This window comes from Lissotriton vulgaris, chromosome 12 (genome assembly GCF_964263255.1).
Source record: "Lissotriton vulgaris chromosome 12, aLisVul1.2, whole genome shotgun sequence".
In the NCBI taxonomy this organism is placed as follows: Eukaryota; Metazoa; Chordata; class Amphibia; order Caudata; family Salamandridae; genus Lissotriton; species Lissotriton vulgaris.
In genome coordinates, this window is record NC_141700.1 from 522,889,015 (window position 1) to 523,033,193 (window position 144,179).

Below are 144,179 nucleotides of genomic sequence, written 5' to 3' on the forward strand. Positions count from 1 at the left end.
CCGATCCTGGACACCGACAAGAGTCCTTTGTCTTGACGGTGAACGTCGCTGTTTCGACATTGGCGGAGACCGCTGTCTCGACGTCGAACGCCTTCGTAGTATTGTCGACCGAGTCAACTGCCTCGACGTCGACCGTCTTCGAGATGCCCTCGACGTAAACTTCTGCCTCGATGCCGACCGTCTTGTCGTCGTCGGAGTCTTCTGTCTCAACGAGGAGTGTCTCTGCGCTGACAGTGATAGAAATCTCTGTCTTGACGTTGAACGTCTGTGCGTCGAAGTCTGGTTTCTCGAAGTTGATCTTCTGTGGGATGAAACCGACGGAGTACTCTGCTTCAACGCCGGAGACGGCGTTTTATGCCTCGTTGTTGATGATCTATGTACAGATCTTAACGGAGACTTGTGCCTCAACGTCGACCGCTCAAGAATGTGCGGAGATGGAGTGTTCTGTCTTGATGTCGAACGTTTGGCCAAAGCTGACGGAGACCTGTTCCTCAACGTTGATCGTCGCCTGGTTGCCGTCAACGGAGGTTCTTTTACGTAACTCATTGTCAAAGTCATCGTCTTCGATCTTGGAGATGAACGATGCAAGTGCACCGCTGAAGACTTCGACGACAACTTCTGCTTCTTCGCCGGCTGACGATTTGACGCCGATCCCGACGCCAAAGGTGAACAGATTGGTGTCTTGCTCCTCGACGTCGATCGTGGTCTCTTTTTCTTCTGCCTCACAGGAGACCTATCTCTTTCAGAGAGTCCATATGACCAAATTCTCTATCCTTAAGAGTTCTTCTGGACAGTTTTTAACAATGTGGACAGTTCTCTGGAGAGTGAGAGTCAGGGAGGCAGAGGATACACACATAATGTGTGTCAGTCTTGGCCTTATTCTTGCCACAGGAGGGGCAACGGTCAAAAAGTGAAGGCATTCTGACAGAAATAAAAACACTTTCTGCCAAAGAAAAGGTAACACTTCACTTCAAAGACAAGAAGACGTCAAGTGAAAAGTAGAAAACCTCAAAAAATTTAGATAATTTTGACAAAAAAGTCAAAAAGGATAGAGCTGTGGAATCCAGGGTCCTGACTAAAGGAGCTGAAAAGAAAAACCAACCTAACTGTCAGGAGCCGGAAAGGACAACTGAACTGTCACCCCTGAGGCATGATGGGAAGCTAGGGGTCATGGCTGCCTTAAAGGCACAGTGGCAGTTTTTTTTAATTGCTTTCATTTTCTATGCTTTTGGCTTACAATGCAGCCTATAGGCTAACAATGCCTGTTTTTCTTCAGTTTTCATGAGTTGTACTCATTAACAGGAGTTCAAGTAATACTTGCCCTACTGTCGTTCATTTATCCATTATGTGTTTGCACAAGTATTTGTCATATTATTGCATTGTTTAGCCTCCTATAAGGGGGCTGCATTGATATGAGGAAAAATGATATATATATATATATTTTTTTTTAAGACAAGATGCACAAGTTACTACTTGTGTAACGATATATCTGTAAGAGACATTAGTTAGTGATAGATTCCTTACCTTAGGATATCCCCAGGCGTCAGACTGGATCCGGAAACTTTTGCGTAGCAATACCCCTGCGCCTCGGTAGGCGTCGTCCGCGGCTCCGCGTCCGTCGTCGGCGTCGTTAGCGCCGGAATGACGTAGTTGGAGTACTTAGACGCCGCCCATGTGCGCTGACATCAGTTCTGATACACAGCTTTTCCGCACCAGATACACAGAGCCATGATAGAACCAACACTGGTGCCATGAAACTAGGGCCCTGAAAGGGGATGGCCTTAACCCTAGATATCGGTTCGTTGAACGGGGAGGATGGGTGAGTCGGTAAGGAATCTATCACTAACTAATGTCTCTTACAGATATATCGTTACACAAGTAGTAACTTGTGCATCTGAAAAAGACACGTTAGTGATAGATTCCTTACCTTAGAATAGATACCCCAGCAATACCAACCCCGGTGATGGGTCTGCGAACCAATAATCACACCAGAAAGTCCTGGAGGACGGAACGGCCAAAGAAGCCATCCCTCCAGACTTGGCTGTCCAGGCAGTAGTGTCTTGCAAACGTGTGCAGCGAGGCCCACGTAGCTGTCTGGAAAATGTCCTGCAAGGGCACTCTTCGGTCCAGGGCAGTTGTAGTCGTCGTGGCCCGAGTAGAATGAGCCCGCAATCCAGCAGGGGGCTCCTTTTTGGCCATGGAGTAACATGCCTGGATACACAAGATGATCCACCGCGAGATGGTCCTCTTGTGCACCGCCTTTGCCTTCTTAGCGCCCACGTAACCAACAAAGAGTTGGTCATCCACCCGGAACTGGCGTGTGCGATCTAGATAATAAGAGAGCGCACTTTTTGGGTCCAGACGGTGGAGCCTCTCTTCCTCTTTCGAAGGATGCGGAGGCGGAAAAAAGGTGGGCAAGGTAATGGACTGCCCGATGTGGAAGGCCGTGACAACGTTGGGCAGGAAAGAGGGTTTCGCCCGCAACACAACCTAGTCCGGATGGACAGAGAGGAAAGGAGGTGTAGAAGAAAGAGCCTGGAGCTCACTCACTCTCCTGGCAGAGGTGATGGCCACCAGGAAAGCAGTCTTCAAAGTAAGAAGACGGAGAGGACAGTTATGGAGCACCTCAAAGGAAGCACACATTAGGTAAGTAAGTACAAGATTCAAGTCCCACTGGGGCATCACGAAAGGAACAGGAGGGAACATGTGTGTGATGCCCTTCAAAAACCTATTTACAATGGGGGACTTGAATAAGGAAGACTGATCAGGTAGCCGTAAGAAGGCGGAAAGGGGCGAAAGGTACTCCTTGAGAGTGCCCAGAGCAGAGTCCTGCTGGGCAAGAGAAAGAAGAAAGAGGAGACCCTCAGAAAGGGGTGCAGAGAGTGGGTCCACAGCCTTTGCTGTGCACCATGCCACAAATCTGTTCCACCTGCAGGCGTATACCGACTTTGTGGAGGGACGCCTGGCTGCCAGAATGATATCACAGACTTCGGGAGGCAAGTCAAATGGCCTCAACTGCCGCCGCTCAATCTCCAAGCTTGTAGGTGGAGACTGGACAGGTTTGGGTGCAGGACTGTCCCCTGCTGCTGCGACAGAAGGTCCTCCCGAAGAGGCAGACGAATCGGGGGATCGACTGACATGCTGAGTAGCTCAGGATACCAGTATCTTCGTGCCCAGTCCGGAGCCAAAAGAATAACCTGGGCCCGGTCACGCCTGATCTTCTTCAGCACTCTGGGCAGAAGTGGTATAGGCGGAAAGGCGTACAATAGACAGCAACTCCACTCGCGACGGAAAGCGTCTCCGAGCGAGTGCCGCTTGGAAATTCCAACGCGCGCAGAACTGATGACATTGCGCGTTCTCTTCTGTGGCAAATAGATCTAACCAAGGCTCTCCCCATTGCTGAAAGAGTCCTTGCGCCACATCCGAGTTCAGACGCCATTCGTGATCCATCATGCACCGACGGCTGAGTTTGTCCGCCCTGGCATTCAGAGAGCCTGTCAGGTGTTGAACCACCAGGGTCACGCCCTGATGTTCCAGCCACTGCCAGAGACGCAGAGCCTCCTGGCATAGGGTCCACGACCCCACCCCGCCCTGTTTGTTGCAGTACCACATGGCGGTGGTGTTGTCCGTGAACACCTGCACTACACTCCCCCGGACAGAGGGGAGGAATGCCTTCAGTACTAGTCGGATCGCCCGCAGCTCCAAAAGGTTGATATGGAGCCGGGACTCCGCCGGAGACCAGAGGCCTATGATCTCCGCCTCTCCCATGTGGCCTCCCCAGCCCTGGAGGGAGGCGTCCGTCACAACCACGTGCTCCGGGTGGGGTAGGGAGAGGGATCTGCCATTGACGCATTCGCGGTCCGTGAGCCACCACTGCAGCTTTTTCGCAGTGCCCTCCGAGATCAAGACATGATCGGACAAGTTGCCCTGATGCTGGGCCCACTGAAACTTCAGGTCCCACTGCAGAGCCCGCATCTGCCACCGGCCGTGATGCACCAGAAGAATGCAGGAGGCCATCAGCCCCAGAAGCCGCAGTGTCAACCTGACCGAGACTCGGGATAAAGGCTGAAAGATTGGAATCAGAGCCTGTAAATCCCAAACCCGCTGTTCGGGTGGGTAACCCCGAAACTGCGCCGAGTCGAGAACCGCTCCGATGAAGAGGAGCTTCTGAGAAGGACACAGGTGCGATTTCAGCACGTTGATAGAGAACCCCAGCAAGTGCAGGAGGTCGGCCGTAGTCTGGAGGTGGCTGATGACGGTCTGGGGCGAGCCCGCCTTCAACAACCAGTCGTCGAGGTAGGGGAAGACTGACACCCCTAACCTGCGCAGATGAGCTGCGACCACCGCCATCACCTTCGTGAACACCCGTGGGGCGCTGGTAAGGCCGAAGGGGAGCACTGTAAACTGAAAGTGCTCGTGGCCTACCGTGAACCGCAGGTAATGCCGGTGGGCCGGCAGGACGGGGATGTGAAAATAAGCGTCCTGCAAGTCCAATGCTACCAGCCAGTCTTCAGGGTCCAGGGCAGCTAAGACCTGAGCCAAAGTCAGCATCTTGAACTTCTCCTTCCGGAGGAAGCCGTTGACATTCCGTAGGTCCAAGATAGGGCGTAGGCCCCCTTTGCCCTTCTTGGGTACCAGAAAGTAGTGGGAGTAACAACCACACCCTACTTCTGGCCCAGGAACGCGCCTGATGGCCCACTTGGCCAAGAGGGCCGTGACTTGCTCTTGCAGAGGTTGCAAGTGATCCCCCTACACGCGGTGGAATTGCGGTGGCATGGCTGGAGGGGTCGCCTCGAAGGTGAGGGAGTAGCCCCTTCGGACGATCTGCAGCACCCACCTGTCCGACATGACAGTGCGCCAGTGAGAGAGGTGATGGCAAACCCTGCATGACACTGGCGTCACATGGGCCCGAAAACTCGGACTAGGAAGGTTTTGAGGCAGGTGCTGCGGAGGGAGGTGTGGACTGGCCTCGCCGTTGTCTCCGACCGCCGCCACAGCGGTTTCCACGGCCGCCACCGCGCTGTTGAACATTCTGCGGTGTGTGGCTGGCAGCACGAGTTGGGGTGCCCCTTCCTTGGCAACGAAAGGAGCGAAAGGCACCCGATTGCTGGCGTGTGGCCGAGAGGCCCAAGGACTTGGCCGTAGCCCTGGAGTCCTTGAAACGCTCAAGCGCATGGTCTGCCTTGTCGCCAAAGAGGCGACGGCCATCGAACGGCATGTCCAGAAGTGTGGCCTGGACATCGGCCGAAAAGTTGGCGGACCTCAACCAGGCGTGGCATCGAACCGCCACTGTCGTTGTCATCGCCCTGCCCAGTGAGTCCGTGGTATCCAGCCCACACCGGATGGAATATCTCAGCCCACCACAAGGGTTTGGGCGAGTTTAGCCCGGACCTCCTCCGGACATTGTGGCAGCACGTCCGCGACCAGGACCCACAGGGTGTGGGTGTAGCGGCCCAAGAGACAGGCGGTATTGACAGACCGCAGCCCTAAGCTTAGGGACGAGAACACTTTCTTCCCGAACTGTTCATATCTCTTGGATTCCCGATCGGGCGGAGCCGACGGGAATGCGGTCTGGGAAGTGGAGGCCTGGATAACCAGGCTCTCGGGGGTGGGATGGGTGGACAAAAAGGGGCCGGGCGGTAGCGTCTGGCCACGTTCCTATCCACAGGCGGACCTGTGGCGGGCTTGGACCAAGTGCCCACAAGAACGTCACACAAGGCCTCATTGAACGGCAGCAGAGGCTCGCTGGAGCTTGTCTGCGGTTTGAGGACCTGTGAGGAGGTTAGTCCTCACAGCCGCGAAGGGGAGCTCAAGGTTTAAGGCCTTGGCCGCCCTCGTCAACACAACACTGTAAGTAGATCCCTCCTCCGTAGCCACGGTTGGAGGGGAGACAAATCCAGTGTCTGGCGAAGTGTCAATACCACTGGCCTCCCCAAGCTCATATGTCCAGTCCTGTTGAGACTGGCACTCCAGTGCCAGAGGGTCCTCAGACTCCTCCCAGTCTCCCTCGTCACCCGTCTCCTGTAAAACAGGATTAACAGACGGGCCTCCTCATGGAAATAAAAATCTCCAAAGGCCGTCGGAAGCGGCGCCCAGCGGCCAGAGTCGGACCAAAGGGAACATTAGGGACGGCGTCCACAGTGTGCGCCGGGGCGACCCCTGTGGGGCCGGCTCCGGTGAGGTCAACCGGCGACGACCCGGATCCGGAAGCGGATCTGGTGAGGTCCTGCGGCGCCGGGACCGAAGTCGCCGGCGGCGTCGGGCCGAAGCACCCAACGGCGTCAGGCCGAAGCACCCGACCCGCTAGGGCCTCCAGTGGGGACCGTTGTATCAGGCTCGGCTCCACACTTCCTCGGGGCTGTGATGAGAGTCCGATCCCGGCCCTACCGAACGACCTCAGAGTCCAATAGTGTAAACACTGAACTACTAAGAGAGTGCAGCAGGTCGCGGGAAAGGAAGGGGACAGCGGGGAGGGAGATCTGCAACGACAAAGAACAAGATATTAAAGCACCCTATCTCCCTATACTACAACAATGTGCTCTAATCTCTCTTAACCCAATGCCTCCCCTACGTGTCACCAGTCAATACCTGTAAAGAAAAATACACAATGATCAAATCCAATGGAGACAGGGGATTGTTGTGGTGTGAAGAACTGGGCCCAACTGTGAAAACAAAACAAACACGATTCAGTCCCTCTACTCCAAGTACTGGTTTGTTGGTTGTCGTTCAAAACATAGGTCACTACACATACCCCAATGTACTGCGTATGTCTCTATCAATTGGCAGCCACACAGTTCCCTTTTCTGACCTTTCCAATACCCCTCCTGTCTCCTGTTAGAACGAGATAGGCAAATTATAAGGAACACTGCACTCCTCAGAATCACTTCCGTAAGACACAGTATGTGAACCACTTCCCACGTGGTTCTCAGAGTTAAAGCTCACTCTGTGATGGGTTTTCAAAGCTTGCGCCCTAAGAAGTACTGCTTGATAGTAATCCGTGAGGGCTTGAGAAGGCGAGGCTCACAAAAGCTCCAGGTGAGTCCTATCGCCACAGTGCAAGCTTTCACTATTTACACTATATACAATTATGATACACCGTGAAAGGCTCAGTTCAGTTCTGCTCAATTATCAGGTCAGTTTCTCTGAGAACAAACGTGCAGCCACCACAGTTTGTAAATGCACATGCAGACACGGAGCCTCCGAGTAACACTGCACCGAGTGCCACTCTAACCAATAGACCGGGTTGTGGGTGTGTAGTTGGGATCGAAGCTACCAACGCCACACACCCCAACGAAAGCAGATTACTCACGATTCTGAAGAACAAGGAATCACCAGACACCTCTTACCGCCTCCAAACGCGGACTCAGGAAACGCGACCGCAAAACGGAATTATCGGCGTTTCACCGCCGTTTGAAAACAACCTTTATTTCCTGGCATGCGTGCGCTTGGAACGCGACGTCAGCGCGGCATGCCGGGAATTGTAGTTTTTGATCCTTTTGGCGGCCCCAGAGCGTTCGGCGGCTTGGAACTTGACACGTTGGGCCCGGAGGCACCACGGAACCCGACTGAGGAGGGAGGGACCTCATGGCCATGAGGTACCGCTCGATCTCCTCCGGCGTCGCGCCGTGCCCAGGGACCCGAAGGTGTGGGGCAGGCGGCGACGCTCCCTCAGAGCCGCGTGGGCGGTGTCGCCCGAGCCCCCGGCCGCATCGTGCGAGCATTGGGGTGGGTCGGAGGAACGATGTCGTCTCTCCGACCTCTCCTGCCTCTTACCTGAGGACTTGGATCCTGACGACCGATGTCCACTCCCGGAGTAGTGATGACTCCGACCCTGCGACCGGTCCCTCGACCTCCCGTGGGACCGGGACCTGGAATGGCGCGGGGCCGACTGCCAGAGCTCGAGTCGCTTGCGGGACCGCTCCCACCTCGGGGAAGGCCATGTAGTCTTACTATGTTCACCAGGAGTAGCTGAGCTAATTGTCCTGCTGTGGGTACTTGGGCACAAGGAATGAAGTGGCCCATTTTGGTCAAAAAGTCCACTACCACGATTATGGCGGTTTTGCCTTGGTCTTTTGGAAGCCCCACAATGAAGTCGACTGAGAACCTCTCCCACGGATTCTCCGGAGTGGGCAGAGGTAGTAACATTCCTTGAGGTCTTTGTCTGTCCGTTTTCATTTGACTGCATGTGACACACTCCGCCACCCAACGAAGCACATCAGGTCTGATGGAAGGCCACCAAAACTGTCTCTGGATTTTTTCCAAGGTCTTGACAAAACCCATGTGACCAGCACACGGAACTTCGTGGCACCAAGAGAACACTGTTCTGCGTAAGACTTCTGTGGGCACCAGGACCTGTTTTCCTCTCATTGGAACGCCGTGTTTTGGTTTCCATTCCGGATGATGTCTGAGCCATATGCGCCACACACAGGTTTGTACTCCCCTCCTGGCACGAGACAAGAAGTCGTCGGTATGAGTTACCCCTATGACTTTTGCAGGTTCAATGATTGACCGAACTGGTTTCTCCGCTGGTATTAAGAGATTCTCTCTCCTTGTAAGTGCATCCGCCTTCCTGTTGTTGGTACCAGGCCTAAAGGTAACCACAAATCGGAACTCTTCGAAGAACATCATCCACCTTAATTGCCTGGGGGACAGGTGTCTCGCAGCCCTTAGAAACTGTAGATTTCGATGATCTGTATAGACTGTGATCTGGTGACGAGCCCCCATTAACCAGTGTCGCCATTCCATAAAGGCATCCCGTATAGCGAGTAGCTCCTTTTCGGCTATGGTGTAGTTTACTTCTGCGGGACTGAGCTTTCTGGACATGTAGGCAATCGGGTGAAGGGTGCCTGTTGATTCTTCTTTTTGGGACAACACTGCCCCTAGGGCTATTTCTGAGGCATCTGCCTCGACTATGAATGGGAAGTCCGGATTGGCGTGTGTCAACACCGGTGCTGAGGAGAATGCTGCCTTGAGCTCATCAAATGCTTGTTGGGCTTTGTCGGTCCATACAAACGGGATGTTTTTCTTCGTAAGCTGCGTGAGGGGTGACACCATTCCTGAGAAACCAGCTATGAATCGCCTGTAGAAGTTGGCAAACCCCAACAGGCTCTGGATTTCTTTAACGTTGTTGGGACGTGGCCAATCCACAATCGCTTGGACTTTTCTCTCGGCCATCACTTGCCCTGACGGAGTAAGCATTACACCCAAAAACTCCACCGTTGTGACGTGGAATTCACACTTGGTGATTTTGCAGAAGAGTTGATGTTTCTTGAGCGCTCGCAGCACTGATTTTACATGTGTGATGTGTTTTTCTGTTGAGTTGGAATAAATGAGAATATCGTCTATATAAACGACCGCATAATGATCCAGGAATTCACGAAGGACCTCGTTCAGAAAAAATTGAAATGCGGCGGGGGCATTGCAGAGCCCAAAGGGCATCACTAAATACTCATATAATCCGTACCGCGTTTTAAAGGCCGTTTTCCACTCATCACCCCGTCTTATGCGAACGAGGTGATAGGCCCCACGCAAATCCAATTTCGTATAGATGTGTGCCGCCCGGACCTGTTCCAGCAGCACCAGGATCAAAGGTAGCGGATATTGATTCTTCACAGTGATTGCATTTAATGCTCTATAGTCTATGCAGCATCTTTTTTCACCATTAGCCTTTGGTATGAAGAACAAGGGGGATGCTGCAGGTGATCTAGACGGTCGGATATATCCTAAAGCCAGGTATTTATCCAGATATTCTCGCAGCGTCTCTGTTTCGGGTAGCGTAAGAGCGTAAATCCTTCCATTGGGGATCTCGGAGCCAGGGATGAGATCAATGCGGCAATCATACGTGCGGTGAGGTGGAAGCACCTCGGCCTCTTTGTCGCTGAACACTGGTCCAAACTCAGCGTAACACGAAGGCAGGGTTACGTCTTTTTCCGCTGCTGTGGCTATTGAATGCATAGACTCTAAGGGTTGTGCCTGCTTCTTATTTGGGGGAAAACAGTGTTCGCGACAATAGGGGGAAAGGAACTGAATTGTTTTGGTAGCCCACCGTATATCAGGATCATGTTTTTGTAGCCATGGGAGACCCAGGATGATCCCATATTGCGGGGCTTCGATGATGTTGAAGATCAGAAGTTCATGGTGTGAATCAGAACAAACTAATTCGTACTCTCTCGTATGATAGGTAATCGGACCTGCTTGGAGTTCATGTCCATCAACAGCGTAGACTGTTTCGGGTCTTTCTTTGGGAACTAGAGTCACTCCCAATCGACGAGCCATAGACCAGTCCATAAAACACCCTGTAGCCCCAGAATCCACCATCACGTGCACCTCATGTTGTTTTTTGTTGATGGTTATGGACATGTTCACAAAGAGGTGGTTTCTCATGTCCACGGAATCCGGGGTGAGTGAAGGGATGACGTGTATGCTTGAGGGATTCCCTTCATTCACCATCAAGCCGTGTAGTTTTCCGACTCCTGTGCGGAAACTCCTGCTACACTCGGGCCTCCCCGCACCTGGTTACCTTTTGGCTTAACTGGGCACTCCCTTACGAAATGGCCTTTCTTCCCACAGTAGAGACACAATCCTTGTTTGCGCCTGTGTTCTCTTTCGCTGGCGGTCAAGGAGGCTCGCACAGCCCCTATCTCCATGGCCTCAGGAGAAGGAGCCGATTTGTCACTGTTACCGGGTTGTTCATAAGGCATCACGGCTCTGTCCTTCTTCTTATGCTCTCCTTTTCTTTCCTTCATGCGATGGTCTAAGCGCAATGTAAGGTCTATTAAAGCAGAACAAGTACGGGGCTGAGGGTCTATCTGGGCTAAGACGTCCTTCATGTCTTCGTTGAGGCCTTGATAGAACAAGGCTGTTCTTTTTGCTTCAGGCCAATCTGTTTCGGCCACGAGTCTCCTGAAATTGTTGAGATAAGTAACAAGGTCAGCTTCCCCCTGTTTCAATTTTAACAACTCTCTGTCTGCCGTGAGGGTCTCTGCCCTCCTGTCAAATGTTTTTTCAAACTCCTCTCTGAAATTATCCCAGTGATATAGGAGTGGGTCATCCCTTTTTACTATTGGAACCGCCCACTGTGCAGCTTCCCCCCCTAAGTATGAGATCAGGAAAGCTACCCTCGCTTGGTGTGTGGAAAACATCTTGGGTTTGCACATAAAGAGCATCTGGACCTGTGTCATGAATACTTGAATCTTTTTTATGTCTCCATAATATCGTTCTGGTGGTGCTAGCGGGATTTGTGCTGGCATTTCCACCACCACAGAAGTGGTAGGGGAAGTGCTACTGGATGCCCCGGTTGTAGTAGTAGGGGTGGGCATTCTATCCAATCTGGCACGCAACTGTGCGTTCTCAGCCCTGGAAGCCGCTACCTCCCTATTGGCAGCTGTTAGCTCCACCTGCACTAAGGCCAAAGCAGCCATGACATCCTCTAAGGTGGTCATGGCGAACTCTCAACACAGCCAAGAGGAGGCAAAATCCTTGGGCCGATAATTCTATCAGGCTCGGCTCCACACTTCCTCGGGGCTGTGATGAGAGTCCGATCCCGGCCCTACCGAACGACCTCAGAGTCCAATAGTGTAAACACTGAACTACTAAGAGAGTGCAGCAGGTCGCGGGAAAGGAAGGGGACAGCGGGGAGGGAGATCTGCAACGACAAAGAACAAGATATTAAAGCACCCTATCTCCCTATACTACAACAATGTGCTCTAATCTCTCTTAACCCAATGCCTCCCCTACGTGTCACCAGTCAATACCTGTAAAGAAAAATAAACAATGATCAAATCCAATGGAGACAGGGGATTGTTGTGGTGTGAAGAACTGGGTCCAACTGTGAAAACAAAACAAACACGATTCAGTCCCTCTACTCCAAGTACTGGTTTGTTGGTTGTCGTTCAAAACATAGGTCACTACACATACCCCAATGTACTGCGTATGTCTCTATCAATGGGCAGCCACACAGTTCCCTTTTCTGACCTTTCCAATACCCCTCCTGTCTCCTGTTAGAATGAGATAAGCAAATTATAAGGAACACTGCACTCCTCAGAATCACTTCCGTAAGACACAGTATGTGAACCACTTCCCACGTGGTTCTCAGAGTTAAAGCTCACTCTGTGATGGGTTTTCAAAGCTTGCGCCCTAAGAAGTACTGCTTGATAGTAATCCGTGAGGGCTTGAGAAGGCGAGGCTCACAAAAGCTCCAGGTGAGTCCTATCGCCACAGTGCAAGCTTTCACTATTTACACTATATACAATTATGATACACCGTGAAAGGCTCAGTTCAGTTCTGCTCAATTATCAGGTCAGTTTCTCTGAGAACAAACGTGCAGCCACCACAGTTTGTAAATGCACATGCAGACACGGAGCCTCCGAGTAACACTGCACCGAGTGCCACTCTAACCAATAGACCGGGTTGTGGGTTTGTAGTTGGGATCGAAGCTACCAACGCCACACACCCCAACGAAAGCAGATTACTCACGATTCTGAAGAACAAGGAATCACCAGACACCTCTTACCGCCTCCAAACGCGGACTCAGGAAACGCGACCGCAAAACGGAATTATCGGCGTTTCACCGCCGTTTGAAAACAACCTTTATTTCCTGGCATGCGTGCGCAGCTCGCGTTTGGAACGCGACGTCAGCGCGGCATGCCGGGAATTGTAGTTTTTGATCCTTTTGGCAGCCCCAGAGCGTTCGGCGGCTTGGAACTTGACACGTTGGGCCCGGAGGCACCACGGAACCCGACTGAGGAGGGAGGGACCTCATGGCCATGAGGTACCGCTCGATCTCCTCCGGCGTCGCGCCGTGCCCAGGGACCCGAAGGTGTGGGGCAGGCGGCGACGCTCCCTCAGAGCCGCGTGGGCGGTGTCGCCCGAACCCCCGGCCGCATCGTGCGAGCGTTGGGGTGGGTCGGAGGAACGATGTCGTCTCTCCGACCTCTCCTGCCTCTTACCTGAGGACTTGGATCCTGACGACCGATGTCCACTCCCGGAGTAGTGATGACTCCGACCCCGCGACCGGTCCCTCGACCTCCCGTGGGACCGGGACCTGGAATGGCGCGGGCCGACTGCCAGAGCTCGAGTCGCTTGCGGGACCGCTCCCACCTAGCTTTAGACGTCAGGGCCCGGCAGTCGGAGCAGGTGCGGTTGTCGTGGTCGAGGCCTAAACACTACAGGCACCGGCGATGGGGGTCCGTAACTGACATCAGTCGGTCGCACTTCGAACAGGGTTTGAACCCGGGCATCCCTACTGGCACCGATAGAGTCGAAGACTCGAGGAAAGAAATGATAAAAAAGATCAAAAAAGTTTAGTCAAAAAATGACTAGGGGTAGAGCTTCTCCGGATCTGCGCTAGCCGGCGCGGAAAAAAGAAGAACTGACGTCAGCGCGCATTAGCGGCGTCTAAGTACTCTGACGACGTCATTCCGGCGCTAACGATGCTGACGACGGACGCGGAGCCACGGACGACGCCTACCGACGCGCAGGGGTATTGCTACGCAAAAATTTCCGGATCCAGTCTAACGCCTGGGGATATTCTAAGGTAAGGAATCTATCACTAACGTGTCTCTTTCAGATGAAAGACTTTGTCTGGAAACCTGAATATTTGTTTATTGCGCTAGATGTATGTGCATTATATACGAGCATTCGCCATCATGATGGGCTAAGGGCTATGCAATACTATTTGGAAAGAAATATGGAAATGACAAATCAGCAACGTGAAATGCTTATTGAAATGGTTACCTTCTGTTTATTAAATAACATATTCATGTTCAACAACCTCCTTTACAAGCAGATTAGAGGTGTAGCGATGGGGGCCAGCTTCTCCCCCAGCTATGCCTGCCTACATATGGGCTGGTGGGAGGAGCTGGCCCTCAAAATCCAATATAAACATGCAATGAAGAATAATGTCAAGGTTTGGCTGTGATTTATCGATGACCTGTTTGTGGTTTGGGAGGGGGGAGAACAGGAAGCAAGTGATTTTGTGAAGGCATTGAATAACAATGAGCTTAATTTGGAGTTCACGGCACCCATAAGTGCCACAGAGATAAGCTTCCTAGATACCAAGATGTATATAGAGAACAACAAAATGGAATCCAAGCTATATCGAAAAGAGACGGCAGGGAACCCGATTTTACATACGAGTAGCTCTCATGCTAGACATTTAATAAATAGCTTCCCTTATGGGGAGATGCTACGTCTGAGGCGGATACATAGCAAAGAACATGATCTAAAAGAAGCCCAGACAGCTAGCAAGATCCGTTTCCTAGACAGGGGATACTCTAGAAAGCTTATTGATAGCGCTATTCTAAAATCCATGAGACACGACAGACACCTGTTACTAACATCCAAAGAAACCAGACTCAAAGCATAAACACCTCAGCTTAGTAATAAAACAACAGCCCCACACAATATCGAGGAGTTCAGATTCATCATCCAATATAGTCAACAGCATCGCAAGATAAGCACAATAATAAACCAGAACTGGCCCATGGTGCTCAGTGATCCTATCATTGGCGGCAGATTGCCCTTCAGGCCATCCATCACGTATAGGAAGGGCCCCTGTATGCGTGATGAACTGGTGAAAACAAGTCCCGAAACCATTGACACAACCAGTTGGCTACAGACCCACAAAGGCTTTTTTAGATGTAAGATCTGTAAAGCGTGACAACAGGGAGAGAACAGATTAACATACACAGCACCATTCAGTAATAAAGCTATAAAAATATCAAAGCTACTAACATGCAAGACTGAATATGCAGTGTACGTTTTAATTTGCCCATGCAACCTACATTATGTAGGTAGCACGAAATTACAAGTGCACAAGCGGATCCTACACACCTTAGGGAAATTAATAACATGGATCATACTTACCCTGTTGCAAGTCATTTTAAAAGCAGCCATGGTTCTAGGAGCAAAGAGCTAAAATAATTTGTAATTGATTGTGTCCCTCCCAGCAGAAGGGGTGGTGATAGGGACCTACGCCTACGCAAATTGGAAACTAGATATATTCTGGAATTGAATTCGAAATACCCATCAGGACTGAATCTAACAGAAGATTGATATACTTGCCTTTAATAATGAACTGTTAAATATTGATAGGCATTTATTATGAAGTACTTATACTACAGGTTTTATGAGACAGACCTATTTATTAATGCAAAGATATTTTATGGTTATATATGTATGAACTTGACAGTTTTTTATGACCAATTAGCCACATGTTTGGGTATTTTACAATGATATTAGTAGTCAATGTGATTGTTTTAACAAACGTGGAATAGCACCTTCGACGCTCATGACGAGCTCAGCTCGTCATGAGGTATACCTCCATACACTCATGACGAGCTGAGCTCGTCATGAACAATGGGGTTCATAGATCCTCAGCGTACAGGGGGAATTGCTATAGCAGCGATGGTGATAGGCTAAAGTATTTATACCAACATAAAGTGTATGTATTTGGGTATCATGGATAAGAAAAACCAGAATCACAAATACCAAACACAATACATATCATTGCGGAATTCGCACAATAGAATCTCACAACATTGGCCATATAGGGTATAAACTTACACCACAATAGATACGAGGGATAGCACGGATTTAGTGAAGCATGAAGGATCGTGAAAATAATGGAAAGATTCCCGAGAGAACACCTACACCACAGAAATACTTAATCATTATACAGAAACAAAGGCTTGACTCCGACCAATTTATATAAGTAAGAAGAGAAGACTATTGAGTGATATAAGGGATCTTATACACAACGACAAAAGATCATAGTTTAAGTCACAGGGGTGATTAGGCACATAACACTTTATTTAATGAACTTTAAGTCCACATAATTTTGAGCATGAACAAGCACTTTAGACATGTAATGAATGAAACACAAAACAGTGAGAAATATAAACATAATAACATGATTTAGTTTGTAGCGTTCTAATCTAGGACCCTGATCGATACTGTGACCTTATGCCCCTATTCGGTTATAAATCCATTTATTCCCTATATTGGCATAACCGTTCAAGTGCAATATTCAGAAACTAGTCTCTGGCCTCACACGAACAGAGCCACATTCCAGAATAGCTTTCTCTGCCACTTCCTTTGCAACCAATTAGTGCAATGACATAGCAGAAGTTACTATCTGAGATTCCTAGATTAACACTCCGAGTTCTTTAACAAGATAAAAACTCAGCAACCTGGAAATCCCCGCTTGCTGTGTTTTGATTAGTAATAGAACTCTAATGAGCACTGATAAACGATCACTTCCTAGTGACATCTTTATTGACGTCTTATGTCCAAAAACTTACGTCAAACAAGGCACCTTTCAGGTATAAATATTACCAACGTTGCCTTAAGCAAACGCTGTCTCGTTGCTGTGCTGAAGCTATCAATGCCATCGCTGTGTTGCTATTGGTTTCGCTGAAGCTGATGCTGCCAGCTATCTCGCTGCTGCTGAAGAAGCTGTCATGCTGATGATACCATAGCTGCTATCGCTACTGCTATCGCTGCTAACTAGCGAACGATGGTGTGGTGAACTTAGGAGCTGAACAGCCGTCCCCTGCAAAGAGCCCAGCAGATGCAAGCTGCCTGCGGACGCTGCCCCTCCTCCTCCTCCTCGACGCGCTGAGAAGAGACGCTGTCTTTCTCCTGCAGAGAAATCCAGCTCCGGCGTTTCTAGTCTACCCTTGCGGGTGACTGGGATATCGAGTCCTGAGGGAGATACCAGACCTCCATCATTCTATTCCAGAGGTATGGTGTTGACTAAACCCTTGAGAGAGAATTCTTGAAGCAAACCTTGGCAAAACCAACTTAACTTAAAGCTACTTACTTACTCCCCTCCCAAGTATTAGGCTTAGGTCAGGTACACTGGGGTAGGCGTAGTTAGAAGCACCAGTTGAGTATTTTAGCCTAATGTATATATGAATGTATATATGTTTTATTCATTTTAAACCATTGTATGGCTAAGAAACCATATCAATGCTTTTACAGTATTATTTCGCAATACTTATCTTACTGTACATACTTTTTATAATAACAAGTCTTGCAATTGTGGCAATTCATTTCTCTTGTACGAGAAGAAAGACTGTTCAATAAATGTTACCTTTTATTGACAACGCCCGTCTCTCTATTCTCTACATATTGTGAAAGTAATCTGCACCAACCTGACTGAGTAAAATAACTGTCTATTGTTTCACACGACCCTAGAGATTGACTCTTGATCTGAGGAGCAAAGTTGTCATGTTGCACGGTTGTTGGAAAACTGAATCCCTTCTTGTCTGTGCCAGGGAAGCTGATCACTTCCTATTCAGTCAAGAAAGTTTCCAGTGACCTCTGAGCTAGTTGGTAACAACCCCAATTAAGTTTAGCATAGTCAGTAGAGGCCTGGAAGATCCGCACTTCTACGTCGATACTACTGTTTAAGTTATTCCAATGCGCAGGGCCTATTGGGAAAATAGGAACTACACTACATGGCGCCCAAACGTTTGGTAAGGCGATAAACTAACGCAAGACGTTAGAGTAACTCAGTCGTGCATTTTTCACACAGACCCCTTTCTCCCGTAAATACTCCAATAGACGTCTGGAGTGGGTGAAAGGTTAAAATCCGCCCGACCTTAGTAGGAAGAGATTCCTATGTAAAGCTCTGGTTTATTCAACGTTGAAGGATACAGTGTTCCAAAATATTGTGCACCTAATCTTTGTCTCCTTGGAGACCTACTCTGCAAAGCCTGCATTTATAAAATGTCAGACTTAGAAAACGGAACCACTGGGGCCGCAGCAGATGCGACTCAGCAGGGTCCCGATGACACGGTACTGGGTGCAATAATCATCCCGGCACATTTAAGAAAATCTATAACTTTAAAACTTATAGAAAACGGACTGACACCACAAGGTGGTACAGTAATTTTCGCGATAGAGGCACACGAATATCGGCAGACAGAGCTATTCTATTCATGGATAAACTTTCCAGCGGCAAACGCTAGAACAAAAGAGTTTCACTATTACAAAATAGAGAAACCTCCGGATGAGTACGCTCTTTTCGAGGAGACTGAAATCCCACTAAACTTCCAAGAGCACCTGCTCTGGTTTAATGGCGCCCTAAAACATAATGCTCATATTACCAGGCTCGGTCCACTAGGTAGACCAGGAGCAACGTGGCCAGTTCTAGCCAGCTACACACCACATCCGGACATTGCAAAAATGTCAAAGGAAGAGCTGTTAGTACAGCTAAAAACATTAATAAAAATACATAGGCAATTAGTCCAATATGTAATGCGGACTGCAACAGTCCAACCAGCTGTTAATGTACCACAGCTGACCCCTCATCAGGGGAACACTAATAAAATGACACCACAGAACATACAGTCATGTCTTGGTAAAACACCCATAAAACGGGAACAAATTCCTTTCTGGTTAGCACAGAAAATCACTCAAATAGAGGCAGTATTTCCGGATACTACCCCTATCGAAAAACACAGAATCTTGACCATCTGCCTTCCTATGGGAATCGCACCACACGTGGAGGACTGCGACACTTGGGGTACAGTCTTTGCTTGCATTGACACAAAAACTATGGCGGTAATACCAGATGTGCTAAAACAGATTCAAAATGAATACGGTCCAGAGCCCGCTTTAACTCTTGGTATGAAATTACTGAAAGACTTCAAGCAGGTCTCGGCTATATTATTAGCCAACATAAAGGGAGAAGCAGCATCTGTGGCGATCCGCCAGAAGTTGAAGGAAACAGATATAACAGATCAGCCAATTGAGCTTGCCAGAATCATAGAAAAGTGCTATGAAGAATTAGGTAGAGACAGCTTGGGTGAGAAACCAGTAAAGCCCCAACTGCTCGAAAATCCTGAAAAATTATTTATTAAAAATAATTTAAACACTCCTAAAAAGAGCTGGGATGGAAATAAACAATCCACTCCCAAGGAAAAAGTTTTCCAGTCCAGAGGAAGGTCTCCTCGACGGAGGGAAAGAACTCCGACTCGAGAACACCAGTCTCCCCAGAGGGAGCCCTCTGAGAAAAGATATAACCTTAGAAATAGGGATAATTTGAAGAAACCTGATAGATATCAAAGTATTGATACACGTCCCTCTCGATCTTTTTCGCAGAAATCGGAAAGAAGAGGACGGTCAGACCCAGGAGAGCACACCAAGTCCAAAGACAAGGAACCTGCTCAGAGTAAAAAATCTCAATTTCCGAAAAAGAAGGTAGCCAGTATTAGAGTAATCAACCATGCCGAGAATACTGAGGACACAGTTGAAAAACGGGGAGTGGGCACAGACAATGTTAGACAGTGCAGCAGAAATCACTATAGCCCGCATGATCTTAATGAGTCATCTGGAGACAGTGGACACGAATGAATACATTCAGGTTGAAACTGCCGACACCAGACTTAGCGAGCCCCATAAAATATACGAAATAACATTGCGTATAGAGGGTGATAAGACTAGGAAAATAAAGGGTCTATTTTGGGATAAGCTCTCAAAAGGCTATGACAGGGGTCTCCAACCTTTTCTGTAGTGAGAGCTACTTCTGACCAGTGAAAATCGTCGTGAGCTACTAAAAGGCCAAGCAACTCGCGCATTTTTTTGAGGGACGCCACACGTCCAGTTTAATTGATTTTGAGCCTTTCTTTTGAGCCCTTACTGTCGTTTGAACAAAAGGGGCCGCACTCCCTCTTTAAAAGTGACAGAAAGATGCAGGTTGTGCTACCTGAAGCAAAAGCTTGTCTTGCTTGGAAGCATTCCTGGAAAGTATAACGAACTACTGCAGGATACAAGCCTATGAACTCCTTTTGTGATCCTCGATCAACTTGTTCACACACTGCAAAAGTTAAACCTCAACATATATTCCTTACCAAATGCGATTTATTAAAGTCTAACTTAGATGTGGTCATTAGTTTAAAAAAAAGAGACTCATTTTAGTAAGAAGAACCTTAATTATTTCTCCTTCACCACATACTCTTTTTTATAAAGTTTTACATGTTATACTTTGCATTGCATTGGTATGGTTTGTTGGGCCTCATTAGAACAATATAAAACCACAAATATAAATTAAATAAATACCATCACCTCCCCGAAGTCGATGTTCCCCATAATGAACATGGTTTTAAAAGTTACTTTTCTGCTCATAACGCGCATTAATGTTGCCCAGCCCCAGTCCCTTTGGTGATCAGGTGAGAATCGTGGGGAGAGGGAAGATGTGACAAGTCACTCTGAAGAATGTGTGGCGTGAGGATATGTTTGAAGGTGCACGGTGATACAGCAGGCCTTAAGCCAGCCTTAAGTTGGAAAAAGTGTCTTCTGGTGAAAAAGTGCCTGGAGGGCAGCGACCTTTAACCCTGAGGAGGTACAGAGGGGTTTGTGGGCGGTGATCTGGGTTAAGTCAGTGGTGAGCGCCAGCAATGAAGAGGCAGATGAATTTGGCAAGATATGGGTAAAACGAGGCTTTGCGTGGGTGGCAGCTGTTCTGCTTTGTTACCCCTAGTAGAGCACTTTTCAGAGAAAACTATGTGGCTTATGAAATGAAACTTATCCTGCATGTCGAGGGAAAAACTTTGCTCGAGAAGAGAGAAGTGGGAAAACTTGCAACCGCCACAAAGTGCGGAGAGCTGGACCTGCGCAGAATTTTGCTAGTGGGAAAAAATTGCAAAAATATATAAGGCTGCAGGTGGGCCTATGGATGTGCAGATTAACATAGTGTGGGACGGGTTCTGTTTCATGCAATATCCATAAAAATTATTCTTTTGATCGAAACAGAATATTACATATTAGAAATGGGACAGCATCACAGAGACTATTTGCAGTAATGTCAGTGAGCTGCTGCTGTGTTAGATATTGAAAACACACGTGACTGTCCCTGAATGTTGGATATGGTCACTCAGCCGATATGCGACTGAAGCAAACATGAAGCAAACATGCACTGTGGCGCCGTGTGAGTAACACTAAAGTCAGGATTCACTTCACTTATGCATGCCCCACAATGGGAACCACGTGAGAGCAAAATCACTCCCCTGCGACACGTGCAGGACAGAGCCCCGCACAGTCAAGCATCGCGTGTCATCACATCGGTGTAACAGAGCGGGGGTCCTTTGTTAGGCCGCATCATCCCGACACTGACACCGGCTAAACTGGGAAAAGGACAACACTCGAGACCACCACAGCCAGTGCTGCCCGCCCAGCGCTCCGTCATGCGTTTCCCCCCACCCGGAGGATTCTTTTTTTTTTTACAAACAATACTGTGCATGCACGTAATTTCAGGTTCATAATTACTGTTGTAAGAGCATAACACCTAGCAGTTAGTAACACAAGATGGTGTGATCTAAAGACCCGAGGGGTGACTGCGGCACGGAGTGAATCGCTAGTTTCGAAGTTTAGAAATCTACAAACACGTGTATAGTTTGGATGACCATGCCTGTGCTCTGTCAGTGACCGGGCCACAGAGAAAAATACATTCCCCATTTTTCAAGAGCCCTCGGCATACCAGCGGCTAAGTATAGAAGGCGCACTTTGCAGCTCTAGTCTAGAGAACAGTGTATTATGGTGTTTACTAGCCAGGCAAGTGCTTACCGTTTGATCTGCTCCTGATAAAATATGTTCCGAACCCAGACAGAACAAGGCAGGCGGTGGGGGTTCGTAGCAGTTCAATACTGCTTGTGCCAGGCTTTACGAAACCTGCTTCTCCGATCCCACCCGCCTGGCGCTTGCTCCGCACACGTGTTGGCTGTGGTGCCAGGCTCTGAAAGGCAGGCTCTGAAAGGCAGGTAGCGAGGTAACCAGTTCAACAACAGCGTCATCATCTTTGCCCCGCCCCGCCCGAGCTGAGCTCAGTTAGGCCAATCTGAGCAGCTGGCTTTGGTGACGTCAGGCAGGGGCTACAAAAAAAGGCCTAAAAACAATAAATGACAATAACAGGCTACCAAATTGAAACGCGAGGCACGAGCTACTCATGGGGGTTAGGCGAGCTACCGGTAGCTCGCGATCGACCGGTTGGAGACCCCTGGGCTATGATATTCTGTTAGCTGAAAAAGATTGGCCCCCAGAGTTTGTCAGGGAGTGCCCTCGTGGCGAAGAAATGATTATGCCTGTCTTCTCGAATCACATTCCGATTCACAAAAAATATACATATGCAAGGAAATGGGCAGTAGCCCAGGTACCGGCATTATATAAAAATCATGTAGGATGGGATGAGGACTCACCTCCTCACAAAATCCAGTTAAAAAGTGAACCAACTGCCCAACGGCAGTATCCCATTAAGCAAGAAGCTAAAAAACAAGTCAGGGAGATCTTAGATCAACTTGAATACCAGGGGGTGATTGAAACATGCACCTCTCAAATGAACAATCCTTTGTTTCCTGTCTCCAAGCCAGACAATTCATATCGTCTAGTTTTGGACTACAGACACCTTAATGTATGTTGCAAAACTTTTGCAGTACAAAACTCGCATAGTGCAGCCCTAATGAATAACATAGTTAGGAAAAAATATAAAATGACATAGACATATCTAATGGTTTCTTTTGTCAAAACATTGCACCAGAAAGCAGATACTTGACCGCTTTCTCAGCATTTGGGTCGCAGAAAATTCTGTCGACTCCCACAGGGGTTCAAGAACAGCCCAGGACTATTCTCAGCTAGGGTAACAGAGTTACTACAAATATATGATGATGAGGCATTATCTTACGTAGATGATATCTATCTCACAGACGACGACTTGGACACTCACTTGACAAGAGTGAACACCATTATACTTGGGTTCGCGGCAGAGGGTTACAAATTCAACTTTAAAAAGTCTCGAATTGCCCATCTGACAGTACTATTTTTAGGATACGAATTATCAAGTGAAGGGAAAAGCCTAGCGGACAACTTCTTAGAGAAGTGCGCTGTACTCCAAGCTCCAAAAACGCTGAAGAATTTACAATCCATACTAGGTTTTCTGAATTTCGGAAGAACATACATTCAAAATTACGCAGAAAGGGTTAAACCTCTCTACGAACTAATTAAACCTTTTTTTTTATACAAATCAATTGGACTCAAAAACACACAGAAATGTTGAAATCAATGCAAACAGACATGTTAGCTAAAATAAAATTAGATACACGTGACAACACACGCGATCTTGTAATCCGAGTCATCCCAGGAGGATGCGGATTCACGTACCTAACCTCTAATGAGGGAGAAAAGGTACCAATTTCAATTAAATCTCACTTGTACACACAAGCAGAAAAAACATTCAGTCACACAGAAAGAACTGTGAAAGCAGTGCAAATTGCATTAGCAAATGAACGAGAACTAGCACATGGTAAAAGGATTAATATCCTCACAGCGGAATCCGCCTTCGAGGCGCTATTCAGCCCAGTAAACCTGCCTACAGTGTCACTGGATCCGAAATGGATACAGTGTATAGATTCTCTAGGAGCAGAAGATGTAAGGTACTATTTCGCCCCGCAATTCGAAGAACTGAATGATTTAGAATATGAAGAAGAATATCCTCTGCCAATCGAACTTCTGCCTCTCCCACAGTACGCCTGTATAATCTATACAGATAGATTTGTACAGCATTTCAACGTAGAGAGCAAATCCTACGATGCAGCCTGTGCGATTGTTAAAGGTCGTTGGCTGTGCGGTAAATTCAGACCGAAAGTAACAAAAACTGAATCAGTAAGAAACTGTTCGGCTCAGAGAGCTGAAATCAGATCTTTAAAGATGGCGCTTGAAAATGCAGAACGTGAATTCCCCACACTTATCGTGTGCGATTCTCATTTATGCGTCAACTCTTACAATAATAAACTGCAGAGCTGGATTGAAAACGATTACAAAGATGACACAGGTGCCACAATAAAGCATAAATTGCTCTGGAAACAGGTAGCTCTTTTACAGAAAGAACTACAAAAGACTCACGTGATACACGCACAGAGTCTTCAACGTGATGGCGTTCACGTTGCAGGGAATTCATTGGCTAACACAGCCACAGCGGAAGCAACTAAACCGGGTTCCGTAGCCACAAAAACGCGTACAGAAAAATACATAGACGGGGAAACCATGCTGGCAGTAAAAACGACCGTAAAAGGCGACTGTGCAGCACTGCCCGTGAACTATCCACTCATTTATGCATACGTAATCGATGCAAACTCTGTTCCTTTTGCTCAAATCTCTGGAGTGGGGGATAGGGTAATTCCAAACACGAACAGGAGAATATTTTTAATAGCAGACGCACACATGGGTTTGGGTCCTAGGCACAGAAAGATCAAGGAATCCCTGACTGAATTACAATCAGTATACTGGTGTCCGGGAATGAGTGTACAACACCAAATATATGCAAACAACTGTGAAAACTGCAATAGGGATCGCAGTAGTGAACCATGCTACCGGCTACCAATCAGAAACAGCGTAACGCTGTCTACACCCCATCCTGCGTCCTATTAATCGTTAAGGCTAAACACACTTAAAAAATGTGGCCTCCAGCGCTCGGCTGACGCTAGAACGGTTATAAAAGATCTGCGAGCCTTTATCGGCACATAGCAATTACCACGTTCCATTCTGACCAGGGTCCTGCTTTCAGCTCTCGAGCTTATAAGGAGGCCATGGCCAGCATGGGAATTGGGTTGCGGTATTCTTGTCCGTCGCACCCCGAAGGGAATAGTGTGGTAGAAAGAAAAAACCGAGACATAGAGCGATCTATAACAGCGAAGGTATTAGATTCAGGCGCTGGGTGGGTCAAACATCTAATAAGTGTCCAGACCAGTCTTAACAATTTGCCAAGAAAATCTCTAAAAGGTTTCAGCCCATACGAACTATTGTTCGGAATTAGAATGAGAATTCAGGACTTAGATAGTCAGGTATCAGTGGTACAAGATAATAAAACAGACTTTGACATCAAAGATCGTTTGGCTGTTTTACAGGAACTGAATGAAACAAGAAAATCCTTAAGCAACATAAAGTTAAAGCAACAGCCAGATACCACTGACGAGGCACCACAAGCAACAGCCCCAGCAAGGCCTGTCTGGATTTCAAAGATTGGGGATCTAGTCAGAGAAAAAATCGCGGTGAAGAAGGAATTTGGGCCTTCTTACAGAAAAGCAGTACCTGTCTTGGCAGTCACCGGAACAAGATCAGTTGTACTACCGCCCCTTGCGAGTAAAAAGGAGAACAGAGTTGTGTCTATCGACCTGGTAAAACCACAAGCATGTGGCCTATAATCAACAGTAGGCCCAGTGGACTCCCGAGAAACAACAGAATACCCAAACTTGCAACAATCCAAGAGGTTCAAACTGAAAGACTAATCACATTCGATCAGCCTGCAGTGCACAGAGAAGGACTATGCAATAATGCCATGGAACTCGTGCCTCTTGAGATACAGATTGAAACAGTTCGTCAAGAAACACCAGTCTACAATAATGTGGAATCAGAAAGTGCTACCGAAAACAAGATTGAAAGAACAATCCCAACAATTGACAGAACTGCCTCTGGTTATTTCATCGACTTCGACAACTTTTCCGAGGATCAAAGTAACCCCGAAGTGATGCCAGAAACAAAAATGACTTTTAAAGAAAATAAAACAGAACTCCTTCAACTAAACAAAGAATTATATCTGGATACACCGTTGATTGAGCATTGGATTATTTCAGGGATATTTATACTCCTACTATGCCTAATTTTAGTTTTAATTTTTGGAAAGTTTATTACAATTGAATGGACACAGCAAGTCAGAACATCAACCTAGTCCTCAAACCACACAGATCATCCCACATGAAGAAAAGAGAACTGTCAACAGTAAATGTCACAGCCATTCCGATACCCGGTGGGGTAGTATGGGAGAAAACTGACTATGAGATCTATGGTCCGGTCGAGATCCTGAAGTATCCTCATCAACTGAAGGTTTCCTTAAGTGACTTTGTAAAACCTAGTACATTCTCTGATGATTGGGACTTTAACAGTATTAATGACATGATGTCTGATTTAGTAATGTCAGCTAGATTCACAGAACATGATTATTTACAAGGTTCGTCTAGTTATGAACAGTTATTCTGTTTTACACATTATGGCGATCATTATTTGCATAAATCTGCACAGCCTAGAAATGTTTTTAAGTATAATCAATGGGAACATTGTGCTACACCACCTAAAAGCAGTTCTAAAACATTCTTTGAGAAATTCAAGTACTTCTCAGGGTTTAACACCAGTGATGCAGAAACGTTTTATTACAAACTGTTAGATAAAACAGGAATGAAAACAATGCTGACAAACACTAAATTAATATATTCAGAAGCATTTTATGAAAAAATGATGACATTTGGTTTTGATTATTGGAAAAATAACATTGAAACAAAAACCATTTGGGGTACGAAAGATTGGCAGGTACAAGGCCTTGAAGCACTATTCAGAACCTGCATGATACCAGAACAAATGATGTTTTTAAATGACACAATTCACCAAACATCCTGTCTTGGCCTAGCTAAGATCAAAGACCTTAACAAACCGTCTATTCCAAAGCCAATACCTGAGAATGCAACAACAGATATTGAGATAGACGTAACTAAAATTTTACATTTTAACAGAACACATCCTGATTGGAAAAAGTGGTTAATCTGGCCTACAGACACAAACAACTGTCAAGATAGATTCCTGAACAAAACACAGGGGTTAAAAATGACCAGACAAGACCCTAGATACTCCCAGAGACAACATCCAGGGATAGTAACAACATACAGTGTAGGGAAACTCTGCCTCGAATGGCTAGGATCATCCACACTGGCTGAAATTAAGCAACACTTGCCTTTACTTAAAGAGGGTGCTGATTTGCGCGATTTTATTATGGGACCACGCAAACAGCGTCAAAAGCGTTTCATAGCGGCCAGCATCTATGCTGCGTACAACGAGGCTTGGAAAGTCACACAAATTGAAACAGCAGAAAAAATACGAGAAATTGATCGTATTAATTTGGAAAAATCACTTTCTGTAGTGGACAATGGGTTAATGACTCTGTCCTCCAGAATATATTCGTTGGACAATATTGTATCTTCTGCCTTTGACATAATAGACAGAGACTTGCTAATGTTACAGCATGGCCAATCTCAATTACGTTCTATTGTACAATTAGGCTGGACGCTGCAAAATCTACGTTCAGGCTATGTGCCTTGGCGTTTAATCAACACAACGTCATTATTTTCCATTTTTAACCTTATTGATAAACAAATCAGCTTGGCACAGAAAGGAGTAGACTATACAATCCTGAGCATCGAAAAACTTGAGAGATTACCATTGACAATGTCAGAAAGTCCTGTCATTGAATGGATAATACGCAGAATTATCACTATTCCGATAACAACTTTCCGATTTAAAAAGTGCCTTGAATACATACCTACTGACCAGTATGAACGATTGGGTAAAGGATATGTTAAGTCAGCATGGAAATTACCATACACACATTCATGCTATAGTGACAGCGACAAAAATGTATTTCTTAGTGGTGAAAACTGTAAACGTTCACTAAGCGGTATACTTTTGTGTCAGGGTATTAATTTACACGGAGCCTGTGAAGGTAATTCTAACAACCTTTCATGCCACCAGCTTGTCACACCTGCAACTCAGATAGAGCCCTTCTTTATGCAACTTTCGAATGGGAGTTACATTCTAAGAACGGATCACAGATGTTGTGGCCTTGTTCCAGGGAAAAGTTATCTCGTAAGCGTAACTTCCATGGTCAAATGCTGTATGCAAGCATTGTTCCCGAGCGGGCCTGGAGACATAGAGACTCCCATCTGGCCTCGTCTGAATTTCTCTTCTATACGAATTGATACTTTAAGCAAAATGAAATCTGTGCTTTTGCAGACAACAGTGCCCATAACGTCATCAAAAGAGACGTATGATCTCCTAGTTGCAAGGACAGCTACGGAGGTTCATGACCTTTTATCAACAAATTGCCCTGTGCATTTCGTAGAAATGTTGAGCCAACTCCTTAACATGTCTAGTGCCACAGGCATCCCAGGCATATTTAAGACGATTTTTACGGGACTGCTAACACCATTTCAAGCAATTCTGGGAATCGTTCCAAATTTTGTCCACTCTGTTTTTGGCGGCATACCCCTATTTTTGGGACTTGTAGCAGGGATTTTATTTTTGACCCTCCTGCTTCGTTATGGCAAGCCACAGCTCAGACATGACTCCTATGGGAATGGAAGAGACAATCCTAGCAATGCGCTATCGGGACAGAATAACTAGAGTCCTTGGATTGGCCAGGCTGAGAGATCTAAACATGACCTGGTTCCTTTCATTCAGACCGATATGGCAATCCTGCATCTTACCTGTACTTCGATGTATGCTATGCGGAGATGAGTGCGTGTTGGACATCTGTCTTTCACTTCCATCAGCAGTACCAATGGATATCGATACTTTGCTAAGTCCGATAACGGCTCACGCATTGTGTTGTCCCCAGCGGCTACCAATCCTGATGACGGCATTCGTTGAGACTCCTGTGCTACGACTAGGTGGTAACAGTGGAGCGAGTGACAAAAGCAACATCACCCAGGTACGACCTTTTGTGAGCATTGCTGATCCCGACTTTGATGACAGCAATCATTCTCACACCTGCCAAGTTACAGCACTATCGAATTTGGTCGAACTGTCACCTGATTTTGTAGACCAATTCTTTGAGAGCCTGTCTGATATGATGTTCTCACCCGAACAGAAACAATAACTTTAGAGAAGCATTCCGACACACAGCGTTCCCATGAACTCTGAATTCGGCTTTCAGTTTTGAACAACAAAAACTGCTAAAAGCGTTGGAACTCTATTTTCCCCGTTCAAGCAATAATTCTTTTGAATTGAACACTTTTTTAATATTCACCCTTTTTCTGGCACAAAACATTCTTTGCTTGAAGTAAAACTATTCATAGAGAACAGAAGCTTCAACTTCTATTTCTAAACACATCTAGAGACATAATAACTTTACACCAGCCTCTAGCACATTTTATTGCAATGCATTTATATGTGATGAAATTATCTCGCCCTTCTTCTGTTTCAGAGATATTTCATGTGTAATTCTTTTTGCATAATCGTTCATTGATTTCATATGCTATAATTTTTGAATGATTTCTATGCTTCAAAAACGTACAGTACCTAAATTTTCACGTATTACAAATACGCCTATTTCAAATGCATATATGTATTTTGGGGTGGGCAATGTTACACATGCATCTTATTGCTCTAGTTTTAGTAATTTGATGGACATGAATTCGTGGAGTGGGTGTAGCGTTCTAATCTAGGACCCTGATCGATACTGTGACCTTATGCCCATATTCGGTTATAAATCCATTTATTCCCTATATTGGCATAACCGTTCAAGTGCAATATTCAGAAACTAGTCTCTGGCCTCACATGAACAGAGCCACATTCCAGAATAGCTTTCTCTGCCACTTCCTTTGCAACCAATTAGTGCAATGACATAGCAGAAGTTACTATCTGAGATTCCTAGATTAACACTCCGAGTTCTTCAACAAGATAAAAACTCAGCAACCTGGAAATCCCCGCTTGCTGTGTTTTGATTAGTAATAGAACTCTAATGAGCACTGATAAACGATCACTTCCTAGTGACATCTTTATTGACGTCTTATGTCCAAAAACTTACGTCAAACAAGGCACCTTTCAGGTATAAATATTACCAACGTTGCCTTAAGCAAACGCTGTCTCGTTGCTGTTCTGAAGCTATCAATGCCATCGCTGTGTTGCTATTGGTTTCGCTGAAGCTGATGCTGCCAGCTATCTCGCTGCTGCTGAAGAAGCTGTCATGCTGATGATACCATAGCTGCTATCGCTACTGCTATCGCTGCTAACTAGCGAACGATGGTGTGGTGAACTTAGGAGCTGAACAGCCGTCCCCTGCAAAGAGCCCAGCAGATGCAAGCTGCCCGCGGACGCTGCCCCTCCTCCTCCTCCTCAACGCGCTGAGAAGAGACGCTGTCTTTCTCCTGCAGAGAAATCCAGCTCCGGCGTTTCTAGTCTACCCTTGCGGGTGACTGGGATATCGAGTCCTGAGGGAGATACCAGACCTCCATCATTCTATTCCAGAGGTATGGTGTTGACTAAACCCTTGAGAGAGAATTCTTGAAGCAAACCTTGGCAAAACCAACTTAACTTAAAGCTACTTACTTACTCCCCTCCCAAGTATTAGGCTTAGGTCAGGTACACTGGGGTAGGCGTAGTTAGAAGCACCAGTTGAGTATTTTAGCCTAATGTATATATGAATGTATATATGTTTTATTCATTTTAAACCATTGTATGGCTAAGAAACCATATCAATGCTTTTACAGTATTATTTCGCAATACTTATCTTACTGTACGTACTTTTTATAATAACAAGTCTTGCAATTGTGGCAATTCATTTCTCTTGTACGAGAAGAAAGACTGTTCAATAAATGTTACCTTTTATTGACAACGCCCGTCTCTCTATTCTCTACATATTGTGAAAGTAATCTGCACCAACCTGACTGAGTAAAATAACTGTCTATTGTTTCACATGACCCTAGAGATTGACTCTTGATCTGAGGAGCAAAGTTGTCATGTTGCACGGTTGTTGGAAAACTGAATCCCTTCTTGTCTGTGCCAGGGAAGCTGATCACTTCCTATTCAGTCAAGAAAGTTTCCAGTGACCTCTGAGCTAGTTGGTAACAACCCCAATTAAGTTTAGCATAGTCAGTAGAGGCCTGGAAGATCCGCACTTCTACGTCGATACTACTGTTTATGTTATTCCAATGCGCAGGGCCTATTGGGAAAATAGGAACTACACTACAAGTTGGCATACATTATACATGAGTGGAAGAAAGAACAAGACAATGTATACTAAATAGGGGTAAACGGTAGGGACATAACCATAGTGTTGTTAAGAATAATGTGTAGGGATTCAACCCGAAAATTACACACACACACATGGATTTACCCATATACCCAAGTCCGAGAAAACAAGAGATTTGATTTGTGTATATATATGAAACTTTTTAAATATATATATGGACGGACATAGCAACTTTTATGAACATTTTTTACTTATGTGATGTATAATATTGCCAATCTACTATGTGTATTTATACAGGTATATTTATATATTTATATGTGTGTATTTCTTTTATGTCTATGCATATTTTGCACATATGACTATGCTTGTAATGCACTTACCACTTTAAATAACATGACAGCACTGACGAACTTTGTCATGTGATCAAGGCTCTGGAGGGAGCCGAAACGCGTCAGGCCGCCGAGCACAAATAAAATATAAATCAGCACGAGCTTGTGGTCCGGACCTGTTTTTGTTGGGCGAGATTCGTTCTTCGCAGGTGTACAAGGATATATATATATTGAGTAACCATTTTCTATGATAATTGCTATTTTGGGACTTTTATCATATGAGATATGCGACATGTCTTTTTGTATCATTAATGTATTTTACAGAATATTAATATGTATTTTACCAGAAAGATTGTGATCGCTCTGTATTAGACGATGATACTAATTGAGTCTGTTTTTTAGCTCTATATGTTGGAGCCCAATCAGAACTTAGCACTAGCACTTTAAATTAATCACTCTCACCGTAGTTCGCTGTCATGTGAGCAGACATGTCTTTTTGTATCATTAATGTATTTTAAAGAATATTAATATGTATTTTACCAGAAAGATTGTGATCGCTCTGTATTAGACGATGATACTAATTGAGTCTGTTTTTTAGCTCTATACGTTGGAGCCCAATCAGAACTTAGCACTAACACTTTAAATTAATCACTCTCACCGTAGTTCGCTGTCATGTGAGCAAGGCACTTGTGTGCCGAAACGTTATGAGGAAGCCGGCAAGCGAATAAAGAAATTTTGAGCACCGCAGAAACTGGTCCGTGCATTGTGTTCCTGGTGCGAGCTAAGACGAGCTGCATCCGCGCAGGGAAAACTTTGGATTTGCTATTTGGATTGGTCTCTTGGATCTGCGCGACCAGACACAAGACCCTTTCCAAACTAAAATTAAATTGAGGTCAACGTCGCTACAAGTGGATCCTCACCGGAGGTTTCTTCGGCGTTTGTGTTCTCTGGGAGGAGAAAGGACGTTTGACCCCCGAATGCCGATTGGATTGAACCGGAAGTAATTGTGTCCTCGCAGAACGGCGTCTGCAGTGTACTGAGAGAGGTCGGAGTCGAGCTAAACACTGCACCCGGGAGAAATAATTCATCGGAACTGAGGCGGAAAGCAACGCGGTATTGTGGCAACACGTTATTTTGTTATAATTTACATTTGTTGTTTTGTCCACACTAAATTAATCGCTTAACAAATATGTCGGCTGACAGCGTGAGGGATAGGGAGGCGAGAGCTACGACTATGTTCTCGGACGAACCCCCTAGTGTTAACATCAACGCACATCACACCTTGAACACACAAGGAGGACCTAACACGGACACACTTAATGGCAAGATTAAAATCCTGGAGAAAAAATCTCGCCAGGAACAAAGTAAATGGTGGGAGGCTAAGTCCCTGCAAAAATACATTGAGGTAAACCGGATACCGAGGGAACTTAGGATATTAACATCGCCCACGTACGAAAACCCCAATCCGGACCTAATGCAAGAATGGGCGGACAGCAATTCAGAGGCATCAAGGCGATTGGTATTGATTCTAATTAAATACGCAGAGATAGATCGAACCAAACTGCTGGATGAGATTGCTATTTTATATGAGGAATTGGAAACCCTGGGTACAGAAGAAGAGAGAACTAAGCTTCTGGCGTAAATGAATGCCCGATTGAAAAAGGAGGAGGAAAAAATTATAACAAGAAAGACTTATAAATTTGCCAGAGATAGGCAGAACTATGACCTAGGGCAAATCTTCATTTTTTCGAGGAAGTATGATGGTATCCGTAAGGCCAGCGGCGGAACCATTGGTAATACTCAAACAAAGACACAGGGCAGACGAAACTACAAACAAATGCAACCCAATACGGAAGAATCAGGGGTATCCGATTTTAGCTCAGGTCCAGGAAGCGATACTGACTCTGAACAAAGGCAAACGAGAGTGGGCAATGTTGGCAAAAAACCATCTCCAAGTGTAGAGATCAGTTTTTTATGCGAAGAGCGCCTCCAAACTTTGAGACCGGGACGAGAAAGTACTACGGAGAAAGTGGAAAAACTATGTCCGCAGGAGGAGGCACAGGGCGAGAAGGCCGGCAGGGTCAAGCAAGCAACGGTCCGCCGAAAAGGAAGGGCAGGGGCCAGTGGCAGAAGAAATAAATAGCCACACCCAACAGACAATTTACTTACTGATATGACCCTTTCAGCCAAAGAGGAAAACATCTTGAGGTTGGGGCTATCTTTTGCTCCAAGAACCAATTTGAACTATGCGGCTACTCGCACCGACTTTTACAAAGCCACTCGCAAACTTAAACTGAAAAAATATCATGTAATGAAAGCCAATGAAATGGAGGTTGAGAAAGAGGCGTTTCAACAGTTAAACAACTGGGAATACTACGAAAAGTAAAAGGTGATGAAGTTAAAAATATGCAACATGAATATCACAAATTGTTGTTGAAATGGAAAGCGGCAACATTTTTGGCTGAACCGGAATATAATTATTTGAAAACTGACTTTCCGGTAATACCATCAATGTATTTCATCCCCAAAGTTCATAAAGACAGTAACAATCCCCCCGGTAGACCTATTATCCCTGCCAGGGGTAGCCTATTGGAAAAAACGTCGGTATATATCGACTATTTTCTGCAAAATTATGTGAAGGGCTTGGACTCTTACGTTAAGGATACAGGGGATTTTTTACTTAAACTTGCCAACATACAGGTTTGTGAGGGAGATTGGCTAATAGCCCTCGACGTTACATCCCTTTATACTAGTATTCGCCATGCGGATGGCATTGCGGCAATACAGTATTACTTAGAGAGGAGAGATTTTGTCTTTCATGAACATAACAGAATGTTGATACAAATGCTTCAGTTTTGCCTTGAACACAATGTTTTTATGTTCAGCAATTTGCTGTTTAGACAATTACAAGGAGTGGCAATGGGGGCCAGTTTCTCTCCAAGCTCCGCGTGTTTGCACATGGGAGCTTGGGAGGAACTGGTCCTCCATACACATTTTGAGCAGGAAATTAGGGATCATGTGATTAGTTGGCATAGATTTATTGATGATCTTTTTGTGGTGTGGAGGGGGAGCAAGGAAGAAGCATTGGAATTTATAGATCATCTGAATGACAATGCTCTCAACATACAATTTACAGGGGAACTTAGTCAGCAACAGGTCCCTTTTTTGGATACCTTAGTTTACGTACACAACAATAAACTTGAAACTAAGTTGTATCGCAAAAAAACAGCTGGGAATACAACACTTTATGCTGACAGTGCACACCCTTGCCACCTCATCATGAGTATACCTTTTGGTGAAATGCTGCAACTTCGTAGACTATGTAGCACTGAGAAGGATTTAGCGGACGCACAGCAGGCCAGCTCCATTAGATTCCGGGATAGGGGCTATTCGCAGAAAGTCATTGATGAAGCTATCCATAAAAGTAAAAATCTAGATCGTCTTCTTTTATTGACAAAACATAACTCTCTGTCAATTATGGAACCAAGTGCTGTGACAATGGATCCTGCTAGTAAACCTAAGACTGAAGCCTTCAGAATTATTACGGGTTTCTCTTCTCAACATCAAGAGGTGAGAAAAATTATTAATAAGAATTGGCCCATAGTTCTGAAGGATAATATTATTGGGAATAAATTGCCCAAGCGATCCTCTATAACATATAGCAGGGCACCCAATATGAGAAGCAGATTGGTGGAAACCGGACCGGAGGTACTCACAAAAACATTGTGGTACCATACAAGAGGAGGTTTCCACAAATGCAAGTCTTGTAAGGCATGCACACATGGGGTGAGCCGTACGAGTTATTAGGATGGATTCAGCCACAGGCAGCATAAAATCACCAAAACATTAACCTGCAAAACTGATTTTGCGATATACATTTTAGAATGTCCTTGCCCACTACAGTATGTGGGTAGTACAAAACTGCCTGTCCACAAGAGAATCCTACAGCACTTGAGGGCCATCACGTCACAGGATAATACTTACCCTGTGGCGCGTCATTTTAGATCCCACCACAACAGCAATAATAAAGAACTAAAATATTTTGTGGTGGATTCTATTATGCCAAGTAGGAGAGGAGGTGACAGAGAGGCAAATCTCAGAAAGTTAGAGACTAGATATATTTTGTAACTCAATAGTAAACAGCCCAATGGATTAAATGTAACAGAGGACCTCTATACTTGTTTGCATTAGAATGAAGAGAATATCAAATATATAACATCTAACAGTTTTTATAACAGTACTATTAGGACCCATGTGTAAGCTATTATTAGTCATGCAATAGAAAAGCTATATGATGGTTTTTAGTATCTTATTTATTTCCTTATTTACGATGGATTTTATTAATTGTAAATAGAGGTTTCAATGTTTATGAGAACTTTTCCGTAAGGTTGTTAGCGAATGAAGGTATTTTGACTCTTTTAACGTATGTTTAAAAAATATCTGGGTCTATCATATGAATTAATAAGAGGATTTTATTTCCCTTCCTCTACAGTACTGTTTACAAACAAGAATGAAAAACAGGAGAATTATGAAATTTTAGAAGCTTGGTCAAGTATATGATGGACCTTCCCTAGATTATTGGCTGCTAAATTTGGATCTACTTCTACCTTTACTTTGAGTTGTTTGGAGTTCTTTGACTCTTGGATTCAAGTGATTTTGGGACTGTTGAATAATTGAATCACTTGGTTGATTTTAGGATGATGTCAATTGAATTGAATTTAATTGTTGACGTTTCTCTATTTAATGCGATCTAGACCATATTAGATACGTGAATCTTTGCATATTAGTTATGTGTACTTTATCAAAGAATGTGTGATGGTCATCCATTTCACCTCGCTGACTGGGCTCAGTCGGTGAGGTGCACTGAGTATTCTGAAGGGTATATGTATTCATTATATGAATTTTGGCACAATGCACTTTTCGTTGAAACACTAAACAGCACTTTTCTTTGAACACTATGTGATGTGGGCTCCACATCAGTGGAATATGATGATATTCTTACTTGAGCAGACATGGAAAAATGTACTTATTTATGGTTAACTGTTTTAGAACATAATTCGACCGCTCTACAGTATGGTGGCCGGAAGGATTTATTTTGGAACTAATGTATTTTACAGTTATTTAGTAACCATTTTTTATGATAATTGCTATTTTGGGACTTTTATCATATGAGATATGCGACATGTCTTTTTGTATCATTAATGTATTTTACAGAATATTAATATGTATTTTACCAGAAAGATTGTGATCGCTCTGTATTAGACGATGATACTAATTGAGTCTGTTTTTTAGCTCTATATGTTGGAGCCCAATCAGAACTTAGCACTAACACTTTAAATTAATCACTCTCACCGTAGTTTGCTGTCATGTGAGCAAGGCACTTGTGTGCCGAAACGTTATGAGGAAGCCGGCAAGCGAATAAAGAAATTTTGAGCACCGCAGAAACTGGTCCGTGCATTGTGTTCCTGGTGCGAGCTAAGACGAGCTGCATCCGCGCAGGGAAAACTTTGGATTTGCTATATATATATATATATATATATATATATATATATATATATATATATATATATATATATATATATATATATATATATATATATATATATATATATATATATATATATATATATATATATATATATCTGTCTCAGTGCTTATGACTATTAATGAGGATCCCCTGGATACCTTTATAATGGTGTGATACGCAACACATTTAATCTCACACAGGTAAGAGACTTTACAGTGTGCATTTTAATCATAGTAACAGTTCTTTGTTGTTTCCTGATCATTTTGGCCATATTCAGCTACTTTGTTAATAACATTTACATTTTTAACTTTTCACTCACCCTCGTGCCAAATCTAGTCAGTATATGTGCGTACTTGAGTAGTAGATGATTGTGCAGTAATATTTGTCTTTTCTGACGTTCACTGTCAGGGTGTACATTGTGTCTAGAGAAAACCTACCAACCCCAGATATTTTTGTAGACTAGACACACAGGGACTCCAGAGTGATGGTTCCCACAAGGTTTTCCTACACAGAAGCCTCTGCAAACCACAAACATGGGCTCAAAACACACATTTCTTTCATATATCTGTGAATCAACGTAAGTGGACTCTGTGAGGAGCCACACAAATTTCTTTCCACGCAGCATTCCCACATGCCTCCCAATAAAAATGGTACGAAGGGGTCCAAGAGGTCATGTGGCAACATCAACATAGGGATAGATGCGGTTTTTGGGCCCAGGATCGGCAGCCACCTAGGGAAACCTACCAAACCCAGGCATTTCTGAAAAGTAGACACTCAGGGGAGTCCAGAGTGGTGTGCCTCACGTGGGTCCCACAAAGTTTTCTGACCCTCAATGCCCTACAAACCTCAAACTGTGCTTGAAATTGCACATTTTGTGATTGCATTTCTGTGATGTGCACTTCCCTAATCAGCAGGAGTCTACAAAATGACTACCACACAGTATTCGACCACTTTTCTCAATAAATTTTTTTGCCCCTCTTGTGTGACTGGAGCTTATGCCCATGGTAGGACCTGATAAAAATAAGGTCAATGGGAGTCCTCGCATAAGGACTCCCATTGACATTGATTTGATCTGCTCCTGTTGCGGGCACTAGGCATGTTATGTTATGTTATGTTAATAATTTCTTATATAGTGCACGTTCATCGGGTGGTTTCTTGGCGCTAGCTTTAGTGTGTACCGGGACCTGGGGCGGCTTACACACGGGCCTGTGTGAACAGCCAAGTTTTTAACATTTTCCTAAAACTCAGGAGGTTGTTGCAAGATCGAATTTCTAAAGGAAGGGAATTCCAGAGTCTAGGAGCCAAGGTTGCAAACCTGCAACCACCCTGTCATTGTAGCTTAAATGACGGAGTGACCAGAAGTTGAAGACTGGTGGAACGAAGAGAGCGGGTGGGGGTGTACCTAGGTAAAAGGCATTTAATTAATTTTGGGCTGCGATCGTGCAGGGACTTGAAAATAATGCAGGCCGTCTTGAATACTGTGCGTTGGGAGATAGGAAGCCAATGGAGTTTTCTCAGCAGGGGTCTGGCGGATTGCCATCATGGTTGCTGATGGATTAATCTAGCCGCTTGGTTCTGGACTAGCTGAAGAAGGAGCTTGCTGAGAAAGAGCGGTAAGCCCAGGTAGATAGAGTTGGCGTAGTCCAGGTGAGAGAGCACCAAGGCTATCACCACCTGAATCAGAGCCGAATGGGTGAGCATGTGACTGATCTTCCTGATCCTGCACAGCTGAAAGAAGCAGGTGGATACCACTGTGCCTATATGGGTTTTCAAGGATAGATCATTGTTAATGGTCACCCCTAGGCTTTTTACTGAGGAAGAGGGAGTAGGGGGAGAACCGAGTTCTGTGGGCCAATAGTGTGGGCCCCAGAAGGTTTGACTGCTGCCATTTAAGATGATCTCGGGCTTACCAGGGTTCAGCTTCAGGTGGTTTTGATCCATCCACTGACGGATGTGGAGCATGGTGCCCTGGAATTGCTAGATAGACTCAGGGGAATTGTCGATCGTAAAGATCAGCTGAAGATCATCAGCATAATTGAAAAGCATAATTGAAAGTGATAGTTTTATTAGCCTTCAGAGACTTAATCAGGGGTAGCAGACGCAGGACGTGGATAATTTAGAGGCGGTGAAAGGGGCCAAGCATACCGCTTGAGTGCTGCCGCTGAGGAAGGACGAAATCCAGCTACGGGCTGGGCCACAGATACCAGCCTGTTCGACACGGTCCATTAAGATGTCATGATCGACCGTGTCGAACGCGGCAGAGAGGTCCAAGAGGACCAAGGCCTGAGGGATTCCCCGATCAGCATTACCTCGCATGGTGTCCAGTACAGCTAAGATTACAGTCTCAGTGGGATGGGCTGGACGCAACCCTGCTTGATGAGGGTCCAGGTGATCAATTTGCTCAATGAAATTAGACAGACAGGTGGCTACAGGAGCTTCAAGGACCTTCGCCAGATACGGAAGCAAAGAGATGGGCCTATAGTTGGTAAGATTCTCTGGGTCCACTCCAGGTTTTTTTAAGAGGGGGACCACAACTGCATCCTTAAAGGCTTTTAGGGACCCTACCCTGAGACAAGGACTCATTCAAAAAGGTCAAGATGGGAACAGGAAAGACCGGAAAGACGTCCTGTAGAATATACGGGGGACAGCAGTCCCTGGGCGAGCCAGATTTTACCCTAGCTAGGAGAACCTGTAAGGATTGAGCATCTATGGTTGGGAAGTGCTGTAGGGTGTGCGAGTTAGACGTCAAGGCCAGGGAGTCCTCCTTGGGACAGGAGCTGGAAATACTGGCCTTAATACTAGCAATTTTATCCAGGAAATAGTTATTCAGGGAGTTGCATAAGTCTTGAGTCACAAGGGGCTTAGGTAGAATTCTTTCTACATTGGATAACTCATTCACTATTGTGAAGATATCCTTCGATTTACTATTAGAGTTTGTGATTCTAGCTGAGAAATAGGAGGATTTGGCTGAAATAATGGCTTGTTTGTAGTCTTTACGGGCGGCTAGGTAGCTGAGTGTCCCTTCCGGAGAGTATGTGAGTCTCCATTTCCTCTCTTTTTGACGTAGATCTAGTTTTTGAGCTCTAAGGTCAGGGGAGAACCATTTCTGGGCTTCAGATCGACTTACGAGTTTAAGTTGTTTGAGAGGAGCATGTTTGTTGCTGGCTGCTAACAGCCAGTCTGAGATGTTAGTTTCAGCAAGATCCACATCAGGGTTAGATGCGGGGATAGAACTCATAAGGCTGTCCAGGGAATCTTGTTGATTAATAGTGCTCCATTTCCTGATCAGACCCCCCATGGTTGCTGGGGTCTTAGTGCTCATGGGAAGTGAGACTACGAATTTTATTAAATGGTGGTCAGACCAGATACATGGTAGTATTATGGGGGTAGAGACCTCAAGATTAGTTGTCCATACCTGGTCCAAAATATGACCTTTGATGTTTGTAGCCGAGGAAATATGGTGGGTGAAATTAAGATTTGAGAGCAATTCCGTCAGCTCAGTGGACTGAGGTCCACCGAGTGCATCATTATGCCAGTAGTTAAGATCGCCTATTAATAATATTTTTGCATATTCTCTAGCCAGCATGGCCAACTGCATAGCCACACAAGTTGGGCAGCATTTTTATTGACAATATATTGTGCATATTTAACTCAGTGGTAGATGGCAATGACTTAACCCCTTCCCTGCTGCCATCGGTCAATGGCCGTCACGAGCACTACCTTCGTAGTGCTGCGCACGTCCATTGGCCGACGCGGCCCAGCCCGCGCAAGCAAAAACGCCCGCACCGCGGCGGAATTACCGCTGCGGTTAACGGGTTAAAAGTGCTATCCATCATCCAGGTGTTGCATTGTGTTATGTTTAGGAAATTGTTATTGGTAGAATATTTAACAATTCTTTTATTGTTAATGAGGTTGTCGTATAGTAAAGAGATGTCTATATCTTCATGTTTTTCCGTACTACTGTTTTTCTCTGGCTATTCTACCTCTCCTGGCTTATTAATAATTTTAGGGTTGGTATGCCAGGGATTTGGCCTGTTGCTTCTTCTAGAACTTAAGGCATAATATTTTAAGTATCATTCCTGTTGACTCTTGTGAGCTGATAATTCCCTCTTTTAAAACCGGTAAAATATTTCTGACTTCTGTTTTAGTGATATTAGGAAGATGATTATGTCACCTGCCATTAAATAATATTTGGTGTATTTCCACTGTGTTTTCTCACTGGTGGGGCTCTTCTTAACATAAGTATACCCTCTATAATTTAGTAAAAACTCCCCTTTTACTGTACAGAGCAGGAGGCACCTTTCTCCCGTGAATGTTGGCGCATGCAGTCTAGAGTGTCTTCAGATGCAGTATTCCTCTAACCCCAAGGCCTCACCATTGTGCTGCAACATTATTTAATTTGAGTCCAGGAATTGCATAACAACTTTCTCTCTTCCAGCTAAACATTTATATTATTCCTAGAGTACTCACCTCTTTTTTGGGGGAGTGTATCATGATTCACTAAAGTCAACTTATACCTTTATGTAAATTTACCATATTTTGCTATTCACAAAAGTATTTTACCAGTAATATCTTTATGGCTGTGGAGTATCCGCACATAAAAAGATAAGGCAGCACAGTCAATTTATGTGCAAAGACTCGGCAGTTGTAAAGATACTGCAAGTAAAATACCTTTGTGAATTGGAAACGATTGTCTACTTATACATGTGAGTCAACCTTTGTGAATCTGGCCATCAAAGGGCAAAGTACATTTTGGGATAAGAGTCACCCACATAATACGCACCTGCCGATCAAAACAAAATACTGATAGAAACAATGTAGATATAAAGGTCACTTTCAGTCTATATCCATAACCCATAAATGGTTGCTCTGCATCCAAAAACAAGGAAACGGTACCAGCAAACAATCCTGCCTCACAGAAGCTGAGTGGTCAGGGTCAGAGTCAGTCTTCTTACATTCTTGAAAAATCCAGTGCTTGAAATCTGGGTGGTTTACTGCGATACTCCAGTCACAGCTCTAAGGATTAGAAAGATCTCTCTTGTTCTGATTTGTGTCACAACCAAAAGTCCCAAAATTACAATGCTGGGAAAATCTCTCCTGGTCTTTTCTACTACCCTCAGAGCCAGCTCAGAGACACCAGGTTTCTGTGCAGCCAGACGTCAGGACTTCAGTCAAAAAGCGAGTTGGGGAAGGGTCACAGAGTCCCTCTTTCAAATTAAGACATGTTCTGATTCACCATAAGCAACTAAGTACTATGTATTGGGAATTACCAAGTCACGATTCCCCTTCCTGGTTTATAATGGTCGAGCAAATACTTAACTACACGGTACAAATATCCCAACAATATGTAGCCATATTGTCTCTCCACTCTCACTTAGCTTATCCACCCAATCTTAGGTTCGCTACTCTTTGGCATCCTGGGGATTAGCTCAGATATCCTGGTTGACGTCTGGTTGTGTTATTGTCTCTTCTGCCCTTTTTCAGGGTATACATACCCACCATGACAGTGGGTCATATCTCACCACACCAGATCTTGCTTTGCATTGTATTTGTATTGCTTTTTCAACATTTATCGTATACATGTAGAAATCACTTCACCTTCTGCCGAGAGTCAGTCAGCTCACCTGTCCATTAGCAGACGCCAGTCCCGAACCCTAATTCCCAATGATGCAGCATCACAGAAAGCACTTCTGTGTCTTATTTTCCTTGTTTTCTCCTTCTTTCTTTTGTAAGGTATTAGAGTTCTTAATACCTCCTGAGAGACTCAAGGACTGCTAGGATTCTCAGTGGATCTATATCTCTGGACGAAGCTTTATTCCAGTGCTCTCGCCGGGTACAAACCTAAGTGATCACACCTTCTTCGAGAACAGCAAGCCTGACTTCTATTTGAGTCCCTTTAGCAGCAATAGGAGGCCAACCACTGGACCCTTTGAAAACAGTTCCAGTCCCTGGGTGCCAGCATGAGTCCTTGTCAGGACGCAATAAATTCTGTTCTCAGAATCCAACATGAGAGATGCACTTTTGCATTTCTCAACAACCCCAACAGTGAGCACATACACAGGAATTTGCAGGGCAGTAATAGAAGTGGGAATGATGGAACGGGCTAAGACAGAAATTACAGACACAACACTCCTTTTGGTCAAGGATGGTTTTGGGGTTTAGCCGATGTCCATACGACAAAGGGATATCCTAAGCAACTTGCAATAAAGGGTTCTATGCATTAGCAGTAATAGTGAACGGATATAACTTACTAACATCCCTGCATAACTAACTCTCTGTACTTCAATGTGAAACTGGTAATTCCTGAAAACTTGACACACAAAGAATGGATACCTCAAATATGTATATATATTAACCAGTGGCGGTCACCACTGGTTAGTTATTGCTAGGACCATGTTCACATGGGAAATGTATTCTTTGGTTTGCTAATAACTTTGGCACCGTTTGACAAATCTTTATAAAACTAAGAAGAAAAAAGTCTTATCGACCTCAGCTTCTTCACTGAAAGTTTTGGGGTGATCCGTCAAGTGGGGGGTTGAGAAGAAGCGGGAGACCCAAAACTCGTTTCCCCATGTAATTTACAATCGGAACATTAAACAGTGACACTGCTAACATGGCTTAACAGGATTACACCAAATTTGGCATAAAACTATATCTTCATCCAGATGGTATGATTTTGGTGAGTTGGTGGAAATCCTTTCAGTAGTTTTGGAGAAGACCCCTAGTGGTTGGTTCTATGGCTGCTTGTGGTCATGATTTTTTTTTAAAAGACTCAAAGACATGTTTATGGTTATGTAGAAAAAAGCTTTCTTTAAAATATTTTGAGATGATAAGTATCAGTGCAATTGCAATGTCTGAATTTATCAAACATACAGTTTTATTATAATTTTTGGTGACTTTATGATTAAGTAAATAGTCCTGCTTTATATTTGTTGACCTGCTCACCTCCTGATAAATCCAAAAGACCTTCCTTATGTATTTTATATATAGAAAAAATGGAGTTGGGTGCCTGCGGGTGGTTGGGGGCATGGCCTTGCCACCACAGGGAGTTGGGCACCCTCAGAGGGTTGAGTTGAGGACAGCTTTCACAGTTGAGGCTTGGGCGCCCGCTCGAAGGGTCAGTATCCAACACCACAGTGTGTGACCGCTGAAGGAGGAGCGCAACCAGGGTGGGGCGCCAACAGGGTGTTGTGGGCAGTTCCTTGCCGGTGTATTGGGTCCCTACGGAGCGGGTTAAACAGTAATAGACATCTGATTTTGCGTTAAAAGAAACCCATAGAAATTCACTTAAAATAACAAAGGTTGAAATGAAGTTAGAGCTAGGAACTGAAATAATATCTTACTTTATATTTTTTTTAAACTTTGAAATTCACAAAAAAGGACGTTATAGTTAGGTGAAAATGTCAGTTAAAACATAACGTTTTAAAGGAATAAAACCACTGGTTATAGTTACCTCAAGTAAATATAACTTGTCCCCTGAAGTAACTATAACTTGCGCCCTTACCATGCACTGCTAATTACCTCACATATTGCATCACTCATGACACATTCTATGACATAATTGATAATATCACTGCAACACCTGAAATAACATCACTGATAACAATGTGGTGTATGCTGGAGGCACAAGGTTTAGTTAGCTGAGATAACTATAACTTATGAATTTCAGAGGTTTTGTTGGTTTAAAACGTTTTGTTTTAACTGACATTATTACCTAACTGAAACGTTTCTTTAACCTTAGTTTTTTAGTGAATTTGTGAGTTTTTCTTTTTAATAATTAAGATAACATTTAAATTCCTACACATAGTCACTTAAACCGCAGTTTTTTTCAATAAATATATACATATATACACATAAATATACATTAGCACTTCTTCCTTTGATTTGATGATTTGATTAGCTTACTCAAGTTTTGTCACTATTACATCTCTTGTGAGAGAAGAGTTATAAGGGCACATGCATCAATGTAAGGTTTTGCGATTCCTTATTTGCGAAAAATAGGGAATCGCAAATAAGGAATCGCAAAACGGGATGCATCAATTTAATCGCATAATTTTTGCGATTTGGTAAAAATCGCAATTTTTACAGAATCCCAAATATTATGCAAATTCAAATTTGCGATTTTGCAATTCCCATTGATTCCTATGGGCCAAAAGGCCATAGGAATCAATGGGAAGGCATTGTCATTTTGCGAATTTTAATTAGCGATTCGCAAAATGTTAATGCATTCCATGGGTGCAGGGGGGGTCCTAAGGACCCCCCCTGCACCCCTGAAATGTATTTTAAAGTGCATTTTACACACACACATGTCCTAAGGACATGTGTGTCTGTAACATGACAGTGTTTAAAATGCTAATTTGAGCATTTTAAAAGTTTTTCGCAAATTACCAGGAGGTTCACCCTCGTGGTAATTTGCACCCCCTAATTGCGAAATCGCATTTTAAAAGCAACCATGCATTGCTTTTAAGGAATCGCAAATTTGCGATTCCTTAAAAGCAATCGCATTTTTGGAATTCGCTAAAAATAGCGATTTTCCAACAAATGTTTGATGCATCTCAAAAACCTATTTAGGAATCGCAAACGGCCGAATTTACCGATTCGCACCGTTTGCACTTCCTAAATAGGTTGATGCATGTGCCCCTATAGGGCACATGCATCAATGTAAGGTTTTGCGATTCCTTATTTGCGAAAAATAGGGAATCGCAAATAAGGAATCGCAAAACGGGATGCATCAATTTAATCGCATAATTTTTGCAATTTGGTAAAAATCGCAATTTTTACCGAATCGCAAATATTATGTGAATTCAAATTTGCGATTTCGCAATTCCCATTGATTCCTATGGGCCAAAAGGCCCATAGGAATCAATGGGAAGGCATTGTCATTTTGCGAATTTTAATTAGCGATTCGCAAAATGTTAATGCATTCCTGCGGTGCAGGGGGGGTCCAAAGGACCCCCCCCCTGCACCCCTGAAATGTATTTTAAAGTGCATGTTACACACACACATGTCCTAAGGACATGTGTGTCTGTAACATGACAGTGTTTAAAATTCTAATTTGAGCATTTTAAAAGTTTTTCGCAAATTACCACTAGGTTCACCCTCGTGGTAATTTGCACCCTCTAATTGCGAAATCGCAATTTTAAAAGCTTTTAAGGAATCGCAAATTTGCGATTCCTTAAAAGCAATCGTATTTTTGGAATTCGCTAAAAATAGCGATTTTCCAACAAATGTTTGATGCATCTCAAAAACCTATTTAGGAATCGCAAACGGCCGAATTTACCGATTCGCACCGTTTGCACTTCCTAAATAGGTTGATGCATGTGCTCCATAATTTCTATTTGAGTAAAATTGCATGGCAACCAACAATGTTACTAGTCTCTTGTTCCCTATACCTATCAATTTGTGTGTTCATACTAGAACTTTAATTCCTTGTGCATGATACTCATATATTGATGTGTAACCTAGTCCAGTCTAATAATCCATCCTGTCCCATTACAAAATAAGACATACTACGATGTAACATACTCAGTTTTAGTCTTCAGATAAAATTTCAGGTAGAGTTCAAATAAATGTTTAAGAAATGTGTCAGATTTCATTTTCATCAACATGACCTTTCAGAAAATGTCTCTGTAATCCCAAAGTTCAGCAATACAAATCCTTAGGAAGAAGTAGGTCTTGGCAAGGAAGTTCAAGATCCATGTAGTGAGGTCCTGGCTTCAGAAATGTTGTAGGATGATTGCCTAGCAAAGATGTGTGGGCCTTGAGGGAAATTAGGCCCAGATTTGTAGAATGGCTGCTGTCTCTCAAGAATATACAAAAATTCATGACTTCCTGGGAACCAAAATTTGTGGTTGGCCACACACAGTGTTCTCCACACATGAGCATCCACAGTCCAGACTTAACCAACACTTTGTGATGACTGCAAGCCTGTCTTTTGCTTTAAAGAAAGAAGTGTGAACGGGTTTGGATTGCGTCTCTCCCATGCTGGAGCCATATAAAGCTGCCCTCCTTCCTGAATGTCATTCAGTATTTTTTCCCCAGCAGTCAGGCAAAATCTTTTCTTCTGGTCCTGGAATGCCCTGAGAAGGTGGTGATGAGGTGCCAGTCATACACTGTGCATTGGCAAGTGATGGGAGAATTCCCTATACCCAGTCCTCGCTCCTTTCTCGCAGAATTGCTATTTCTATTCCAGCACATCTTTTTGCAGTTTACTGCAAATGTTCTCAAACTCTCTCAGCCAAAATTATGCTACATTCCTCGAGTTATAGGAGCATGGTCCCTCCCTCTAGCCACTCCCCTATGGAGATGAGGTTTCCTCCCCTCTATAAATGCTCATATTGATTTCAACTTGCTTTTCTACTAGAGTTCACACAAATCAACTTTCACCATTGAATTGGATTTCTAAAATAAGTGGAAATAACTTCATTGACTGGTTTAGCATTTTCCCAAGTCTATATATTAAAATGCCGCAACTTGACCTACTAACTGCTTTTTGTAACTGAAGGGGTATGAGAGCACACTGCCTCACATTACAGCATAGTTTCCCCCCTTAGCATTTCAGTACAATGCCTGCGCTTACTTGAGTGTTAGCTGTAGTTTTTCAGCAGAGTTGGTGCAGACATTGCTGTACATCTCTAGACACATGTTTCTTAATTGTATCCTTCATCAGGCAACATTAAAAAAACGAATTACACTGGGGTTGCTGAGAACGCTGCCTCAGTCCTCTCAGGTCTCAGTACCTCTCACTGATGCACATGTGCCTCTCCAAAAGATGGTCAGCTTGCTGGCTCAACACAGCCTTTTTAAACACAAGGGGATGAAAGCACACTGCATAACATCACAGCACAGTTAGCCCCTTAGAATTAATGTAAATGCAATACAATGTTTGTGCTAGAGTATTAGCTGTAGTTTTTCACCAGAGTTAGTCCAGACAGTGCTGTTCATCTCTAGACACGTGTTTCTGGATTTTATCCTTCATCAGTAAAGATTTTAAAAAATGAATTACATCAGGAGTTGCTGAGAATGCTGCCACAGTCCTCTCAGGTCTCAGTACTTCCCACTGGCACTGGTCACCTTGCTGGCTCAAGGGAGATGTTTTAAACAGAAGGGAGACAGGACCACACTACCTCACAACACAGCACAGTATGACTCTTTTGCAGAAAGTGATGGAGTATATGACTTGTAAATGGTCACCATTAAGAATTTTAGACAAGCATTTGAAACATTTCCTACAAGTAGCAGAGGAACTAACTATTGAAAATTGTATTTTGTTAAGATATTATTATTTCATATCAAAGGACATCTGGGTACCACTGCTACAAAGAAACTCTTGCGAAGTTATTACTGGTGACCAGGTATGGCTTCCTATGTAAATATATTTGATGATAAATGTGCACAGAGCTGACGAACATTGGAAAACTTGTAAAAATTAAATGCCTTTTGTAGTATTTCATGACGGACCATGGTCCAAAACTGCCACAGATTTTTTAGGCCCATTCAATATTTTGGAATCCAATTGTATCTTGTGGTCCAATCAGATTACTACACCAAATGGATTAATTACGAATTCGTTCCTAATATTACTACAGAGGTAGTTATTGAGTTTTTAAAGAGTTTTTTTTATAGAGAAGGACAACCAAGCATATTGGTCTCAGATAATGGGACACAACTTGTGTCTAATAAAATGACTATTTTTTTAAAACAACTTGGAGTGAAAACAGGAAAAAACACTTTTATATACTCAATCTTCTAATTGGCAAGTAGAACGTGTAAATAGATTCCAAAAAGAAGGTGTACAGTAGGCTGTGGCATCACAAGTATCTGTAAGTGAATTTATTTGTGATAAAGTGTACAGCTGTAATAATATTGTTAATGGAATAACTGCTTCTCCCCTTTTTATTTGATGAGAGGTAGAACTACTGTACACAAGCCTAAATTTGGTAAGATGTATAATTGCATAATTCAAAGATACAGTGTGCTAAAATTGAGGAGTGTGAATTAAATGTTCAGCAAAAAATTGTAGAAAAACAGAGTTTGAACAAATGTTATCATGATGCTGTAAATAGAACTTAAATCAAAGTCGTTGAAAAGGGTGACTGGGTCATTATCAAAAAACCTGTGAAAGTTCAGAAAGGCAAATCTGTATTTACTTCGCCATTTTTAGTTGTGGACCTTTCTAACAGTGCTCTTTTGTTAAAGGATAAGGCGTGGTGGAGCAAAAGTGACGTTAAGTTGAAACCAGGCCAACAAGAACTACTAATGGATAAAGAGTCCAGCAATTCCAGTGGAAGGGATTACTCTTTTGTGGATTTTACAGAGCATGATGGTAATGATGAAAGTAGCTCTACTTGTGATATGTTAAACAAGAGCAACACGGGTGGGAAAGGGAGAGATAATGTGTAAAGTAATGCAAGTGATTATCACTGTGGAGTTTTTGACAACCAAAACTTGAACCTAATGTTCCTTCACTTAATATCAGTGATGCCAGAGTTTTGTCATCTGGCAGGATGTTGAAAATACCTAAGAGGAACATTGTTTCTATGGGGCAGCGGCGCATTTCCTACCAGCTAGGCACCTTACCGGAGCTTTGGGGAAACGTGCTGTGGGTCTCCCTCGCCGTCACAGAAACCATCACGCGTCCGCTGTGAGGGAAGACTACAGCCCCCAGCAAGACACGCCCACTCCCGCTCACATCCGCGCCCGGAGGCGCTTAAGAACCAGTCGCTCCTGCGGTGGAGTGGGGACCATTGTTTCTTTGGGGCAGCGGCGCATTTCCTCCCAACTAGGCACCTTACCGGAGCTACACCGGAGCTTGGGGGAAACTTGCTGTGGGTCTCCCTCGCCGTCGCAGAAACCATCACGCGACTGCTGTGAGGGGAGACTACAGCCCCCAACTCCCCCGCAAGACACGCCCACTCCCGCCCACATCCGCACCCGGAGGCGCTTAAGAACCAGTTGCTCCGCCCGCGTCGCTGGCGTGCGCCGGGCTAAGCCCGGGCAAAGGGCGGGCAGTCTGTGGCAGTCCGGGGCAGACCGAGGCTGGGCTGGGCCACACACTTTGGTCCTGATACCGCATACATCTGCCCCCTTCAAGCTAACTACAGTGAGACTTATATTTTTTATTTTACTGTGGAAATTGTCAAGTTTTATTTATCACACTTGGCCTCAAGTTTGTGTACTGATCCTGGTACTATTATATTTGGATATTCATGATAGTCTTTGTTCTTTTAAATTTATTTTTAAGCATTTAAGGGTTTGTCACTAGATTTGATCATGTCTAAACAAAAACCCGATAAACCCACACCTGTTTTAGCTACTTTAGATAATTACCTAGTGAAAGTTGTCAATAAAATCAATAATGATCGGAGAGCCTCGCTAGGAAGGGGGAGTCCACCTGCTACACACCCAGTCTCCCCCTCCTTCCCCATCGGCTGCACTAGTAAATGATGACAGTACAGAACAAGATACTAGGTTAGTTGTCACGACCGAAGCACAGGTTCACTCTGATTCTCATCCGGATACCCTGGATGTATCGATTGAGGCAATTGAGCACTGTCCACCGGCCCCTAGAGCGGTGAGGGCATGCAGGAAGTTGCAAATTAAGCGTGGGGGAAATCGTAGTAAAAAAAGAGTAGAAACGCCCCAAAAAAGCCCTTAGGTTGCTCCTGTACTATCAGAAAGAATAGGTGCAGCAAAAATTAATCCTGAGCAACTTGACCTTCTAGTCAGAGTTATTGAAACCAAGATGGAAGAGATCATCAAACCCCTAGTGCTTAAATTGGATATTATCTCCCTAGAAGTCAAAAGATTAGAGGGCCTCCTGGAAACACATCTGGCCGCGGCTGAAAGATCTAAGGCTGATACCTTGGGTCCAGATGTAGAGGGTAATGTAACGAGTAAAAACATACCTAACCCATCTAGAGGGAGAATTAGCGCTACCCAAATTGCTACGCCTGATCCAACACCAATTCACTGTCAGAATAAACAGGCTATTGCATCACCAGAGAGTAATTTGGGTTTTAAAGAAGTAAAGAAAAGCTGTTCTATTAATCTCCCTCCTGATTGTGAGCCCTATGTGGTCGTTTTGATCAATGTTCCGCCTAATGAACCACACACCACCCTGACTCACCAGGAATCCCATGAGTCGCTTAAAAACAAAACAGTCTCATGGCTAAATAAGCATTGTGGATTCCCAATTGCCTATTCTGATCAAATATTATCTACCAGAAGGGTAAATTGGATTGGCCCGTCTAGAAAGACCTGTAGGGGTGACTGTGTCATCATTAATTTTAAACATCCCCAACACGTTGCCACAGCCTTGTTAGGAGCAGCCTCCCTAGTATATGATGCGAACAGTGTGTATGTGCGCTCACTTGGCTATTTCTATAGTCACCTCACTGCGGCATCTCCCGATATCAGCAGAAGCAGACCCTTTTTACCTATAGTCCGCCCTGTCTTTGAACTAACCATGCAGAATAGGTTCCAAGCCCTAAGTTCCTTGGACACTAATGACTGACATCCACAGGGTTGTGGATCACCAGCAAGGGCAATTATAAATAGGCAGACAACTGAACCAATTGCCCTGCTTACAGACCCAGAGGAGACCTTGATAGAAGGTCTATTGGCGAACAATGACTGTGGGGATGCATCAATGGTCAATCCTAAGGCGGGGGATGGTATACACACTAGTGTTGCATCAGCTGCTGAAGGTATTACGCATGTTAATGGTATTTCAATTGTTAGTTGGAATATCGCTGGATTAAAATCTAAGGGGAATGTTCTGGGCTGGAAAGACCTTATTAATACCCATGATATTTTATGTTTCCAGGAAACTTGGTGTAGAGAAGATGTAAATTATGAGGGGTTCGTTTCTTATAGTTTGGCGGCTCAAGGTTCTACCTCAGGGAGAGCCAAAGGTGGCCTTTTGATTTTGGTCTCTGTTAAACGCCATATTGTAGTAAAAAGGTACTTGACCGTGGGCACACATGTACAGCTTCTGTGGCTCATCGCGAACCAAGGGCGTAATATACTACTTATTAACTACTACAATAATGTGTTTGCTAACTCAAGGATTGCAGTAGTTAAAGATCTAACGAGTGAAATTGATAATTTCAGCATGGAAACAAATGTTTTATTCGACTTTATCTGGGTGGGCGATTTTTATTTACCGCTGTGTGAACTGTCAACCCAAAAGGTCTGTGGGGTTATCAATAATGGTGGTTCAGAGGACTTGCATTTCAAACATAATAGCTATGGTGATTCATTACATAAGATCATGGGCTGTCATGACCTGGAAATTTTAGATTTTGCCAAAGATGATCTGGGCCTGACTATTTCTACCTTTAAAAATAAGCAGAGCAGCTCAGTAATTGACCATGTCATTGTCTCATCGAATATTACCCCACACTGTGCCCATCCCCCCGGATTGAGGTCTCATCTTTAGGTGACCATAACTGTATAATTTTGGAATGTACTTTGTGGGGGGAAAGCGTTGTGGAAGTGGGTACCACAATCACTAATATGGAGCCACACAGACCTTGTGGCGTAAGAATAAGATGGGTTGGGGAGAATGCTAAAGATTTGCTAAATTCAATTGTTAAAGAAAGTCTGACTGACATTACCCTTATTCTCGAGAATGACACCGACCACGGGAGGGTTTTAACTGCTTTTTCTGATATTAATAAATCCATTGATGCTAGGTTCACTAGACCAAAAAAAACACAATGTAGGAATGGACCGGGTTGGTTTGACCATATGTGTACCAGTCTATTAACTAAGCTTAAACGCGCTCTTGCAAAAAAGCCTAGGGACCCAGGTGAAATCGGTAATTTAAGACTGGCGTATAAGCAAGCACTAAAGAGGAGGAAGGGTGAGATGCAGCAGCAGGCATGGGATTCACTTAATGAAGCTGCAGAGCTATCAAATAACACACTGTTTTGGGCTACAGTTAACTCTGCTTTTCTTAAGGAGGAAAACATCCCTGAGTTAACCTCTAAAGTATCTAGCGGTGACTGGGTCTTGCATTTCTCCCAAATATTTGGTCTGTCTAACACTGTTGATAACTATCCAAGTAGATGGGGCGGAGCTTGCCGGCGTCCATGAAAGACGTGTGAGCGTTGAGCTCCTCGCCTGAGCCCCGTTAAAATCCGTCAAACTTATCCTTTTGGCACCCAACTAGCTCTAAAAGTTGGTGTGAACTTTCAGACTACGCTCCAATCCGGTTGGAGTTCTTTGTCCCGCGGAAAACCGGTGTGGTGGAGCTTTGCTGCTCGGGAGACCTTGCCGGGGCGGACCAGGCTGGCATCCACAGACTTTCCTGCGGGGCTGCCCGAGCTACGTCACGCTACGTGCGGTTCGCCGCACTGAAGAGGGACCGGTGCAACTGATCTGCGGCCAGGCACGGGTGGCTGTGCAGTGCTGATACGAACTGCTCTCCGGTGGCGGTGGGGCAAGCCGGCGTTCGTCTAAGTGGAGACAGAGGTGGCCCGCGTGGAGGTGTTTGCAGCGGTGCTCGCCGCCCGGGACAGTGATCGGCCGATTGCCCTCCCCTTGGGGAGATACCCTGTCGCCCCGCTGCCCACAGACGGGAGCAGGGTTGAAGGTGTGGTGTGGTCCAGAACGGCGGTGGCCCTTTTGTCTGGCTCTTGGATGGTGTGGTGGACGGGGAGTGCTTTCACGGTGGAGGAATCTGGCGGTTGGGCCTACTCGCACTGCCGTGCGGACGGCCGCCATTTTGGGCGCAATTTCTTGCTGCGCAACACACTGCTGTTTGGCGCCACCTGACTGAGCGGCTCCTGTTGGCCCCACTGGCTTCTCCCTGCGGTACACTACAGTTGGCTGTGTGACTCCCACGGATGTCTACTAGGAACGCCATGGGGAAAGGCGACAGGACACAAACCAAACTGTCGTTTGATCAACGTAAGGCGAAGGGGACTGAAGGGCCGGCCCCAGAAACCTCGCTGCGTACTGCCACCTCTGACAGTTCATTGTGTGCAGATATACGCGAAATGCTGGTATCGATGGAAAAAGGCTTACAGGACAGCATGGCGACGATTGGTACTAAACTTGATGCCCTGACATATCGCATGGATCGCATGTCTGAAAGAGTCGATAAGCATGCAGAACGGCTTGACATGGCGGAAAGGCGTCTGACGGAGGCGGAGGATGCACAGTCAGAATGGGATAAGGATCGCAACCAGTTTGGCAGACTCCTACAGGTCATTCAAGACAAGACGGAGGACTTGGAGGCGCGCTCCCGGCGCTCCAACGTTCGCATCACTGGGGTGCCGGAGACCACCAACACTGGCAAAATGGAGTTGTTCCTTGAAAAGTTGCTGTGGGCACTGCTGGGGGACGATGTCTTCTCCCCTATGTTCATCGTTGAAAGAGCTCATCGCACTTTAGGGCCGAAACCACAACCGGGAGACCCTCCGCGGCCGATTATAGCGAAGCTGTTGAACTACCGTGACAGGGATCTAGCGCTTCGTCTGGCCAGAGAAAAAGGAGATCTACAGTATGAGGGTATGAACATTTCCCTATACCCGGATTTCACGGCAAAAGTGCAGGAGGAGAGGAAGCGCTTTGCTCCATACAAAAAGCAATTGAGAGACCTTGGGCTTGACTACGCCATGATGTACCCTGCGAAACTCCATATTAATAGGCAGGGGCATTCGCATTTCTTCACTGATCCTACGGAGCTGAAAAAGTCACTGAAGGAATAGGCTAAGGAACGGCGGAATAGTCCGAGGAGTCAACGGTCCCCCGCTGAGTCCAGCTAGCAAAGTGAGAAATCTAGGCGTCATCTTCGATGCTGGCCTCAATTTTATGGCACATGCGAATAAAACTGCGGCTTCAGCTCATATGAAATTGAGAATGATTAGGAAAATACTACCTTTCCTACCGAACACGGCCGGGAAAACACTGGTCAGCTCACTAGTCCTGTCCTCCTTGGACTATTGTAACGCTCTATTCTTAAATGCCCAAGTCCGAGTGACAAATAAGATGCAATCAATCCAAAATGCAGCCGCACGAATGCTGGCTGGGATCCCCAAGTTCGCACCAGTTACAAACATCATTAGGGATCTCCATTGGCTCCCGATACGCAGCCGTATCAAATTCAAATCGCTGTGTATTGTTTACAAGTCACTCAATAATCAAGGTCCCCACTTTCTCAAACAGAATCTTCTCCATCATGTCCCAACCCGATCTCTTCGTTCCTCTATTCAGAACCTCTTGGCTGTGCCTCGCACTAGAACAGTCACCTGGGGCGACAGGCATTTCCTGGTTGCCGTCCCTAGACTCTGGAACACCCTTCCTGCACATATCCGAGCAAGTCCCTCCCTGTTCACATTCCGCAAACAGCTAAAGACGTGGTTATTTGACCAATAGCCTTGTATATCTTCTTTACCCCAGTTGCTGATCCATCCCTTAATCAGCGCCGAGACGCCCACGGGTATTCGCCGTGCTCTACAAATGTCAATAAATAAATAAATAAATAAAACGAGAGGACGCCGATGCCACCTCTCACATGGAGGAACAGGAGTGAACAGGAATGCGGAGCTGGATTGCCCCATGATGCCTCGCAGGGACGAAGTAGGAATGGAACTACTAATATGACATCTTTGCGGGACAAATGTGGCCTGACGGACATTGGAACTCGAAGGGAGTGTGCAGGCCCACTATGAGACGCTCCCAGGGTGGCACCTTTCCGGTTAATATCTGCACTGATTTGCTTGTTCAAGGGTGATTGTTAGAAGCAAGGTCTACTGAAGACTCGTTTATGCGGAATGTGCCCTCCCACGAGCGGGAGTTCACTTGTTTGACTGCTGGACGAAACCTATCGAGGGTGCCGATTGCTAGCAGGGGGCAGGGTGGAGGAGTAGCTGAGCATTGCATGTCACGGACTAGAGTTGAACTGTTGTCTGGCTGGGAACCTCTGCCCCTGCGCTTTAGGCATTTGGCTCTGTCAAGAGCCACATAAGGGTTTGTCGGGTTGGCTTGTTGTGTGGGGGGAGGATGGGTGGTAGCGGGGTCTGTCTGACCTGGTTGGGGGTGGTCGGCTGTGGGTGGGGGGGTGGGTGTTCTTCTCTGAACAGGTTGGGTATGTTCAACTGGAGCAGTTGGGATGTTTTTTTTAGGCCTACTACGGGAATGTGTCTGCGATCCAATGTGTATGAGTTCACTAAACAGGTCTTATTGGAATGGCGGGCACTGAGGTCTTAGAGTTGGAGGGCGGCCCCAACTCTCTTAGAGTGATAACCTGGAATGTGAGGGGATTGAATGACTACCGTAAACTCCGGAAAGTGCTGAGCTATTTACAAAGACACCGAGTTGACCTTGCACTCCTCCAGGAGATGCACCTTCCTCTCTCCAGCCCTATGCTGACGACCAGAGGCCTTGGAGGCAATTGCGCAGCAGCGGGCTTCACCACGCATGCAAGGGGGGTGATTACGTGGGCTAACCCCAAAGCACAACTGAAGTTACTGCAGCTGATCGTGGACCCGGAGGGTCGTTATCTAATTGCACGCTGTATGGGGAAAGATCACAATTTAATTGTTGTGAATGTCTATTGCCCTAATTATGACACCCCTGCCTTTTACTCCTCTCTAGCAGATTTGTGCAGACAGTATGTGGGTTCCAGGCTGTTGTGGGGGGGTGATTTCAATTTTGTGTTAAGCCCGGATCTGGATTGGTCGGCTGGCGCGGCCCGCTGTCCGGCGGCCTCGGCGCTGCTTATGCAGACTGAAATGATAAAGCTAGATCTGGTGGATGTATGGCGCCATAGACACCCAGGGAGGGGAGGTTACACACATTATTCGGCCTATCATAACATACACACGAGAATTGACTATTGGTTTGCGTCTCACTCGCTACTCAACTCAGTGAAGGGGTGTGTGATTCTGCCCCGTACGCTATCGGACCACTCACCATTACTACCGCTGCTGGAAGCCCCGGCTAGGAGAATTCCCCCGTTCACATGGAGGTTCCCCCCATATTCGCTCCTGGATGAGGTTTTTAGAGGGGAGTTGGCTGGGACATAGATTCATACTTTGAGACCAATATGGGGTCAGTGGATAGTGTTCAGACACTCTGGGACGCATTCAAAGTGTACATCCGAGGTATGACGATGGCTAAACACTCTGGGGTGCTCAGAGCCATTAGGCAGAGGCTGAAACACTTAGAGACACAGCTATCTGAACTGGAACAGCAATCTAGACATGCAGGAAACACTGACACTGAGGAACGGATTAAATCCCTAATAATAGAATTTAACGAGGAAGCAGATAGAGAAATACAGCAAATGGGGAAGTATGCCACGGCACGCACATATGGGGAGAGGGATCGTCCTGGTTCACTCCTGGCTAAACTCATGCGCAACAGCAGGCCGCAGTTGGTGGTTGAGGAGTTAATTACATCCAGTGGTGAGGTGGTCACAGAGGAGGGCAACATACTAGCGGAATTCCAAGCTTACTATACTGAGCTCTACCGATCACGGTCTAGTCAGCTTGAGGAGGAAATAGATGACTATCTTAGTTATATCAATATGCCCTTCCTCGCCAATTTTCAGAGGGAATTTCTTATGATGCCATTTCAGAAGGAAGAGATCTTAGAGGCACTTGAGGGAATGAGATCAGGCAGTGCTCCGGGTGCCGATGGGCTTACGGTGGCCTTCTACAAGGCTTTTCAAGATAAGCTTATTCCGCACTTGATGTCTCTCTTCGACGATATTTGCCAACAGGGTAGTATGCCAAAGTCTAGGAGGGAGGCGCTCCTTATCACAATACCGAAACCGGGGAAAGCCCCCAATGAATGTGGTTCATATAGACCGCTCTCCCTGATAAATGTTGATGCTAAATTATATGCGAAAGTTCAGGCTGAGCGGCTGGCCATACTGGTCCCTGAACTAGTTGCCCCCGAGCAGGCTGGGTTTGTCCCCGCTAGGAATTTGACGTATAATATTTGCACTGTGTTAGGCACCATACAGCATGTTCGGCAGGAAAATAAGGCAGTCGCTATATTCTTGGATATGGAAAAAGCTTTTGATTCGGTGGAATGGCCGTTCATGCTCAGGGTCTTGAGGAAGTATGGACTGGGTGAACCTTTCTTGCAGATGCTGGGGGCCCTAAACTACAAGCCGTCGGCTAGACTGAAACTAGGGAATATGGTCACCGCCCCAATAGCGATCAGTAGGGGCACCAGGCAGGGCTGCCCCCTTTCCCCTCTTTTGTATGCATTGGTAGCGGAGCCACTGGCGTGTGCTATCAGGGAATATCATGGGTTCGAGGGGATTAACTTCCCCATCTACAAGATTGGCATATCTACGTATGCCGATGATACACTGTTGTACATTCGGGAGCCGGTGGAGAACTTGGAGTACCCACTACAGTGGACCACGGACTCCATACGCTATCTTGGGATCCGTTTGCATACTGACCCCGAGATCCTTGTGCGTGAGAACTATGGGGTGGCGTACTCTAAACTTGTGGATGACGTGGAAGTGTGGTGTAGGCTTCCGTTATCACTGATGGGAAGGATAGCGATCATGAAGATGGTGGTCCTCCCCAGGTTCCTCTTCCTCTTTACTAATATCCCGGTGGTGCTGTCTAGGGCCTTTTTCCAGCAGCTCACGCAGACACTCATCAGACTTGCGTGGGGAGGTAAACAACCCAGGGTCCAATGGCAAACTTTAATGCTCCCCTATGACCGAGGGGGACTAGGGGCTCCTGATTTAGAGCGTTACTACAGAATAGCGCAGGCGGCTCATCTTCACACCTGGGTCCATGGGAACCCCGATATCCCGCACATGAAACTGGAACGCCTGTTTGCGGACCCCACTCCTCTCCCGGCTACGATATGCCGCCAAGTTGATCGCAGGACTGGGATCTTGGACTCTATAGCGGCTACGAATCACGCCTGGCATGAGCTGGTCCGCACGCGGGAAAGTGAACTGCTGTATTCACCCCTCATGCGTGTGGAATGGGCGGTGTGGTTGGCCCCGTTGACAGAGAAGGGGGTACTTAAGGCACTAAGTGAACTGGGCATAGATAAGATGGGGGATCTCTTCTTGAATGGCACTGTGAAGACTCTCCAACAGGTACTTCAATCCCAGACCGGGAAGACGCTGTTGCACAGTTTTCAATACCACAGGGTCCGTAGCGCACTACAAGGGTTGCTTGGCCCGGAATTGGCGGAACCCCCGGAGGTGCCGGAACTCACCTATGTTATCAAGACTCCATCATCCAGTAAATTGGTCACAAACCTCAAGAAACTGGGGGACCGACACAAGCAATGCCCGATCTCCAAGGCCAGGCTGCCTTGGCAGAGTGATTTACAGCTGACGATTAAGGATGAGATGTGGCAATACTGCTGCACAAACACCAGAAAGGTGTCGCTCAACAGCAGGCATAGACTGATACATTTCAAATATCTACAGCGTGTCTATTACACCCCGGAAAGGTTGCACAGGTACGGCTTGAGGGGCTCGGCGGAGTGCGAGCGATGCCACCTTCCATCGGCGGACTTTCTTCATATCGCTTGGTCTTGCCCTGGTGTTTATAAATTTTGGCAGGGGGTTTTCTCTGAACTAGGTCTGATGTTGGGAGTAGACATCCCACCATGTCCGGCCCTGGCCCTACTGGGCTATTCCAAGACTCTGCCGGTAGCCGTGAGGCGCCTGGCGGATATTGCACTGCTGACTGCCAAACGCATGGTTGCTATATGTTGGATGAGAGGGCCGATACCAACCAAGAAAAGGTGGGCGGCGGACTACTATACTGCTGCACGCAGTCGGAGACATACAACGAGCTGCTGCCTCCGAAGAATCGGCCCAAGAACTTCTGGGGGTTATATAGGACTTATCTGTGTGCCAAGGATAGTGGGGAGTCGGAACCGGACTCGGAGAGGGAGGAGTTGGGTGAGGTACAGGAGGAGGGGGCAGAGGCTTTGGAGAGGGACACACTACACATTTAGTTATGGCATAGAGGGGAGGTGGTGTTCCGGCCCTCCGGGGCTGTCGCTGGCACTGAGTGGGGTGGACGGAGTCAGGGGGAGCGACACATGAGGCTGGCAGTTGGTGGTCATCACAGTAGGGACACTCTCGCACAAGTGGGTATGTAGGAGCTGTAACTGTAGGGCACAGTGTTAGTCATTAGACTTCCAGGGATAACACAAGTGGGTAGGTAGGCCCATGATCGTGTAGGCTGGCTGTTGGGGGGGTGGGGGGATTAGTTTAGTGGTAGGACTCACTGTACTGTTCCATGGAGAACGCTGATTTTTAGCGTGAGGATTTGTTATGCACAGACGCACTAGCTGAACTGAAGCTGCACAATATAATGCGGTCCTGGGTTGTACTACGAGGCAATTTTATTCCATACTTGCTAGATGGCCGCGCTATGCAGGCATAATACTGTCTTCGTTTACGCCGCCAGGCCCCCGGGATGCTGGCACTGAGGCTGTGTACATTGTTTTTGAGACCTAGAACAGATGCTACCTACTGTTGCCGCCGGCCTCCGGGTTGTGGGCGATGTGTGCTGTGTGTTCATTGAATATGCAATAAAGTACAAATTTATAAAAAATAAAAAAAAACTATCCAAGTAGATGGCCCATTATTGCATTGGACATTAGTGCACAAGAGGTCGAGCTTGGGATCGGTGCGAGTAAGGGGGGCAAAGCCCAGGGACCTGCTGGGGTTCCTATAGATGTTTATAAAGCAGTGTCAGAGTTGTGGAGCCCCATTTTGGCCATTGTTTTTAATGCTGCTGTATGCACTGTGGCACCAAAAACTTGGGGGGAATCCATCAAATCCCGATTTACAAAAAGGGTAATCGATCTGATGCTAGAAATTATCGGCCCATCTCTCTTCTAGACTCCTCAGTTAAGATCATGAGTAGAGTTATGTTGGCTAGAAAAGAAGAGTGGGTGGAGCAAGAGGGTTCCTGGCTGACAGCCAGTTTGGGTTTAGAAAGGGTCGGGGGACACTCGACCAGTGTATTAACCTTGATTTATTGTTAGGCAAATACACTGAAGCTAAAGAGGGCTCATTATATCTCTGCTTTGCAGACCTTAGTAGCCCCTTCGATATGGTAGACCACACTATAATGTGACCGACCCTGTTACAGCTAGGAGCACCAGCGGGAATAATTTTCTTTCTCGCCAGATTGTACGAAAAGCTAGAAACCTGTGTACGCTATGGCTCCAAAGGTGAATGCACCCAAAAATTCAGGGTTAATCAAGGGATAAGGCAGGGCTGCGTATTAGCCCCCCTACTTTTTATACTGTTTATTAATGAAATTGACTCCATTTTAAAAGCCGTAAACGCAGATGCCCCTAAAATTAAAGGTGTCTCAGTACCAGTGTTATTGTATGCTGATGACTCTGTCCTGCTTTCAAGAACACCATGCGGACTACAGTGTCTGATCGATAGATTTTCTAACTTCATTAAGGATAGAAAACTATCTATCAACAAGGGGAAAACACATATGGGGCTAAAAGGAAAACACCCAATGCCTTCTTTATCGAGGGTGAAAAGGTGCTAGAAGTAGATAAATTCTGCTATCTTGGGATAACCTTCTCAAAAAACAAAAAAAATGACTAATGAATTCAATAATATTAGCAACAAAATGGCAAAAAACGCACATGGTGTTTTTAGATTTGCAACAAAAGTTGGTGACAGACGCACAAGGGATATGCTCTACATTTATCAAGCCAGATTTGTCACCATTGCAATGTACGGTGCTGGGGTATGGGGACACACCAGTTCCCACAATTTTCAATTGGAGGAGAATTCCTTTTTAAAAAAAACTTTTATGTTTACCCTCCTCTGCCCCGACCGAGTTGATCCATCGGGGATTGGATATTCATTTTTTAGATGACCTACTATCAATGAGGCCATTGATGTTATGGCTGTCAATATGGCTTCAGGAAGAAAAGGCTTTTAGTAGATCTATTATTGAGGACTGTTTATCCCTGGATAAATCCCGCAGTATCCCATGGTTAAAATATGTTGCTGACTGTTATTCAGAAATATTTAATATTAATGTACTGATTGGCCATAGTGCTGCATCTAAGATATCCAAAGTAGAGCTGAAAACTACATTCCTGGCCCATAAAGCAAGGAAACGGGCCTCAGCATATGGATCTATGTCCACAGTCATGTTTTACTGGAAATACAACTTGAATGAAGGTTTTCCAGGTTACCTTGCCATGGTGACTAGGCCATCCCATAAGCATGTGCTAACCAGGTTGAGGTTCGGCGTGGCACATCACTTAGTGGCCTTGCCAAACCTCAAGAAACATCCAACTGGGCCTTGTCTGTGTGATGGCGTTACCAAACAAAGCACTTTGCACTTTTTATTGATTTGTAAATTGTACATGAATTTTAGATTAGTCTACCTGAAACCCATGTTCATCAAATATGGTGTACGTACTGTTAATCAGGCGATGAATTTACTATTTAATATGGAGTCCGCTGATATTTGCTTTTTTACTGTCTATCAAGGCACGTAAAAGTATGTTATTTTAGGAATGTTGTCTGTATTTTATGACACCTTTTCATATATGTTCTGTATTCTGTAATATCGACATTATACATGTTTTGTGCTTTTATGGTCATTTTTTATGTGCCGAATAAAGCTTCATGAATTGAATTTAATTGAATTGACCTAAGAGATTTGATGATTTTATTTTATATTAATTGTTTTATTTTAAATAAAGAAGGGAGATGTACATAATAGGTTAATGATTTTACATAATATTGCTGTTCACTCACCATTATACTGCGCACATTAACTGGGCTGATTGTACTGTCACCATGAACCAATTGAAACTAGCCTGTACTGTGATGTAATGCATGTAGAATGTTTAAGCAGTATTTATGTAATGTCATATCTTAGAATGTTAGAGTTAGATAAGCTTGTTCTCTGGTGGTAAAGGAGCTTGTTATCTGATGGGTCTTGCTGTTACCTGGGTGTGGGCCTTATATCTATCTATCTATAGATAGATAGATAGATAGATAGATAGATAGATAGATAGATAGATAGATAGATAGATAGATAGATAGATAGATTGATATACACACAACAACAGTTAGCCCACAAAATGGAAGAGGCCACCAGCAGATCATTATTTCATCATTTTAATGGTGGCACCTTGCAAGCATTCAGCTTCGAGGAAACAAGCATCTTTCTGTTCTGGCCAAACGCGTTTCAGGAAGTTCATCCCTTCGTCAGTGGCACATCACGCTGAATAGAAAAACAATGTTCCGCTGTGCACTTATATTTGAAAGAGGTTCCCACTCCAGTGGGCATGGCCTTTTTCAAAGCATTCTAGATCTTGTAGTGACGGCATGTGTTACTCAAGTGAGTCCGTTTTCCTTCTGCATATATTGTTATATTTAAAAACCAAGTGGAGTGATACTGTGTCCACCAAGGTGATTGCCCTGCTTTATAGGTGTCTGCACGAAAGCCGGCACAACTCTGGCGCCAGCTACTGCTTCCCATGTAGCCGATGCAATTACCGCACAGGCACAGGTCCGTTCACAGATGGTGGGCCTCTTCCTACGGCCGGACTTGGCCGCAACATATCCAACAAGAGTTAGCCCACAAAATGGAAGAGGCCACCAGCAGATCATTATTTCGTAATTTTAATGGTGGCACCTTGCAAGCATTCAGCTTCGAGGAAACAAGGACCTTTCTGTTCTGGTCAAACGTGTTTCAGGAAGTTCATCGCTTCATCAGTGGCATATCACGCTGAATAGAAAAACAATGTTCCGCGGTGCACGTATAATTGAATCAAGTTCCCACCCCAGTGGGCGTGGCCTTTTTCAAAGCAGTCTGGATCTAGTAGTGATGGCATGTTATGTTATGTTATGTTATGTTATGTGGTTTTTATTTGGCGCACAGATGCTCCAGCTAAGGAGCGTCCTGGCGCCCGACAAGGCAGCTACACAACACAACTAAAATAAAAACAGCACAAGCAAATGACTAATGGAATAAAAATGTTTTCACGGCGCGACGAAAAGAAAGCAAATCGCTCATAGCGCGAATTGCCGGGGGTAAGGAGTTCCACAAAGCAGCGCCCCGCACTCGAAATGAGCGTCCACCGGCCCTGCTTCGTTTAAAGCGCGGTACCACGGCCAATTCGAGGTCTGCCGATCTTAAGGGTCGTGCTGGGATGTAGTTGGCCATGAGGGTCGTAAGGATCGTTGCCGGGGACCCCTTCAAGATCTTGTAGGCGACGCAGAGGACCTTAAACTGAATCCGCTGTGCCACCGGAAGCCAATGCAGCGCTCGTATGGTGCTGGAGGTAGGACAGAATCTTGGAAGGCCTACCACCGCTCTCGCTGCGGCATTCTGGATCCGTTGCAGGCGCCCGATCTCAGCTACGTTCAACCCGGCCAGCAAGGAACTCGCATAATCCAGCCTGGAGATGACGGTAGCTTGGATCATGAGTTGCCGAGTAGGGGCATCGAAGAACTTTAGCACAGGACGGAGCCCACGCAAGATGCCGAAGCAGCAAGCAGCCGTGCGTTTAGTGTGGCATGCAAACGTAAGGGAAGGGTCCAACCAGACCCCGAGGTTCTTAAGCTCGGCGACTGGGATGGGAGCAGAACCCAACTCCTCCGGCCACCATCTCTCTCCCCACAGTTCCGGTTGTCTACCAAATACCATCACCTCGGTCTTACTAGCGTTTAGCTGGAGACAATTGAACGTCATCCAGCTAGCGACCGCCCTCAGTCCTTGTTGAAACCTGGGAGCGTCGACTTCAGCATCCCCGCTGATCGTGACCGCTAGCTGGGTGTCATCGGCATATGACACCATGGTCATACCCCATTGTTTGACAACCTCAGCTAGCGGCCTTACGTACAGATTGAACAGCGTAGGACTCAGCGAGGAGCCTTGGGGGACGCCCAGGTTCAACGGATGGAATTTTGACTGATAAGGTGGGACGGTCACGCTAAAGGCCCGGTTGGTTAAGAACGACCGGAACCAGTCGAGAGCAGTGCCGGTAACACCAGCCTCCTCTAAACGCTGCAGAAGGATAGGGTGCGAGACGGTGTCAAAGGCAGCGCTTAGATCTAATAGCACCAGCGCTGCCGTTTGTCCCGCGTCAAGCACGGAGCGAAGGTGCTCCACCATATAAAGCAGAGCCGTCTCCGTGCTATGACCTGCCCTAAACCCATTCTGCGTGGCGTCGAGTATATCAGCTCGACGGAGATGTTCCGAGAGAGCGGTATTTACGTGTGCCTCCATCACCTTCGCCGGCCACGGCAAGAGTGAAATAGGCCGATAGCTCTCCGGCTTGCTCCCATCCAGGCTAGGTTTCTTCAGGATCGGACGAACCATGGCTCGCTTCCACTTCAGTGGAACTACGCCAGATGTAAGTGACGCATTGACCAAGGAACAAAGCGGAGAGATGTCATGTGCCGCCAGGTCCTTGAACACTTCAGGGCAAAGTGGATCCTCAGGGGACCCAGACTTCACTCTGCGGGCCAAAGTGCCTAGGCTATCAGAGTTTAGCAAAGGTAGAGAACATAGTCCCTCGGATGGTGGTGGCTTAGAAGATGTAATCGCCGAGGGAACGACCACAGGAAAGGCTCGATAGATAGCATTCACCTTTTCCAGAAAAAACTCTGCCAACTTTTCACAATGCTCCACAGAGCTCTGGTGTGAAGTTGTAACTTTTTTGGCAGTGAGGTCTTTCAATACCTTAAAGATAGCCTTTGCCGGGTTCGAACTGTTCCTGAATTGTGTCGCATAAAAAGCGGCACGAGTTCTACACACCGCCCGATGGTACACCTTGACACCGCCCGATGGTACACCTTGATTACTCAAGTGAGTCCATTTTCCTTCTGCATATATTTTTATAATAAAAAACCAAGTGGAGTGATGCGGTGTCCACCAAGGTGATTGCCCTGCTTTATAGGTGTCTCCACGAAGGCCAGCACAACTCTGGCGCCAGCTACTGCTTCCTATGTAGCCAATACGATTATTGCACTGGCACAGGCCCGTTCACAGTTGGTGGGCCTCTTCCTACGGCCAGACTTGGCTGCAACATATCCAACAACAGTTAGATCAAAAATGGTAGAGGCCACCAGCAGATCATTATTTCGTAATTTTAATGGTGGCACCTTGCAAGCATTCAGCTACGAGGAAACAAGCATCTTTCTGTGCTGGCCAAACGTGTTTCAGGAAGTTCATCCCTTCGTAAGTGGCACATCACGCTGAATAGAAAAACAATGTTCCGCCGTGCACTTATATTTGAAACAAGTTCCCACCCCAGTGGGCGTGGCCTTTTTCAAAGCATTCTAGATCTTGTAGTGACGGCATGAGTTACTCAAGTGAGTCTGTTTTCCTTCTGCATATATTTTTATAATTAAAAACCAAGTGGAGTGATGCGGTGTCCACCAAGGTGATTGCTCTGCTTTATAGGTGTCTCCACGAAAGCCGGCACAAATCTGGCGCCAGCTACTACTTCTCATGTAGCCGATGCAATTACTACCCCAGCACAGGCCCGTTCACAGATGGTGGGCCTCTTCCTACGGCAGGACTTGGCTGCAACATATCCAGCACAGACACCGAAAGGGGCTCTGCAGTCAAGGGGTGGCACTAAAAGAAAAATGCAATCTATGGGTGGACACCCTAAAAAAAAGAAATCTGCCTTGGGTGATAAATCTTTTGGACTTACTGAAGCCCCCCTATTATTACCTCATCCCTGGTTCCTTCTGGGGTGTTAGCAACACTGCAGGCTTCCCTGTCTAATTTACTAGATGTAAAATTGGGCCCTATTACTGAAAGGTTGACCCGGATTGAAGAGCACATATCTCTGCACTCTAGAAACCCCATGCCATCCTCTGCTGGGGGATTAAACATTGACCCTGGACAGAACAGTTCAAGGGCGTCTGGGCCTAGGACCGTTCAAGCACCTAGCCAGCCAATTACTGTGGTGCCCCATTCAATCCACCCATTACCTTTTTCCGAAACCTCTAAGGCAGGGGGATAGGATTGCCGCAGCAGAGCTAAGCAGGGTTATATCTGCCTGTAGCAGCGAAAGCTGACATAGTAATGCCCCTGGCAATCACCCTCAAGCCAGGGATGGGAGTTCAGTGAATAGTGAAGTACAGCGAGTAACTTTACCAGTAATAGACCTCCCACCTGAATCCACCCCCTATGTAGTGGTGCTGGGGAATTTTACATCTCTCCCCCAGGGGGGAAGTGAGGATTATGGGCAACTAAAAAATAAAACACTCCACTGGCTCTCAAATAATACTCTTCTGGGGGCTAGACTGGCCAAAAACATCCTTATGGTCCGCAGGGTTAGCTGGATTGGAAACCTGAGTAAAATAGGCACGGGTGATTGTACCATTATCAATTTTGATATTCCGCATACAGCAGGCAGGATTTTGTTCAGGGATACCTTCAGAGTCCCTAGCAAGCTAGGCTTAGTAATTAGAGCTCTCCCTCTAGGTTACTTTTATAACCCCGAACTTTCAAGAGCAAGACCAGGTAATGATACAATGCCAGCAGCCCATGATGGGTGGTCATATGGCACAAACCCTGAATATATACGACAGCCGGCACCTTTGGCCCATCCTACAGTTTTTCCATTTGTACAGCAAGGGGTAGGTTCCATGTTAAACCTGCACAACAGATTTTCATTACTAACCGGGATGGAGGGCTGTGACTGACTAGCTAATGAGAAGCCAAAAGATCCAAGTGAGTTCCCAATCCTGATGTAAATACTCTGCATCTACAAGAGACAGGGAATAATATTGTAGGTGTAACTGCAGTATTAAATAAGAAACTTTTTATCCTGGAATTTAGCAGGGTTAGCGAGCAAATTTAATGATCGTTATGGGTCAAATTTGTGAGGCAATTTCTTGTTATTAACCTCCAGGAAACCTGGTCAGTAGAATGTGATATCTTCCTGGAAGGGTATAGGGCTTTCTTTGTGGCAGCCACTCCCTCTGCAGGGGGCAGACCTAAGGGGGGACTAGTAACTCCCTGTCAGTTGATTGCCAGTTTCAGGTTATCCCTTCTCCTAGCCCAGGTATACTGCCACTGACAATAAAAATGGCAGCTAATAGCTGGGGATTGATTAACTTTTATAACGCGTTGACTTGTCCATCTGGTGTGAATAATATTCCCACCTTTACTGCCCTTATATATCAATATTATGGCTCCATTCTACACAATTTAATGATTGCTGGGGACCTCAATACCCACCCTTGTGGTAACCCTATGCTTACTAGAGTTTCAGAGTTGGGATGTCCTCTTTTTGCGAGGTTTCATTTTGAACATTCTACACAAGGGGAGGCATTAAATAACCCTTTGAGTGATCTGGCTGGAATTGCTCCATGTCCATCTCTGACACACTTCGGACTTTCCCTGTACCCACCATCAATGGAAGAGGGAGGGGGTCATTTATAGACTATATTTTAATTTCCTCGTCCTTAGAAACGTTTTTCAGTGGCTTTAATATTGAGGACAGTGTATTTTTAGCGATCACAACCCTCTATATGTGTACATGCAGGGACCACTGTTAGCTCGGATCGAAGGAGCAACACCGTCAGGCATGCTTACAGCAACGGATAACTCACGCTGTCTAAAATGGTCACAGATCACGCCAGAACATTTCCTTAGGAAGGTTAGAGAATTGTACACTACTGAGGTAGGTGTGTGTCTGGATGAGGTCTCTTTGCCAAGTGTGGTGATCAATGCTTATACATCTATTGTAAAAAAAAAGTGGTAAAGATCCTAAGCATCCCGGGTGGTAGACCGGCGCAGTACGGTCCGAGATGGTTTGACTCTGCCTGCTCAAAGGCTGCTAAAAAACGTAGGGAATCCTTGTCAGCAAACCCCCGAAACATTGTACAGGTGCGAGCCTGCCGGAAGGAATATAAGGACTGCCTGGCACAAAGGAAAGGAAATATGAAGGAAGAGGCCTGGAAAGAGTTGATAGACTCTAGCACTATGCGGTTCTGGAGCATTGTTAACGGGCCCCTTTTTGATCAGGATACAGTGAGGGCCCTTGGTTCTCACATAACAGTGAGGAATGGGTGCTCCACTTCAAATCCATGTTTGAAAGCTCTATGGAGCCCCCCTCAGAGATTGGTCGTGATGCAAATGCCCCTGTAGTAAACTTTGAATTGGGTGAGGTGGTGGAAGGTATTTTAAGCTTAACAAGCAACAAAGCCCCGGGTCCTGACGGTATCCCTCCTAATATATTCAAGTCAGATCCTTCATTCTGGGCGACCATACTTGTGGCAGTGTTTAATGCAGCCGCAAAATATGGGTGCCCTGAGTCTTGGGCGACCTCCACCATTATCCCTGTTTTCAAGAAGGGGGACCGGAATAGCACATCTTGGTATAGGCCCATATCCCTTCTGGATTCAGTGGTCAAGGTCGTGGGCCGTGTACTCTTGGACAGGTTGTCTAGCTGGGCGGAGGAGCAGACGGCCAGTTTGGTTTCTGTCCTGGGCTTTCCACGGTGGCCCAATGCCTCAATCTCTCACTGATACTGAGTAAATACACAGTTGCTCGCTCAGGTACTGTATATCTTGCCTTCATGGACCTGTCCTCAGGTAGAGAATACCTTAGTCAATTTCCTGGAACATCTGCATAGGTCATCTAAGACTAATGTTAGGTTCTTGCAGGACCTCAGGGTTACCAGGGACCTGGATATTAAAAGGGGAGTTAGACAGGGATGCATAATGGCCCCATTCTTATTCAACCTATATATAAACGATTTGGATAAAGTCTTAAGTAACCTTGAGGTAGACTTCCCACACGTAGGGCGTCGTGGTTTGCCTGCCCTATTGTATGCGGACGATGCCATCCTCATAGCAAGAACGGCACTAGGCCTCCAAACTTTATTGGAGGCTTTTTCTAGCTTTACGTCTGACCGGGATCTGGCTATTAACCATACGAAATCGTATGTTATGCAAGTGGGATTGCGCCCCAAAAAAAGCTTTCAATTTAGGGTTGGCTCTTCCCCATCTCCCGTACTCATGTCTTTTCATACTTAGGGGTTCTCCTGTATGATCAGTTGCAATGGGGGCACCAAATTGTTAAGAACAGGGGGGCTCTGATTAGGGCTAATGCTGCAATTTTTAATTTTTCCGCAAAGATGGGGAGGAAACCAATTGGTGCTATGTTAAAGGTATATCAGGCTAAAAGCCGGGCTCTGGCCAGTTATGGGAGTGAAATCTGGGGTCACACTGTGGTGAGCCCTTTACAGGTGGCGGAGAACAAATTTTTAAAGCGCCTGTTGTGCGCCCCACAAAGAACTTGGGGTTCCGTTTTTGTGTGATACTCTAGCATTGCGCCCTATTGTATTTTGGTTAAAATGTTGGCTGAATCCCGAGTTACATCTTACTCACACCATATTGAGGGAATGTTTGACCCTGGAGAAAGCACTCCAAATCCATGGCTTAATTATATTAAAAGAAGCCTGGAAGAAATAAGATGTGTAGAGCTATTTCATAAGCCTGAAACAATCACCAAGAGGGATGGGGAGTTAGTAAAGTTAGCATACTTGTCTTTAAAGAAATTTGAGAGGGACGAGCAGGTACTCAAGAAAGTAAGTGTCCGTAGGTTCATAATGCTCAAAACAACCTCACTTACGGAGCTTTATCTCATGGGGTCCCTGTCCACTCCTATTCTTGATGTTCTTTGCTCTCTGGTAAGCGAATAGTGGTCTGTGGTTGAAAATGCCCTGAAAGACTGGTACACATCTCTTGTGTTCAGCGTTTTGCTTTGAACTTCGGGTACATGGCTCTTAGTTCTATGCTCAGTTTCACGTAATTTTCGCGCACGGTTTTCGACTATGATTGTCACACAACGCTTGTGTTCAACGTTTGGTTCTTAGTTTTATGCTTAGTTTCATTTGATTCTTGCGCACGTTTTTTTCAAACACCCACTATGGATCTCTAATCACGGTTAGTCTGTGAATCAAGTGATTTTGTCTCCTTTCACTAATACCCACACTTTATGTACTTTGTGGAAGTTAGCTCTCCTTCCTGATATGGATATGTTTATTTTCAGATCGTCCACCATCCCCTGACGAAGGGCTCTGTCCCGAAATGCATAGGGATAATATGTGGATAAATGGATGTTATTGAAAATCAAATATAATGCGCTGTTTTGCCAAATGGTTACTATGAAGTAATATGTGACCCATTAAACATATGGAATCTAAATCAGATTACTATTGATTATTCTACCTGGATTACCTTGAAAAGAAAGTTCATCACAGGAGTTCATACTCCTATTGGAGTGCCTTCGGAAGTAGTGCAAGTGGTCCTTGCACTCCTACACTGTTTGGTTCAAATTGTTAGTTCCTACCGGCCGGAAGGAACTATTTCCTGGCACCCTAAAATATGATCACCAGCTTTTCACCATTTACCCTTTTGAACTTCTTTACCACGGAGTGCCGCCATCCCTTCATATTTTTGACAATCTGTCGCAGCCACAGGACGCTAACACTTGACCTCTGTGACAGATCTTGGGTCTAGCCAGCAAAAAATGGAACAGATTCATCCTGAACTTAGTTAGAAGAAACTTCTCGTGAGTGGACAGGGACCCCAGGAGATAAAGCTCCGTAAGTGAGGTTGTTTTGAGCATTATGAACCTACGGACACTTACTTTCTTCCTTCCTCAGTGTCAACCACACGCTGTTCGCGGCATATTTTTGTACACGCTCTCATAGAAACTGAGAGCGGACACATTTACAAAAACATTTGATGTAAAACGTAGGTTAAACGTGGCAGCCATATTATACATTTTTCTAAAGTGCAAGACGTTAGTGCCAAATCGTATTTAAATAACGTTCAGGATTTCTGTATACATGGTTCTCAGCATTAGCAAAGGCTATTTACCACCGCCAGAAAGCTACAAAATATCGCCGTGTATCGGCATTGCACTGGCTGGATCAACCAAAGGAGATATTCCTATAACATCAAATAAGTAACTTACTGCACCGTAAAAAACCAGGGACAAATAACAATCTAGCCGTGTATCGGCATAGCTCCAGTATCACATAACATTATGTGTTCCGGAGAATAACCTACTCAGAAATACATTCAATCATGCTTATAAAAAGTACGAAGTTTAGAAAAATACATTTCGCATAATTCATTCATATAAGACAGGATACTAGTTCTCCTATTCCTTGTTTACAATATTACTGCCTATACAATTGTGCATGTAAGTATTTCATATAGTAGCAAACAAATGAGAGAAATAATTTGAAATACAGAAAGGAACCAGAAAACGAGAAAGCATACAAATGAAAAGCCTAGATTTTGCGGAAACACTTTCAAATTCATCATAGGACATTTCATTATTTCAGCAAAGTTTCGGACACGATCTATCTCAAAGAGAAGACATATTCATGGTGGGGTCAATGAATCATTTACCCAGGTGCACTGTTAATTCTTCCCCTATATTGAGCCCAGATGGATTCCTAGTTTGTAAGTCTATTATGAATCTAGCCTCCAGTCTGCGTAGACTTAGCAGTCTATCTCCTCCTCTGGGGTGTAGGGGCACATGATCAATGCCATAGTAACGCAGCAATTCTCTGTTGCTGCCATGTACTTTGGCAAAGTGTCGGGCAACTGGATAAGTTGTGTCCTTATTGGTAATTGCCCTTTGGTGTTCCAATATACGGAGTTTCACGTTGTTGATCGTACTTCCGATATATTGTAACCCGCAGGGACAGACCAAACAGTACACTACATATGGAGTCGTGCAGGTGATAAATTTATTGATCATTCTGGGTTTGCTAAGACCAGGTACATTGTATGTTAAAGTCCTTCTACTGTTCGCACAGGCTCGACATTTTCCACAAGGAAAATACCCCCTCATGTCTTTCAGAGTGCCTCCAGATTTCAGATGAAGTGGCATGAGATGACTCTGTACAAGGTTATCAAGGAATTATTCAACATCGTCAAAGAGTTTACCAACCCTACTGCCAACTCCAACGACATCACTCCCTCCCAAACCCTTTGCGACTCCCTAGCTTCGTTCTTCCACGACAAAATCACAGACATCCACAACAGCTTCGACAACCAACCCGGAGACCAACCCACCCAACCTTCTACCGTATCTTCATCCCCCTTGAACATCCTTAACGACTGGAACCCAATCTCCACCGAGGACACCATCCGCCTGATGAACTCCATCCACTCAGGGTCCCCAACAGACCCATGCCCTTACCACATCTTCAACAAAGCAGACTCCATCATAGCACCACACCTCCGAGACGTCATCAACTGCTCCCTCAACTCCGCCACCTTCCCGGAAAGCTGGAAACACGCTGAACTCAGCGCCCTTCTGAAAAAACCCACAGCTGACCCCACCGAACTCAAAAATTACCGCCCCATCTCGCTCCTTCCATTCCCGGCCAAAGTCATCGAGAAAGCTGTCAACAACCAACTCGCCGCCTTCCTCGAAACCAACAAATCCCTCGACTCCTCACAGTCCGGCTTCCGAGCAAAACACAGCACTGAGACCGCACTCATCGCAGCAACAGACGACATTCGAACTCTACTGGACAATGGAGACACAGTTGCCCTCATCCTCCTCGACCTCTCCGCAGCCTTCGACACAGTCTGCCATAGCACCCTTCTACAGCGCCTCAGAAACATCGGAATCCAAGGGAAAGCTCTGGAATGGATCACTTTGTTCCTCACCGGAAGAACTCAGAGAGTCCGCCTTCCACCATTCAAGTCAGTGGCCACTGAAGTCATTTGCGGCGTGCCACAAGGATCTTCACTCAGCCCCACCCTATTCAACGTATACATGAGCCCCCTCGCGACCATCGCACGACAACATAACCTCAACATCATCTCCTACGCTGATGACACTCAACTGATCCTCTCACTCACCAAAGACCCGAACACCGCCAAAACCAACCTACATGAAGGAATGAAAAAAGTAGCCGAATGGATGAAGCTCAGCCGTCTGAAACTGAACTCAGACAAAACTGAAGTCCTTATCTTAGGTACCTCCCCCTCCGCTTGGGATGACTCCTGGTGGCCAGAGGCCTTAGGAAAAGCTCCCATCCCGACGGACCACGCACGGAACCTGGGCGTCATCCTGGACTCCTCACTCTCGATGACCAGACAAGTTAACGCCGTTTCATAATCTTGCTTCAACATTCTTCGCATGCTCAAAAAAACATTTCGCTGGATCCCCACCGAAACTAGAAAAACGGTCACCCACGCACTGGTCACGAGCCGCCTGGACTACGGTAACACCCTATACTCCGGTATCACCGCAAAACTTCAGAAAAAACTACAACGCATCCAGAACGCATCAGCCAGACTCATACTAGACATCCCGCGTAAAGACCACATCTCTAGTCACCTGAAAAACCTCCACTGGCTCCCCGTCAATAAGAGCATAACATTCCGCCTCCTAACCCACGCACACAAAGCACTTTACGAACTTGGACCCGAATGCCTCAACACACGACTTTCCTTCTACACCCCCTCCCGCCAGCTACGCTCCTCCAACCAAGCCCTGGCTGCTCTACCTCGCATCAACAAAACCACCATGGGAGGACGATCCTTCTCCTACCTGGCAGCCAAAACCTGGAACTCACTTCCCACTCACCTTCGCCTCACTCAGAACCACCTAGCATTCAGAAAGCAACTTAAAACATGGATATTCGACAAGTAATTCCCCACCCTTCCTCAAGCGCCTTGGGACCCTCTGGGTATGTAGCGCGCTATATAAATTATTTTGACTTTGACTTTGACTATTTGGATCTGATTCGTCAGTGGTTGCGGACGTCTGAGCTAGTAGATGTTTCCTAGGAATTCTCAAGACTCTCCTGAATGTATTATCTAGGAGAGATTGGTCATACCCTCTAACTAGAAATCTAGCTATACATTCATTAGCTGCTCTGACGAAATCAGAATCCAGAGAACAATTCCGTCTCAATCTTAGTAGCTCCCCATAGGGGATACTACGAATCAGACTGGGGGGGTGGCTGCTTCCAGCATGTAATATGCTGTTACCAGCTGTCGGCTTTCTATAAAGACTTGTCTCAAGCTTGCCTTCGTGAATGAAAACCCTTAGATCAAGGTAGTGTACCTCCTTCCCACTTATGTCAGATGTAAACCTTAGGTTCAAATCGTTATGATTGAGATCCTCAATGAATTCCTCTGCCTGTGTGGTGGAGCCCCTCCACACTAGGAAGAGGTTGTCGATATATCGACGCCATGCGATGATATGATTGGCCCATTGCTGGTTTTCGCCATCTAGGGCAACCTGCTCCTCCCACCAGCCTACTAAAAGATTTGCATAGCTGGGGGCGAAGCAGGTTCCCATCGCTGTGCCGCTGGTTTGCCTAAATAAATCATTCTGGAAGAGAAAAATGTTATTTCTTAAACAGAAATTCAAACATTCGATTAGGAATTTCCCATGAACTACATATTTCACTGATCTTTTATCCAGAAAGTATTTAATGGCCTCTATCCCTTGGTCATGTTGGATACTGGTATAGAGGCTGGCTATGTCCAGAGTGATCAGCACATAAGATGGATCCCAAACGATTTGACCAATTTGTCCGATGAAGTCCTTAGTGTCTTTGACATAAGATTTTAAATCAGTGACAAAAACAGAGAAAAAGGAATCAATATATATAGATAGATTTTTTATGTTAGACTTCCCTTTGAAGAGAAGATGGGTCGTCCCGGTGGGTACTGTGGATCTTTGTGGACCTTTGGTAATTGATAAAAGGTCGGCAGCACAGGTTCTGGATTTTGAAGAAAAAGGAACTCATCAATGTCTAACATCGATTTATTGCGCCATTTGGTCAGGAGATCATGATAAGCTTTAATGCTGTCCGTATATTCATCTTTGTTGATCTTTTGATAATTCCTTGGATCTTGCAGCTGTTTTAGTGATTCCTGACAGTATTGGTTCCGAGTTAGTAAAACCACGTTGCCCCCCTTGTCTGAGGGTTTTACAACTATCTCTTTGTTGCTATACAGATTAGTCAGAGCATCAGTTTGTGCCATGGTTAAATTATTCCTTTTCTGAGTTCTTTTTTTATTAGAAAATCTATGATGGATAAGATCTTGTGTCACTGCGTCTGCAAAAGTGTCTATCGCATCATACGGCATCTGCGGATTGAACTGAGATGGAGCCTTAAAATCCGTTATAGGTGATTGTTGCTCGATGCTTCCCGCATCTGGCGCTCTGATGTTAACACCAGCAATTTCTACCCCTTGTTTGGTTCGAAGCTCCTCCAATATTTGTGCCGTATGGAGATCCTTGATGGATAAGACATCTGTGGGGCACGCTGTGACTTTCTTTTTGATTTTCTTTGTGCCTTCAGTACGTGGTTTCAGTTTATGAAACTTATGTAATTTTATCTTGCGGGTCAATTTGAACAAGTCGATACGGGTTTGGGTATATTCCAGTCTCTTATTCGGGCAAAAACTCAGCCCCAATTGTAGGGTGTCCTCCTCCTCTTGTGTTAGCAGATGTTCAGTGAGATTAACAATTGTCGGACTGAAATCTACCATTTCTTGCCTCTTTTCTTGCGAATAGATTGAGCTGCCGCTCTGCCCCTTCCTCTTCCTCTGCCAACCATCTCGTCGGGTTCTCCGTCGTTTTCTGGTGGTTTCAGTTTGCCCCCTCTGAGCCACGTGCTGCGGATGAGGTCGAATTCCAAATGAAAAGGTGTCTTCCTCCCTTCCTTACTTGTGGTTGGTCTCTCATCCCCTGACAATTCTTCCTCTGTGGCCGAGGATTCGGAAGTGGGGGGTGGTTCTACCGGTCCAGTACTTTTCGTTTTATGTAGGGCTTTTCGAGGACCGTCAAATTTCTTTGAAAAGGTTAGAATTCTTCCTTGAGCGCAATCACGCTCGTCTCTTTCAAACTTTTCTTGCTTTCGTTGTCGTATCTTAAGTTCATATTTGACCAAGCGTTTCTTCATATCATCTCGTAGTTGTTTCACTGTGGCTGAATCAGTTTCTTTAACAATCTCCAGTTCCAGAGAGGCTATCTCGTCAATCGCTTTCATTCTATCGCTTCATGGGAATTTTACAAGTAACTCAAGCATGGCTTTACAGGATGCCGCGGTGAGTTTCGCCCATTGCTCCAGAAGCATGGGGTCAGGACTTTCATAAGCAGGAACCGTATATATACGGAGCCCCCTGGGCACTCGATCGACGACAATATAATTTTGTAGAGAGGTAGCCTCCCACCATTTTCGTATCTCTCTCTCACTTAACCGTTCCATTTTTTGGAAAAGATTTTGTAGGGAACTTTGTGGTATGTTCCCCCTGCCTCCGGTGTTTGGTGCAATAGTCACATTTGATGTACGTTTCTTAAATACATCCAGAGCCGCTTCGCGGCGTTCTTCCTCATCACACATGCCTGTACGCTTAAGAACCACAGGGAAGCCTCCCCGGGTTTTGCCGCCGATACCCACTCGTCTTGCTGTTTCGTTTTGGACCCTCGCAAATGCAATTAAGGATGGGAGTGTAATTACGGGAATGGCGACTTACCGGTGTTTTCAGATGTCAGCCGTGCGCCCATCCGTTAACTCCTCACACTTCCGGTCCGATCCAGATCACAGCAGTGCTACCGATAAACAAACTGCAGCTCCGTCCTACCAGATATCTCGGGGCACTCGATGGTGGGTGCTATATCGCGCTGGTAGACGCGTGATATGTTGAAGCTCGTTAGTCTCCCTCACAGCTCGAAAAGAAGACTTAAGCACTCCGGGTACGGCAACAGATTTTATTCACAGCCTACGGCAAAGATGACAGACGCATTTCAGACAACAGTCCTTCCTCAGTGTCAACCACACGCTGTTCGCGGCACATTTTTGTACACGCCCTCATAGAAACTGAGAGCGGACACACTTACAAAAACATTTGATATAAAACGTAGGTTAAACGTGGCAGCCATATTATACATTTTTGCTCAAGTGCAAGACGTTAGTGCCAAATCGTATTTAAATAACGTTCAGGATTTCTGTATACATGATTCTCAGCATTAGCAAAGGCAATTTATCACCGCCAGAAAGCTACAAAATATCGCCGTGTATCGGCATTGCACTGGCTGGATCAACCAAAGGAGATATTCCTATAACATCAAATAAGTAACTTACTGCACCGTAAAAAACTGTAAAATATATATATATATATATATATATATATACTAGCAGCCCGTCCCGACCATGTCCGGGAGCATTCAGGCTTCCCCCGCCCGCCCCGAAATTGTCCAGAAGCCCGGGCCCCCGCCCGGCCCGTCCCCCGCCTGCCCCGACCCCCGCCTGCACCGACATTGTCCGTGGGTCCCCTTACCTCAGCCGCCGCTCCTCCCCTGCGCTCCTCAGTTTACCGCTCCGCCGCTCCTCGATCCTCACCGCCGCTGGTCACCGCTCCTCCCGCCTGTCCGCTGCTCGTCACCTCACCGCTCCTCCCGCCTGTCCGCTGCTTGTCACCTCACCTCCGCTGGTCACCACTCTTCCGGCCTCTCCTCTGCTCTTCATGTCACCGCTCCTCCCCCGCGCCATGTCCACCGCTCCTCGTCGCGCTCCTGGACGCCGCTCCTCCCCGTGCTCCTGACGTCAGCACGCACGTCGCGGCCGGCGCTACTTCGGAGGTACTACTTTTTTTTTTAATGTACATTTTTTAAATAACGTTTTTTTTTTTATTTATATAGCCTGTAACCATCTGCACACCCTGACGATTACAACGGTGTATCGGGTGTGTGGATTGGCGCTGTGGTTCCAGAGTTTACCCGCCTCAAAGTTCTTCTTTTATTATAGTAGTATATATATATATATATATATATATATATATATATATATATATCAATCAAGTTTCCACACTCCACGCTGCCAATCAGCAACAAAACGAGAGAAACGGACTCTTCAGATTTCATCAGATGCAGGTGTTTATTTTTTCAGTTTTAAAAGTGCATTGCTGTGTATACCAAAAGCGTTTTGGCGATCCCAGTCGCCTTGATCGCTGGTAAATTGTGCTGATTACCCCTTAACATTTAAATATTTTTTCCACCAATCATGTGTTGTCATCTCATTCTGGCATAGACATAAACATCAGACTATGTCTTCTTTAGGATGAGGTTACATAGGAAAACAGACTATTTTAACATGTGAAATTCATTTGTATAAAAATGCTCTATATCATATATTAAAGGAAAATCTCTTTCCATAAAATATATACATATATATATTAGATAAAAATATATATAAAAAACGAATTTTAGACCATTATGACTGTTCTAATAGCTTGTTGTCATTTATTATCGTTATATGAACATGTATAAATTTCTGGTTTCCAACTACCGATGAGGTAACCTTCGTTGTTCTCCTTTGTGAGATGATCCCAATAAAAGTGCTTGTGCTTCAGTGCAATAATGAAGTGCCATGTGAACTCCCAGTCGGGAGTATTAACTTTAACTCTTAAATAAGGTAAAAGAAAAGGGGCAGGGTATAGCGGCAAGGATAGCCATCAGTTTCATAATGATATTCAATTTTATCTGTACTAATACTAGGGAGTGAGTTCTAAAAACGGGTCAGAAAAAAGGTGAAGGGGAGAACCAGAGGTATCTATTATGAGCAACAAGAGCCCTCTTGTAGTAATCAATTCATGTGGTTAGTAATCCACTGCTGTGGCACCAATCAACGATAGAAAAACACAGCCCTCCGAAAAGATGGGCTAATGTAAGACCATACATCGACAGGACCGCCACTTCAAGGAACAAAAAACCTCTATAAAATGATTAAAATCTTTTTAGAAACATATTAATATATAAATATGTTAAAAAGTTTATGAATAAATACAAATTTCTAAATTGACCAAGGTCCTTTTCCCAAGACTTAGAGACTGTGCAAAAAAAAACATATATATATACATATATACATATATATAAATATATATATATATACATACATACATTCATATACATACATACATACATTCATATATATGCAGATATTCTCACACACACACACACATATAGAGAGAGAGATAAATAAAGTCTTAATAACATTATCATGTGGTGATTACTGACAACACACATATGGTAGCTCAAAAGTGGGGGACACTGCGACCCAGAAGCCTGGCTCTCGAAGGTGATTTCTGCTGACATCAGAACCGAGACCTATCATCCTTTTTCGTGCAAAACTAAAATCTGACCTTTACTGAACTCGCACGATTACTCCAATATACGGGTCAATGTATTCACTCCTGTGACCTGTGCTTACCTAACTGCCTCACTACCTACCTACTCTCTTTTTCATCTCATCCTCTCCTTCCCTGCCTCTCGCTTTCCTCTTTCTCTCGTAGATATATTTGCCGTTCTTCCTCCTTCTCTCTTTCCCCCTCTCTTTTCATTCAAGTTGAGCTGAATGGAATCCTCTTAGGGCTGACGAGGGGCGGCGTGCAGGCGCGCACACACACAACTCCCTCCTCTTCAGCGAGTGTGAGGATCGACAGTGCAGAGAAGCGGAGACAGGCCTGCCCACCGCGCCCCCGGACAGCCGACCCCAGCCCCCGAGTAGGACGCGGAGACCGGCTGAGCGGACAAGTTCCCGCTCAGTGCTGCAGCAATGGCGTGTGCTGGAGAGAGCAGGTAGGGCTCACCCCGCAGGAGAGGGAGGCAGATGGAAAACACCAAGGCAGGAGGGAGGCGGGTTCGGCCATCTTTGCCATGGAAACTATAAGCAGCTTCCCCGGCGCTGCCCTCTGTATGTGCAGAAAGGGGTGATTCCGCCCGCGCAAGGTATGGCCGCCACAGTCAAGTTATAAATAGCTACCTGCAATGGGACGTATGTGTGGGGTATTTGTATGTTCTGACCCCTCAGCATGATTCACCCTTTGCACTCCGGTTATGGCTGCTCTGTAGTACGCATTGGCCCACCCCCAGGGGCTACAGTTGGTGGCAGTGCGGTGCAGTGAGATTTGTTTTTCGTTTCTTGACTCTGGGGTGGACACGGCGGAGAGTACATATGCCCTTGAAATGCCTGTAACCTTGGCCAAGGGCCCAGAGTCTCTGGACTGTACAGATACGAGGACTGCTACAAACTTCCCCGTCCGTGCGAGGTGGCATCAGCAGGCAGAGCACGCGCGCCGCGGACGGGCTCGCGGTTATCTCTCCGGTGATGAATGCCCTGCTTGTTGCCCGCGCTCCTTCAGCCTGGTGACACACGATCCCGTTTCCTGGGGCCGGCGGTTCGCTTTCTTTCTTTTTTTTTCTCCAAGTGTGTAAACTCCGAATAGTCGGGGGCGGGGGTGCTCTTTCGGTTGGCTGGCTGCTTTAATCCGCGATGGATGGATGGCCCGGCACAGCAGGAAGTGCTGAGTCTGCTGGGCCAGCGCTCCTTCTCTACTGATGGGCTGGCGCCGTGCGCTCGTTTCAGCACCGTGGACAGCAGCGCCCGGCCAAGAGAAGATGGCAGAGGCCTGGGCTCCTGGCACCGCAGCATCTAGGAGTGCCAGGGCAGGACTGCGTGTCTGACAGGACATGTCACGCAGCGTCCAGGCAGTGCTCACGCGCAGTGTTAGACACCGAGGCTGAAGGTGGCTGTTTTTAACTCGGTCCATTGCCCCAGCACTGATGTGCAGAAATAATACTCTGAAAACAAGCACGAGGAACCCCCGATCAAACATGATGTGCCCAGGAATGCGCCTTAGGTGGAAACCACATATCTGCTAGTACAGGTGCCCACGTAAGTGTACACAGTACTTGCACGTGTATACATATGTGACCCCTTGCACGTATAAAGTGTGTATGCTTATGTGTCCCTGGCCATGTATAGGCGTGATGTTCTGTGCCTATAGGTACTTATACAATATGTTCAGGTGTCTCTGGGAGTAAGCGGTCCGAAGTTATAGTAAGATAACAACTGATGCTTAGCTTTACAAAAATCCCCCCTGATTAAATTCGCATGTGATTGTGTGTGTGCATCTGTCCGCGGTTGTAGTACGTGTACCCATGTGAGTGTCTGATTTCAAATCGTTGCCAACTTCTCACATTAGGCTTTCAGGTGGTGTCCTTCCTTGAGGAGCGCACAAGAAGCAGAGGGTGGGTGGGCGAGCTCCTTTATTATACTCATTACGTCACATGGGGGAGTCCAATGTTTCTCCCTCTCCATTTAAAACCTACATAAAATATTTATTAGCTCCGACCCACTCCTACTACTTCCATTTACACTCATATTCAGGGCCACAGGGTGTCCGAACCAATAGGAAGCCCGCTGTCCTCCGGCTTCGGAAGCATTGAGGCTTGGGGGAAGGATACCAGCCCCACATTAAACGGTTCAAATCCAGAGATCATGGTGCTTGGCCGAGCACACCTGCTCAAGAACCTGCATACGGTGTGCTCTGCTCCCGCATCTTTTTGCGAACTAGTGCTCAAAAAAGCACGAAACCTGGGAGTGTTTTGGAATGCGGACTTCAGCCTGAAGTCACAAGATGGAGGAAGGCAGTACCTAAAACTTCCTTCCACCAAATAAAACTCGCAAGAAATACCCTTCCATTCATCCTACCCCTAATATCACCCCATGGTAGTGGGAGCATTGATCAACCCGGGATAGGACTGGTGAACCATCTACTGCCTCCCCACTCAATCAGAATACTTCAGAATGTGCAAAGCTTGGCAGAGAAACTGGTGCACGGCCTATAAAAAGTCTCAAAGGGTGAGTTTGTTTTTTCTGAACAAACAATTATTGACCATGACCTACATACAGGATGTTTTCGCCCTGGACATGGGGGATATTTTGCATTGTCCCTGCCTGGATCCACCATACACAGTAGAGAAAATGTGTGGCAGTTGTCCTGCCCTTAGTAGGTAGGGTGCGATGACCATCGCTGTGACCTGGCAGCCCCTTAGCAGATGGTCAGCCAGGTCAAAGGTTCACACTGCTGAAGCCAGCAGAGGTTCAGCGAGTGTAAAGCTGGAATTTCTTCAACTGTAAATGATGTGATAGAGTTGTGAGTTTAGCGGAATCTGGCAAACTCTAAGTGAGGCCCCAAAACAAGATTATCAATCAAGATTCTCTTTGTCATGTACAGATGCACTAAAGAAATGCCACAAAATAAAATGTCAGCGTGCACTCCGGGATGCATCCTATGCTCAGCAGAGAAGTGTCTTCTGGTCATCCCCATAACCAGATGCAAATACAGAGGCGACTGTGAAGGACAAGAGATAGAAAATAGGAACTTACCTGGTGGAAGCGTTAGCAGTCCCATGGTGTCTCCCAACACACCTGGAGGGGTCCTAGAAAGAGAAAAAAGACTTGTAAACAACAAGGTGGGAGAACTGAAACAGGAAGAGAGCGGTATGGATTACAGACCTCTCGAACAAAATTAGACAAGCATTGTCAAAGTCACTGGGTCTCGCCTATGCAAGAGCTAATGGCTTTGCCAATGTGTTTTAGACATGTTGTACACCAGCGTGGCTGCTGTTCAGCATGGCTGAAAGTCAGTAGGTTAGCGAAGAGTGGCATGGAGTGTCGGTGAAGAGTAGAGTGTTGTAGAGTGTAGTGGCAGAGAGTGTCGTGTATTGGAGTGACATAGTGTGGCGTTGTGTACAGTGAGTGGCGTAGAATAGAGTGGACTGGTGTAGAGTGTTGCAGAGTATAGTGGTGTAGAACGCAGTAGCATTGAGTGCTGTGGTATTGCATACGTGTATCATAAAGGAGAGTGATCCAATTTAGGGCATGGGGCTGGGATCAATACATACTTTATCTCAAAGAGGTACCCCCTACACCATTAATCTGATGACATCTCACCTAGAGAAACCTTGCCATTATTTCCGTAGCCGTTAATTAAATGACACCTGAAGATTTAAACAATCTCAACCAATTTACATAGAAATGATCATGTCCACTACATTAACCATAATGCCAAGGAAATAGACAAGGAATTGTGTTTGTCAGTAAATATTTTTTTTCAATGAAATACCTTACACTTGAAAAAGGCAAAAGGTATACATATAACATTGTTGCCCACACATATATATGTGTGCAATATAAACAAATCAATTAAAGACAAACATGCATAAACTGAAATATCACATCACAATAATATTTAAACATGTGGTTAAAACAATCAAGGCAACATATGTAGTGTCCTGCAATTTTGAGTCTAAGGGGTTGTTACCTGTTATAACCCTCTCTTGTACAGTCCAAAGCATACGGTTAAGCCCTTTCTGGTAGTATTGCGTACAGCGGTGTATAATGCAACATCGTAGAATGCAGTGGCATCGATTAGAGTGGTGCATAGTAGAGTGCAGTGGCGCAGAGTGGCACAGGGTGGAACAGCACAGGGTGGAGTGGCACAGAGTAGAGTGGCGCAGAGTACAGTGGCGTAGAGTACAGTGGCAGCGAGTGCAGTGTTGCAGAGCAGAGTTTAGTGATGTAGAATGGCGTAGAGGTCATTGGCATACAGTACAGTGATGCAGAGTATAGTGCAGTAGCGTAAAGTACAGTGACATAGAGTGCAGTTGTGTGAAGTGCAGTGGTTAAGTGTAGAGTGGCGCAAAGTGCAGTAAAGTGCGGTGGTGTACAGTAGATTGTTTCAGAGTAGAGTGAAGTGGCTTAGAGTGGAGTGGCGCAGGGTAGAGTGCAGTTGCGTAGAGTGGCATAGAGTGTAATGACTTAAAGTGGTGTAGAGAGCAGTAGTGCAGAGTAGATTAGAGTGGCGTTCAGTTGATTGACGTAGAGAACAGGGGCATAGAATTGAGTGTCACAGAGTAAAATACATTGGCGTAAAGTGTATTGGAATAGAGTGCAGTGGCGTAGAGTGCACTGTTGCAGAGTCTCCTAGAGTAGAGTGGCATAGAGTAAGTGAAATTGTGCAGAGTAGATTGGTGTGGCCTAGACTGTAGTGGTGTAGAGTAGAGTGTAGAGTAGAGTGGCAAAGAGTGCATTGGCATAGAATAGAGTGGGACAGGGTAGAGTAGAGAGGTGTAGTGTGAAGTAGCATAGAGTGCATTGGTGTGGAGTAGGGTGGTGCGGAGTGCAGTGGCATGAAATGCTGCAGAGTAGAGTGCAGTAGAGTGCAATGGTGCAGAGTAGAGTAGAGTGCAGTGGCAAGGGGTGAAGTTATGTGGTGCAGTGTAGAGTGGATGATGCATGGTGTGCTAGCACACTGTCATTACAGACAACACATTTTCAATTGAAATGACCATTACATTTGCACAGACATAAACTTTTACTAATAAAACTTTACAGTGCACAGACGAAAATGTCTGGACATTGCATCACCTCATTGTAATGATTTGTTTTGATCACATTAAAGTATTTGTTTTCAACACATTTCAGAAATAACCAAAATGTGCTTCCTTTGTGTTCCTAATTCTGATAGATTCTGAAATACTTACACAGGTTATTTAAATGTAGTTGTGTGTTAGAAATAATATCAGGGGGTGTTTGCCTTCCTTTACCTACATCAGAAAGGGTCACAACCATGTGTCTAAAAACAGATTGTTGCAAGCGGCTTTAGGATAAAAGGTGACGGGTTAAGAGTAAGAAATACCACAGATACAGAATACTTACAGGGCTACTTATTTTTATATCCCCGAGGTGCGTCGGAGGCAAGTCCACGAGGATCTAGATGGGAGGAAAAGAGAAGATACCATTAATACTATTCCCATCAACTTAAGAGACATGGAGTTACTCCACCAGCCCTTCCATGGACAATATAAAAAAAATGTGCTTTTAAAAGTCTCAGAATCATTATTTCCGCCCATCCCACCTCAGTTACCAACATTTTTCACTGTCAATTTCCCTCCTCTGGAACAACCTGACCATTCCTAATGGCTGCTCCCTGTCACTGATGGTGTTCATCAAAACTCTGTTCTAACCACATAATTCTAGCACTCTGCTCCCCTCTTCCGACTTGATTTCGGTCCATTATGCCGCATATATATTGCTTAGTAAAACATTTCATATTTATCTTGCTTTTCGTGTCTGATGTACCTCACAAATGCTCTCTGACGTGGTCATTGAAACCTCAGCTGTCATCCAGGGCTTCTCTTTCTCTGTACTTGGTAAGTACTTTGTACCATTTAATGTGCATTCTATATGACCTGTGTTGAACTGTCTATCTTGGCCTGAACTCTATACTCTGTCAGTCCTCCCCAGTGCATAGCAAAAGCCGTATCTTGCATCAGTATCTATTTGTTGCTGCCACAGAGCTTTGTGTGCAATGTATGCTTTAAAACAAAACACATCTAAACATATAGCGGTGTGTATACAGGTGCCTCTGCCTGCCTCTGTGGCCATGCAATACATGTATACCTACAAGCACAGTTTTTGTCTGTGTACATGTGCTCTGCATAGTTTGTCTGTTCGTGCACATGTATGTTACTATCACACCCTGGTAAGAAGATACTACCGGGGCGGACTCAACCATAGATGGAAATGGGAGTTCTTAGATAAAGCAAAACTGGATATGGAGGGACCATAAAAATTATATATTAAAAATACCTCGAGGTATACCCAACGTTTTATTTTTTTGAACGGGTACCTGGGGTATGGATAAAACCGTGAATATTGAGGGTTCTATTGAAAGACAATTATACCCTCCTTTACTGCCAACATGTGTCGGCCCTCGCTATGAGCCCAAACAGGTCTGGGGCCTACGTCAGGGCTGTCATGTCAATTTCCCTGCATGTCTTGGTGCACGCACGGCATGCAAAAGCATAGGCCTAATGCTCTCACCTATCTCTTATCTTTTTTTAAAAACGTTTTTTATTAAGAAACGTAACAAAAAGCACAGCTATGCAAATCAGCAATGACACACAATCAAATGTAATATACAGATAGATTATTCTCAGCATGATGTTACAAAATAGATGCATCAATCGACCATCTCACCCTCGATGAGTAATGGGCGATGTAGTCTTTCTTCGCTGCATCGTAATTCCACAGTGGGAGACAAGCAAATCCCACCCCTGTACTTATTCCAGGCAGCCCATTTACGATCTCATTTTTTGGGGCATTGTCTATGTTTGAACACATCCTTTTCAGTAATTATGGCTTTATCCATAATGGCTACCCAGACCCTGACAGTTGGCATTTCACCTATGCCCCATTTTTGTGCGATGTTTTGTTTTGTTATGGCCCATTCCAGTGAAACACATGCTTTCTCGGTCTGGGTGAGGTCTGCGGTATCCCATATGTTGAATAGGCATAGTTTCGGGGTAACCATCAATCCCCCCCCCCCCCCCCCCCCCCCCCCCAACCGGCGCTCTACAATTGAACTGGGTTTGTTTTCCAGTATGTTTGGGCAGCTGGGGGGCACTCCCAAATAGTGTGAAAGAAAGTCCCCTCCTGGCGACACTGTCTGAGGCAATAGGGATCAGCTCTTCTACCCATTTTGACCAGGACTCCCACGGCCAAGTAAACACGAAGCAGGACTTTTAGTTGGACTAGCTGCAGTCTCATAGTGATGGCTACCTCCCTTGAGGAGGCCAGGGCGTCTCGACAGTCCTCTTCCTCTAACTCTTCCAGATCCACCTCCCAGCGCTTCCGTAGGCACGTTAAAAGATCAGGGCGTTGCTAATCAGTTTGTTATGCGTTAGGGATATGGCCTTCTTAGCCATGGGGTCAAGTATCAATCTACCCTCTAGCGCGAAAGCCTTAGGAATTGGACCACCCCCCGGGTGTGCTGATTTGAGTGCGTGGCTAATTTGCAAATATCTAAATGTTTTGGTTGGTGCAAGGTCATACTCTTTTTGTAAGTCTGCAAATGTGACCAATCCCCCAGAATTCCACAGATCTCCCACTATTGAAATCCCAATCAGGTCCCACTTATCAAACCTGGGACACACCCTCAGCTGCCCCAACTGCTCGGGTTCCAAGAGAGGAGTTGCATGAGTGATTTTGTTGTGCCAGCCCAGTTTTTATTGACCGCATGCCAGGTTTCAATTGTACGTGCCGTCGATGCTGTAAAGCCCAGTTTCCTGGGATTTATGGATAATACCCTGTGATATCAACCCTGTCCCATAAGGCACTGATCCGTACGGAAATTCGGATCTCACCGATCTCCATGCACCCAATGATTGATCACCACGAGTTGGGACGCCAAGTAATATGACCTAAGTTCAGGGAACGCAATTCCCCCTTCATACCATCCCACCGATGGAGTGTTATACATTGTGCCCGGCCGTCCCACAACCAGGTACGCACTTTGCTGTCAATATTAGAGAAGTAGGCGTCGGGGATTCTGTACTGAGTATTTTGTATCACGTAAAGAGAGGTAACACCAACATCTTAAAGAGGGCTGCTCAACCCAGAAGAGTCAGTGGGAGGGAACGCCAGTGTTTAACATCTGCTCGAAAGTGCATCAAGGGTTCTAGTAAGTTTGCCTTGTGAAAACAATTAGGGTCCAGCGTAATAAAGATTCCTCTGAAGCCACAGGGATGTCATACTTCCTAGGTATACGAGGCTGCAGGCCCAACAGTAGATATAATTGCGAATTAGACCAATTGATTGTGTACCCTGTGTGATCACCAAATATACAGAAAATATGAAAGATGCGATGAAGAGTGGTTTTTGGAGAGGCCATATATAACAATATGTCGTCCGCATGTAGCAAAATTCTGTCTTCATGATCCTCGGTTCATTTGAGTCCCCGTATGAGGGGATCTCTCCTCACCCTGACTGCCAAGGGCTCGAGCACTAGGGCGAATAATAAGGGCAACAGGGGGCACCCTTGCCGAGTTTCCCTTTCCAACTGAAACTGTCTGTATGTGTGCTTGTTTACTACTTGTCTCTTATCTTGATTTCTTTTGTCATTGGATTTTCTGCCATCTAGAAAAAAAGAGAAAAAAGGAGAGGAGACTTAGTTTCAGTTATCTATCCTGACTTTGTTAATCATGGTCCCACTCTTGAAAATGGTGGACCTTGTTTGTGAAATACACATATAGCATTAGGCATTACTTTGTGTGTTTATGCCATTATAATTTCCCTGATTAAATCTGTGTTATATTATTATGATTTCATATTCATCCTGATGCGCTCGAATGTTACTAGACATGAATAAATATCCAGTGATTTTTCGGGTTGAGGTGCTCATTCTAAATAGTGATCCAATGTCTAGGTCCAAACCTTTCAGTGATGCCATTGTGAGAGCGAATGTTTTATTTGGTGCAGTTATCCTCATCACCTACATACCGTGTCATTCATACAGGTCCTATGTATGCTTACCCTCTATGGTGTCTCTTCAAGGGTCATGTGGTACGTGCGTGATGGTGCCGTTTTGTACTCACACACTTTTGGAGAAAAAGGCAAAGTATAAGTATGGTAAACAGATGAGCTTTGAAAGTATATCATTTTCTCACATGGATGGAGGTCGCTGTAGTCTTACGGATGCCATCTCTATCAATACTACACTGTGCTGTGTATCAATCGTTTTCTTTTTGAGTTTTATATTTTTTTGTTTATCAGTCTCCATCTTTTTAAGACTAAATAAGGTATACCGCTCTTTATTAGTTTTCCATTTTTAAAACTCTGGAATACTAATAATTGTCGATTGTGAGGGCCTACTTCTTGTAGTTTCTTCTATATCTTACATACTTTCCCCTTTTTTTATATATATATGCTCCCTTATATATGTGGGGTATATGTAACTGGGGAAGCCCTCCCTTGTATAAACATACTGAGGCCTTCCTATCGAAAATGAAGCGGAAAACTAAAAGCCGGGCTTCTGTTCTTTCCGTATGCTTCACACTGTTTTTTGTGTGCCTCTTATGGTTATGAAAAACGTCTTGACGGGTATCGTTATAATAGAACCCCAGTGAGCCTTACGGTATGTGGAGTTTTCTGTGCCTCCTGTGGTAGGGAAACAAACCTTGCTGGGGGAACGTGATAAGGCTAGAACTGCCCCCGTGGGGATATTGCCAACCTTCACGTCAGGCTGCATGCTTTTGGGGTTCGTGCCTCAGCGCCCCGATGTCATACTCACACAAACGCACCGAGACTTACTTCCTCAAAGAGCAGACACCTCTGGAATACCTCAGTCCTGCCGCAAAGTCCGCCGCCGGTAGCTCTATCTGCGGGTGGTGTGGCATTTTTTAATGTGACTGCTCTCGCTTCCTGGTCGCATCATCAACCTGAGACTATGCGACGTTTGAGGCATGCCGAGAAGTGTAGTCTTCACTGTTAGGCTGCATTTATCGATAATCTGTCATTGTTGCTTGTGTTATTGGTGAAAATTGGTTAGTGTATATTTTGTTGATCCCGTATACAAAACAAAGGGCATTGTTCAAACACAGATTCGTGGTCTTCGTAATTTTTGGGGGTAATTGTTTTTTTTTTTTAACGTCATGAGGTGTCTTTTGTAATAAAGTTTGTTGAAAGCCCTCGGGACATAGCTAGTTCACTGCGTTCATGACTGTTGGACCCGGCCTCGTGGCGTGGTCCCACTCCTCCCGCATGGCGGGCCCCGGACTACCTCAACCCCTGTTCCCCGGCCGAGAGCAGCACCATCCAACCTCCACGAGAGACGCCCCTCCGGGCACCCACCAGCTCTCCCCCTTGGAACTCGGCAACCCCTCCTCAACACCCTCGGCTGGTCCGAACCCTATCCCGGACCACCATCTCAAACCCAGACTCCATATTGGGCCCTCCACGACCAGGCCTCGTGGCCTCGGCCCGACCTCGGCCGCAGACCCAGCGAGGTCCCGACATCGAGGCACCACGATCCGACCAGGGGGTAAAGAGGCCACTTGACGGATCAATGGGGGAAAGAGTTTCGATGGTCCTCCAACCGTCCCCCGAACCTGGTTTCGATCGCCCCCAGCCTCCCTGGGCGCTGGCTCCACCCCCCTGCTGGGTGTCTGGACACGCACATCCCGGCCCCTCCGACCTCCAGGTGCGAGGGTCTGGACATCAAAGGACGCCAGACCTATAACTGGGGCAGCTCCGGAGCAGGTCGGGAGTTGTATCCTGGAGTCGAGAGACACCGAGACGAACTCATCTTCGTGAAACCCTCTCTGGAGCCCTGCTGGCGCTGCCGCGGCCCATCTTCGTGAAACCATCTCTGGAGCCCTGCTGGCGCTGCCGCTGCCCATCTTCCTGAAACCATCTCTAGAGCCCTGCTGGCGCTGCCGCGGCCCATCTTCGTCGAATCCATCCTTGGAGCCCTGCTGGCGTTGCCGCGGCCCATCCCTGAGGAACCCCCCAGCTCGAGAATTGAGAGCTGAGCGTAGGGTATCCCTGTACCAGGCTGGTACCAAGACTGACCCGCTACCCCCTTCCCTCAGAGACTAAACCTGGAAGGATCCCTAGATCCAGTTACACCTGTATCGTTACGATAACCTGCCTTAAAGTATTGATAAAAACGTTGAGAACCTATCTTTGTGTGGTGTCCATCTGTAGGGGGGTGATTGCTCGTCTGTACGATCCTAGGAGAGGAACCTCGCCAGGAGGCCTCTCGACTTCGCTCGGCCAGCCCTAAGATCCCCTTTCCAACAATGACTGTCACATCGGTTGTTTGGGTTACTCGTTTTAACAAGAGGTACATGTGGCTGATTTTCCCATAGCTGAATATGTTTCTTATTGGAAATTTAATTTTAATTCTAATTTATACGAAGTAATGATTTTAGAGTTAAATTGTGGTGAACCACTACTTTTTGGATGAAAAACTTCTGTTTAGGCCTATCTCTGTATGGCCAATGCTGTTTGCCATTTTTCAATTCTCATTTTGATAGGTAAAAGGCCATTCTCATAGCGCTGTCAGAAAAGGACTAGAAGACAGTAGAAATCAAAATTAAGAGAGTTAGGTCCACTGGATTTCCTCATTTAACCCATTCGTGGTACTGGATAAACGGCAAATACACCGTAATTCCAGTTTTAGTAGCTGTTTTTCAGATGAGGTCGGAGGTAGTTTTTCTATCAATGTCCATGTAAAGTCGTTTTTCGTATGTCCTGAGGTGTGGAAGTGACGCATCAGTTTAGTAATTGTCTAATTGCATCTGAATGTGCTTCCACGTTCATAAATCCACATTTTTATATTTCGTGTAGTCATGTCCACGTATCTTAATTGGCATTTGCATGTCATCACATAAAAAACATTGCTACTGTTGCAATTTGTGTGTTTTTTTAGGCCCCATGGTGTGCGAAGTACCAAGTCGATTTCCTTATTCATCCTGGTTAGTGGGCAGATGTTCATTTATTTATTTATTTAATTTATATAGCGCGTAATCACCCTGGGGTCTCTAAGCGCTTTACCAGGTATATACCAACCAAGTTCTACAGCCGATCGTCAAATTACAGCACACCCCATGCTTGCTGAAAAAGCACTGTTTTAATTTTTTTCCGAAAAGGCAACAAGTTGGATTCTTTGCGCAGTTCGGTAGGTAGGTAAATTATTCCAGACAGCTGGGAAGATGTTAGAAAAAGCACGACCACCGAGGGTGGATAATTTGAAACGCAGTTGAGTTAGCAAGGTAGCATCTGAAGAGCGCAGCCGTCTACCAGGTTTGTATGGGGCCAGATGGGCTTTGATGTAGCTTGGCGCCTTTCCATACAGGACTTTATGCGTGATGCAGAGCCCGTTGAACAAAACCCTCTGTTTGACCGGTAGCCAGTGGAGTTCACGCAATAGAGGAGAAGCATGCGTTCTCCGAGGTTTCTTGAAAATCAATCTAGCAGCATCGTTCATAACAATTTGCAGACGGTTCAGATGTTTTTGAGGGAGCCCTGCATAAAGTGAGTTACCATAGTCCATCCTGGCTAGGATCATGGCAGAAACAGCGCGTCTTAGAGTGGAAAAGGACAAGAGTGAGGACATTTTCCTGAGTTGTCGAAGGAGGCCTACACACGTGCCCACCACCCCAGAGACTTGCCTTTGCATCGTCAGACTCCCATCCAAGGAGATGCCCAGGCTTTTCACTACTGCTGCAGGTTCTGGAGGCGCTCCTAGTTCTAAAGGCCAGAACAGATCATTCCAGGGGTTGCCCGTGATGGTAATTGGCACACCTCTGTCTTGTCTGGATTGATTTTCAACGAATTCAGAGACATCCAATTAGCGGTGTATCTTAGGATATTCTGCATTTTTGCGTGTGCATCCGAACAATCCTCCATTTGGATGACAATTTGGGTGTCGTCAGCATAGTTGTAGATTTGACAGTCCATCTGGTTAAGGGCCGAAATCAGGGGTTGTAAATAAACATTAAATAAAAGAGGGGAAAGGGCAGAGCCTTGTGGTACACCACAGGTGATTGGCACTGTGGTTGAAGATAGGTCCGCCAGTTGAACTCTCTGAGTTCTCCCTTGGAGAAAAGAGGAGAGCCAGACAAGTGCTGTGCCCTGGATGCCTAAGTCCCTCAACCGCAGCAACAATTGACTATGACAAACGGTGTCAAAAGCCGCGGAGAGGTATAATAGCACCACGGCCCCAGGGAGTTTCTTGTCAGCTCTGTTCCTTAACTCATCCAGGATGGATAGCATCACTAGCTCCGTGCTATGATGCGCACAGAATCCAGCCTGGTTTTGCTCGAGTAAGACATATTTTTCCAGATGGTCAGCGAGATACGTAAGGACGTGCTGCTCCAGAACTTTGGCCAAGAATGGTAACTGAGAAATCGGCCTAAAGTTCTTTAAGTTCTTTACATCTGCCCCAGTTTTTTTCAACAGGGGGATCAACCGTGCCTCCTTAAAGAAGGATGGAACCAGTCCTATTTGTAGGGAATTATTGAGGAGAGTCAAAACATCTTCCTCGATACCTGGCATGGCTAATTTAAAGACCTCCGGGGGACAAGGGTCGGCTCGAGAGCCAGATTTAACCCGCCCCACAAGATTTGCCAGTCTGTCCTTTGTAATCAAGGGCAGAGTGACCAAGGGGTTATCAACTGGGCGGATGACCGGGACAGTCTGTAGAGGACAGTCCAAAATTGGGGTAGTAGCAATTTCAGATAAGAGGTCTTTAATCTTAGTGGAGAAGTAGTCCTGAAAATGTTGGCAGTCTTCTTGCTTAAACTCAGGACTCTGCTCCTTATTTTTCCTGAGTTCCGTAAGGACCTTGAAAATTTCTTTCTGTGGGTCCTGAGCTCTGGAAATCCTGTCCTCATAGAACTCAGCTTTCCTTATCAAGATAGCATGTTTATAGGAAGCGAGCTCCTGTGTGTAAAGACTCCGTGCGTTGAGGCTGTAGTCCTTCCGCCATGCTCTCTCAGATTTACGTAGCGCCCTCTTTTTTTCCCTAAGGGATTCATTATACCACGGGACCCCAGCTCCTCTATCTACCAGCTTCATCCTTTGAGCTGGTGCCACGAGATCCACTACCCTATTTAGTCTGTCTGTTAAGTCTTTACAGATGATTTCTGGATTCTGTTCCATCTTGTTAATATGAGGACGAGCTAGGAGATGAGCTACCATTTCATCCCCGTCTATATAATTCCATTTCCTCACAACCTTCCATCCTGCTCGGGCTTCCCCTTCTGTTCATCAACCGATATTGTGCCTTTCACTAGATAGTGGTCTGACCTTGCACAAGGTTGCGCAACTACTGGGCCATGATCCCGGCCATGTTCTGGGGTTGTTATCCAAACGAGATCCAGGGTATGGCCCTTCTCGTGTGTAGGGCCCATTACCCTCTGAACTAACCCAAAGGACCTAAGCGCCTCATCAATCTGATTGGCTTGGCCTTCTTTTGGGGACTTTTCCCAATGGAAATTTAAGTCATCCATTATGATTACGTTATTGTACCGAGATCGAACATCCTGGACCAATTCCAGGAATAGATCCGGGAAGACCGGCAACGCCCAGGGGGGTCGGTAGACTAACAAAATAGTCCAACAATCCATCCCTATCCCGAGCTTGACGCCCAAGACCTCGGCCCCTCCCAGGCTTTCAGCAAAGAATCTTTCGCCCCTCAGCGCGTACTGTATAGAAGGGCCACTCCCCCCCCTCTCATGGTACCTGCTCTATTGAGGCAGAATGACGTAAAGTTATCCGGGATAGAGGCTACCAAGTCCGGCAACGAGGAGTCCTCTAGCCATGTTTCCGTGATACCCAGGAAGTCCAGCTCTCCATCCTGTAATAAGGAGAACACTTCCAGGTTGTGCTTCTGTAAAGAACGCGTGTTTAGGAGGCCATAGCACAAACCTTGTGCCGAGTATTCAATATTAAGTCCAGATTTAATGCCATGGCGTTTCAACAGCCCTTCCTGACTGAGTTTGGCTACACATGTCTGGCTAAGATGAAAAAAAACCCGATTTACCTCCAACAGCTCTCCTCTGGTATACATACGACGGGAACCAGGGGTCATGGCCCCAGGCCCCGTGTGGTCAGATGGGCTTGCCTCTGGCACGCCTATGGCGTGCCCGCTGCACGCAAACGCTGCACGTTTGCATTTGGCAGCTTTAAATAGCGTCAGAGCGGCAGGCGCGTCCCGCTGCAACTAGAATGCCGACCAAAATGGCGCCCAAACACGACCCTTCCTCCCCCAAGATGTCACCCATCCAGAGTCATCACCCAGGACCCGTCAAACAGCGGTGAAATGCCTATTATGGTGCAGGTGAGTGGTCCTCCCCGAAATAATACCCCAAAATACGGCGCAAATTAAATGTTTAAAAAACGAATTAATAAAACAGATACTACGTGCAAATGCGCTACTGCAGCACTCTAATGCTGCAGTTGCCACTGGGATAATGACCAGTTATCTCCCGTAGGTTCCACATGGTTCGTACTGGGCGTTCTCCAGAAGTAGTTTGTCTGGGTCGGGTGTGTACCAGCATAGCCTGAGCGACCTTCCTCTCTTGACAGAAAGTGAAACTGAGTTCAACACCTTCCAATGTTTTAAAATATTTTTTTTCATTGTGTTAGTTTCTGTGCTGTAGTGAGGTTCCGTGAATTCTGAACCTGGGTCATAAAGGTCGTGGTTCTGTTACGATTTTGGTAACAGCGAACCGTAAACAATGAGTTCAGCAAGTATGAGTGTTTTCGTCATGTTACACCGATGGATTCCCTGTGTATTTGAAGATTTCGTTCTGTACCCTCGGGTTCCATTTTGTGCATGGCAGCCATTTTGTGGTTGCCCTCACATAGGCCGATGACTGTGGCCAAACGAGTCTTTAGGACACGTACACCTTAGCTTGAGTTTGTGCTGACTTCTGTTTGACCTGAGTGAACTGGTACCCTGTTGCCTGAAGCAGACCTTGCCAAACCAGTTCTTGCCCTTTAGCTGATCAAGATTAAGGATCAGAGCACAGGACATCGTAAAGTTTTACCACACACAAACATGCCTTATCCTACTTCTATCTGTTTCTGTTTCTTTCTTTATGGTCTATTTATGATGTGGGTTGTGGTCCTTTTTATTATGGGTTTGTCTGGCTTGTCTAAAAGAAGAATGTTTATCTTGGGTTTGTTTGATGATTAATTATGGGCTGGACAACCTGAAAAATGGGTTTGTCATCATGCAATGCTTTTTGTCATGGAAACATGTGAGTGGTCAAACTGTAAATAAGGAATGTTTGCCTGAAGCACAATTTTTTGTATAAAAAGGGATGGCTTGCTTTGTAAAGTTGAGCAGTCTCCTGAGAACATACACCGTGTTGTACTTCTAGGACCTCTGTTACTGGCTGCAGCCAATAAATTTGATCTTTGACGCCACCAAGAAGTATCCTGTGTCTCTGTATTCTAAGACAGGTGAACCCGAAGACTTTGGGCGTGCCCCTGGCGCCGCTGGGTTAAATCCCGGTTCTTCAGTAGGTGGTGACACATACTAATCTGTTTTCAGGTTTGGGGTGGGTCTCTAAAAGTGATTCTATGGCAGGACCGGAGGCTTCGGATTATGCCTTACTTTCTTCACTTTATTTTCCACAGCAGCAAGAAAAAACACATATAAACTACTTTTCTCATGAACACTTGGGAAAACAGGAACTTAAAACGTAAGTCCTTTGTCAGTCTCTGTAACCATTGCAGCTCCCATCATGCTCCTCTGCTGCCTCCTCTTCCTCTTTCTTCGCTGCTCAGCAGCAAGTTAAGTGGTTTTTCTTGTTTCTCCTGGGTTTTGGGACTGTGAGAGTAGCGTTTTGTCCTGCTAGGCTTGCGCTGTGGTTTTCTTGCCTTTCAGAGCCCCTTGTACATCGCGGGACGCCTAGTGCGATCCTCACGCGATCTGGTGCCCAGGGAGTAGTGCGGTGAGGTCCTCCCACCTCTAGGGGGCGATCTTGCAGCTCTGTGGTAGCGCGGGGAGAAAGTCGCTTTAATATCGTTTTTTGCCCGTTTTTTTGCCTCAGGTGTGCCGATTTTGCCCCTGCCACCCGGATTTGACACCCCTGGGGGGTCGCAATTATTATCCCTTGAAAGCATTGACGCCCTGTGTGGTTGTATGCGTCCGTTTGAACACCCTGCGGGGTCACAATAGCACCGGTGAATTCTGTGGTGCAGTGGGACGCTCTTCCGGGTGGTGCCCTACATATTTCTATCAGGGTGTTAGCGTCCCCTGGGGTTGCCCCCCCATTAAATTTGTGTGCCCTTGGGGTACCTCCATATTCACTGGGTTCCCCCCCCCCCCAGTGTAAGTTGGTGACGCTGACGGCCACAAGTAAAGGTCTGCGCCACTCTTTGGGCCCCTGCAGAGCCTAATTTACCTCGTCATGCAGGCGGACCAGGGCCAGTACCAGGAGGAGGATTCTCTAAATTATGTCCCCTGGGACGATGATTTTTATCAGGCGGTAGATGATAGCATCTACAGGGCGGTAGACCAAGCTATGGTACCCCTTGAGCAACGAATCACGGCGCGTATGGAGGAGGCGTATGTGAAACTTGCGGCCCTGATCCCTGCGCCAGCTCTGTCCCCTGCCCCGGCTCCTTCGCCTTCCCCCCGCCTAACAAGAAACCATGTCAGGAAGGGGTGAACCCGGAGGTCTTTGAGAGGGTTAAGCGCGCCTTCACGGCGCATGAGGTTCCTCAGGTTCCTCAGAGAGATACGGTGCCCCTCGTTGACCCTCCCCCCTACCCGGGGCACTCTGTCCCCGGTCTCTCAGCACGATGAGGTTTCGCCGAAAACAGATGAGGAGGCTTGTTCCTCTCGGTCGTGGCTCCCGTCGCAGGCGTCGTCCTCTGCGAGGCCATCTGACATGCTGGATCCGGTGCAGAGACATAATATCGACTCCAAAATATCGATTGGACATAATATCGAGTTTTAAATATAGACTGGACAAAATATCGACAGGACAGAATATAGATAACCAAAATATCGGTTTTAAGGTAAGTGATGTAATATCAACTGTTAAAAATATAGAAAGTTAAACTATCGAAGTATATAATATAGATAGTTAAAAATATTGATTTTTTAATAATATCAAATTTTTTATAGTGTATTTTTATGTTATAATATGTGTGAAAAGTGTGTATGTTATAATTAATTTTAATTAATAAATTTTGTTTTTATAATTATTGCGTAATTTAATTCTGTAGCGGGTTGTGGGTTTATAGGGGAATAGGGTGGGAAGTAATTTAATTATAATTAATTAAATATGTAAATGTATTTATTGATAGTAAATTTTAATTAATTGTTAAATAATGTATAGTTGTTAATTAATTACATTTTAATTGGTAATTAATTTTAATTAATTGATTAATTGGTAATTATGTAAATTTTACTAATTTATTTTCTGTAGCGGGTTGTGGGTTTATAGGGGAATTGGGTGGGAAGGAATTAAATTATAATTAATTAAATATGTAAAATTATTTATTAGTATTTAGTTAGAATTCATTATTAATTAAGTCTTTATGGGTAATTATAAACATTTTATTTGCCATTTAATTGATTAATTGTTAATTATGTTAATTTTAATAATTTATTTTCTGTAGCGGGTTGTGGGTTTACAGGGGAATAGGGTGGGAAGTAATTTATTAATAATTATTTAAATAATTACATTTATTTAAATTTATTTAATTGGAAATAATTGGTAAATAATTTCTAATTATTAAATAATTAATTGTTAATTTTTAATTAATTAGTATTAATAGGTGATCAATTGAAATAGTTATTGTTAATTAGTAATTTTAATATATTAATTATTATATTATATAATTTTTAAAATTATTTTTAATTAATTATTAAAACATATTCATTTTTAAATTTTTAAATAATATATGAAGTATTTACTTTCCCTAATGTTGTATTCTCTGGAGTGGGAATAGTAATTTTAACCCTTACGCTATTCAAAGCTTTCCCTACTGTTGCACTCTTTGGAGTGGGAATAGTAATTTTAACCCCTACGCTATCCAACGTTTTCCCAACTGTTGCACCCACTGGAGTGGGAATAGTAATTTTACCCCCTAAGCTATCCAACGCTTTCCCTACTGTTGCACCCACTGGAGTGGGAATAGTAATTTTAACCCTCACGCTATCCAACGCTTTCCCTCCTGTTGCACTGTTTGGAGTGGGAATAGTAATTTTAACCCCTACGCTATCCAACGCTTTCCCTACTGTTGCACCCGCTGGAGTGGGAATAGTAATTTTTACCCCTACGCTATCCAACGCTTTCCCTACTGTTGCACTCTTTGGAGTGGGAATAGTAATTTTTTACCCTTACGCTATCCAAAGCTTTCCCTACTGTTGCACCCACTGGAGTGGGAATAGTATTTTTTACCCCTACGCTATCCAACGCTTTCCCTACTGTTGCACCCACTGGAGTGGGAATAGTAAATTTTACCTCTACTCTATCCAACGTTTTCCCTACTGTTGCACCCACTGGAGTGGGAATAGTAATTTTAACCCATACGCTATCCAACGCTTTCCCTACTGTTGCACTCACTGGAGTGGGAATAGTAATTTTAACCCCTACGCTATCCAACGCTTTCCCTACTGTTGCAACCACTGGAGTGGGAATAGTAAATTTAACCTCTACGCTATCCAACGTTTTCCCTATTGTTGCACCCACTGGAGTGGGAATAGTAATTTAAACCCCTACGCTATCCAACCCTTTCCCTACTGTTGCACTCACTGGAGTGGGAATATTAATTTTAACCCCTACGCTATCCAAGGCTTTTCCTACTGTTGCACTCTTTGGAGTGGGAATAGTAATTTTTACCCTTACGCTATCCAACGCTTTCCCTACTGTTGCACTCTTTGGAGTGGGAATAGTAATTTTTACCCTTACGCTATCCAACGCTTTCCCTACTGTTGCACCCACTGGGGTGGGAATAGTAATTTTAACCCCTACGCTATCCAACGCTTTCACTCTTTGGAGTGGGAATAGTAATTTTTACACTTTTGTTATTGTACGTTTATAATATTGGCTATTATTTAATTATATTTTGTGACTCTATATATATGTTTTAACAAATATGAATTAAACATTTTTTTAACTTTCATTAATTATTTAATTATTATAAGTTAATTTAAGTATTTTTAAGTATATTTTAGTAATTCATTTTTAATATTAATTTAATTCAACATTGTTTTTAATAAAGTCGATATTTTTTAAAACTATATTTTAGTAAACAATATTTTTAACTCGATATTTTTGTACTTACCTGTTTGTAGATAGAAACTCAATATTTTGTCTGTCGATATTTTCTCAACGATATTCTTGATGGTCGATATTCTGTCCCTCGATATTATGTCAGTGATCCGCTGGACCCGGACGAGATTGTCCACCCCCTGTCTTCGGACTGGGTCCCCGGGGAGAAGGTGGCTCTGTATGTGGCAAACCGTTTGCGCAAGCCAGTGGACAAAGATGCTCGCAGTCGCCTCAGGGCGGAATGTCCTCGCCCCACCTTAGAGGGAAAGGTGGCGATAACCCCAGATATAGACCCCAAAATGGCGACGTTCCTGGCCAAGTTCATCAAAGACCCCAGGAAGGGTATTGACAGGTCCTGGGGTAACTGTATGACAAAAAACAACCTAGGCAACTCACATCTAAACATTGTATTGTATTAATGGACAATTGGCTACAAAAACTTAGGAAAATATATGTCTTTTTATTTTAAATCATGTAAAAACACACACATCATACGAATAGTTTAAAACAAGGAGAACATTAAGCATCAATAAAATCTTGTCTTATCTATTGGATTTAAGACAAACATACATTTGTAACAATCAATGACAACATATATGAAATCAAATAAAAAACTGGAAGTGGCAATTAGTGTCTCTACGCGCGTTTCGGCGAACCAGCGCCTTCTTCTGGAGTAGCCACACAAGCTCTAAAAGAGATATATTTAAAAAGGTATATTAGTTAAACATCCTTAAGAAATCTGTAAACAAAGACATATATCAATCTTTTTCCTAAGGTTGTAGCCATTATATCTGAACTCTGATTCATGTTATAGATATATCTTTTCATTTCCTTGTTTCATTCAAACCCTCACATCGATACTTGAACTCCTTCAAAAATTAATTATGGCTCAATTAAGAGGAAATAAAAAGTTCATATATATTCCTACTTTGCGAAGTTATTTCTTCAGACAGTCTCACTATATATTGTTAGTGTACAACTTTGTCATTTTCAGATGTATATACCATATCTTCTATTTTTCATATATGTTGTTTCAACAGTCTGGTTGAGTATATCATAGATGGATAATACTCACAAATAATGTTCAAGATTATGACACCAATGGTTGATGGAATGCTCAGTTGGTGTCCAGATCTGTTCTGGTTAGGTGATGTATCCTAATTTTTCGCAAAACGAGAGAGGAGAAAATTCCTTTTCAGTTCTCATATCTAGATTTAGGAGGCTAGATAGATTGAATATAATTAAATTATTTGAGAAGCTACCTTATGTTATATAAAAATGGGTTGGTAAATCCCGCCTGCCGGATAGCTCATGTAGATAAGTGCTGTATAGGTCTTCAACTTTCGTCGTTATTCATAATTTTATCGATGTATTTAAAAGATCTCTCTGCCTATTTGGTGTGGCAGTGGGAAAAACGGAAAAAAGATTTTTTTAAATTAAAAAGAGATGGTGTTGGATTCACGTGGTTACATTTAATTCACTACTCATTGACGTTATTTAAGTAATGTTAGCACTTCTTACCCAAACTTATTTAGCAGAGCTCTTAACGGTGAAATGTTAAAAAAGAAAAACTCCCTGTCGAAAAAAAGACTCATATAAGCATTATTGTTACATTAAAATATTTTCACTATTTTTCTAGTCGTTTTTTACTTAATTTTCACTTGTACCAGGTTTTGAGCTTACCTTAAATTTAAGGCGAGATGTTCAGATAAAGATAGTTGTTTTTTGAGTACTCCAAAGATGATTGGTAGTATGGTTAAAAGATCTCCCTGCCTAATTCAAATGAAAAAAGTATATATTCCAGAGTGAATTATCATGGTTTTGTACATGATTTTCTAATCTTTAGGAACAGTTTTGTATTCTTAAAGCAAGATGTCTTACCCGAAAAGTACAGCAAGGCTCGTTGTAGATAATAGAGTAAGCGTTCTTGTCGGTGAAACGTTAAAAGATCTCCCTGCCTAATTAATTAAACAAAAATAATTCAAGGTAAGTTATCACGTGTTTAAGGGTTAATTTTCTATTTATTTAGGGGAAATTTTATTTTCACACATTAGTAGATCTTACCCGAATAATACAGCAGGGCGCGTTGTAACTGGTGGAGTGAGATGGGCGTCCCTGTCTGTAAAACATAATTATATATAATGAGGGTGACTAAGGATAAATTACAACTCTTAAGAGAGTCAAGATTCATTTCCTTAAGGGATAGGTGCGGGGTTCCTGATTAGTTCTTGAGAACTCGGGTATATTTTTACCTGGATGTAGACAAGGGACTCAGGATGTCCGGCGGCGGGATGGCGAAAAAGGATGGCGGCTCAGCAACAGCGAGTGGCGTCTCGTTTGTAGGATAGCTTGCTAACACTGACTCGTTTCTGCTGAGTTTATATAGCGCGTACCAATTGAGGTAAAATTGGCTTCACCTGTACGTATAGTTTTTGCATGAAGATCGAGGTAGGACTATTCCTGAACTGACAATAGACATAGAAGACTAGTTTATTGTTGTCTATTCGTTTACAATCGAGCTGCATTGATCAGAAAGCCGCTCTTCTTATGACGATTCCAAATTGGAATGTCTTAGTAATTTGAAAAGATAAACCTCAGACCTCACAGATAAGTATTATGATTAGCAATTTAATTAGAACCTGTTGGTATAATTTTGGCATGTGAAACAAGATGGAAATATTTTCAGATCGGTAAAACATATAGAGGGCTGGTATTTCAGTCTATGTCTATTTTTCAGACCTTTATGGGTTTGGAAGAGGCTCTTACAATACCGATTCCCAATCATAATGTACGGCCAGCTTGATAAAGAATAAAATGAACATCAAATCTGACACTTAGATTATTTATATATGGAGGGTATAGGTGGAATTAATAAATCTACTATACATTTTTGTAGATAAGTACTTACTGGGGTTTAGGATTTTTAACTATAGGGTTACCAAATTTTTGTGTATAGATTATTTTTATGGATTCTTTTGGTGAGGTAAAAAGTGGAATTAGTGTAATAAGATCGCTAATTATTTTAGTTTCATTGACAGGGAAGAAGCAATTTAAACAGTGAGAGGAGTTGTAACTACATCAAGTGTCCCATATTTTTACAGAATTGCATGTTCCCAGGGAATTTCACTATTTAGACCTTGACTGAATGTATTAAAAACAAAAATCCAAAAGACTTCTCTTTTCTTGCGTATCGCAGTTCCTCCTTTGGATTCTGAGGTATGAATCTTTTCTAAGATTCTCCAATTGAACTCATCTTGGGTGTGACCTTTCTCTATGAAATGCTTTACCATTGGGCAAGCTAACTTTTTGGTCCGTATTGCTGAGCGATGTTCACTGAGGCGTGTCTGTATCATACGAGATGTTTCACCTACATAGCCCAGTGAACATGGGCACTGTATAAAATAGATCACATTGGATGATCGACAGTTCCACATTTCTTTAGCTGTTGTTTTGTGCCCATTGTGGGTAAATTCTTCACCTCTTATTATGTTATTGCAAGAGGAGCAGGAAGAGCAGGGATATGTACCCTTTATTGGATTATTTGTAAGGATAGATCTTTGGGACATCTGGTCTGAATTTGTGTTATTGCTGAATCTCGAATGGACAATATATTCTTTGATATTTTTGTTCCGTTTGTGTGCAAACAGAGGTTTTAAAAGTTTCTGTTCTGCGGAACTATTGCTGTTTAGGATGTGCCAATTTGAATTGATTATTTGTTTAACTTTAGTATTCAGAGTGGAATGTTTAGTGATGCAAACTAATTGATCATTCGTATTGGGAGATTTTGTTTTTAGTAAACTGTCACGGTCATAGTATCTTGCTCTTTTGTAGGAGGTCCTAATTAGTCTATGTGGGTAGCCTCTCTCCATGAATTTGGTCCTCATTACTGAGGCCTGTCTGTCAAAATCTGCTAAATCTGTGCAGTTTCTTCTGACTCTTAGAAATTGAGAAAATGGAATGCTATCCTTTTGTGTGGTTGGATGGAAGCTATGGTAATGTAAAAGGGTATTCCTTGCTGTGGGTTTTATGTGGAGATCCACTTTTAAGATACCTGTATTATTTATTATTTCAACGTCAAGGAATTCAACTCTTTCATTACTGATTTTCGAGGTGAAATGTAAATTAGTATTTGCCTCATTAATCCATCGGATAAATTCATCCAGGGATTGTCTCCCATCGGTCCAGATAAAGAAGATGTCATCGATATATCTGGACCAATGGGAGACAGATTCAAAAAAAGGGGCAATTTCATTGTGGATGAACTCATCTTCAAAGGCAGCCATGAAGATATTAGCTATGGATGGGGCTACTGACGCACCCATACTTACGCCTTTGACCTGGCGGTACAGATGGTTACCGAATTCAAAGATATTTTCGGTTAGGACAATCTCAAGGCATTTCAGTAGAAATGTCTTGGGGCAAGGAATCTCATGTAGGTTAATGAACCATTCTGTTGTTCGCATTGCATCTGTTAGGGGGATATTGCTGTACAGGGACTCTACGTCCATTGTTACCAAGAGATCTGTGTTGCAATTAAAGGTCAATCCTTCTGTTTTTTTTATCATGTCGCCAGTATCGCGTATGTAGGATCTTATTTTTGGAACATAAGGGCGCAGGTAGTTATCCACGAATTTGGATAGTGGCTCTGTGACAGTGCCAATTGTAGAAACAATGGGTCGATACGGAGGGTTGTTAAGGTTCTTATGTATCTTGGGGAGCCCATATATACACGCAGTTTTTCCTTCATTATGGTTCAGATAGTCATATTCTTTATTGTTAATGAAACCGTTTTCTAAGGCAGTGGTAGTAAGTGAGGAGATTCTTTTCGATAAGTTTAAAGTGGAATAGGATTTAACAGGTTTGTAAAAAGTTGAATCATCTAACATGCTAAGCATATTTTTTTCGTATTCAAGAGTGTCAATGATTACTATGCCTCCTCCCTTATCACATCCCTTGAATGTGAGATCTTTGTTAAGAGAGAGAGACTGTAATGCTTTGTGCTCTTCTTTGTCCAAATTATATATCGGTTTAGGGATAAATTTAAGCGCCTGATGTAGTTTCTTCAGGACGACAAATTCAAATGTTGCTACCTCAGGTCCTACCTGTTCTAAGGATGGACTAAATGTTGATGGTAGGCAAAGAGGTTTAACTAATGGTTGTTCCTCATCTGGTATTATGTTTGAAAATAATTTTTTAAGGCGAATTTTGCGAAAGAAAGAAATGATGTCGCAATAAAGTTCAAATAGATTGGCAGTGGAATGGGGGACGTATGATAGCCCTTTGGAGAGTAATTTGATACTGTGATCATCTAAATTTATTTTAGTTAGGTTGAAAATTGGAATCACATTCCGGGTTTCCAATACTGTCTGCTCCGCGTTTCGCGGATGAATTGTGGTTCTTCCTGATGTTGATGGTGTTGAGGCTGATAATTGCCTCTCGATTGACCCTGGAAATGAACTCTCGGGCGTCCCCGATTCCCCCCTCGATTCCCTAAAAAAGGGGGCTGTCTACGATTGCCTCTGTTTTGAGGTTGGTTATAGTTAGGATCTGGATCATAGTAGCCATCAACGCTTTCATTCTCTGAATCAGATGTCTCTGAGAATGTGTTGACACGTTGTTGTTGCTGCTGTTGGTCTCTTGTTTCTGTATTGTAATGATTTTGTTGGTAGAAATCAGGTTTAAGGTAGGGGTAAGTGTTTTCGATCGTGGCAAATCTTTTATCTTTGAGTAATTTGTAATTTTTCCTTTTGTCTAGATAGTTTTTAAATGACTCTAGCTCCTTATTACATTCTTCGATCTTATTAATGGCTTCCTCTACATTTCCCATCTTTTTAATTTTATCTTCTAAACTATCGATTTCAGTTCTTACTTCTGCCGCTAATTCTTTTGCTGTTTCTACTATTAACATCATTAGGTCTCTAGAACACCTGCTTGCGATTCGACTCCATTTGTCCAGAAAGGCCTTAGAATGAACAAAAAGGCCTGGAATATTTCTAACTCTTAACCCCATTGGAATTATGCCGAGCCTGAGGTAGGACAGCATAAATTCTCCATGGGCCTCAATCCTTTTTAATTTCTTTTTCAGTTCCAATAGTTTTTTTGTGTCGTCATTATGCAGGTTAGAATTCGTTGCGGTGGTACCAAAGGATGTTGATATTCCGACCAATGTTTCAAATTCCTCATCCGTAAATCCGAATGTTTTTTGGAGAGCCATGGTATTGACAGTGAGTAAGTAATATGGATATATGGGGAGAATTGAAAATTAATGATGGTCTAAATAAAGCAAGGAAATGAAAGAGTGATTCTCAAAGTAACAATAATCAAGTATTTGTATATACACAAAAAAAGAACAGCCCTACACAGACAAGCTGTGGGAAAATCGCGTGTATTTAACAAGGACCCCCTGAAGATTCGGATACAATAGTTCCTAGGCCAGGGAAATAAACTGTATGACAAAAAACAACCTAGGCAACTCACATCTAAACATTGTATTGTATTAATGGACAATTGGCTACAAAAACTTAGGAAAATATATGTCTTTTTATTTTAAATCATGTAAAAACACACACATCATACGAATAGTTTAAAACAAGGAGAACATTAAGCATCAATAAAATCTTGTCTTATCTATTGGATTTAAGACAAACATACATTTGTAACAATCAATGACAACATATATGAAATCAAATAAAAAACTGGAAGTGGCAATTAGTGTCTCTACGCGCGTTTCGGCGAACCAGCGCCTTCTTCTGGAGTAGCCACACAAGCTCTAAAAGAGATATATTTAAAAAGGTATATTAGTTAAACATCCTTAAGAAATCTGTAAACAAAGACATATATCAATCTTTTTCCTAAGGTTGTAGCCATTATATCTGAACTCTGATTCATGTTATAGATATATCTTTTCATTTCCTTGTTTCATTCAAACCCTCACATCGATACTTGAACTCCTTCAAAAATTAATTATGGCTCAATTAAGAGGAAATAAAAAGTTCATATATATTCCTACTTTGCGAAGTTATTTCTTCAGACAGTCTCACTATATATTGTTAGTGTACAACTTTGTCATTTTCAGATGTATATACCATATCTTCTATTTTTCATATATGTTGTTTCAACAGTCTGGTTGAGTATATCATAGATGGATAATACTCACAAATAATGTTCAAGATTATGACACCAATGGTTGATGGAATGCTCAGTTGGTGTCCAGATCTGTTCTGGTTAGGTGATGTATCCTAATTTTTCGCAAAACGAGAGAGGAGAAAATTCCTTTTCAGTTCTCATATCTAGATTTAGGAGGCTAGATAGATTGAATATAATTAAATTATTTGAGAAGCTACCTTATGTTATATAAAAATGGGTTGGTAAATCCCGCCTGCCGGATAGCTCATGTAGATAAGTGCTGTATAGGTCTTCAACTTTCGTCGTTATTCATAATTTTATCGATGTATTTAAAAGATCTCTCTGCCTATTTGGTGTGGCAGTGAGAAAAACGGAAAAAATATTTTTTTAAATTAAAAAGAGATGGTGTTGGATTCACGTGGTTACATTTAATTCACTACTCATTGACGTTATTTAAGTAATGTTAGCACTTCTTACCCAAACTTATTTAGCAGAGCTCTTAACGGTGAAATGTTAAAAAAGAAAAACTCCCTGTCGAAAAAAAGACTCATATAAGCATTATTGTTACATTAAAATATTTTCACTATTTTTCTAGTCGTTTTTTACTTAATTTTCACTTGTACCAGGTTTTGAGCTTACCTTAAATTTAAGGCGAGATGTTCAGATAAAGATAGTTGTTTTTTGAGTACTCCAAAGATGATTGGTAGTATGGTTAAAAGATCTCCCTGCCTAATTCAAATGAAAAAAGTATATATTCCAGAGTGAATTATCATGGTTTTGTACATGATTTTCTAATCTTTAGGAACAGTTTTGTATTCTTAAAGCAAGATGTCTTACCCGAAAAGTACGGCAAGGCTCGTTGTAGATAATAGAGTAAGCGTTCTTGTCGGTGAAACGTTAAAAGATCTCCCTGCCTAATTAATTAAACAAAAATAATTCAAGGTAAGTTATCACGTGTTTAAGGGTTAATTTTCTATTTATTTAGGGGAAATTTTATTTTCACACATTAGTAGATCTTACCCGAATAATACAGCAGGGCGCGTTGTAACTGGTGGAGTGAGATGGGCATCCCTGTCTGTAAAACATAATTATATATAATGAGGGTGACTAAGGATAAATTACAACTCTTAAGAGAGTCAAGATTCATTTCCTTAAGGGATAGGTGCGGGGTTCCTGATTAGTTCTTGAGAACTCGGGTATATTTTTACCTGGATGTAGACAAGGGACTCAGGATGTCCGGCGGCGGGATGGCGAAAAAGGATGGCGGCTCAGCAACAGCGAGTGGCGTCTCGTTTGTAGGATAGCTTGCTAACACTGACTCGTTTCTGCTGAGTTTATATAGCGCGTACCAATTGAGGTAAAATTGGCTTCACCTGTACGTATAGTTTTTGCATGAAGATCGAGGTAGGACTATTCCTGAACTGACAATAGACATAGAAGACTAGTTTATTGTTGTCTATTCGTTTACAATCGAGCTGCATTGATCAGAAAGCCGCTCTTCTTATGACGATTCCAAATTGGAATGTCTTAGTAATTTGAAAAGATAAACCTCAGACCTCACAGATAAGTATTATGATTAGCAATTTAATTAGAACCTGTTGGTATAATTTTGGCATGTGAAACAAGATGGAAATATTTTCAGATCGGTAAAACATATAGAGGGCTGGTATTTCAGTCTACGGTATGTCTATTTTTCAGACCTTTATGGGTTTGGAAGAGGCTCTTACAATACCGATTCCCAATCATAATGTACGGCCAGCTTGATAAAGAATAAAATGAACATCAAATCTGACACTTAGATTATTTATATATGGAGGGTATAGGTGGAATTAATAAATCTACTATACATTTTTGTAGATAAGTACTTACTGGGGTTTAGGATTTTTAACTATAGGGTTACCAAATTTTTGTGTATAGATTATTTTTATGGATTCTTTTGGTGAGGTAAAAAGTGGAATTAGTGTAATAAGATCGCTAATTATTTTAGTTTCATTGACAGGGAAGAAGCAATTTAAACAGTGAGAGGAGTTGTAACTACATCAAGTGTCCCATATTTTTACAGAATTGCATGTTCCCAGGGAATTTCACTATTTAGACCTTGACTGAATGTATTAAAAACAAAAATCCAAAAGACTTCTCTTTTCTTGCGTATCGCAGTTCCTCCTTTGGATTCTGAGGTATGAATCTTTTCTAAGATTCTCCAATTGAACTCATCTTGGGTGTGACCTTTCTCTATGAAATGCTTTACCATTGGGCAAGCTAACTTTTTGGTCCGTATTGCTGAGCGATGTTCACTGAGGCGTGTCTGTATCATACGAGATGTTTCACCTACATAGCCCAGTGAACATGGGCACTGTATAAAATAGATCACATTGGATGATCGACAGTTCCACATTTCTTTAGCTGTTGTTTTGTGCCCATTGTGGGTAAATTCTTCACCTCTTATTATGTTATTGCAAGAGGAGCAGGAAGAGCAGGGATATGTACCCTTTATTGGATTATTTGTAAGGATAGATCTTTGGGACATCTGGTCTGAATTTGTGTTATTGCTGAATCTCGAATGGACAATATATTCTTTGATATTTTTGTTCCGTTTGTGTGCAAACAGAGGTTTTAAAAGTTTCTGTTCTGCGGAACTATTGCTGTTTAGGATGTGCCAAATTGAATTGATTATTTGTTTAACTTTAGTATTCAGAGTGGAATGTTTAGTGATGCAAACTAATTGATCATTCGTATTGGGAGATTTTGTTTTTAGTAAACTGTCACGGTCATAGTATCTTGCTCTTTTGTAGGAGGTCCTAATTAGTCTATGTGGGTAGCCTCTCTCCATGAATTTGGTCCTCATTACTGAGGCCTGTCTGTCAAAATCTGCTAAATCTGTGCAGTTTCTTCTGACTCTTAGAAATTGAGAAAATGGAATGCTATCCTTTTGTGTGGTTGGATGGAAGCTATGGTAATGTAAAAGGGTATTCCTTGCTGTGGGTTTTATGTGGAGATCCACTTTTAAGATACCTGTATTATTTATTATTTCAATGTCAAGGAATTCAACTCTTTCATTACTGATTTTCGAGGTGAAATGTAAATTAGTATTTGCCTCATTAATCCATCGGACATGCAATTCTGTAAAAATATGGGACACTTGATGTAGTTACAACTCCTCTCACTGTTTAAATTGCTTCTTCCCTGTCAATGAAACTAAAATAATTAGCGATCTTATTACACTAATTCCACTTTTTACCTCACCAAAAGAATCCATAAAAATAATCTATACACAAAAATTTGGTAACCCTATAGTTAAAAATCCTAAACCCCAGTAAGTACTTATCTACAAAAATGTATAGTAGATTTATTAATTCCACCTATACCCTCCATATATAAATAATCTAAGTGTCAGATTTGATGTTCATTTTATTCTTTATCAAGCTGGCCGTACATTATGATTGGGAATCGGTATTGTAAGAGCCTCTTCCAAACCCATAAAGGTCTGAAAAATAGACATAGACTGAAATACCAGCCCTCTATATGTTTTACCGATCTGAAAATATTTCCATCTTGTTTCACATGCCAAAATTATACCAACAGGTTCTAATTAAATTGCTAATCATAATACTTATCTGTGAGGTCTGAGGTTTATCTTTTCAAATTACTAAGACATTCCAATTTGGAATCGTCATAAGAAGAGCGGCTTTCTGATCAATGCAGCTCGATTGTAAACGAATAGACAACAATAAACTAGTCTTCTATGTCTATTGTCAGTTCAGGAATAGTCCTACCTCGATCTTCATGCAAAAACTATACGTACAGGTGAAGCCAATTTTACCTCAATTGGTACGCGCTATATAAACTCAGCAGAAACGAGTCAGTGTTAGCAAGCTATCCTACAAACGAGACGCCACTCGCTGTTGCTGAGCCGCCATCCTTTTTCGCCATCCCGCCGCCGGACATCCTGAGTCCCTTGTCTACATCCAGGTAAAAATATACCCGAGTTCTCAAGAACTAATCAGGAACCCCGCACCTATCCCTTAAGGAAATGAATCTTGACTCTCTTAAGAGTTGTAATTTATCCTTAGTCACCCTCATTATATATAATTATGTTTTACAGACAGGGACGCCCATCTCACTCCACCAGTTACAACGCGCCCTGCTGTATTATTCGGGTAAGATCTACTAATGTGTGAAAATAAAATTTCCCCTAAATAAATAGAAAATTAACCCTTAAACACGTGATAACTTACCTTGAATTATTTTTGTTTAATTAATTAGGCAGGGAGATCTTTTAACGTTTCACCGACAAGAACGCTTACTCTATTATCTACAACGAGCCTTGCCGTACTTTTCGGGTAAGACATCTTGCTTTAAGAATACAAAACTGTTCCTAAAGATTAGAAAATCATGTACAAAACCATGATAATTCACTCTGGAATATATACTTTTTTCATTTGAATTAGGCAGGGAGATCTTTTAACCATACTACCAATCATCTTTGGAGTACTCAAAAAACAACTATCTTTATCTGAACATCTCGCCTTAAATTTAAGGTAAGCTCAAAACCTGGTACAAGTGAAAATTAAGTAAAAAACGACTAGAAAAATAGTGAAAATATTTTAATGTAACAATAATGCTTATATGAGTCTTTTTTTCGACAGGGAGTTTTTCTTTTTTAACATTTCACCGTTAAGAGCTCTGCTAAATAAGTTTGGGTAAGAAGTGCTAACATTACTTAAATAACGTCAATGAGTAGTGAATTAAATGTAACCACGTGAATCCAACACCATCTCTTTTTAATTTAAAAAAATCTTTTTTCCGTTTTTCCCACTGCCACACCAAATAGGCAGAGAGATCTTTTAAATACATCGATAAAATTATGAATAACGACGAAAGTTGAAGACCTATACAGCACTTATCTACATGAGCTATCCGGCAGGCGGGATTTACCAACCCATTTTTATATAACATAAGGTAGCTTCTCAAATAATTTAATTATATTCAATCTATCTAGCCTCCTAAATCTAGATATGAGAACTGAAAAGGAATTTTCTCCTCTCTCGTTTTGCGAAAAATTAGGATACATCACCTAACCAGAACAGATCTGGACACCAACTGAGCATTCCATCAACCATTGGTGTCATAATCTTGAACATTATTTGTGAGTATTATCCATCTATGATATACTCAACCAGACTGTTGAAACAACATATATGAAAAATAGAAGATATGGTATATACATCTGAAAATGACAAAGTTGTACACTAACAATATATAGTGAGACTGTCTGAAGAAATAACTTCGCAAAGTAGGAATATATATGAACTTTTTATTTCCTCTTAATTGAGCCATAATTAATTTTTGAAGGAGTTCAAGTATCGATGTGAGGGTTTGAATGAAACAAGGAAATGAAAAGATATATCTATAACATGAATCAGAGTTCAGATATAATGGCTACAACCTTAGGAAAAAGATTGATATATGTCTTTGTTTACAGATTTCTTAAGGATGTTTAACTAATATACCTTTTTAAATATATCTCTTTTAGAGCTTGTGTGGCTACTCCAGAAGAAGGCGCTGGTTCGCCGAAACGCGCGTAGAGACACTAATTGCTACTTCCAGTTTTTTATTTGATTTCATATATGTTGTCATTGATTGTTACAAATGTATGTTTGTCTTAAATCCAATAGATAAGACAAGATTTTATTGATGCTTAATGTTCTCCTTGTTTTAAACTATTCGTATGATGTGTGTGTTTTTACATGATTTAAAATAAAAAGACATATATTTTCCTAAGTTTTTGTAGCCAATTGTCCATTAATACAATACAATGTTTAGATGTGAGTTGCCTAGGTTGTTTTTTGTCATACAGTTTATTTCCCTGGCCTAGGAACTATTGTATCCGAATCTTCAGGGGGTCCTTGTTAAATACACGCGATTTTCCCACAGCTTGTCTGTGTAGGGCTGTTCTTTTTTTGTGTTTATACAAATACTTGATTATTGTTACTTTGAGAATCACTCTTTCATTTCCTTGCTTTATTTAGACCATCATTAATTTTCAATTCTCCCCATATATCCATATTACTTACTCACTGTCAATACCATGGCTCTCCAAAAAACATTCGGATTTACGGATGAGGAATTTGAAACATTGGTCGGAATATCAACATCCTTTGGTACCACCGCAACGAATTCTAACCTGCATAATGACGACACAAAAAAACTATTGGAACTGAAAAAGAAATTAAAAAGGATTGAGGCCCATGGAGAATTTATGCTGTCCTACCTCAGGCTCGGCATAATTCCAATGGGGTTAAGAGTTAGAAATATTCCAGGCCTTTTTGTTCATTCTAAGGCCTTTCTGGACAAATGGAGTCGAATCGCAAGCAGGTGTTCTAGAGACCTAATGATGTTAATAGTAGAAACAGCAAAAGAATTAGCGGCAGAAGTAAGAACTGAAATCGATAGTCTAGAAGATAAAATTAAAAAGATGGGAAATGTAGAGGAAGCCATTAATAAGATCGAAGAATGTAATAAGGAGCTAGAGTCATTTAAAAACTATCTAGACAAAAGGAAAAATGACAAATTACTCAAAGATAAAAGATTTGCCACGATCGAAAACACTTACCCCTACCTTAAACCTGATTTCTACCAACAAAATCATTACAATACAGAAACAAGAGACCAACAGCAGCAACAACAACGTGTCAACACATTCTCAGAGACATCTGATTCAGAGAATGAAAGCGTTGATGGCTACTATGATCCAGATCCTAACTATAACCAACCTCAAAACAGAGGCAATCGTAGACAGCCCCCTTTTTTAGGGAATCGAGGGGGGAATCGGGGACGCCCGAGAGTACATTTCCAGCGTCAATCGAGAGGCAATTATCAGCCTCAACACCATCAACATCAGGAAGAACCACAATTCATCCGCGAAACGCGGAGCAGACAGTATTGGAAACCCGGAATGTGATTCCAATTTTCAACCTAACTAAAATAAATTTAGATGATCACAGTATCAAATTACTCTCCAAAGGGCTATCATACGTCCCCCATTCCACTGCCAATCTATTTGAACTTTATTGCGACATCATTTCTTTCTTTCGCAAAATTCGCCTTAAAAAATTCTTTTCAAACATAATACCAGATGAGGAACAACCATTAGTTAAACCTCTTTGCCTACCATCAACATTTAGTCCATCCTTAGAACAGGTAGGACCTGAGGTAGCAATATTTGAATTTGTCGTCCTGAAGAAACTACATCAGGCGCTTAAATTTATCCCTAAACCGATATATAATTTGGACAAAGAAGAGCACAAAGCATTACAGTCTCTCTCTCTTAACAAAGATCTCACATTCAAGGGATGTGATAAGGGAGGAGGCATAGTAATCATTGACACTCTTGAATACGAAAAAAATATGCTTAGCATGTTAGATGATTCAACTTTTTACAAACCTGTTAAATCCTATTCCACTTTAAACTTATCGAAAAGAATCTCCTCACTTACTACCACTGCCTTAGAAAACGGTTTCATTAACAATAAAGAATATGACTATCTGAACCATAATGAAGGAAAAACTGCGTGTATATATGGGCTCCCCAAGATACATAAGAACCTTAACAACCCTCCGTATCGACCCATTGTTTCTACAATTGGCACTGTCACAGAGCCACTATCCAAATTCGTGGATAACTACCTGCGCCCTTATGTTCCAAAAATAAGATCCTACATACGCGATACTGGCGACATGATAAAAAAAACAGAAGGATTGACCTTTAATTGCAACACAGATCTCTTGGTAACAATGGACGTAGAGTCCCTGTACAGCAATATCCCCCTAACAGATGCAATGCGAACAACAGAATGGTTCATTAACCTACATGAGATTCCTTGCCCCAAGACATTTCTACTGAAATGCCTTGAGATTGTCCTAACCGAAAATATCTTTGAATTCGGTAACCATCTGTACCGCCAGGTCAAAGGCGTAAGTATGGGTGCGTCAGTAGCCCCATCCATAGCTAATATCTTCATGGCTGCCTTTGAAGATGAGTTCATCGACAATGAAATTGCCCCTTTTTTTGAATCTGTCTCCCATTGGTCCAGATATATCGATGACATCTTCTTTATCTGGACCGATGGGAGACAATCCCTGGATGAATTTATCCGATGGATTAATGAGGCAAATACTAATTTACATTTCACCTCGAAAATCAGTAATGAAAGAGTTGAATTCCTTGACGTTGAAATAATAAATAATACAGGTATCTTAAAAGTGGATCTCCACATAAAACCCACAGCAAGGCATACCCTTTTACATTACCATAGCTTCCATCCAACCACACAAAAGGATAGCATTCCATTTTCTCAATTTCTAAGAGTCAGAAGAAACTGCACAGATTTAGCAGATTTTGACAGACAGGCCTCAGTAATGAGGACCAAATTCATGGAGAGAGGCTACCCACATAGACTAATTAGGACCTCCTACAAAAGAGCAAGATACTATGACTGTGACAGTTTACTAAAAACAAAATCTCCCAATACGAATGATCAATTAGTTTGCATCACTAAACATTCCACTCTGAATACTAAAGTTAAACAAATAATCAATTCAAATTGGCACATCCTAAACAGCAATAGTTCCGCAGAACAGAAACTTTTAAAACCTCTGTTTGCACACAAACGGAACAAAATATCAAAGAATATATTGTCCATTCGAGATTCAGCAATAACACAAATTCAGACCAGATGTCCCAAAGATCTATCCTTACAAATAATCCAATAAAGGGTACATATCCCTGCTCTTCCTGCTCCTCTTGCAATAACATAATAAGAGGTGAAGAATTTACCCACAATGGGCACAAAACAACAGCTAAAGAAATGTGGAACTGTCGATCATCCAATGTGATCTATTTTATACAGTGCCCATGTTCACTGGGCTATGTAGGTGAAACATCTCGTATGATACAGACACGCCTCAGTGAACATCGCTCAGCAATACGGACCAAAAAGTTAGCTTGCCCAATGGTAAAGCATTTCATAGAGAAAGGTCACACCCAAGATGAGTTCAATTGGAGAATCTTAGAAAAGATTCATACCTCAGAATCCAAAGGAGGAACTGCGATACGCAAGAAAAGAGAAGTCTTTTGGATTTTTGTTTTTAATACATTCAGTCAAGGTCTAAATAGTGAAATTCCCTGGGAACATGCAATTCTGTAAAAATATGGGACACTTGATGTAGTTACAACTCCTCTCACTGTTTAAATTGCTTCTTCCCTGTCAATGAAACTAAAATAATTAGCGATCTTATTACACTAATTCCACTTTTTACCTCACCAAAAGAATCCATAAAAATAATCTATACACAAAAATTTGGTAACCCTATAGTTAAAAATCCTAAACCCCAGTAAGTACTTATCTACAAAAATGTATAGTAGATTTATTAATTCCACCTATACCCTCCATATATAAATAATCTAAGTGTCAGATTTGATGTTCATTTTATTCTTTATCAAGCTGGCCGTACATTATGATTGGGAATCGGTATTGTAAGAGCCTCTTCCAAACCCATAAAGGTCTGAAAAATAGACATAGACTGAAATACCAGCCCTCTATATGTTTTACCGATCTGAAAATATTTCCATCTTGTTTCACATGCCAAAATTATACCAACAGGTTCTAATTAAATTGCTAATCATAATACTTATCTGTGAGGTCTGAGGTTTATCTTTTCAAATTACTAAGACATTCCAATTTGGAATCGTCATAAGAAGAGCGGCTTTCTGATCAATGCAGCTCGATTGTAAACGAATAGACAACAATAAACTAGTCTTCTATGTCTATTGTCAGTTCAGGAATAGTCCTACCTCGATCTTCATGCAAAAACTATACGTACAGGTGAAGCCAATTTTACCTCAATTGGTACGCGCTATATAAACTCAGCAGAAACGAGTCAGTGTTAGCAAGCTATCCTACAAACGAGACGCCACTCGCTGTTGCTGAGCCGCCATCCTTTTTCGCCATCCCGCCGCCGGACATCCTGAGTCCCTTGTCTACATCCAGGTAAAAATATACCCGAGTTCTCAAGAACTAATCAGGAACCCCGCACCTATCCCTTAAGGAAATGAATCTTGACTCTCTTAAGAGTTGTAATTTATCCTTAGTCACCCTCATTATATATAATTATGTTTTACAGACAGGGACGCCCATCTCACTCCACCAGTTACAACGCGCCCTGCTGTATTATTCGGGTAAGATCTACTAATGTGTGAAAATAAAATTTCCCCTAAATAAATAGAAAATTAACCCTTAAACACGTGATAACTTACCTTGAATTATTTTTGTTTAATTAATTAGGCAGGGAGATCTTTTAACGTTTCACCGACAAGAACGCTTACTCTATTATCTACAACGAGCCTTGCCGTACTTTTCGGGTAAGACATCTTGCTTTAAGAATACAAAACTGTTCCTAAAGATTAGAAAATCATGTACAAAACCATGATAATTCACTCTGGAATATATACTTTTTTCATTTGAATTAGGCAGGGAGATCTTTTAACCATACTACCAATCATCTTTGGAGTACTCAAAAAACAACTATCTTTATCTGAACATCTCGCCTTAAATTTAAGGTAAGCTCAAAACCTGGTACAAGTGAAAATTAAGTAAAAAACGACTAGAAAAATAGTGAAAATATTTTAATGTAACAATAATGCTTATATGAGTCTTTTTTTCGACAGGGAGTTTTTCTTTTTTAACATTTCACCGTTAAGAGCTCTGCTAAATAAGTTTGGGTAAGAAGTGCTAACATTACTTAAATAACGTCAATGAGTAGTGAATTAAATGTAACCACGTGAATCCAACACCATCTCTTTTTAATTTAAAAAAATCTTTTTTCCGTTTTTCCCACTGCCACACCAAATAGGCAGAGAGATCTTTTAAATACATCGATAAAATTATGAATAACGACGAAAGTTGAAGACCTATACAGCACTTATCTACATGAGCTATCCGGCAGGCGGGATTTACCAACCCATTTTTATATAACATAAGGTAGCTTCTCAAATAATTTAATTATATTCAATCTATCTAGCCTCCTAAATCTAGATATGAGAACTGAAAAGGAATTTTCTCCTCTCTCGTTTTGCGAAAAATTAGGATACATCACCTAACCAGAACAGATCTGGACACCAACTGAGCATTCCATCAACCATTGGTGTCATAATCTTGAACATTATTTGTGAGTATTATCCATCTATGATATACTCAACCAGACTGTTGAAACAACATATATGAAAAATAGAAGATATGGTATATACATCTGAAAATGACAAAGTTGTACACTAACAATATATAGTGAGACTGTCTGAAGAAATAACTTCGCAAAGTAGGAATATATATGAACTTTTTATTTCCTCTTAATTGAGCCATAATTAATTTTTGAAGGAGTTCAAGTATCGATGTGAGGGTTTGAATGAAACAAGGAAATGAAAAGATATATCTATAACATGAATCAGAGTTCAGATATAATGGCTACAACCTTAGGAAAAAGATTGATATATGTCTTTGTTTACAGATTTCTTAAGGATGTTTAACTAATATACCTTTTTAAATATATCTCTTTTAGAGCTTGTGTGGCTACTCCAGAAGAATAGTACTAGAACAGAGCCACCCAATAGTCCCACCAGGACTGGGTAATGTAAATAATATGAGCAAAATGTCCAGGTAGGAATCATTTACGTGAATTGTCTGCCATTGATACAGCAGGTCTTTGTTACTTGTGTGGTTGCGCATGCTGCGCATCCACCACAGGGGAAATGTCCAACGATGGGAGCCAAGCCCCATAAATTGGTTATGGTATTGATTTTAGGTTCCCTGTAGGCTTTGACCAGGTGATCACGTAGGTTCTTACCTCTTTTAAAGGCAAATCTCGGGATAGCCAGTTGGGGTTCAACCTTTTGGATCAAATGCCAATTACGCTTGATAATTTTGGTAATATCTGTAGACTCAGTACAGGGTGCACATACAATATTGTGCATGTGGACCTTTCATTGTGTCCACAATATGTGGTAAAGGTGTTGTACACCACCCTATGATTTATGATATTTGACGTTGGTGGTTTACTGTTGCCAGATTGTTGAACTACTGTACAAAAAGTGATATATATTTAAAACTAAAAAAAAATAAAAATATATTTTTGATAATATTCATTCTTGGTTGTTGTTGAAACCCTGTGGTTACTTCTCTGAAGTGAGTGATCATAGTTATGACACTGTTGATTTAAAAACTGTGACTTTAAATGATTCCTACCTGGACATTTTGCTCATATTACTCCAGAAGAAGGCGCTGGTTCGCCGAAACGCGCGTAGAGACACTAATTGCCACTTCCAGTTTTTTATTTGATTTCATATATGTTGTCATTGATTGTTACAAATGTATGTTTGTCTTAAATCCAATAGATAAGACAAGATTTTATTGATGCTTAATGTTCTCCTTGTTTTAAACTATTCGTATGATGTGTGTGTTTTTACATGATTTAAAATAAAAAGACATATATTTTCCTAAGTTTTTGTAGCCAATTGTCCATTAATACAATACAATGTTTAGATGTGAGTTGCCTAGGTTGTTTTTTGTCATACAGTTTATTTCCCTGGCCTAGGAACTATTGTATCCGAATCTTCAGGGGGTCCTTGTTAAATACACGCGAGGTCCTGGGGTAACTGCCAGGACAAATTGTTGGACGCGATCGGCCCCTTGACCAAGATTCTCGACATGGTCGAGGAGGCCAAGGTTTCGGGGGACCTTATTAACCTGGAGATCCTTTCCAATTGGGAGCAGCGGGCCATTGTATTCCTTGGCAACGCCAATTGTGCGCTCTCTACTGAGAGACGGAGGTCACTCCTGATTAAGATAGACCCTAAACTTGGTGACCTCGCCTCGTCGGAGGCTGGCGCTGTGGCTCAGGCGGGCTCTTCAGGGACCCGTTCATCAAAGAACTTGGTAAATTTGTGGCCACATTTACGTCCCTTGACAGGGCGCAGTCAACCATAAAGAAGGTTTTTCCCCCTCTGGTTTTTGACCGGGCCGGACGTGGCAGGGGCCGCTCGTTCGGCCCGGGCAACAGCTCCGATAGGGGACAAGGCTCCGGACGCGGTCAATTCCAATCAAATGACCGTCTCAACAACTTCTACCCAGAGATTCCGCGGCCGAGGCGGCAATAGAGGCCAGCAACAAGGTACTGGGAGAGGTGAGTGTGCTGCCCTCAGTGAGTTTGCGGGTAGGGGGGCGCTTGGCGCAGTTTTACCCGGCCTGGGCTGCCCTCACCAGCGACGCTTGGGTGCTGCAGATGGTCCAGGGCTTTCAGCTGGAGTTCCATGGTCATCCTCGTCAGCTGCAGCGTCCCCGTCCCATTGTTTTCTCGCGGCGAGAAATGCGGAAATGGTGCCCTCCTTCACAAAGGGCCAATCTGCTGCACGCAAGAACATCCCGGGGGGTTCCTCAGCAACCTCTTTTTGGTCGACAAGGTCGACGGGGGCCGTCACCCTGTCATCAATTTGAAGGACTTCAACGAGTGGTTGGTGTACCGCCATTTCAAAATAGAGGGGATTCACCTTTTGCTGGATGTTTTACGGCAGTCCGACTGGGTGGTCAGGCTCGACTTAAAGGACGCCTATTTGGCGGTCCCGGTTTTCTCTCCCATTGCCGTTTCCTCCAGTTCAGGTGGGACGGTCAGATCTACGAGTTCACCACGCTGCCCTTCGGGCTCTCCTCAGCTGCCGTGGTGCTTCACAAAGGTGTTGCGACCGGCGGTGGAGGCCCTGCGGGCTCAGGGTGTCAGGATGATCGTGTATCTGGACGACATGCTGTTCATGGATCGATGCCCGAACCGGTTACTATCCCAGTTGCAGGCAGCAGTCAGCCTGATCCAAAGCATGGGTTTTGTCATCAACGAGAAGAAGTCTCTTCTGGTTCCCGTCCAGTGTGCCACCTTTTTGGGGTTCAACATAGACTCGGTGTCGGCCACGTTGAGTCTTCCTGTCAAGAAAATGTCGAAGATCAGACACGAGCTGCGACAGTCTCTGGCGAGGCCGCTCATATCACTTCACCACTTGGCGCGTTTGGTAGGCCTTCTGTCATCTTCAATTCAGGCCATTTTCCCGGGTCCCCTCCATTATCGTGCGATGCAGCGTCTGAAGACGTACCACCTCCGGAAAGGACTGACGTACTCTCAGCTGATCCCACTGTCGGAGGAAGTGAGAGGCGAGATGCAGTGGTGGCTGTCGCACATGGAGGCCTGGAACGGCCGTGCGGTCTTCGGGTCGGCCCCGGATATAGTCATCGAGTCCGACGCCAGTCGATCCGGCTGGGGAGCCAGGTGCGGCTATTTTTCCATGGGTGCCGCCTGGTCTGCTCGAGAGCAGTCTTTACATATCAATTGTTTGGAGTTGCTCGCGGGATCTTTTGCCGTCCAATGTTGGACGAAGGGCAGGGTGCAGTCGTGTGTCCTATTACGAATGGACAACATGTCTGCGGTCCGGTATATCAATCATCTGGGTGGAACCAGATCCAAGTTGCTGGCGGACCTGGCACGGGATTTTTGGCATTTCTGTCTGGAACATCAGGTGTCGGTCACGGCGGAATCCTTGCCGGGCCAACAGAACGAGGTGGCGGATTGGCACTCCCGGCACCTGCTAGACGCCAGTGTCTGGAAGTTGGACCCTCAGGTCTTTTCTCTATTGGCGAACAAGTGGGGTCCCTTCACGGTGGACCTGTTTGCGTCTCGCCTGGATCATCAACTTCCGAGGTACTTCAGTTGGCGTCCGGATCCGTTGGCAGAGGCAACGGATGCCTTCCTCTAGGATTGGTCAAACGAGAAGGGGTACGCGTTTCCCCCGTTTTCAATGATAACGCGAGTGTCGGCGCTTCTGCGTCGTCAGTTGGCAGAGGTGGTGTTGATCACGCCTTGGTGGAGGTCTCAAGTTTGGTTTCCGGGTCTTCTGGAACTTTCTTGGGATTTTCCAATCCTACTCCCCCTTTTTCCTCACATTCTGCTCAGTCCGGAAGGGACTCCACACCGTTTGGTGCAGGAAGGATCCCTGAGGCTGATGGCTTGGAGTATCTCCGGCGTTGCTGGACGCTCCCTGGCCTTTCGGGAAAAGCAGAGGACCTGCTTTACAAAGCCTGGGCGGATAGCACGACCAAGAGATACCAATCGGCATGGCATAGGTGGCGTCGCTGGTGTATGCGACGGGGTCTCGATCCCGTGGGGAAAGATGTAGTGCAGGTCCTCAATTTCCTTGCCGGTCTAGCGGAAGAAGGCTTAGCCTATCGGTCCATCAATACGTTCCGATCCGCGATCTCGGTTGGCCATGATTTGGTGCAAGGTTCCCCGCTTGGGGAGCACCCTTTGTTGTGCAGATTGTTGAGAGGAATCCATCTCTCGTTGCCACCTGAACCACGATACTCCGTCCTGTGGGACGTGAACAGGGTTCTGAATCTATTTCTTTCGTGGCAGCCGAATAGGTTTCTCTCCCGTAAAGAGCTTACGGCTAAGTTGGCGATGTTGTTGTGCCTGGTGTCCTGCAGGCAGGTCTCGGAAGTGCGGGCTCTTGACATCACGGCCAGAGTTTTTTCCCCGGATGGGGTGTCTTTTACTGTGCACAGACTAACCAAGACCCTTACTCTGGTTATTTCATATCCAGCCTTTCCTGATTCCCCTAAACAGTGTGTGGTGCAGTGCCTCCGTGCTTATGAGGATATGACTGATGACGCTCGCCCTCCGGGCGAAAGACAACTTCTGATTGCCCTACGTAAACCGTACAAGGCTGTTTCTTCCCCGACGATCGCCAGATGGGTGCGTTGGGTGATGCAGGAGGCGGGGACTGATACCAAGCAATTTGGGGCTCATTCAGCAAGAGGAGCTATGGCCTCCAAAGCTTTTGCCCTTGGGGCTTGGCTTGAGGATCTGATGAGGGCGGCAGATTGGTCCTCAGATTCCACATTCAAGAGGTTCTATTTTAAGCCAGTGTTGGAAGTGGCTCGGCTGGTTGTCGACAAGCTTTGAACTGGCATAATCCGAAGTCTCCGGTCCTGCCATAGAATGAGAATTTGCCTAGCCTACGTGCTGGTAAGTTCCAATTCTATTAAGGACTCGGAGGCGAGGATTATCCCCCCAATGACTTACAAGAAGTGGACCCTCCCCGTATGTAATGTAAGTAAATCATTCACGGGAATTTTATGCTGTAACAATTGTTGCTGTTGCACTGTGTTGGTGTATTTACCTTTGATAAAACGCAGAGATAGTCGGAGTTCTGACGATGGGTTTTCTTTCAGGAAATGATGGTACCAAACAGGACGCGTGAGAATGCCGGAACAAGGGCTTCGCGCGAAGAAAGAGGAAGAGGGGGCAGAAGAGGAGCATGATGGGAGCTGCAATGGTTATAGATACTGACAAAGGACTTACGTTTTAAGTTCCTGTTTTCCCAAGTGTTCATGGGAAAAGTAGTTTATATGTGTTTTTTCTTGCTGCTGTGGAAAATAAAGCGAGGAAAGTAAGGCATAATCCTCGCCTCCAAGTCCTTAATAGAATTGGAACTTGCCAGCATGTAGACTAGGCAAATTCTCATTCTCCAGGGTTGTTCATTGCCCTTCTCATTGCACTTTTTACTAGCCGTTTGGGATAGAACTTATTGTCCAATTTTTTGGCTAGGTTTTTTGCATGTTTCTCGTATGTCTATTTTCCCGTTCAATTTCTCCGTAGTCTGAGTACCTGACCCACTGATAAAGTATCTCTGAGGGCTTTTGGATGGAAGCTATCATACCGGAGTAGATTGTGAACATCCGTCGGTTTTTAGAACACTTCCGTTTTTAATCCATTGTTTTCAGGCCATATTTTTAGGTCCAGAAATGTCACAGATTCTTTTTTCATGGTCACAGTGAATTTTAGGAACTTATCTCTTGTATTCAACCATTCCATAAAACCCATAGCTTCAATTTCAGAGCTTCTCCATATTACGAAAATGTTGTTGATATATCTCCTTAGGTTTCTGGAGGGAGAAACATTGTTTACAACACACGCATTACAACAAGTGTCATTACACCAAATGTTTTACAACGCAAAATCCATTACAGCGCGTTCCCCAAAGTAACGCCCGAGCGGAGTTAGAATAGTAATTTGCGTTGTAATAGATTATGCGTTGTAATGACATGCTTTGTAATAGATTTTGCCTTGTAAAGGATTTGTTGTAGTGGCACGCATTGTAATTGCATGCATTGTAACGTGTCCAATTCCCCTGGGTGCTTTTACTAGTGACGGAAACAAAAGCATGCAAATTATTAGAATTATTATTATTATTACTGCAACTAATACTACTAGGTATTATTACATATACACTTAACACACACAAAAGCGCATTCACAAAATTGTGCCTGGCTTTGTCTGCCTAAGTCTGTGGCTTGCGTGGGTAATCCTCCTCCTCTAAGGACGTGAGCTTTATTCTCGAGGGAATAAAGCAGTAACTTCTCTGGTAGCTGGGCCTGGCTTCTGATAAGAAGGTAATGGTTTGTGCTTGAGGACTTTCCCCTGGTTTCTGGGCAGCCTGTGGTTTATGATCAGCACCTGTGGGGGGCACTGTTGCTTGTGTCCAGGGCCTTGCATGATATTTCACTTCAATTGGATAACCAAATATCCACCTATGTACACTTGGCCCTCCAGCAGCCCAAGCACTACTTACTCCAGGAAGCAGTTGTAGCTCTGGATGTTAGATACTCTTTGACGTCAGTGATTAACTTTAAAAACAATATCCAGTCAAAATGACATCCCTAAAAAAGGTATTTTAAAGTGATATACATGAGAGTAGGCTGTTAAAATAAAAAATTCAGCAGAAACTGTTAGGGCCTGGCACTTTTTGGAGCCAAGATGTCACATTAAATAGACTTAAGCACCTTCGTACAGGTCACTGTGACATTGTACAATACGTTTATTCAATATAGAATCTCTCTTTATTATTCTTCTACTTAGAATGGTATTTTTTAGAATGCTTACTTGGAAGTTCCATAACTGTCAGTTGTACTTGGGTGGTTGATGGATGAGGTTAATAAACCCGACGTGTTCATACTTCTTACTGTCTCTGAGTTTCCTTCAGTCAACAAACTGCAACGTTATATTGCCGACGATCGTTGCGAGTGATAAATCTTCACCTCAACATCGTTATGACTGCACTCATCGAAAAACTCATTCTCCTCCAGCGGCAGAGGAATATTCATGTAGAGAAAGTTATCTTTCTCCAGCGGCAGTTCGCCTTTAGTAGGAAGTGGTGAGGAGATTTGAGGGAGGGTCAAGTCATGACATAAATTTTTGTTTAAAAAAAAAAGAAGATAGAAAGGGATTTTGACTTCTTAATTATTTTATTACGCTTCGTATGTGGATGGAAAATTGATACGAAAGACTTTATTGTCTTCGATGTAAAACTCATAGTGTGTGTCATCATTTAATTTAATTTGGAGATGAGTGTCTGCTCGCGAGCGTACTTTGATGCGCGTGGCAGATTCGCGAGACTGAGGAGCTTTCTATGTGACAAGTTCATGCGCGTGGCTGATTCACGAGCCTTAGAAGTTCTCTGCGTGGCAAGTTTGGAACTTTGTTTATCTGAATGAATGAATGAATGAATGAATGAATGAAAATACATTTGTACAGCGCGATTGCTGCCCTGAGGCGTCCAAGCGCTAGATGTTAGAATCTCAAGGTGTTCGTGAGATTGGGTTGTCTGCGTTCTAGTGACGTCAGACGTTAAGCTCAATTAGTCGTCTGCATGCAACTGCGTTCCAGTGACGTCAGGCGTTACGTTCAAATAGTCGTCTGCGTGTATGTGACGTCGGGCGTGCTGCTTCATTTGCGTTTCACCAATAAAGTTCTGTGAGTACTGTGACGTCTGGACTCATTGATGAAAGCGCGCCTCTGTTTCCCTAACTTCGGAGGTTGTTGGATTAAAACTGATAGGTAATGTGTTTAGTTACGAAGCGTTTCATGCGGCCATAGAGCGGAATGTGAGTTGAGGACTTCCTACCAGGTATCTCTACTGGAACATTGATGAAGAAATTTCACTTTACAATTTTATTCGAGTCAACTTCACAGTGTTTTAGGATTAAACTTCATGCTTAAACGCTTACCTGTTGCTTCAATTCAGACTTAATAACAATTGGGAGACTTCATTGTGAATAGAAAAGGAGCAACATTTCTCTGAATAATATTACTGATTGTTTTTACTCTTCCTGGGGTTTTTTGACATTACAGGCTGTACTTATTTAAATTAACAACAACATTTAGATTCTATTGAAATCTAGAAATAGAAATATTTATTATTGGATAGGATGTTAGTTATCTTGTCTCACTTTTTCTTTGTTTCTGGGTAACAATTTTATTTGAGTCATAGAATTTTATATTACAAAAATTCTACAAGATGCAGAATGTTACACAACCACCTTTTTTCTTGACAAGTCCTGGGGAGCCAAGTATAAAACGGCAAAAATGGAAAACAATATTTATTAATTACGCAAGAGTTTGTGGCACGAATTTGAGTGCTGAATGGCAGCATTCCTTACTATTACATTGTTTAGGTGGTGAAGGAAAAGAGGTCCTAGAACATTTACCGGAACTTAGCGCTGCTGATCAAAGAAATTTGAATGAATATGAGATATGTATTCTACAGCTAGACCGTCATTATCTTCCACGATTAAGCACTATCATGGAAAGATATCATTTTGGTCTAAGAGAACAAAAGAAAGATGAGTCAGTGGAAGAATATGTTTCCGCATTAAGGAAATTAGCATCTTCTTGTAAGTTTGGGGTGCAACAGAAGAGAGACTAAGAGATCAATTTGTGCTAAAATGTGCACATGATAACATAATAAAAGAATTGTGGTTAAAAGATGAACCGCCATTAGATGAGGTAATAACGATAGCAAAACAGGTGGAACATATGATCAAGTGTGTGGATGAATTAAGTGTTGAAAAAAGTAAACCAGTTACAACCGATAGTAAAGTTGAGGAGGTTGTCTGTCAAGTAAAAAACAAAGGTATAGAAAATAAAGGTAAGAATTCATCTCATTCTGAAAATTATAATGCTACTTCTAGTTTTAACAAACCTACATGTTTTAGGTGCGGTAGACTTGGCCATCTCACCAATGCACCATATTGTCCAGCTTTGAAAGTTGTTTGTAGCACTTGTGGCAGAAAAGGTCATTTTGCCAGATGTTGCAAAACTAAAATAAAGAAAGGAGAACATCCTAGTACAAAAGATCAGCCTCAGGTGAAAGTGGTTACTTTTCAGATAAATGATCTTGGTGCTATTCATCCTTCTCATCTAGTTGAAATTGAAGGAAAACAAATGGAGTTCAAATTTGACTCATGTTCTCACTTAACCATGATAAATACTGAGATGTTTAAAGAACATTTTGAGGGTAAAGTTAAATTGATTAAACGTGATGTTTCTCCACATGGTTATGTAGGTATACCCATCAAAATGATAGGATATTTCCTAGCAACAATTGAATTATCTGGACGTATGATTGCTGGTAAGGTCTATGTCGCAAAGCGTGGTGATGCATTATTAGGTTGGCCTCATCAACGCATGCTTGGTGTTAGTCTTAGTGTTAGTCTTAATCCTAATACTATTCCACAGGTACAAATACAAGAAGTGAGTGACTTGAGTTCTACATTTGCTGAGCAGTTTGCAGATATGTTTGGTGAAAGACTTGGGTGTTTGAAAGGATACAAACATCACATCACATTAAAAATGGGGCTGTGCCTGTAGTTGCCAAGGTTAGAAGGATTCCGATTAATGAACAAATTGGTGTTCAAAAAGAGATTGAGCGTTTGGTTGATCTAGGTGTTATTGAGCCAGTGGAAGCTACAGAATGGTTGGCTCCCATAGTTGTCGCAATAGGGCGAATGGTGAACTTCGTCTTTGCATTGATTTGCGCTCTTTGAACAAAGAAATTGTGGTGGATAGAATCCCTTTACCTAACATCGATGAAATGGTTGGTACTTTGGCAGGTGCTAAGTTTTTCACCACCCTTGATTTGGCATCCGTCTATCATCAAGTTGAATTGGAGGAGTCGTCACAAGAATTAACAGCTTTCATAACACCTATGGGCACCTACAAGTTTCGTAGAATGCCTTTTGGGCTTGTTTCCGCGGCTGCGGTTTTTCAATGTATTATGTCAAGTAATTTGAGAGGGCTTCCTGGGGTGAGATGTTATCAGGACGATTTATTCATTTTTAGTAGTTCAAAGTCTGAACATTACTCTAGGATGTGTGCTGTATTGAAACAACTTAAGGAGGCTGGTTTAATGTTAAAGAGAGAGAAGTGCAAGTTTGGTGTGGAACAAGTGAATTATTTAGGACATTGCATAACTGCACATGGTGTTTTCTCAAAGAAAGAACTTGTTGATTCTATAATTAATATTAATAAACCAATCAACAGAGAGGAACTTCAATCATTTCTTGGAATGGTAGAGTTCTATAGTAAGTTCATTCCTAATTATTCTGATAAGACCCAAAAGTTGAGGAAAATCACAGCAAAGTCAGTTTCTTTTCATTGGTCAGATGAGTGTGACAGTGAGCTTTGCTCCATTAAAGATGAATTGAAGAAATCTACTGCATTACATGCGTTTGTACCAGGTGAGAACACCGTACGGCGCTTAATAAAAACTTGTGCGGAAGTTACATCACGTGTGGTGGAAGTAGAGGAGAGAGTGTCCGATGTAGAAGATACTTTGGTGAAGCAACAATCTGTGGTGGAGTCCTTACAGAATTCAAAAGCTGATGTAGACTGGAAGCTCACGGATTTAGAAAATAGATCACGCCATAATAACTTGCGTATATTAGGGATTGCAGAAACAAGAGAGGGGGCTGATCCTCGTAAGTTTGTCGTTCAGTTGTTTAAGGAGCTATTCCCAGAACCGAATTGGGAAACGGAGGTAATTTGAGCTCACAGATTCCCGTTTGCAGTGCGACAGCGCGGGAGAGACAGACAGGGCGACCAAAATCTATACCCAAGGGCAATATTAATCTGTTTGAATAACTATTTGTTGCGAGAAGCCCTCTACGATTTAGCGCGTCCTGGGAAAAAAACGCACAGGTTTGGGGTGCGAGTTTTTCGTTCGCCCGGACTTTTGCCCAACAACTGTTAACGAACGATGGCAAATGCAGAAACTATTTACTCCCTTCCAAGCAGTAGGAGCCCAGGTCTTTTTGCTCAATCCTTCCAAACTAAAGGTCGTCTCTAATGGTCAAACGAGGTTCTTTACATCCAGTAGAATGGCGCAGGATTACCTGTCAGATCATAAAAAGAACGAAGGTTGAAGGGAAAAAAAAAGGGAAAAAAAGGGGATAAATGTTAAAAAACTATAAAGCGGAAAAGATGATTTACCCAGTATCGGAGTTTTGATATTGAGAACTTATAGTTTGTTATTGCTTCTGAGACACTTGGAATGTTGGGTGGTGGGTAGGGTTAATCACAATGTTTATTACTTGATGGAATGTCAATTAGTGTATCTCTCTTCATGCAAATATGTATTTGTTGATCTATTGCATCTATGTAAGTGGGTACTTCACTTGTTTGGTAAAAGGTTGGTCCCTAGGAGACAATGATGTTAATTGTACCTGCCTATATGCATAGATGGAATAGGAGTAACCTTTCTGTTATTATTATTCCCTATAGGTTCTAGGGATTCGCGATTAAGAAAATGATTAAGAAAATGACTTAATACCGATATGTGCAACTAGTAGTTAATTATGTTTGAGAAGTAGAGTAAGAGAGTACCATATGTGTGTTGTAGGGAATTCAATGGGGTGGGGAACGGTTGTTGCATCTCAACATCACTGAGGACAATGTCCTTAAGCCTCTTTTTTGGGTGGTGGTGGGGGTGTGGGGGGAGGGGGAAGGGAGTTGCATGGGGTGGTACTGGGTGGGGGTGGGTGAGTGGGGTAGCTTTAAAATTAAAAAAACTTGAGACTTATTTTGCAGAATTGGCAGTACAGATTGTCTATATAATGGCAGGCAGGCATTACAGTATATTATATAGGCTGAGGGAAGCTCATCTAGGTCTTTTCTTTCAGTGCTTGGATGGGGCAGGATAAAATAGCTATTGGCACTTGGAATATTTGTGGCCTCAACGATGCTAAAAAGCGGGCTCTTTTTCTTACAATTGTTAATTTTATGCGTGTAGATATACTCTGTATACAGGAGAAACACATTCTATGGGGGAAGCGGGAATGTTTAAAGCTTCCTGGGTTTGAGGTGTTAGTCTGCTCTAAACAGACATCTATGATTAGAGGAGTCGCCATATATGCAAAGAGTGGTCTGGGCATATGTAAAAGGGCATTGGGTGATAGAATGGGTAGGTGTGCTAAAGTGGAATTGTGCATTGGTGGTAAATTGTTAACAGTCTGCAACGTGTATGGATCGAACTTAGATGACCCTGATGTGTTTAAATATTTAGATGTTGAATTGGCAGCATGGCCTAGTCCACTACTTCTCTGTGGAGATATGAACATTAATATACCAAGTGATGTCGATTTCATCAGTGCTCATAATTATGTGGGGAGAAAATCAAAAGTGTTTAGAGCCCTTCAGGCTCTTCTTCAGGAGCATGGTCTTGCAGATTTATGGTATCTTCATAAGAGAACAGAAGATGGTTCCACGTTTTACTCCATACCTCATAAGAAAAATGTTAGGCTAGATTTCGTTTTTTTGTCTAAACAGGTGGCAGCTGTTAGCACTATTTTTTGTTTACCTCGTCTTCTCTCAGACCATAATCCATTGATCACCGAATGTCCCTGGCCACGAGTTAGAAAATTGGAGTTAGAGATTGGACATTTGACAAGAAGCTGTTATTTGACGAGGGGTATCGCTCACATATTAAAAAATGGGTTGTCCAATTTTTGAATATTAACAGAGGATCTGCTACAGATCAAGTGGTCTGGGACACGATGAAAGCTGGACTACGGGGTGAGACTAAAAGTTTCTCTTCCTATAGGTGAAAATTAGAACAGGAATGGATGCGTAATGGCGTTAAAGAACTTCGGGAGGCAGAAATTGCATTGACTCTAAATATCAAGGATGGGAATGAAATAGTCTCCTATTTACAAAAGGTGGCGATTCTCAAGGCTGGGCTGCTGGAGCCCATTGGACAGGATCTTGTGTTAAAGTATTTACAATATCGTACAGATATGTTTGAGTTTGGGGAGACATCGGGCACGGTCCTTGCTAAGAGACTCCGTCAGCGAAGCATTCAGAGTCAGGTGGTGAAAATTCAAGATGAACACGGAATAATGTAAGAAACGCAGGAAAAGGTTAATGAAGTCTTCTTGGAATTTTACTCCTGTTTATATCGAGAAGATACCCCTAGGCTTAATGTAGAGTGAGCTGCGGAAGCTTTCCTAGCAGATCTTAAGACTGCCGTTATTTCCCCTGAACAGGCTGAGCTCTTGGCCACCCCATTCAATGGGAGGAGGTCGAGATTGCAGTAAAATCTTTGGCTAATGGCAAGGCTAGCGGTCCAGATGCAGTCCCGTTGGAATTTTATAAGGTGTTCCTACCTGAAATCGGCCAGGTCTTCCTTGAGGTATTAAGAGCAGCCCAGAGGGCTATAGTACCGGAATCATGGCAAAATACAACCATAGTCTTGTTTAAAAAAAAAGGTAAACCTGAGTTGCTACCATCATCATTTCGGCCTACTTCTCTAATTAATAGCGATTCTAAAATATACTCAAAAATAATGGCTGGTCGACTTGTGCAGGTGATTACCCCTCTGGTCTCTGTGTTCCAGCATGGATTTATACCGGGCCGGGATACTGCTGACCATGTCAGACGTTCCATTGCATTACTAGACTGGGCTCATGACACAAACTCACCCCTCGGGTTGATCCTGTTGGACGCCGAGAAGGCGTTCGACAGGGTCTCCTGGGGGTTTATGTGGGTCGTCCTGAAGTGGAAGAGATTTCCAAAAGAATTCATACAGGCGATCTGTGCGATGTATATTTCCCCAAGAGCACAACTTCGTATCTCTGGCCAGCAGACAACCTCTTTTCCTATAACTAGGGGCACACAACAGGGGTGTCCCTGTTCTCCCCTGCTGTTCGCCCTGTATATTGACCCCTTTCTCTCTAAGATCTTGGCTAATCAGCATATAAAACCGATAAGAGTCAGTAATATGTCTTATAATCTGCTAGCGTACGCAGATGATATAGTTGTTATCTATACTACTATTATAAAGGAAGAACTTTGAACCTTTGAGGCGGGTAAACTCGGGAACCACAGCCCCAATCCACACACCCGATACATCGTTATAATCGTCAGGGTGTGCAGATGGACATAGGCTATATAAACGTAATAAATATACTTTATTTAAAAAATTTACCGGAAAAAAAAGTAGTCCCTTGGAAGAAGCGCCAGCCGCAACGTGCGTGCTGACGTGAGGAGCGAGGGGAGGAGCGGCGTCCAGAAGCTCGAGGAGGACCGGCGGACATGGCGCGGGGAGGAGCGGCGTACAGGTGGTGAGGAGCGGTGGACAGGTGGTGAGGAGCGGCGGACAGGCGGTGAGGAGCGGCGGACAGGCGGGCAGGAGCGGTGAGCGGCGGATGAGGTAGGTTATTTATTTATTTAGTTAGGAGCGGTGAGCAGCGGAAAAATTAAGCAAAAATGACAATCGTGAGCAAGAGGAAGCAAACGGAGCATTACAAAAGTGAGACAAACGGTGCATTACAGGAGGAAAAAGTTACGTGTGCAGGTTACAAAAGCGTACATCGTGAGCAAGAGGAAGCAAATGGAGCATTACAAAAGTGAGCCAAACGGTGCATTACAGGAGGAAAAAGTTACTTGTGCAGGTTACAAAAGCATAGAAAGTAAACATAGAGGTATAGGAGGAAAAAGTGACGTGTGCAGCTAGCAAGAGGAAGCAAACAGAGCATTACAAAAGTGAGCCAAACGGTGCATTACAGGAGGAAAAAGTTACGTGTGCAGGTTACAAAAGCGTAGAAAGTAAACATAGAGGTATAGGAGGAAAAAGTGACGTGTGCAGGTTAGAAAAGCGTACAAAGTAAACATAGAGGTATAATACTGCAATATATGGGGGAAGGCTCCGGGGGACCCACGGGCAACGTCGGGGCGGGCGGGGGCCCTGAAGCCTAATTGCTCCTGGACAACGTCGGGACGGGCTGCTAGTAACATCCGAAGTCTCATCTGCTTTTAGGGAACTTAAGCAATTGGCAGGGCATTTTGGGGCAGTGTCGGGCTACAAGCTCAATGTCTCAAAGACCAGGTGGTTCAGACACCTGGTATGGCCATATCAGATGCCCCAGTGGTTCCTGATGCCATGTATCTAGGTGTGTGCATAACCTCCGAAGTGGATACTATTCCTGATTTAAATATCCTACCGGTTATAGATGATGCCAATTAAAAATTAGAACGACTAGATAGCCTGCATCTATCCTTATATGGACGATGCAGAGTTATTAAAATGTTAATTATTCCTAAGTTTTTATATTTGTTCAGGACCATTCCTCTTTTGTTTTCTCAAACAAGTCTGGTAAAGGCAGATAGAGTTTGCTACAGGGTTTTGTGGGGTTATAGGCGTTCACGCAGAGCAGCCAAGTGGATGTGTCTTCCTCGAGATCGAGGGGGCCGGGCGGTTCCAAGTCTTGCCATGTATTATTGGGCTGCAATGCTACAAGCAATGGGTGTGCTGATATGTGGAGACAAAGCGAGCATACCAATATGTAACACTCCTACTATTTATGAGATTGGGTTGGGGTCTGCTGCAAAAGGTATTTTACTTGAGGTCCTTGAACCCAGCTACTATAAGAGAACACGCTTTAAGGTCTTGATTGCTGCATGTACCATCTGGAGGATGATCAGGAGGAAATTGGCTATTCCAAATATGAATTTGTATACGCCTTTTAAAGCCACTCAAATGTTTCCTTGCATCTTTCAGGATCATGTTATGAACAGTTGGCAAAGTAAAGGTGTCTATGGGTTGGGTGATATGGTCGAGGATGGCGCTGTCCTATCATATAGCGAAATAAGGGATACATTTCAGTTATCTCCACGTGACTTCTTTAAGTATTTTCAGATTCAAAGCTTTATCCAAAAATATTTGAAGAAAACTCCTTGTATTTTGGAGAAAGTGCCTTTCATTGAATTGATTAAGAAGAGAAGTAGAGGGGGGGAGGAGCCAAGATGGCGACCGGAGCAGACCTGTAGGCTCCCGGCTCCGCCAGCCTTTTTCCGCCGTACCGATATCCTGGCTCAGATCCTGGCGAAATTGACAGCAGATTGGGTGCGATGCGGCGCTGATCCCGGCGGTGCTTTCCCGGACCCTCGACCTGCCCGGCAGCCGAAGATAGCCGCTTACCAGTCTACAGCCCTGGACCCCGCTTGCACGGGCTCATTCTGCCGTGCCTCGGAGACCTGCTGCCGGCCGGAGTGCTCTATCGGCGCTGGCTGCTGAACCACCGGCGTGATCCTTGCGAGGCGCTGCCCGTGCCCAGCCACCTGAAGGGATTTGGAGCGGGCGGAGAGAAGGAAGCGCTCGCGAAGCTGCAGTGCCCCTTTGGAACGGCGCCTTTGTTTGATGCTGAAGGTACGGGGAGAGGATTGCTCGGCCATGTTGGATTGCCCAGGACTGCCTGACCCCATGCCTCTCTACCCGGGCTTGTTACGGGGCGCTTAGCCTGCACTGAGTGTCTCACTGGCACGGCACATAGCACCCCGCCAGCATTGAACGGGCGTACGCTAGTGCTTTATTTATCCTGGTGATCGCCCCGGAGTTTTGCCATAATGGCTTTGCGTGCTGATATGTTTGGTGGGGAGGTGCGCCCGTCCTCGCCAGCGACCTGTGCTGCCCCGCCTGTAGTGGAGCTCGAGGTTCCAGAGATTCCCCGGGGACATGAGAGGCAGGGGCTACAGCCTATATTTTCTCTTGGCGCCGTTCTGTCCGCCCTGTGCGACCTCCGTGCAGAAATGCACCACTGCTACGGAAGATTGGGAGGCAAGCTAGACGACATGGCGTCTGCGCTGCGGTGGGACAGTAACGAGCTGATCCCGCAAAGCTACCACCTGCCCCCGCCTACACTTCACGAGGATACAGCGCTTTCTCCTGCCTGCTGGACACCTGAGCCCGCTTCCTATTTTACTGGCGCCCAAGACCGCCCGCCTGACAACTCCGCCCGGGATACTTTGTTTCCCCTTTCAGTGAAGAGTGCTACATTGTGGCTGGATTTACTATCGTATGTGCCTTGGGATCTCTCTGCGGCATTGCTGGTTCTACCGACGGCTCCTGTGTTGTGCCCCCTGACTTTGCTGCCTAAAAACTCGTATACTCCTGGTGTTTCTGTGGAACTTTCTGCTACATTCGACGGATTTTCTGGTGACTTTATACGGCCATTTTGTGCTCCCATGTTGCTTTCGTTCTTTCTCTCGCCATTTTGCTTCTTTGTTCTACGGAGGGCGGGCCTCTCTCGGGAAGCGCATCTGGGGGTGTATCCACGTTCGGGCCAGGGCTAGGCTGCTTTCCCTGTTATCGGCTTCTTGGCTGGTTGACCTGGGTTTGGGATTATTGTTTTTTTGCGTCCAGATTACTCGACCGCTGTAAATTGATGTTTCATTCCTGTATCTACCTTATTGCTTGCCGTCTATCCTGAACTTGGGGTGGAAGATGTATCAGTGGCTGGTGGGGACCGGGATGCCTGGAATGGATCCTCCTCCTGTTCTATTTGTCTTTGAGAGTCGAAGATTAGGGTGTCCTTTTCTCCCTCTCTATATTGGATGTTATACCTTTTTCTTTTTCCTTCTCTTTCTTTTCTTTCTCGCTATATTTCGGGTTTATTGGGCGACAGACACACTGCTGGGGGGGGGGGGCAGGCCGTAGCCTCCGCATGCGTGTAGGGTGGGGGGTTAGTAGTTAGTATCTAGTTCTTATTTCTATGGTGCCTTCTTTTATTCCTATTTTTGATTTTCCCTTTTGGTCTGGGTCCATGTCTAGATTACTAGAGGTTAGGTGGCGGCGGGCAATGGGTGGGACGTGAGGGGGGTCTTCTAGCTGACTCTGCAAATTGCTGCCATGCTGCCCGGGTGGGACTTGACGGTTGGGTCGATATCCTGTGTACAGACTTGTAGCTACTGTCATGCTCCTCCCGCATGGATCCTTCCTTTTTGCTTCTCTTCTCTTATGATTCAGGACAGTACGATTTGAATCAATATTTGCATAAAAAAAAAACCTTTAAAATTAACCTTCACTGGTTCTGGGACATGGTATTACAGCAATTAATGTGTAACTCTTTAATGTTTGCTTAGGATGATGGGGTAATACTGTGTCGCCGTAACGCTTGCATTGGTGCTTTAACTGTTTTTGTGGCCGGCCGGAAGGTTGTAGGCCCGTATTTGTCCTTCTTTGATGCACAATAAAGGTTTTCAAAAATTAAAAAAAAAAAAAAAGAAGAGAAGTAGAATAGGAATTCTGTATCAATATTTTCTCTCAATACTTCAAGATGATTTGACTGCTCAAAACGCCAAGTGGGAATTAAAATTAGGTAGGGCAGGTATTGACTTAACCTTGGTGATAGAACTTGCTAGTCAGGTTATGGTGTCTGGCTCGCTTAAAACTCAAAGTTACATGTCAATGTTGGATTTATACTATACACCTAATAAGATTGCAAAATGGAGGGCCACAAAGGGGAATACTTGCGCACGATGTGGGCTGTTGGCAGCCGATGCAATACATATATTTTATTCTTGTCTATCCCTTTGCGGCTTTCTTGACGATATTGAGCACTTTATTAATGACACACTTAAGATTCGATGTATAATGACTCCGGCGCTTGTGATATTTGGGGTTGAGGCTGGTAATACATTATCCGGGGGTAACACCTTTAATGAATCAGCACTTATATTTATTGCCATGTCGCAGGTTCGCCTGTGCATTACTTCTCAGTGGCTCTCTCCGGAAGCTCCTACATTTGTACAGTGGCGTGCAAGGTTATTAGCTATACATCAGTTAGAATTCTCTGCATTTTCTTGTAAAGGGAAGAGACGGCGGCAATTCACAACTCAAATTTGGGTGCCTGTGGCGGAATGGATTGGATAAAAGAATAGCGTTGTTCAGGCTGCATTCCCATTCTAGTATTTTCTTCATTTGTCTCCGCTGTGTTTTCCTCAGTCCCAATTGTTAGGAATGTATTCGCTTTATTATTTGTCTAACCTGCTAACCTATTGTTTATTCTATTCTGTATGAATAACCAATTCTGCTGTCTAAGTTGTAATTTTGTATTGCTTAATGTCTGGTCTCAATAAAATAAAATAAAAAATAAAAATGTACCAGGTGAGTCAATTTACATTTTAAAAGTGATGCAAGTGCAAAGGGATTAGGAGCTGTTTTGATTAAAAAAAGTGAAGGTGTGGAGAGGTTATTAGTGTGTGCTTCCAGGTGTCTTAGAGGTTCAGAAAATAATTATTCTGTCATAGAAAAAGAGTTGTTGGCTATCTACTGGTCTTTGAGGAAGTTCAGAAATTTGGTTTGGGGAACTAAAGTGAAAGTATTTTCAGATCACAAGCCACTTAAGGAAGTTTTCTCAAAAAAGGGGTTGGATTCTATTTCTACGAGAATCAGAAAGTGGATTATTTCTCTTCAAGAATTTGACTATGATGTAGATTACATTCCTGGTGTTAGCAATATATCAACTGACTGTCTTTCTCGTTTAGTTAATCCAGAAGTTCTAGATTTAGATGAAGGTGTCTCTTGTGAGGATAATCTTGTAAGTGTTTGTGAAATCACTTCTGGGACTATTAGTGAGTCTGAATGGAGAGAGGAAATTCAGAAAGATGAGGAAATTAAAAGTGTCATAGAGAGATTAAATAATAACAAACGTCTTGATAAACCTTGGGTTTTGGTTAGTGAAGAATTATCAGTTCTTGATGGTGTTCTTGCTTGTGGCACTAAACGTGTTCCTCCTGTGGGGATAGAAGTAAACTTTTGAATCTAGCTCACTCTGGTCATCTTGGAATGGTGAAAAGAAAAGAGTTTTTGAGATTACAATTTTGGTGGGCTGGGATGGATTTAGCAGTTGAAAGGGTGGTGCGTAAATGTCTAGAATGTTGTGCGAGTGACAAGATTCTTAAAACTAAACAAATTCCTATTGTTTGTAGAAAGTTGCCCAAATACCCATGGGATGAGATTGCCATTGATATTCTTGGTCCACTGCATGTGGTGAGTGATACTCCCTACCTGATTGTAGTTCTAGATTTGTATTCAAGATGGTTCGAGGCTGGGGCAGTTAGAGATATCTCTACATGAAGTGTTGTAAAGTTTTTAGAAGAAATTTTTAAAAGAGAGTTTTCCAAATAGTATACTTTCCGATAATGGACCACAATTTTCTTCTAATGAGTTTTTATCATTTCTAAGAAATTGTGGTATTGTTCAAAAGAGAAGTGCAATCTATCATCCTGAAATTAATGGCGCTGTGGAGAGAGTCAATAAAACTGTCAAATAAAGCATATAACTGACTAGGGCGAATGGTTTGAGTTGGAAAGATGTCCTTCAAGATAGGATCACAGCTTATCGTATGTTACCCCATCTTACTACCGGGAGGTCTCCCTTTGAACTTTTTAAAGGTAGGGTTCCCAATTCTAAGTTATGTCCAGGATGGATGAAATTAAACAAAGGTCTCATTGACAATCAATATTATTGGTGATTGGAGAACCAGAGAAGAGAAAAAACAGGTTGATAGAAAAACGTATTTTGATACCAAGAAAAGTGTTAGTAATTGGAGATCTAGTGAAAATTAGATCTCCAGTTGGATGTCAACCTTGGTCAAAATTTACGAAGAGCAGATATGTGGTTAAGTTATTTAAGAATGCAGTCAAAACCGATGATGGTAGAATTTGGAACAAAAATAGGGTTGTTGTAAGTTCAAAACTATCTTTTTCTAAGGATATGAGTTTGAGAAAGACTCATGCTGTCCTTCGGCCAGTAATGTACCTTCTTCTGCTAAGTCTTCATATTTGTTAACAAGTTTAAGAGAAAGTCAGAGAGTACGTAGACTCCTGGTATACATGAAAGATTATGTATACATTTTTTGTGCTGTTTAAAAAAAAAATCTTCTCCTTACTTGTTTTTATTTCTGTAAAAGAGGGAGATGTGTGACATTGTACAGTACGTTTATTCAATATAGAATCTCTCTTTATTATTGGTCTACTTAGAATGTTATTTTGAGAATGCTTACTTGGAAGTTCCGTGACTGTCAGTTGTACTTGATCGGTTGATGGATGAGGTGAATAAACCAGACGTGTTCATACTTCTTACTGTCTCTGAGTTTCCTTCAGTCAACAAACTGCAACTTTACAGTCACTTTATCATAAACTATTCAGTCACATTTTTGTTATTTTTTTCTGGGTCTAACCATTGAGCTGTTGTTGGCAGGAAGCCCTCATCTCGGTGGCTTAAGACCTGATGTAATGTTTTTACTTCAGATATTTTAGGGCAAAGCTGCATCGACACATCGTATGAAGGTGGCTATGGTACATTCTATCCTCTCTCCACGTTTCACAGTAGTCCCAGGTGTAAGAGAAACAACTGAATCTGTTTGATACCATTTAGCTGGAAATCTGCAAAAATTCCATCACCCAGATAGACCGGGGAACCCAATCAAGTCCCAGTGGGTGGGTTTGAGTTCCTCAAAGCCTTAATATCTGGTTAACAGGGCCCTTGTGCTCTGGTGGTTGATGTCTGGGGCACTGGACACAGTGCTAGGGAGACCTGTGTCCCAGGTATTCTCAGGGAGTAATGCTCAAGTGGAGAAACGACACTGGAGTTGGGATACCATCCAAAATCTTTGTTACCTGTCAGCCCGTGGATTTCAGCCTTCACAGGCTTGTGTCTTTAAACTGGCTGTTTGCAGTCAAAGTTTTTAGTTGACTGGTGTACTATTGAGCCCGAGGAGCCCTCTGGTTTTCCATTTTCAAATGGTGTGATTGTCATTAAGGGTTAGATGTCAACCACAATATCTTTGTAACAGGAAGGATACAGTGGTGGTGCTTGAATTTATGCAATTAGTACAACGGGTACCTCAGAAAACGGTACTATCTTATGACCCAGGGTGAAGAGGAAAATCTGTGTGTCCTTCTCAAGCTAGAAAAGTTGTGATACAGGCTTCAGCAAAGTCAGGTGTAGTACACAATAGGCCGATGAAGATGAAGGCGCACCACACTGGTAGTCCTGAGATGTTTCCCACAATGTCTCTCGATATTCAAGCAACTCAGACTCAGGTTGCTTCTGGCCAGCAAAGGTTCAAAATACTTTCAGCTCCTGGTGGCTCTCTTCTTCACAACAACCTCCAGATGAGTGGGTCGTTCCCTCCTCTTCTTTCAAAGCACGTCACAGCAGAAATGTTTCTTTAGATTTTAAGGTTGGTCCTCGCTTTGAGGACAAACGGCCTTGTTCCCTCCTAACACCCCTTTCGGGCTGTGCTGATCCAATAAGGCCTTCTCTTGATGCAATATAGTTTACTTGCTCAAAGCGTCCAATGATTATCCTACTTTTTGAAACTGGAGAGACAATCAAGTTCAACCTAACTTTAAATATTTAACTCAGCACCAACTCCAGTCGTTTGTATCTTTGCTTGTACTCTTGTAATTTTACAGGGCACAGAAGAGGGAAAGTGCCCAATGGTTAGATTGAGAATTCCAGGAAGAGGCTATTAAGGTACTTCATGCTATATCTCTTCATTGCGAGATGTCACCTCCAACAACACAGGGGAAAGTGGAGATAGCTACTGTTGCTGGCAGAGGTCGTGACCTGGCAGGAAATGGTTCCATCTTTCCCAAAGCACCCAGACATCGAAGGGCCCTCCGAGCAAAGTGCGTAAGAGTAGCAGCACCAAGGCTGTCTCATACATAGTGAACAATGTTCACCTGAAGTATTCTGTGCCCTGGTACACCACTGACCTTGCATATGGTCTTCCAGCCAAACAGCACCCCGAGAAGAAAGCAATGACCCCTGTTATGGTCGGTGGGATTAACAAAAGTTTAATAAAAGAGAGCCGCTATGTGTCCCCACCACTAAATACAGGTAATGGGGCTGGGGTACAATTTCGTACACCTTTCAAAAGTTCAGCCTGGAGTTCTGCTGGTGGAGTGTCATCAGAAGTTGGAGCCTCTCCAGTGGGTTCTCGGATTGTAGAGTTAACCAGTGGTAAAATCAAATTAAGGCCAGAAATAGTCAAACAAGATTAGTGTGGCACAACTTTCCTAGTCAGGCAGGGTGTTTCAGTGCCTTCAGTATTCTCCTTCCAGATTGTCTGCAAAGGGATTACTCCTGCCCAGGATATTTCTTGTTATTGGAATGTGAAAACTTTCAGAAAAGTCATTCCCCAATCTCGTGTGACTTCCCTGTCTGGTGCTTCACAGTGAAGTCCAGCCTTTGCTGGTAAATAGGCCAACGAAGAAAGTTGTGATCTTCACCCTACATTTTCGTCCTTCAAATAAAAACTAGAAACATAAAAATTAAGTGAATAAGTTCTAGGGACATCTCAGAAAGTTAGGGGTACTTAGGCCAAAGTGGAAGGTATCTATAATCACATTTCAGGATTCTAGCCTTTAAAACATTACACAACTATAAACATATAAAATGGAAAATAAAATAATGCATACAAGAAATAAATCGACAGTGTAACAAAACAATATTAATAGACAAATGCATTATTTGGTCCAACCTAGGGATAAATTAAGTGAAACTCAGCAGACAAATACATATGTACATCATGTTAGATATGCCAGATCTCGAGAGAGGACAGAGTAGGAGGAATTCACAATAGTCAAAGGAGGGTAATTTGGTAAGCTTTGTTAAAATACAAGGATTTATAAATTGAAGATTTACTGTCGGAAAGAACATGTAAACCTGTCTATCGGCAGCGAAAACGAGCAATCAAAATTTCAAATTGATGGTCGGGAACACTGGGCAGGGAAATAAAGTAGTGCTGAACAGTAAAAGAGCCAAGAAAGTTTTAATTTGCCTTTGGATTAAGGATATGTGCTTAAATGATTTTTTTCAGGAATAATACTTATATATTGGGCAGGAAAAGGTAGCATAGGCATGCGCATAATGGCCCCTCTGAATCAAACTCCAGCAAGAGTAATTCAAGACTAACTTTGGACAGGATCAATAAGAAATCCTTTTAGATTTCCGAACATGAATTCTATGTCAGGACTGGAGGCGAGGATTATGCCTTCTCTCTTCGCTTTATTACAATAGCAGCATGAAGGTCAACCAAAAGGACTACGTTTCTCATGAACCATAGGGAAAACAGTAGTCAAAAAGCAAACATGGTAACAAACAATCAGAGGCAGCAATAATGTCCAATCAGGGGCAACCAGCCCAACATAGTCCCTTGCTAGTGTCCATTCCTCTTTCTTCGCTGCTCCGCAGCTAAGTGAAGTACTCTCCAGTTTGTTGCTGTATTGTGCTTATTTGTTGATTTATGGTTAGATTGCCTTGATATGGTTATTACCTTTATCCTGTGCTGTATCGTCATGCTGTGACGCCGTGTTTGTAGAGGCGATTGCACCTGTTTTTCTCTGAAGTGCTTAATTCTCCGTGGTTTAGCGCTGCGGCGCTCAGCGTGCGCTGGCTCCGATTCCTTCCCCCTTCTTTCGGGGGTCACGGTTCGCCACCTTCGGGTGTTTTGTTTTTTATAGAGTCGCCACGGGGTCGAGGTCTTCCTCGTCCCTATGTGGCGATTGTGGTGCTGGCTGGGACTTGCGGACCTCCCGCCACTAGAGGGCGCAGGAGGTCATCTGGGTCGCGGCGTGTCGTTTGATCTCTTCACAACAATTCAAACGTTGCGCGCACGTCTCCGCTGAAGGGCCCTGATCTGAGGAGTACGCCTGTCTGGGTTGCAGCGGCTTAGGCGGGCTCATTGCTGCGTTGCCGCTGCATTTACTTGGTGAACGCTCCACCGCCCTGCTCTACTGTTTTTCAAAGAGGGCTGTGGAGACAGTATTGCTTTATTGAACGCCTCGTGCAAGGTCCTGTATCTGCCTCTTTAGGCCACTGAGGGGACAAAGCCCAGACCGGTGAGCGCCCCTTGGCAAAAGGGTGTGTGTCTTTTATTAGCTGCCAGTCAGTGCACCAATGAAGGTGTGGGGTCCTGCTACTGACCAACCTGGACCTCAATAATTGAGAAACAGAGCTAAGTGGCTGATCAGGAGAGTTAGAAACAGAGTAAGAAGCTGCACAGCCAATCAGTAAGGTGCAGCCAGGGATTAGAATATTACCCAACAACTCAAGTATTTTTTGAAAAAACTTTTTGTATTATTGCATGGGAAACATGGCATCAAATAGACACTTCATCACGACAGTCAGTGCAAAAACGTGAAGAAATATATACAAATATTTACAAAAGTATATCACAGTGAAGGCAACATACACTTACAAACATGGTAAGACAACATATAATCAAATTCATATGGTGACACCAACTATTGTCTGTGACATAGATTCAAAAGCACATAGTTGCAAATTGAACACTTTTTTACAAATTGTTAACGAAAATAGAGCCAGTCCTATGATAACAAAAACCTGTGAACAGGGCGGAACTTAAGATGGAATAGCCTGCCTGTCACGCAACACCTGTGAATAATAAGTTATAAGAAGTTGCAAGAAGGGTCCACAATAGTGGTATGAGTTTGTCCCTGTCTGCACCCCTAGTTCTTGACACAGGCTGGGGGTCAACGCGTTTCGAACCTTGTTTATTCTAGGTTCTCCTCAGGACGAGGACTGGATGACGATGTACCTAAAAAGTAATTTAGGGAAGGTGTCAGCTACTGTATATAGAGTATATATTTAAAACAATGTACAACTCGGACTAATTACCCATGAATAAATAGGATTACCT